Source organism: Leptosomus discolor, chromosome 1 (assembly GCF_034619465.1).
Source record: "Leptosomus discolor isolate bLepDis1 chromosome 1, bLepDis1.hap2, whole genome shotgun sequence".
Lineage (NCBI taxonomy): Eukaryota > Metazoa > Chordata > Aves > Leptosomiformes > Leptosomidae > Leptosomus > Leptosomus discolor.
The window spans coordinates 168653459-168797637 of record NC_141391.1 but is presented as its reverse complement, the minus strand read 5'-3'; the positions used below and the strand labels follow the sequence as shown (position 1 = coordinate 168797637).

General features: G+C 42.3%; 2 protein-coding genes across 4 annotated transcripts; one reads left to right on the top strand and one right to left on the bottom strand.

The window, feature by feature from the left end:
- The first annotated feature begins 41280 nt into the window (after positions 1-41280).
- On the top strand, positions 41281-112072 carry PLXNC1 (plexin C1). Of its 2 annotated transcripts, none has more exons than XM_086470979.1 (31): positions 41281-42240; positions 53288-53410; positions 54776-54910; positions 56947-57047; positions 62341-62455; positions 63459-63603; positions 67021-67090; positions 68451-68526; positions 68647-68700; positions 73193-73332; positions 74433-74612; positions 75919-76006; positions 76913-77119; positions 77231-77422; positions 80786-80885; positions 81925-82026; positions 82425-82528; positions 87081-87122; positions 87606-87730; positions 88292-88490; positions 89884-90030; positions 98296-98473; positions 99657-99760; positions 104043-104097; positions 105200-105231; positions 105320-105427; positions 107334-107497; positions 107942-108089; positions 109926-110066; positions 110156-110230; positions 111922-112072. In XM_086470979.1, exons 1-31 carry the CDS (start codon positions 41281-41283, stop codon positions 112024-112026), a joined length of 4515 nt encoding a protein of 1504 aa, XP_086327105.1. In that variant the 3' UTR covers positions 112027-112072. The 2 variants fall into 2 exon arrangements, with proteins under 2 accessions (XP_086327105.1, XP_086327098.1); XM_086470972.1 differs by having other exon boundaries at positions 53264-53410.
- A 4774-nt stretch (positions 112073-116846) lies between these two features.
- Positions 116847-137313, bottom strand: CEP83 (centrosomal protein 83). 2 transcript variants are annotated; one of them, XM_086470961.1, is made up of 15 exons: positions 137147-137313; positions 136643-136793; positions 135321-135413; positions 134876-135007; positions 131495-131746; positions 130066-130201; positions 127165-127275; positions 125551-125695; positions 125271-125420; positions 124514-124589; positions 122231-122388; positions 119470-119599; positions 118547-118650; positions 117721-117901; positions 116847-117032 (listed from the first exon to the last, which is right to left on the bottom strand). In XM_086470961.1, exons 1-15 carry the CDS (start codon positions 137293-137295, stop codon positions 116847-116849), a joined length of 2154 nt encoding a protein of 717 aa, XP_086327087.1. In that variant the 5' UTR covers positions 137296-137313. The 2 variants fall into 2 exon arrangements, with proteins under 2 accessions (XP_086327087.1, XP_086327080.1); XM_086470954.1 differs by having other exon boundaries at positions 127165-127279; positions 130070-130201; positions 137147-137295.
- Positions 137314-144179: the final 6866 nt, after the last annotated feature.

Below are 144179 nucleotides of genomic sequence, written 5' to 3'. Positions count from 1 at the left end.
GCTGTGCTCTTTTATATAGAGAAGACTAGTTCTTTTATCAAGAACAATAGTCTGGCTTCTCATCTGCATATGTGAGCATGGGGTTTGCATCCTCATCCAAGGTATGAAAGTATTGGTGTCTCTTCTGACTGCTGTAACAGAGTTTCTACTAGCAAGAAACAATTAGGCAGGAAAGCATGTGTAAATTATTTATTACAGCATATAAATGCTTTCAGGCAATGAAAATGCTAGCTATGAAAGTGCCCTCTGCTCAAATTGGAAATGGCACAACTTCAGTGACTGGAACGTGAAGCCATATGAACTCAAATTCTGACCAATGAGGTTGTTTAACAGTGGACTAGACTGTCATAGGCATGGTGAAGTTCTCATCTCTTGATGTCTTTGTATCAGAAATGCAAGGCTTTGAAGAAGGCATGTCTTAATCAAGTGCTAACTGGAGAAGCCCCAAAAAAGTATTGGCAGGCCAGAATGAAAGCATTTGCGATGGGCTGGGGGACAGAGTTACAGAACTGCTGGTTTCCTTCGCTTTCAAGTCACTCTGTGACTCTATGAAGTTAGCTGTCTATAATAACATTCACCAACTTACTCTTCTGAAATCAATCTAGAATCCAATAACCACATAAAATATAATTTGTATCTTAAATGTATTTCTTCTAAAGTTAAGTCCCAAGATAACTTTCCTAATACCTAAGGGTCTTTAAAGGCTACACAATCTTGAACTCACCTCTCGACTTGACCGTCTATCTTCTGGTTATTTCAGGAGCAGCAAAGGTTGTACAAAACAAGTCAGAAGCTTTTCTAGCCAGCATGTCAAGCAGGGAAACTGCAGTCCCAGACAGTCTCTCCACTGCTCAGCCCATTACAGGGCACATCAGTTCTCTCTGAACCTGTTCTGGGGCCAGGTCCTTGGCCAACAGGAGGTGTCTTGTGCTGTCCGTGCTAGGACATTGGGTCATTTGAAATAATAATTAATTTGATTTTGATTTCTACTTACATTTGGATTTTAAATTTATTTTCCTACACACAGACTGGTTTTCACTGATTGGTAGCTATTAAAATACATTGGTTTGTTACTAAAAGTAGGCCATAACTACAACTGGTATTTCCTTTTTTGGTAACCAAGGTGATATATATACACAAATTAAATACATGGCTTAAAAATATGATTCTTGTGCTGAATGAACAAGAAAAGTTTTGATCGGAACATGCTACACATTTACAACAAAATGATACCTTACACAAAGAAAGCATTATTCATAGAAAATTAATTGAACTAATGGTTTCTGATCAGCATGTTCTTCAGCATTTTAGAACTAATAGATGTCACCCTCTCACACCTCATTTTTCTAAGTAAATTGGAAGAGGAAACCTGGCTTTTTTGTTTTTTTCAAATCCCAGCTGCTTTCTCAAACTCTATTACATTATTGAAATAGCTATTGAATTGAACACATCTGATAGGAAGAAAATATCCTTCCAGCAGAAGAGACTACAGATTGCCAAAAAGAAATTGAATGTTTTAGCAAATTCTGTTTCCAGAGCTCAGCTAGTGGTTCCATAAGTATATTGACTTTTATGTAAGTTTAATGTAAGCAAATATATACTCGCTAAATAGTGTTCCTTACATATCCTAAAGGTTTTAATAGCATAAGATCGGAAGGTCATGATGACTCTTTAAATATATTTAAACTAAACCCATGAAAGTGCATTTATTTTTAATAAGGAAAACAACAATTTAATTTTATTTTTTTATTTAGACTTTTGTCAGCTCATTGCCTGCTGATATATTCAAAGACCCTTATGACCTTGAGAAGCTTTTTGCCTGTCTGCTGCTGACAATGATCCTATGCAAACTTCTCAGCCTTATCACAACCTTGTGACTCACTTCTGCACTTGAATCACATAAAGACAACTAAACAAATGCAAGCTGAGCAAGACAGGAATATCCCTTTGGCTCCTGACTCCATAAGAGTTCAGTCTCACAGACTGAGGGAGTTATACTTAGAATCGTAGAATCATAGAATAGTTTGGGCTTGAAGGGACCTTTAAAGGTCATCTAGTCCAACCCCCCTGCAGGGAGAAGGGACATCTTTAGCTGGACCAGGCTGCTCAGAGCCCCATCCAACCTGACCTTGAGTCTTTCTGGGGATAGGGCATCTACCACCTCTCTGGGCAGCCTGTTCCAGTGTTTCACCACCCTCACTATAAAAGATTTCTTCCTTCTACTTTAAAACCATTACTCCTTGTCCTTCCGCAACAGGCCCTGCTAAGAAAATTGCCCCCACCTTTCCTGTAGGCCCCCTTTAAGTACTGGAAGGTCGCTGAGAGATCTCCCTGGAGCCTTCTCTTCTCCAAGCTGAATAACACCAGCTCTCTCAGCCTGTCCTCATATGAGAGGTGCTCCAGCCCCTGATCAACTTGGTGCCCCTCATCTGGATCCGCTCCAACAGGTCCATGTCTTTCTTACATGGGGGGCCCCAGGGCTGGACACAGCACTCCATGTGGGATCTCACCAGAGCAGAGTACAGGGGGAGAATCGCCTCCCCTGACCTGCTGGCCACGCTTCTTTCGATGCAGCCCAGGATATGGTTGACTGCAAGCACATGTTGCCAGCTCATGTCCAGCTTTTTGTCCACCAATACCCCCAAGTTCTTCTCTGCAGGACTGCTCTCAGTTCCTTCATCCCCCAGTATTGATATTGCGGGTTGCCCCGACCCGGGCTCAGGGCCTTGCACTTGGCCTTGTTGAACCTCATGAGGTTCACACAGGCCCACTTCTCAAGCTTGTCCACATCCCTCTGAATGGCATCACACCCCTCAGGCGTGTCAACCGCAGCACTCAGATCGGTGTCATCAATTTTCAGCACCAGTCCTGTGCTGGCTTTTCAGTCCTGTGCTGGTTTTCTGGAATTCTTTTCCCCTTCCTTACCATGCTAGCCCTGCTTTCATGGAGGATTTTTGGAGCGTTTTTCGTCCTTCCTGAGGTATGCAAGAAGTAGGCTCGCCCACCACAAGTTTCAACATTTGTGTTTAAGGAATTGCCCTGAAAAATACCTTTTATCTTTAAAACAAAACAACATTGTTTCAGCTCTCTAGCTATATGTGTGGTTTGATTTACCTTTTTACTATACATAATATGGTTATATATTTTTTAAAAATACATATATATGTACATATAGACACACACAATTTGTGCAATAGCCAAAAATGAGCTAAATCCAGGAACAGATTAAATAAATTGTTATAAGAAAATTGACAACTGGAGACTTTTTTTCAGACTCAGTATGAAGCAAGGAAACCTCCTTATTTTTGAAACAGTGTTTAGCTTGTGTGTTTAATTTTTTCCGTGACATTTTACAGGATTGATTATTGGCTTTACTGACATTTTCTAATATCACTGCTGCTCTTTATCTCCTCCTGCTGTGCTCCATTACGAACCTAGTGCCTGGAAAAAGTTTATTTCTTTTTCTATTCTCTGTTTTCAAAGGTATAATTAGTGGTTTTCTGTGCATGAGGGCCAGCACACATATATATGTATGTGTATTCCTGCATGCTTCACATCCACAAATGCGTGTGTATATATATCCACACACACACACACACACACACACACACACATTTAATATTGTTTGTCATTAAAAATGCTCTACAACTGAAAATTAACAGCAAAATAGCAATTTTGTATAATTTTTATTTTTCTGAACTGAGAAACTATGATAAGAACATGAGAAATTATTCCAATTGGGAACACACTGAAATGAGCTCTTACCGCCATGCCTGTATGGCACCCAACTCCACCAAGAAGCCTGCCTTCTCCTAGGACCCTGGAGCCAAGAGGGACTCTATGCTGGTGCAGATCCTGCCTACTCTGGACCAGATCAGTGGACAGGATCAGGCCCAGAAGGAGGAACTGCTCTATTGAAGTCAGTGAAGCTTTCAACGCAATCTCATTAAAAAAAAAAAAAAGCAGTTCTGATAGGTAGCATGCTCCTCTGGTGTGAAAAAAAGAAAAGCAAGGGATTGTGGAGTCCAAATGAATGTGGTATTAGGTGTAATTTACATTAGTTTGTGCCGCCCTGGCGTATTTCCATTGGTCTTTCTAAAATTTCTAGGATGCATGCATTTCCAGTCATTCAGCTCTGTTATTGCTGTTAATTAGGTTGCCTTATACTAAGCAGTTCAGATTTTATTAAACAAGGTCATACAGTGGTCATGGAAAACATTTGAATTGTTACTAGATTAGTGTTAGCAATTAAATAAATCAGAAAAGAACAATGATACTTTATCACAGAAGACAATTTCTACCGTTATTTGAAGAGACCAGTTTGTAAATAGAGTTTCATTAGTATCAGCCTATTGTAATTCTGTACTTTGTTTTGCAAGTAAAATGAAGTTTACAAAACTTCCTTTAAAAGGTTGTAGATGTGTAAGAGTGAAAGAAAAATGAAAAATGAACAGTCACGCCCAATTTAGGATGATTCATCTTCCAGAGGGGAAGACCTTTGTCTTCTGGAAAAAGAATAGGCAAAAGAAGTCGGTAAAATCATTGGGCAATACTGAAGAACAAATAAAGCTACAATAGAGTAGACTATCCAACGAGACTAAGAGCAAAAATGTATAATGCCTGTAGGCTAATGTAAATTACACCTGACACCGCATTCATTTGGATACCACAATCCCTTGCTTTTCTTTTTTTCACCCCAGAGAAGCATGCTACCTAGTAGAACTGCTTTTATTTTAAGAGATTGCCTTGAAAGTTTCACTGACTTCATGAAAAATGAACAATCACACCCAATTAAGGATGACTCAACTTCCAGAGGGGAAGATCTCTGTCTTCTGGAAAAAGAATATGCAAAAGAAGTCAGTAAAATCAGGAGCAAAAATGTATAATGCCTGTAGGCAAAAGTTAATGGTCTAAAACCAGAGGCAGATGAATGGAAATGCTTGGGTCTAAATAAAGATATTGTTACATGAGATTGTATGTGAACTAGGAGGAAGGAAAGAAAATAGTGTAACACTAACATAAAAATTATATTGGAAAATATATCTGTCTGTGCTGGTGGAGAAACAGTATGTATGTTAAAGAAAGCCTTGGCAGTCAAATAATATGATTAAATCATCCATGTCAGCAAGTCCTAGGGAGCACTGTGGACTGAAATTGTAGGTTATGGGTTAATACTGGGGCCACAGTCCACATCAGTGGAGCACAGTAGTGACCACAGCCTCCAGGATCAGAAACAGAACAATAATGGAAAATTCAGTCATTGCTTACCCTCATGACAATGGAGGAATGTCATTACATGCATTATACAGAGAAAAAAAGTTGCAGACATTATAAATTACTGTTTTCTCAAGAAAAGTGAAAAAAGACAACCCTAGTCTAGATGAATACTAGATATATACAAGAAAAAAGCTTTTTGTGGGCATTGTACAAGATATAGTTCAAGATACAATCGTAGAAAAGATACTCTGTAGTACCTACGCTACCAAAGTTCGATGTTCTAGTAGGAGATAAATGTCAAAATGTCAATTATATGATCATGGCACTTTAAGAAAGGTGATTAATTAAAAAAAGGAAGCTTGTTAAAAGGGACCTTTTTTATAGGCACCTTATCAGAGTCTTTGAGTAAACATAAATCACCTACAGAAAAGACTCAAACCCAAACACAGGCCTGAAGATCAAAAATATAATGGCATTTATGACTAAACGTTGGCATAAAGGAGCTGCCTAGAATAGAAAAACCCAATCTGACTCCGAATTAGGAAAATAGACAAGAAGGTATGTCCTGGTAGCTAAATGCAAAGAGTATAAGAAGGCATGCTAAAATGATCTGGAGAAGCCACAAGCAAATGGCATGAAAACTATTAAAAGACTTTACAAACACATCAGAAGCAGGAAGCCCATCAGAGTTAAGCAAGTGAAGAAGGTACAGAATATATGTTCAGAGGAGTAAGGCCATAGCAAAGAAGGAAAAAGAAAAAGAAAAAGAAAAAGAAAAAGAAAAAGAAAAAGAAAAAGAAAAAGAAAAAGAAAAAGAAAAAGAAAAAGAAAAAGAAAAAGAAAAAGAAAAAGAAAAAGAAAAAGAAAAAGAAAAAGAAAAAGAAAAAGGAAAAGAAAAAGAAAGAAGAAAAAGGAAAAGGAAAAGAAAAAGAAAAAGAAAGAAGAAAAAGGAAAAGGAAAAGAAAAAGAAAGAAGAAAAAGAAAAAGGAAAAGAAAAAGAAAAAGGAAAAGAAAAAGAAAAACAAAGAAGAAAAAGGAAAAGAAAAAGAAAAAGAAAAAGAAAAAGAAAAAGAAAAAGAAAAAGAAAAAGAAAAAGAAAAAGAAAAAGAAAAAGAAAAAGAAAAAGAAAAAGAAAAAGAAAAAGAAAAAGAAAGAGGAAAAAAGAAAAAGAAAAAAAAATGAAAAGAAAAAGAGAAAACCAAGAAAAGCCAAAAGAATTGTGTCAGGATTCAACACAGAGAGGCTTAAGGAAGTTTGCACAACAAAGTCTTTATTGACGGGGGTGAGGCTGAGGGGTTGTGGCAAATTGAACTGTCAGTAGAGAGGTTTTTAGAGCAAATCAATAAAGTGAGTAGCAACACATTGCCAGGAGCAGGTAACAATCGCTCAAGGGATCTAAGGGAATTCAAATATAAAATTGCTGAACTTTTCACAGTAGTGTGTAACCTATCGCTTACATTGGCCCAGGTTCCAGAGTAATGGAAGGTGGCAAATGTGGCCTCAATTTTTAAAATAATCTCCGGAGGGGAGCCAGGAAACCAAAGAATTGTAAATTTGACTTCCTGCTGAGGCAGACTGATGGAAGTTATAATAATGAGCAGAATTAGTTGACATGAATATATACAACTTACTGGAGATAGTGAGCAGGGTTCATAAATAAAGAAATCATACCTCGCAAATCCTGTACAGTTCTTTGAAAGGATCATTGCATTTGTAGACAAGGGCAACTTCAGGAAAAAATTACCTTTGGATTCCCAAACCTTTCTATAATATCCCTTCCCAAACAATCTTACAGAAACCTAATGTCCGGGGGTGATTGCTGTGCATTAATAACTGCTCAAAGGAGACAGAACACCAGGCAGGAATAAATGGTTGCTATTCTTCCTGCAGTAGTTACTCAGGGAATCCCAGGGGGATCTGGCTGGGAATGGCCACAAATCACCTAGAAAAGCTGAAGAACAGCAAGAGGAGAAAATTTGCTAGTGTTCTGGAAGCAGTCAGGACAATCAAAACCAAAGCAGACTGGGGAATTTCAGAAGTTTGCATCATGCTGAGTAGGTGATAAAATGAAAGATAAATTTCATCCTTGATAAATATGAAGTAATACTCCATGGGAACGCAATCCTAAGCGTATTAGGCAATGATCAGGTCCATATTTAGCTGGTTTTGTTTTGGAGACAAGGGAGAACTTAGGACAGTCCTCCAAAGCCATCTGCTTGACAACATTTCATTGTCAAAAAAGAAAACAATGTTAGGGATGGACTATGATGATAATGCTGTCACAGCTTAGAGACAGGGTCGGCTTCTGTCTCAGCCTCTGTCTCATAAAGGATGCAGAGAATTAGAAGACTTAAGAAAGAAAGGTAACAAAAATGAGCAGAGGCTTCTATGCAAAATGGAGCTTAATACATGAAGACTGCTAACATTGGAAAAAGAAGGTCCAAACAGCACACATCCAAGATGTATAAAAGTCCTGAATGACACGGAGAAGAGGAGGAGGGAAAAATGCAGTTTTTCCCAATACAAGAACTAGGATTATCCAGCAGAAAGCCTAAACAGCACATCTAAACCAAAGAGAAATTCTTTTCCACATAGCACACATAAAATCATGGAAGTGCCATAGTAATCCATGGAGGTTTAGCATCTAAACTGGCTCAAAGTAAAATCAGGTGGCTACATGGGGTGAGAACTGTAGCTGTTGAACAGCGACTCTGCTCAGCAAGCCCCTAGTCTCTGATTTCCAGAAACCGGCAAAATATAACGATGTAAGGATTACACTCCTCTGTTTCTCATGGACTCCCCCTGCATCTGCTGCAGCCAGATGGGATAGATGGACCCTTGTTCTGACCCAGCATGTCACTTTTAAATTCTCTGTGTGCTTTTGTTCACTTTAACAATTAGTATTTGGTGGTGCTGAGGCAAGAGGGAAACTGCCTGATGGTTGTGCTTATGCTCATGTGCGCAGAAAAGCTCAGAGGAAAAGAGCAAGGCTCTCTCGTACTTCCAAACGGCTCAAAAAGAGCTGACCATTCTCCAAGACTGAAGTCTGTCCTATTAAAAGGTAGTGATCCCTCAATCCAGAGAGACGCACAGGTAGCAGGTTTGGGTAGAAAACAAGAGTGTGCTGTAGTTGGAAGGAGGGAAACAAATAACACAACCCCAGCTGTTACTGATGAAGCTCTAATGGCATTAAAGTATAGGTGCCAGGGCCATTCACTGGGCACTTTGGGGTTCCTCTGTGCCATATCTATGGTATGGACTAGCACTTTCCCTTCCAAACATTGAAGCTTCAGACTCAGAAATCCCTAAAATAGGAATGGGGAAAAGGTGTGATGAGCTGGCTCTAGTACACATTAAAAAGTCTAGCCTGTAAAATGGTCACGGTCATTGTTAATAACACAAAATCTCATTTTTAAGTGAGAAGAGCTTGTTTGAAGAACAAAACTTGCAGCTTTGTTTCCCACAACGAATGCTGACTATGGCAGAGCTGCGCTGCTGGCTGACAGCTCTCCAACTCCTGGGAACTGCTGCTCTCTGGTGCCCGTCTTCCAAACAAAAGCTGGGACAATTTCTCTTTCATCCTCCTCGCCCTGCTTTTGATGTTGCTACTGAACCACCTCATCAAGAGAAGAATAAAGCTGTAGGAACTCATGTTCAGATAGATATCCTTTCTAATTAAGTGTTGGCAAATAATATGCACTTGAATTGTAAAATAGGCCTATGTAATATGTAAATGAGGTTGAGACAATTTGCAAATTGGGCTTTGTACAGCATGGTGTTCTCTACGCATGCGACATGAACAGCAAAGAAAATTCTAATTTTGGTAGTGGGAGTAACTTAATTTAAGCATTTTCAATGAAAACATCTGGACTCCTCATTTCAAAACTATTCCATTTTGAAATTGATGAAGGCATCTTGAAAATGGGGTTAAATAACCTGAAAATGAAACAAAGCACTCCTTTTTGGAGCTGGATGGTTGAATCATTGTTTCTCAAAGAGGCTGTTTGCTTAAAAAGAAGCATAAATCCTGTACTGGGTCCCTGCAGTCACAAGGGTCTTTGATGCATTTTGCAAGTGATGGCTTAATTTCTGTTTTGATTTTATACTACAGAAACTACATAGCTGAAATAATGAATGCTTTGGTAATATTTCTTTCACTATTTATTGCTTATTTTCATCACAGTTCTGCCATTTTTATTCCCCTGCAAGCCAGTACATCTTCCTTGATGTTAGAGACTGGTGAACTAAATAAATATAAAGCAGAAACTGTCTGCAGCAAAATTTCCATTAGAAGTTCTCTCTTTTCCATTTTAAATAATTATGTCCTATAAACCGCACAAAGGAAATAACAAAGTCAGCCAGTAAATCAGAGGCAGTAAGTAGAAAAAGGGACTGTTGATGGTGTCTTTAACTGCTGAAAATGGATGTATGCATGAAGTAGCAATACTTTACATAGTCATAGTTGTTTCTGACTTTATTGAAATGCCTGCTGCTTATTACAGAGAATTAAGAGGTTGATGCTACAAGTTGTAACAGCTATATTTAATGAAAGTTGCAGCACTCCTGCTTTCTGGGATACTGCAGTTATGTTTTACACAAACTGTAGAAGCATTAGGTTCACATTTAGCTGACCATCAAAACACCCCATGTTGTTATTCACAGGGATTTCAACATCCATTGCTTGTAATAACTGTACAGAGTTTTTGTTAATACTTCTGTTCCTACCTGTGCTGTTTATGTTAAAGATGCTTGTGCTTTAAATGTTATATGCACTAATTTCAGGTACAGAAAAATTAAGATGAAGGACTTAGGATCGAAGAAAGCACCTAACCAGGTATTTACCCTTTTAGCTTAAGAACAGTTCCATTGACCTTAAAGTGCTTTGCTTACGTGCTGAATATAAACCCATGTTAAGAGCTTTGCTGTATTTGAAAGTGAAATAACTTAAAAGCACTATTGAGAGATCCGTGCAAAACAACTATGAAATATGAACGTCCTTTCTGTGAATAGCCTTCCTCCTCTTTAGCCGTATTTTAATTTTAGAAAAAAGGTATTAATGAAAATCTTTTCTATAGGACAGAATACCTATGTTACTGTCTTTTTTCCTACTATTGAACATGTGGTCTGGGTTATCCCAAGCTACCACATCCCACTCTGAATTCACTGTTTTTGCTGGGACAACTTGGATGGATATGCAAGGTAGAAATATTCTGGAAGATCATGTAATGAGTCCATCAGGAATAGCTATGCAAGGCTCAAATCGTTTAGGTGCCCTTGGATAACTAAAGTACTCATTCACTTAAAATTATAGTCTTCACTTCATTACTCATTCACTTAAAATTATTTAAATTATAGATAAAATTATATATCCAATGTGGACTGCACATTGTCAGCAGCGAGAAAACAAGGCAAAGAATCTGTCTTCTTGAAAGGGGCTTGGGATTTTTTCAGAAAAAGGTTGTCCATTTGCAGAAAACTTCTTTAGAAGAACCTTGAAACAACTTTTTTACAAGTGTGACTTACAAAGGGACAATTTTGATGCAATTTCTAATCAGATTGCATTTGAGTCAAAATCTACTATCAATCAAACAAGTTTATCCATATTTTGCAAAACTGATCTGAAATAGGATATTTTTCATTTTATCAAAAAGAAAGTTTTTGTTTCTTACTTACCGAAGGCTTGTGCATGTGATAATGCCATACAGAATAGAGTTGTGTTTATCACGAGACAGTAAAACAGGAATTGGGGATGCATGTGGAGGGCTGATGAGCAGTACCTGATGTGAAAGAAATTGAGAGAAGTGTAGTCACTATCTAAACCACTTTCTTCAAAATGATGACAACTTTTCAGTGTGTCATTATGAAATAGTCAGAAACCTAAGCTATTAGAAGATTTCCACAGCAAAACTCATTCACTCAGAGCCTGTTCTAAAGTGAATAAGCCTCATGGCCATGTACACAAAAAGAAGACAACGATGGCAAAAAAAAAGAATCCAGAAATGTTTATGAAATGCCAGAGATTATTTTTCCAGATAAAAATTGGCAGATTAACAGTGACCAGATCAAACCTACCTACCATATCTACCTACTATTCAACAAGAGAGGTAGGGAGCTAAGAGAAGAGAGCAGCAAGAAGTGCTTGTGCTGGCAAAATCCATGCATACTGCTAAAAATTCAGAAGTACTCTTGTCATGGGAGTATTTACTGATTGTAAAATGTTAGCACAGAAGTATCCTGTTTTATTTTGGTTTTCTTTTGAATATAGTCACTTCATATAAATAGTACTTCTCCCTACCATCCTTACATAGCCATTTTTATCGTCTCTTGGCATCATGTGTTCTGGGATACCTAACTCCACAAAGGTTATTATTATCCTATAATTTGTCACTTACAAATGTGGGCTACATTTTAGCTGCCAGCAGCACAGGAATCATCTGTGGTTATAGGTTCCAGCTGAATACTTCCAAGGCATTTATGTGTTGTGGTTGCAATAGAATTATTCCTCAGATCACCCCACAAAATTAGGAAACTATGAGGTCATTTCCAATAAACAATTACCATATAATTCACTGAGTGGTTGAGGGGCGGGAAGGGAAGCAGTTGCTTCTTGCCTATTGTGTATTCCTTAAATGAGCGCAAGGTAAACATTGGTGGAATAGGTAAAGGAGCACAACCCCCAACTAGTCCTGAAATATAAGAAAGAGATATGGAGAGAGTGCCCATTAAGAAGGAGAAAGCAGAGTTAGATCAATGGAAACTGAAGTTTGAAAGGATGCTGAGGGAAACAGAAGTGCAAACTCATCGTTAAGGTTCACTGGTGTTGTCAAAGTGTTGGTGCTGCCCTATTGATGAAGTCATTTGTACTGGATACGTAACTTCCAACAGTTGTTTTGGGTTCATGGACTCATATAAATCCTTCCATGTGTATCTCCATGCTCAGATTTACAGCTTCGGGGTTTTTAAAGAGGAAAGGGCCATTCATACCTTGACTTGTTCTTTCCTGCACCATATCTGGCTCCAAGATGTGGAGGCATGCTGTGACATGATGAGTGAGGTTTGGCTTCATTTTTTATTCCTCTTTTCCTGCTCACAGTCTTTCCTCATATGCTGTGGGATTGCAGAAGCAATGAAAACAGCCTACGTGGAGATGAAAGAGGTATTTATTCCCATGGCATCTCAGAGGATCTGACCTGGGTAAATAATATGGGAAAGGTGAGAAGCAAGAGGAAGAAATAGATGGGAGGAGTTTAAGGGCTGAGATATGCCAAGACATGCTTCAAGAGGTGAGGAGTGTTGCCTAATTTTGCCTTCCGTGTTTCCTCCTGGGCACTCATTCGGGTGACCCCTTTCCACATTTTTTGTTGCAGCTGTGGACAGCTGTGTCAGTACGGCGGCAGCACAGTGGCTGCTGTCCTTGCACTGCCGACTGCTGACAGAGGGAAAGCAATGCTGCTGCCCATCAAGTGGGTGTCTGCACGAGACACTGGGCAGTATGTTATCTGTGCTGGAACACCATGGAGGCACTGTCAAAGGATCGGTCTTCAGGTCTTCTCCCTCTAAGGTTGGCAGTACAGGTATTGGAAAAAATGGAGTTAAGCCAAGGCTGAATGGCCTTGAAAATCCTTTTGCTTCTGATCAAAGTCCAACAGAAATTGGTGGCATAAAATTTTCCCACCGAACATCCCTGGCAATTGGATCAAGGCTTTTTTGACTGCTGTCTATCATATTTTGCAACTCCAAAAATGAGAGGGGCTCTGCCAGGAGAAAAATGAACTGCTGTTCGCATCAAGCCAGCAGGAATGTAACCACCAACATATTGAAAATGTTTCGTATGTAAAATTCTCAGCTTTGAGGAGCAAGGCCTGAAGTACTTATATAGTCTAAGATGGTTCTGGATTTGGCTAAAGTTCAGAAGCTTGCTTTCTGTCTTTACAAATAAGCCCCTGGAAGTCCAGTCAAGACATTCCTAAAACAGAGCTTCTTACAGTTTAAAATTAATAGTCAGTAGTAAGTCATTAGGATTTTACGTAATAAACCAGCTATAAGGGTTTGCAGCCAGTTCTTGAACTTCCAGGAACTGTGCTGCGGGATATAATGTTTCTATAGAGATCTTTTGTTGTGCCACAAAATAGGTCTACAAATGTACAGCAGGGTGTCCCCTCTTCTACGATCCTTCTTATATCTCTCTGCCATATATTTCAGTGGTGCCTCATGCAACAAGCGCATGTCTTCCCATAATTGTATTTTCTAAATATGTCTTCCAAAAAGATGGAGAATAGAGATAGAAAAATAAGTTGAATTATTCATTTTTCAGATGAGTAAAATCTCAGCTCCTTTTGTTAGCCTATACTGATACGAGTATTCTAACGTTTTGCTCCTGCACATACAGCTTCACTGTATTTTATGTTCATACTCTATTTGAGTTAGAAAAAATTCTGAGATTTAGGAATGAGAGGTTATTAGAAAATATTAATGTAATACCATTCACTCAGATTTAAAATAAATAAAAAGCTACTATAATATATTGAAATACAAATAGATTTTTAGATGGTTTTTTACTTGAACAATTTCTTTGATGGAAGCTCAGGGAACTGCGAGGGTCTCATAAGCAAAGTTAATTTCTTTAAAAAGTAAAGAAAATGGGAAGGAAAATCACATATGGAGCAGGATTATTGATACACAACAAATTTAGAACAAGCTATTTCTTAAAGCTGCTAAAATCAATAGGCGAAGCTGTGAGAATATTTCTTCAAATGACTCAATTTCTTCACTCAAATTATTTTAATGGCTTTCTGTAGACTTTATGCACATTATTCTGTGTTAAATTAAAAGAAACTGTAAAAATCATTTCACTGGAGAGAATTGTTTAAAGAAACATTGTAATTTCCATTGAAACTGCAGAACACTTTTCAAAATCATTTTAAATGTATAAACATGAACTCTTGCATTGGAAATCTGGCTCAAAGTAAGTGAATTGTGACTAAGACCATGTTTTTTATTCTGACTTTTTTGTCTAGACACAGTTAACTGATACAGCGAACATTTTTATTCAACTACTTAAAACACCTTTATCATTTTCTACAGATCAAGAATTTTTCTGCAAATCATAAGAAAGAGAAAAAAAAATAGATTCCAGAACTTCCAGAACAATGACAGAACAAATTAAAGATTTAGAATCCATCCAAAGGTTATTATTTTTTAATTCTTTTTCTCCAGCAGTACTGGGGAATATTGTTCCATTAAAAAAAAAAAAAACCAACAGCTTCTGAACACCAGAATTGCTGAATAAAAGAAGCTAATCTTGCAACATGTTTGTTGAGAAACCATTAACGTGCTTCCCTGTTTAAGACCAGCTGGCACATCACAGAAGACTTTTATGAACATTCTGATTTTAATTAATCCCTTGGGGTTCTCCATTGACCTCAGGACAGTTACACAAGGATGAGATTTGTCTTCTTGTTAGAAACAATTCTGTTTATAAATATGTCTTTAATTTTGGTAGGAGCTGGGTGGATTCTTCACTCTTTCTCAGTAGAGCACTATGAATACAAAGCTGAGTTATTTGTTCTTTGTTCAGCTGTTGCTTAATTAGACTTCGCAGTTCTAACAAAGCTTGTTATAGAGCTCACCTGTTGCTGGGCATGTATTATAAACCCAGCTTTCATCACAGGCTCGCACACTCTTGTTTGTTTGCACCTACACCATGCTTTCTACGGTTTCCTAGATAAGAGGCCAAACTTGTGGCTTTCAAGGCTTGGGTTAACCTGAGGGAGAAGGGCATAGTCTTACACGACTTCTTTTTTTTTTTTCAGCTGTGATTTCTGAGTTCATGTGAGCTGAGTTCACCTGATTTCTGAGGACTCTATGCAAAATTAACTGGAAAAAAACCAGCACAGATTAAGATCACAGTAAACCCTCCCATTAAAACCACCCATCTTTGCCTTGGACATAAATCTTCACACGTGTCACCCGAATCTTTGATTGCGTTCACAGCAAGTAGCTGCAATGTTACAAAGAGGCTTCTCAGTCGCTTGAGGAGCAAGTAGCAAGAGCTGTTGAACTTGTATAGTTACGTAAACTCCTATCTCTATGTCAGGAAGCTTGTTAATGTATCAGCAGGGAAAGGTGGGGAGAGGAAGGCACGTGGGAGAAGAGCCACACACATGCCAGCAGTACGCCTTCTCCTTCAGGGGAGAGTGAGTCAGAAATTTTTGCCTTCCACACATCCTCACTTTGAAGTGGTTCGTTTTGGCTTGATTTGACTGTGCAGGAGACATTGCAAACCAGTGTTTGTGCTGATACTGTCAGCCCTCCGGTGGGTAATGAATCTGGTGTAGACAGCCACCACAGCACTGCCCAAAACATGTTCAAAAACATCAATCACAGCGATTACACAATGTATTTCATAGCTATTTACATGCAGAAATCTCACCAGCTGGGTTAATCTTGTAGAAGCAAGTACAATTAGATGATATTTTATATGTATTATAAAGGCTGAGCCACAGGGCTCTGTGCCAAGCTCTGCTCTCATAAACAGCAGCGTAAATCCAGAGCAACTCCCTCAACTTCAGCGGAGATTACATCAAAGCTGAGCCAGGATTCATATTCTAGGTTGATTCCCACTGCCTACACACAGCCTACTACGTTGCCTAAACTGAACCCTGGCTGCCTCATTTCTGGCACCTTAAAGGAACAGTTACCAAATATGTACATACATATGTATTTTTATTTATATATATATATATATATATATATATATATACACATATATAGTGTAGTGTGAATTGTTACCAGTGGTGGAAATAGTAACCTAACACCAAGAATTTACTAGTATGGATTTTAGATTTCAACAAGTGTGCATGTTCTTGTGCGCACACCTACATGACATTCATAGAGACAGTCTGTCTCTATAGATGAATGTGTGAGCTCTGAAGAAAAGGAAGAGAAAGGGAACTTTAGCAAAACAACAGAGAGGGACATGACAGGGTGGTTTCAAGATTATTCTTCCAAGCTTACAACAGTGGCAAGTAATACTCAGGATGACTACATTAGGGAAAAAAATCAAGTATTACATACTGTGTTTTGGACCTTTGACATGAATTTTAAGCCAGTTTCCCATTTCCTAGTGTAGTCCTTTAATGAGGATATCCTGTGGCTTGAGTAGGCCCGTCACACAGCAAGAGCTTACAGTGATCCTATTTTTAGTCAAATTTCCTGCAGATATCTGGTTATTCACATGATTACAGAGCCTGGAGACCTGTCCATCTTTCTCCTTGTCCTCCTCAATGACTTTTGGCCAGTTGCATCCATATCAAAGAGAGATGTAGAATTCTTAAATTTATTAAATTCCTACAGGTTTTGTGATCTTATGTGACCGGGTGGAGGAGAAAGACCTAAAATAGTGCTTCTACTGTAAGGTATGAGCACTACTACTAGATGTTAAAGGAACTCACCCTGGACAAGTTCAAACGTTCCAGCCATAGCCAATGCTTCCATCAGAGCTTGCACCATATGAGGCAGAGAATGTCATTAGTCGCTGAGGCAAAGTAACCAGACCTCATCAGGTCTTCTGCTCAGGGAACTGCTTCTTAAAACAATGAGAAATACGATGCTTCCACCACAAAACCTGATAAGGTGTAGAAGGATAAAATCTGAAAGTGGTTTTAAGTCATTACTCTAGTTTTCTAATAAATCTCTAGACATTTTCTAATTGGCAGTTTAACAGCTGCTTTAAAAATCTGTTCTAAAAGGGTGTCATTAATTTGTTTCTGTGTGTTGAGTGCCCTTTCCTTACTGCCTTTAAAAGCAAATTTTTGGTACACTGTAGCACCTTGCACAGGAAGCTCTAGTGAGCTTAGAAAGATTTGTTGCGGTTGGGTTTTAATCTGGAGCTTTCCAGGAGCCTTGCAGTTAAAAGCTTGACTTAAATATGACTCCTGTAGCCCACACCCACCTTAGCAGATACAGCTAGCGTCTCTGGACCGGCTGACACCTGGGAACTCTGCCACGCCCTGTGGGAGCTCCCTGTGCCCGTTGTGCCCTCCACCATGACTTGGCATCCGCTTAAGATGACATGGTTAGGGCAGGTCTCAAGATTGCGAAGAAACTCTTGAAAATAGATATGCCAGAGCTTGAGCTTGCAGCTGTCTGGGCAGTGGCTGGGAAATACAAACTCCAGCTTTGTGCCTCCTTGCGGCAGTTAACTGTATAGTTCAAAGCTGACATATTAGGCACTGAAGGCAAACAAATCATGTGCATTTAATTTAGTATTCAATCAAATAAAATTGGAGCTCATGTAGCTCATCTTCAGATGGAAAAAAAAACACAACAGAATCTTTAGGTTTTCAAATGCCAACAAGTCTCACAGAGAATTTGTATCCAAGTGTCACAGATGGCAAGCACCACGCTGCAAAGTATACAAAAGCACGAATTCATCCGTTGGATCCTCGATGGGGGTGTACTGTGCTCATACTTGGAAAAGAAACGTTCAATTAATTTCCAGGAAGTCAAACTTTCTAAACTATAAAACTACAGATACAAGCTTAATGCTTCCAGTCAATACTGATATGCTTTCTTGGCTGCTGAAAGAGACCCTTTCAATTCATTAAGCTGCACCTCCAGAGTTCTCCCTCCCCTATCCCACAGGACACATCGTGCCCCTGTCCCTAATCACTGCAGTTGCAGAGATGTACGTTTCTGTAAGGCCTTTCATGGCACATCACGCTGCTCTACAGACGTGCTTTCTGCCCGTGCTGAAATCCTGTGGAGAAAGGGGGAAAGGAGGTTGCCTTTGAAAAGCAAGCAAATAAAAAGTCTGTTGACACCTTGCCGTGCCAGCACTGCGTGTGTTTGCTCTCCCAGGCAGCCCGCTGGCAGCACCACAGCCAAGTCAGCTAAATCAGCCTCGCAGCAAGCTGAACCAATTGCTTTCCTACCACCTTTCCCAGCAGTGGCAAGGAGCCAAAGCCCGTGCCTTATCTGTTGGACCCTGCCCTTCGCACCCACGGCGGATGCCAAGAGCATCGCTTCCCAGAAGACCTTGTGTGGGAGCTCCTGCCATGTCCTCAGCCAGCCAGTGGGCTCCAGGGACTGCCAGACCCTGCAGAGCGCAGCGACCTGGCCTGCTCCCCACCTCTCCCCACCGACTGCCGAGCATCTTGAACACGCCGTGGTGCCAGAGTGGGCAGAGCTCAGGCTCCCCAGCCCTGCTGAGCACTGGCCTTTGAACAGGGAGCAGCAGCAGCAGCCTCTCACGCCTGGAGATGCCTTGGCCACCGACTGCTGGCTGCGGTGTTACTCATTATCCCAGCCACACGCATGGCTGGAGTTAAGATGATTTCTACCAGCTTGAGGATAAAACCCTAAATGTACAATTTCCTGCCCTTAAGGTCTTGGCTTTCAAGGATATTTCAAATGTGTGCCTCTCATTTAAATGAAAAAGAGGAATAAGTGCCTAAATCTTGCTCAGGTACTGGTTTTAGATGCTTCTCATTGCTTTCCGAACAATCCCTCTTAAATCGGGAAATAGGACAAAACCAGGCTTGTTCAGTTGCATGTACATAAGCCAACTAAAACTGAAACTGAAGAATAGCAGTAAGAGAAGAACTGGGGTCTGGAAAGCAAAGGCCTAATTAGCTGTGGTGTGCTAGAAGATCTGATAGCAAATACAAAGCAGAAAGATTTTTAGATGATCTGCATCTACAGGGAAGACTCCCGTTGTTTCTTAACCAAGCAGAAGGGTAATAAACCTCTTGCTGTGCTGGTTCGTTAGGGCTGGAATGCATTGTGACTAAGGAAGAGAAAAGCAGTTCTGACACTTTTTAACTGATGAGGGTTCTTTTAATGAGGCTAGCTGGCCTGAATTCCAAATGTTCGATAGACGTGTGCAAGGTTGAGTGTTGGTTGCTTCATAATTGTAATGATATTGCAAAGTAAACGCAGGCAAAGTTATGTGATATCAGTGGAACGTTGTCTTCTGAGTTAGTGTGGAGTTATACTTACAGACTGTATCTAATGAATATGGAAACTGGCTGATTTGGAGATAAAAGGGTGTTAAAAAATGGTTCCTTGGAGCTCCTTCTCAGGCTCGTGTTTTGACACTGCTTTTTCACCTTGTGCCTGCCGTGCCAGGCTTCTCTGAATGCGAAGCCTGTTTGAATTCTGAGTTCTTAGTACTGGTTTTAATTTTAGTAATAGAGTTCGTTTGGATTTTGTCTGGTTTCTGCTGTGCTAAGACATAGCTACATGAAACCACCAATTTTTTAGTGGATGAACCTAACAAAAACTATCAACATTTACAACATTTACAATACTTAACATTTACAACAAACAGATCAGAGACTTCAGTAAACGTTTAGAATCCTGCTCATGGTTATCTTGACAGTAAGTCTTCGGAGTTAAAGCAGGCCAAGAGGAAACCCTGAAGAAGCTGGTGTCTGCAAACTGTAGGATTTAAAAACAATTAAAAATCTACTTGTCACCTAAAGCCCCTCAGAGTTTTTCCCTTATTTTGTCCAATTCAGGACAGTTGTACAGTTAATCCTTCCTGAAGAAATAAAAAGCAGAAGAAGGAATTACTCCATCTATACCTTGGCATCGCATTGGACTGCAGGATCACTGTGTGCAGTAACTTGTTTTAATGAACCTGGAAGAGGTTTCTACAAAGACTGACATTTCCCACCTCTGCTCTCCGCAAGTGGGTGCCACCAGCCATGGAGCTGCCCCACTGGCACCTGCACCACCTCCTGTGCTGCCAGCGGGATAAGACAGCGACAACCTTTCATTTCATGCAAACTCTGCAGACAGAGCTTGCAGGAGATGCAATGCAAATGCTACTGCAGCTTGACCCACTTGCCCCAGGGGAAGAGGCAGAGAGCACCTTTGGCAGGAGAGGAGGGTGTCGCTACAGGGGGACAGAGGACAGATGGCAAACAGCCCATTGACACAGCACGTAGAGAGCTCGTAGCTGCCAAACTACCTGCCCTTCGGTGTCCTAGGCGACTTCTAATGAACTGGTCACTTGCAGAAAATAACCTTTATGCTGGAGTGCATTCAAGCCAGGAGTGTTGAAGCATCCCATCTGAAAGGCAGCGAGAATGCCTTTTCACCGCGTGAATCAGACGGGCGCACACCAGGCAGGCAGTCCCCCTGGAGCAGGCAGGTTGCCCGCAGCCCTGTGTACCCCCATGCACCCCGTCATCCCCACGGGGAGAGAAGCCCTCACCTTCCAAACCTTGATGTAGCAGAAGGGCACATTTGAAGTGTTTATTTGGGGAATAAAAGGTTCCTTATACCTTGACAGCGGGGCTGCCTTCAAAGCCCTCGTTCAAACAGAGCTGTGTTTATCGAATTCCTCTGTGCTGAGTATATACATGCCTGAGATCTTAATTCTTTCATAACTGTGAAACACTTGGTTGTATTTCTATCTGAGGCATCAGGATGGGAATTATTAGATATTTGTGCAAATTTTGGTCTGTTTAGATCAAGACTGGGCAAAAATGAAGTATGTGGGACTTCAGAGGTTCCCCAGGCAGAGAGACTCAGGAGGAGGGAAATCTCTTCTCCCCAGTGGCCTGTTTTGTGACAAAGTGTGTCATAAAATCTCAGACATGGAATAAAAAAGCCCACATATTGCTTTTGATAACTATTCACCCTCAGGCTTTCTGAACAGATGGGAGCACTAAACACCAAAATTCTTCAGCTTACAAACTGGCAAAAGGCCCAGCAGCACTGCTAACAGAAGGAGTTGTACGAGCTCTTCATTATTTACAAATTGAAATTCTTCTGGAAAGAATTACTATAATATGTAGGACATGATCCCAGGGTTTTGGCAAAATGTATTAGTAACATGAGCTATTGATCCTAGGAATTAAATTAGATCTTGGAAGGTTAAAGTGTGATGTTGTCTAATGTATAAGGAACTTTACCTCTAATGGAAAGTTGTTTACACCTGTTGTGAGTGCTTTAGCTAATACATGAAAGTTGGTCTTTCCACGAGGGAATAGGCCAGCCGTTTCTCTCAAATAGTGCCTGTGGAAATCAGATGAGCAGTTCTGGGCTACAAGTGTGATTATAATATCACTGCCACAGGACCAAAATGCTACATCTACTTTAGCTCATATTTTTTTGTCAAATGAAATCTTTCTGGTCCCCGGTACCTCATCGTGGAAACTTCCTGCAAATAATCAAAAACTTAGAAAGTTGTTTATTAAAAGAACATTTTAAGAGGTGGGGTCTTTTGCTTCTAGGTACTAGTAAAACGATTTGCTTTTAAGGATTCAACTATATCATATCAAACTAGACCTGCATAGGTACTACTGCCTTTGTAGCACTTAATCAAAGAGTGTTTTGAAGCACTGAAAATAAAATAGTGGGAACAGAGGGCTCTGCTATACAGAGTTGTTTCTGTAATTTCAGAAAACCAAGGAGCTCTGGGTTCTGACGCCGGTGGGAGCTGGGAGCTGCCAACTCAGGCAGTGGTGAGGCAGCAAGGAGATCTGCTGGGAAGGGAGCAGGAAGCATCATGCAGACATTTCCTGCTTCCCAAGGAGTTTCTGCCAGCATGCTTAATCTCTAATTTGGGAAGAGAGGATGCCATCTGGCATATTGACTTTGAAAGGAGTATGCCTGCAGTTTATATTGCAGGCGTCAGCTCCGGCGGGTCGGGCCAGAGGGAGACACCCAGGTACAAATTCAGTGAGCGGTAGCTTTCTGCTTGCCAGATAATGTTCCTCCCCATGGGGTACCCATCAGTTGGAAGTGGATGCCTCTCCCTCTGAAATACCTTCCTCATTAAACTTTCACTGGCACTCCTGTTCTTTCCTTTAAATGTTTTGGTGTTGACATGTTGTTTTGTCGAAAAATTCCTGTCTGGCTCTGCTCAGTATCCCTTCCTTCAGTAAGCTGTCAGCGCTCTTCGATTTGCCAGGCTTATGGCAGTCACACAGCAAGGAAACTTGCAATATGAATCAGTGATATATAAGTGTCTCCCAGAGGATGCAAGTGATGGAAATCCCAGTTATTGGTTATTATTGGACCAGTGGGAACTTAGGGCTGGGAAAGACATCATCTTACCAGTCTTACCGTAGTAAACAGAGCCCCTTCTTTGTTCCCCTGAAACACTAATTGCGGTGGCAGTTACGTTCAGGCCCCATTTTTGGGACCATCCACACAAAGTAAGGGAGACTGAAGCATTCAGATTATCCTGCAGGCTCGAGCTTTCGTTGGTTTCAAGTCAGAACAAGATCTCCAGAAGGCAGTCAGACTATGATTATTTCTGCAATGCGTTTCAGGAATATCCAAACCAACTCTAGCCAAGAAGCAACAGCGCTGACTTTTTGCAAGAGTTGTGCAAGCTTCAGCTGAAGCCTGCTGTTGCTGTGCCGTGTTTAGAGAGCTAATAGCGGGAAGGAGGCTCAGGCACTGTATCTTTGGATCGCAGCAAAGGCAGAGTATTTGTTCAGCTGTGCACGTGAAGGTGGGCAGGCTCTTCCCCCTGCTGAGGAGTTTAGTAGATCTCTCACTGTTTTATTCTCCAGATTTTGCTACAGAAGACTACTCTGCTTTTTTTTTTTTTTTTTTTTCTTTTTTTATTCCAGGAAATCTTAGGTTCCTGCTCCTGCCAGCTTGCCTGTGTGGGGCATCAATAAAAAGCAACTGACTGAGTCAGACCTCCTTCCATACATTTGCACTTTTGCTCCTGTCAGATCTTTTAAATAAAGCACAGTTGAGTTTGACCAGTGCTTTAACTACAAAAGGTCTGAAGGACAAAACCAGTTGTCTTTGTTTAACACAAGTATCTACGGTTTGTCTACAGCAGGTCCTGCAGCAGTTGGGTTGTGTTACTCCCTCCTCCCCCATCCTTCTGCCATATTTTTCATTAGCTTAATTCTTTAAATAAATATTGTTCTTTCCCAGCATTGTGAATGCAATTGTCAGTCATCCGCCAAGTGACTTAGCAACTTGAGCCTACATCCCAAGACCTATGAAAGCTAAAGGCAGTGGCCCAGCCTGCTCTTACACCTGCTGCAAGCAGGCAGGTGAGAAATGATGTGAACAGAGAGATCTTTATTAAGGGAAAGGCAACATGGGTATCAGTCTAGGAAAACACAACACCAAATACATTTGCAAATAGAATTGAGTGCCTATTCTCCCTTTCCGGTAATAGCCAGTGCTCTCCCAGCTCCTATTCCAGCTGCCACTGAAAACAGTCCCTTGCACCAAAGTCCTGGAAAGGGGAAGGAAGAGTATGCAAAGCCCTGGAGCAGCCATTACAGCTTCCAAAGGAGCTGCTTGCCCCAACATATGAGGTCTTGGGGGCCATCTGTTCTCTCAGGACACAAGTTCATGGACAGCAATAATGAGTTCATATGGCATTAGCTAACCTGTGAGTAAACGGCTCATGCAAATGAAACCCCACTGCAGCACCTCTCCAGGGGAAAAAAGAAAAAAGAGTTTTAAGATGGTGATTGGACTTGCCAGAGCAAAGTGGATTTGTTTAGAAGAGGATTCAGGTGGTTTAGAAGGTGTTTTCTTCCTGTTGGGGAGCAGATACTAAACCGCTTCGTGTTTTCCAAAAGGAGGTAACAGCCATGGACCACTCAGATCCAAAACCAAAGGCAATCCAGGAGCTGAGCTGCCATGGTGTAGGACAGGAGTACATATATGCCTACATGTACATGCTCACATTCACACACACATCAGGCAGGAGCCTGCCAGAGCTTTCTCTGAACGATTTCAGCAGAGTGTTTTGATTTCTAGAGTCTGACACATTCCAGCCATTTAATGAGAATCTGGGGATTTTTACTGAGCTCACATTTAGGGAATAGAGCAGACTATTTTCCTGTGGGAACACTAGTCCTGTACCTTGCGTGGAAATGGCATGAAGTCGCCCTTAATTTCTTTTATTTACTTTTTTAAAATCCAGGATCTTGCAGAATACAGGGAAGTGAAACAGGGTGATATATAACTAACAGAAAAATGTGACATTCTTTTCAAAGGCTTGACATTGAAATGCATGCCTGAAACTCACTGTTGCATGAGCTAATATCAGGCAAATGAAAGCAACTGGCTATGAATAGAGGCAAATTTCTGTTAAAAATATGAAATCCCCTCTGCAACCAAGAACAGCCCTGTAAGGTTATTTGTCAGGCTCTTGCCATGCTGCACTATCACGAATCGATTTCAGGCAGAGGATCAGTGAATTTATATTTGACTTGGCTAGATGCCAGCAGCATTCAAGAAGTTATGACTTCCAGGAAAAAATTATGATTTCCAGGATGAGGACATGGTCTCTGTCACCTGCAGAATCACAAATTGTAGGTCAGTGGCTCCCAATTGTTCTGTAAAAAAGGGTCACTAAAGAAAACTGATGGTATTATATGCATTTCCCTCCACCCCCAAAATCCTGTTCCTTTTCCTTCTGTCACTTGTCCTTAGTGTTGCTGCAACCACCACTCCCCTACTCTTCTCTGTCCACCCAACACCGGATTCACACCACAACATCCTCTTCTTTTGTCGTTGCCCCTCAGAGGAGATCCAGGCGAGTGTTCTGTCAGTGGTTTTCAGCTGGCTCCTGCCCAGCTGTTGTTGGAGGGATGGCTTGACAGCATCGCATTTTCTCCCTCTACCCGAAGATGCTGCAAAAAGCTAATGGGCTTTTCAGTAAGCAGTGGCATCTGTTGAGATGCATACTTTTCCCCTGTTAGAAAACATTCATTTTCCTAACCGCTGAGGACTGCGAATAAATATTCTTAGGTCTGAATTAATCTTAGGTCCGAGAAGCATGGCCAGCAGATCAAGAGAGGTGATTCTCCCTCTCTACTCTGCTCTGGTCAGACCCCACCTAGAGTGCTGCATCCGGCTTTGGAGCCCTCAATGCAAGAAAGATATGGACATGTCAGAGTAGGTCCAGAGGAGGGCCACGAAAATGATCAAGGGGCTGGAGCACCAACCCTATGAGGACAGGCTGAGGGAGTTCATTGTTCAGCCTGGAGAAGAGAAGAACCCGAGGAGACCTTATAGCGGCCTTCCAGTACTTAAAGGGGGGCCTACAGGAAAGCTGGGGAGGGACTGTTTACAAGGGCATGTAGCAATAGAATGAGGGGCAATGGTTTTAAACTAGAAACAGGTAGACTTAGACTGGATATTAGGAAGAAGTTCTTTACCATAAGGGTGATAAAGCACTGGAACAGGTTGCCCAGAGAGGTGGTGGAGGCCCCATCCCTGGAGACATTCAAGATCAGGCTTGATGGGACTCTGGGCAACCTGATCTAGATAAACATGTCCCTGCCCACTGAAGGGGGGTTGGACTAGATGACATTTGGGGGTCCCTTCAAGCCCAATGCATTCTGTGATTCCATGATTCTACGGTTCTATGAATGTATCATTAGACTACCGAGATGGTACTGCATTTACATCCAGCAGTTCCTGACACAAGAAAGATTGTTAAAATAGTGAGGATAATGTGAGGAAGCAGTTTGAAAAAATCTGCATTGATTAAAAAAATACCTGAAACAGCGCTTTTCTAATGATGATGGAGATGTTTGAAGTTTCAAACAGGATTAATTGATCATCTTGTTTCACTAATACTTTTTATTATGAGTGTGTACAAAAGCAGAGGCACACAGCTTATTTTCAGCAGCTTCATCTCAAATCGTATCATAAGAATTAGGGTTTTTAATGCTCTATAACCATATGATGTTTATGAAATACTTCTTAAAATTGTCTTTTAGATCCTTTTGTTATTAATTCTTCTCACCTTTTGCTTGTGCATTTGTGAATAAGAAGCCACTCTGACTGCAGCTGACCTGAAGCCCATTGGCGAGTGCGAGGAAAGGGTTATTGTAGGAACCTTTGGACAACAGGCAGCCCCACAAAACTTAGTGTCACAGGCTGAGTTAGAAAAAAGGCATGCTTTTAAAATTACAATCTCTTATCTGCTGGAGAAACTGTTTTGTCAACCGAATTGGTAGCGGCACCCAGTGGCTAAAATATAGACTGCAAATTTTACTGGCTCAAAGATTTCCCAACTCCAATGTACTTGTGTCCATCAGGTAAAAAGCTTCCAGCTAACCTCAGGGAGATCCTAGAAAGAGAAAACTGTTTCCAGCTTCTCTCGTGAGTACTAAAAGAGTTAGGTATTGAGGTATCTAATAACCCTTGGAGTACTCCCCATTTCACTGAAACAGCTATATACACATATTTTCCTAGCATTATTTGCCTGTTCAACTGCTGCAGTTGCCATGGGAGAGTTATATAACAATTTGTGGGAAGGGATGTGATCCACGTAATTGCAAATAGGAGCAAATATCTGCAGTGAGCTCCTGGCTATATATAGTCTATGCTATAGCACACTACAATATTCCCTGCCTTTGACATTACATATATTTCTATTTGCACATGTATGTGTGTGTTATATATAATTATATATATATGTTACATATAATTATACATGGGGGTGTGTGCACACATATTTTGTAGGAGAACAAACAGGCAGACCCAGAATATCATTACCTAGGGTCCACTATCTGCTGATCCGTGTTGCTCATGATTTAAAAGCTGACACAAAGTTGCGCAGTAGCAACACTTGGTGAGTCAGTGTTTGTGAAGGAAACACCGGGACTGAAATACTGGCCCCCTGAATGCATCTGTCCCATGTAGGCATGAGAGCAGCTGATGCTTGGGCTCCCCTGCCGGCTTCATCCTCCTGGTCTGGGTAACAGGGGTAGCAGAGCTGCAATGGCACAGGCTGTGACCTACGTTAACCGGAGATGTGCTAAGCGTCCCTTAAGTGTGCGTAGGAAGGCTTCTGCTGCTGTATCTTCCCTGCTGCTGGCAAAACTCTCACGGACTTCCCTGAGACATGGGTTTCTCCCTGATGGCCTTGGGCTTTCGGATGGAGCCCCAGGACCCTTTCAGGAAACCTCAGGGCTGAACCCTGGGGTGGACCTCAGCGTGCTTGTCCATAGAGAGGCATCTAATCTGGCAGTAGCAGCCGGAAACTTCTTGCTATAATAATAAATGTATTTCTAAATACTCAAGCAAAGCTCTTAGTGCACCACATAAAAGTAAAATAACATTTTCAAGGCAGTGTAAGATCAGTACTGATACAGAAACCACCAACACACCCTTCACACAAGATAACAAACACAGGTACTGTGAGGTGCAGGCGGTTACAAATACGTGACCACCCGTGGTAGTTCAGAGACATAACCTGGCCTGTGGAAAGCTGGGAAGGAGCAGCAGAGAGCGCCGTGAGCTGTTTAAAAACGGGAAAAGCTGGCTGAGGCAGAGCGGCGGTGAGAGTGAGCGCTTGGTGCGGCCTCACCACAGCCCAGACCTCGCCTGCCGGCTTGTGGTATAACTACAGATCACCGCTGCCCTCGCAAAGCCAGCTGTGAAGCTTAAGGAGAAGCTGCCAAGCACACTCACCATGAAGAGCTTTGAAATCACGCACCGGCAGGTGCCACGTTTTTTCTGTCCCTTATGCACCAAGATAAATGCCCGGTGGGACAGTTTCCAAACTGGTTTCTGTTCCAGTTGTTTCTCCGAGTTGTAAGTCTCCCTCCTACCACACCGGACTTTAAGCACCGGAGAGGAACACACCTACTGCTAAGCTAGTTACAGATGTGATGCTCACTTTGGGAACTACTGGCAGAGAGAATATCCTGCCATACAAACACTCACTTCTACGCAGAATACATTGGCGATGGGAAGAAGCAAAGAGCTGGAGACACCTCCACCATTCTTCCAGGCTTTCTTCTACCTACAGCAGAAGTAAATTTGTCTCAGCCACCCACCTTCACGGATATTTTCACATGGTGGACCATGTGCTTGATGCACTGGGGCTTTCTCCATTTTCGCTCTTCAGTTGCTGGGCAGACACGTCAGACAGCAGGATGGGACAGGTAACCTTTAGTGATAGTTTCCTAAACAGCCAGAGAAGATCTGGTTCAGCTTATCTATTCAGGCTCTGCCTGTATGGTTAATGAAGCACAGGAATAGCTCATCTTGGGAGAGAGAGGACTCTCCACCACTGATGACTCTTGCAAATAGGAGAGACAAAAATCTCTTGAGAATTATTTATTTCTAGCTGTTCCTCCATTATGAGAGAAAGGATGGACTAGAGGACCTCTTAAGGTACTGTTCAGCCCTATTTTCTATGATTTCTAGTCGTCGTGGCTGAAATTTTCAGTCTCTAGAGATCTCTGACTGACATGAAAGGACTTTCTACACTGATTACAATCCTAACCAAAAAAAAAAAAAAAAAAACCCACACAAAAATATCCCCACAAAAACTCCGGTACTCCAAGAACAGTGATACTTTGTAGCAAATGTAAAGTCTTATTCTGTCTTAAGTCCATTAAATGCACAAATACATCTGCTGATTAGTTGTGGTCAATTAAAAAAGAACTGAATAATACATGACATAAAGTTCATGTTGCATTTACAATTGTACTTGAAGAAGGATCCGCATCCCTTCTTCATGCTTCAGTAATTGCTGTCTTTCATGTCTGAGATAATTCTTCTACCCTTAATAAATATGTATTAGTAAGATTTTCTCATCAGTTTTCCCAGGCAACATTTTGAAAATGTTCTGCTTGCAAAATCTTGACCTTATTTTGCCTTGCTCAAGCTTAGTGGCCTCTGCAGCTGTCACACTACGAGGGACCTTCCCTTTTCTCACGATGGTAATAGAGAGGTCAGCATCTCCGGGTGGACTTGCAAGAGCTTTTTCCTAATCCCTGTAAAATGCAGGATATTCCAATAGGACGAGAGAGTGAGAACCCCTTTCTCTACTCCTCCCACCCAAACAAAAAAAAAAAACAGTTTGAAGGGAGAGAAGGAATGATAAGCACAGGGGACTGATAGAGAATGAGATAGAAGTAAATGCCATTTTATCATCATACAGAATGCTACCGGCCTGAGTTTGGGATGAAGATAGGAACGTGAATGCATAACACACCTTCCCCAATAAATGGTGTCATCCCTATACACACACACACATCTCCCTCTTCCAGTTATTCATTATTCTTGTCTGCTCAGGCCCAGTTATTTTCCGCAAGATAGAGTCAGAACATCAATTGCAAATTTGGTAGAACGCTGTGGAACCACCCAGGCAAGACCAATGCTGCCTGTCATTCCTGACCAAGGTTTATGGTCTTAAACACTGCCTAGTGATCGACCCTTTGAGATTTCACTTTCCTGACATTTCCTAATGTCAAATCTGAACCTCACTCACTGTAGTTTTCCTGTCATGCAATCAACCACAGACAAGGGGAACAAATGGTTTCCTTTCCTGTTGCGTAGTTGAAGACAATTGCAACCCTTCTCAGTTTACCCTTTTCTCTTTTCCTCTGGAGAAAAACAAATTCAAAACAATTCTAATTAATCCAGTCTTGTCTTCAATGGCCTATTCTGGTTTTGTTGCTTTCCACTGGTTCTCCTTCTCCTTGAAGAGAGATGCCCCAAAAATGGAGGCATCAGATCAGCTGCAGCCTTGCCAGCAGCAGCAGGATTGCTTCATGCTCTTGCAGGCAATATTTCTGCTTATACAGAATTTTCAGCTCCCAGAGATTTTGCACAAAAGCATGATGCCATTGACTCATATTCCAGCTTGTGCTAGGATACCCCATGGATCCTTTTCTTTAAAAGTCTGGGTTATTTTGTTTCTCCCACATGTGCCTGTAACACTAGTTGTTTCAGTTACATGTGGAACCTTCTACTTTCAAGAAACTTGCATCATCTTTCTAGCCGTAGGTTTTACAGCCAAACAAATTATGTGGGGTTTTCTTTTCCTTTATTGATTTTTTTCCCTAGGCTACTTCTCCAATTTGTTAAAGATTATTTTGAATTATAATCCTGTCCTCCAAAATGTTTGAAACCCTCCCAGCCTGGTGGCTGCCAACACTCATTGCAAACAACAACCCCAGGAGACTTTTGGACACAGCTGTTAAATGATGACTTTTTGCTGAACTGCATCATCTATGGGTCGGTTTTGGAAAGCATTTTCCATCGCCTGGATTAAGAGACTCTACGTATCTTGAAAAGGGAGAACCTTTATTTACTGCTGCTTTTCTAACGGAAGAGACATCTGTGCAGGCAAAGCATGTTAATCCAGAGCAGTCCTGCAAAGATTGTACTTCTTGCAGCTCTTCCCTGTGTAAAAAGCACGCTTCTTGTTTTGTTCTTTGAGCCACTGTCTGGCCTCCACACACTTCTCTAGCAGATCTAACTCTTGAACTGTCTTTTTGAATACAAGCCTAACAGCATATATGTCTGTTCGTGCCTTTTTTTTTTTCCTAAAGACAATGATTCAAAGGCTTTTTGTATGTGTTGAATGTTCACAGAAATACTTAACAGCAGTGCTCATGCAGAAAACTAGTTCTCACTAGGGCAGATTTTGGATCAGGTTGAGCTCTTAGCTTCTGAGTCATTATCACATACTTTATACTATCACAGAGTGGCTTTTTTTTTTTTTTCAGTGTGTATTTTTGGCTTAGGGTCATGTCACCTGGAGGATTATTTTGATGGGAGGTCTCACAGTAGACTATTTGGTGAATTAGTGAATATAGAGATTATAAGATATAATGATAAGTATATAGAGAACATGGAGACACAGAGAACACCATCACCTTTCTGGAACTGATTTTGCAGACAAATTATAGCTTTTTTTTCCTTTTAATTCAGAAATTAAACGTTCTCCTCTGTTTCAGATCCCCCTTTGAGATAAACTGCTATTGCTTCATTGACCACAGCAGACTTGTGACATTTTACACCAGCTGAGGACCTGCCTCTATTATACTTCAACTACAATATTAAAAGCAATATCCTGTTCACAAAAAAAAAAAAAAAAAAAGCCATCACATCTTGTGTCCTTTCATGAAGATTAAGTCATGGAAGGTTTTAAAGCATGCTATGCTTCAGTAATTTAAGCTCTATTTCAGTTTCAGACTGTACAGCAAATATTTCATTTCATATAAGTGGTGTCATTATAATACCTAGAGGGTTACTTGGATAGGAGATCTAGCAGATTATTTGGTGAATTACTGAAGTTATAGGATATGGGGAACATAAGAGACCCCGATGCATTTGTAGACAATGAGAAAAACCACAGGTATTTGTAAAAAGACAGAAAAGAAGCAAGGTATTTCTGCAGATAATAAATAAGCTCAATGGCCTTTGTAATGGGGAAGTTGACCGATCTCATATATGTCGAGGTTTCTTACTCCCACCGACTTTCATTCAGGTAGAATCCATCATTCTTGTTTTCCACTGACAATTCAGAATTCTCTGGCATCACATTCACAGTGTGGATTCCATTCGAGAAAGAGGGGAAATAGGGCATGCAGCACAGGTTTGTTGCCCAGATCTGGCATTGAACAACTGAAAGGAGAGGAACAGAGGGTGAATCTTTGGGAATGTGGTCATATACTGGGGTGTAAACAACTCCCATGAGAGGGAATTTGCACAGAGCATGCAGCATTTTTAGAAACATGAAGACAAACATTCCTGAAATATGGGGTGATTAAGAAGAGGAAAATAAGAGAAGATACAGAAATAGAAATAGAAATAGAAATAGAAATAGAAATAGAAATAGAAATAGAGCAAGCAGGAGTGGGAGGGGGGGAGAGAGAGAGAGAAAGAAAGAAAGGAAGGGAGGGAGGGAAATAGGCAGAGCAATCTGTTAGACTCTTCATTGCAAAAGTGGCAACAATGAAAAAAGTGAAGGCAGGCTTTCCAAATTACGTTGCAGATTGATGTACTGGGGGTACAACCATCAACTAACAAGCTCTTCTGGGTAAATATGTTGATGAATCATCAGAGACAATGACAATTCAATCAGATCCTCCTCCGAATGTACAGGGTGAAGAGAAATAGTAGGAAAAAAGAAACAATTGCAAGCAAATTCATATAAAATTAAGGGGTTTGTCCCCATTTTCTTCAGAGACACCACTGTTTAACAACATTCAAAGAAAGGCAAACTCTTGCATTTAGTGCATATCACTAATTAAAAACTATTATTGTGGTAATTAAAACACTTACTTCCACTGCTCTCTGGTGGCAAAGGCAGCACATATCTAGGGTCTTTCTATTAGCTCAGAGAGGTAACACTGAGGAGTTATCTGGCAAAAACTATCTTTGTAGCCTCTGGACACAAACCTGAAAATTCTCTTAGTTAATTTCATTATCTTAGTTAATTTGGCTAACTTAATTAATCAGACTTTCATTAAAACCAATGAAAAGACAAAGCACTGCTTTCATGTTGATAATCATTTTCAAAAAAATGTTCATTAAAAGGTTGCTCATACCAGACAACTTTGAAAAATATTCTCTACAGAAATCAAGGGTTTTTATGTGCCAAGCTTGTCTTTCACCCTGTTGTCTTTTTGATTCCTCTTAGATGACTGCAGAAGGAAAAAACCGCCAGCGTGCAGATCGCACCCTGCAGGCACCGAATATCCTGCAGCATCGGGCTAGCGTGTCTGCCTCTAACATCCTGTTTCCATGCAAAAGTCTCTTCAGCACAAACAAAAAGGAGGAAGTGAGACTGAGATACACGAAAAACAGTTGCCAGAATGATGAACTTGGGTCAGTGTTTACCTTTCCTTGAAGACTTGCTGGTGGAAACCAGCCATGGAGTCAGGGAGGAAAGGTCAAGCACCAGCAGTGAGAGATCAAGACTGGTCTGAACACCGGAATAGTTTTCAGGTTACCTCCTGAGGGGAGTTAACATCTTTCATTGCTTTCATACCCACCGCTAATTGCAAAGTTATTTTTTCCTGATAAGCCATTCATTTCACAGCGTAATTGCATAGGTCTTTAACTTTGGGAAACAATACAGTTATTTTTCTTTCTCTCACCAACAGTATTTCAAAATATAGAGATCAGCATGCAAGGAGAAGTAAATACATATGTAAATAGGTGCTTAGTTACACAGTCCCTTAAATGAACATGCACTTGGAAAAACATTTTGTTTTCTATTCCAAAATCAATTTTAGTTCTATGCATCTCTTTGTATCAACCTCTCTAGCACCAGTGTGTTGTTTACACCTTTACTTACAAAAGAAAAATCCAAGATGCTTTTCTGCAGACGCGTTTGACCTTTCCCTAACATAGCTAAATATTTTAATTTGTTGAACTGGCTATGTGGACACCTGGATGTCACGGTTGGTGTTTCAGGTGGAATCTCTCCCACAGTTAGCATCTGGGCTCTAGGATGGTAGGATGGTAGGACTCCCAGGCTGAAGGCAGAAAGGTGCACGGAGGGAACTGGAATTTCTGGTAGGTGAGAGATTGTGGAGGATCCTTTTCCCAAACTGCCCTGGCAAAGCAGGTTTGGTATGCTGTCATCTTTTAGTCCACACACTGGAAAGTAAAGGATGCAATGTCAGGGTTACAGTGCTGAAGGGTGGACTTGGAAAATTAGTTCAGATCCTTATGATGTAAGTGGGTCTAGTGGCAAGCAAAAGTAACACTTCCTATTGTAAGTGACTGTCAGGATTAGTGGAAGAGTATTTGAATACTTTGGAAACCATATAATTAAGGCTTGTTCCTTTATATATAATAACCTTTAGTATCTTTCTCTTAAATTTACAAATAGTCCTGCCCGTCTGCTGCACCTACTTGTATCTGTAATCTGTCTCAATACTCAAGTGATGTTTTTGTATCAGATTATGAAACTCTGTCTGTGACCAGATTAACAACCACAATCAAAAGCCAAAGTCATAAATATAAAAAATGAGTGTGTTTATACATGTCTGCAGTGGGATTGCACAAAATTAGTAGCATTTTGGGAAATCAGAGACAAGAATGGTGGAAATAAATAGTACCTGATCCATTCAGAACCAATTCTAATCCCGGAGCATATCAATATTGACAATACTACGACAGCTCTTGCACCAGGCCTGTAGTTAAAGTTGAGGTCACTATTCTTTAAAGCAGCCATTCATTTTGCTTGTCCCTGAGGAAGATTACAGCATCTTATTTCCTTATTTGAAGCATGTTGTGAGGTTGGTTTTTTTTTTTTTTAATTCTGTGTGTGTATTTCAAGTTTAATTCGAAATAAATTCAATGAAGGAATTTCAGCATGCATTTTAAGACTCTTCTGTGACTTGAAGGTTCTTATTAATAGAATGACACAGGCTCTTCACATTCTACTCAGTGAAAATTTCTTGAATCCACGTGCAAAAAGTTCTGTTTTCAAAAAGCTCTTGCTAAACTTATCTATTGTTTGTAAATCCGTTAAATTTGTTGTTTGTTAGAAACAAATAGGGTGAGGACAAAACTGAATAAGGGAAGGGTGCCAGAGATGAGAAAATGTTAAGGATTTAGGCAGACAGTCACTCTGCAAATGGCTGTGCTAACAGAAGACAGTACTATGGTGTTCTTGTGCTGAGATGCTCTTAATTACAGCTGATGAGTTTTTAATAAAAAGGTAAATTAAGAAACACTCAGGGCAACTGTGAAAGGGATGTACACATCCCATTCAGCCTCAGTTCTCATCAACAAGACACTAACAGAAACATACACGGACTTTTGGTGGGGTCAGCCACTGTTTCCTTTACCACTTCTTGGCCTGTACCCAGCTGTTTACCACCACAACCCTCCACTTGACTATCTCATCCCTTCAGATCTGCCAACAGATAAACCTGCACAAGCTCTCCTGTTATCTCATTCGAATCGGCTGGGCTGCTTTAGACAGCTTAAACAGCAAATGTGCTGACCCAACAGATTTTGTTTGAAACGGTTTAGTAAGCCCTTGGATGAGTATATCCTCTGCAGGTGTAAAGGTGCAAAGGGAAAAAACAAGGAGGAGCTCAGGACAGGTTCTTGATAATTTTCATTTTCTACTGGCACAGTTAGATGTGGCAGATTAAATTTGTCCTTGTTATACTCAAGGCATGTTTGTCTCATATTGAGCAACTGATTTGATACCAAAGTTTCTGTTTTGTATTTAGGCACACACAGGAGGGGCCACATCATACAGTGTTTGCCCTTTGATCAAAATCGCTCTTACTTCACACCTCGCTGTAAATCTTTGGTCCCTCCACTGTGTGCTTTGTGACTGAAGACATAGCCCGGTCAAGAGCTTGGGTCACTTTTAAAAGTATTGAGTAACACCAGGCACCACCCTTCCTGGCCAGTTTGGTATAAGAATGAAGCAGTGGAAGGAGCCTTCTGGGTCACAAATTCCTGAGATTTCCCGTGTCATATACCCCCACCATAGAGTAATGAAGTTCCACTCCAAAAGCATTGCCATTCTCTGTACTCACTGCTCCTGTTAAAACTTTTTTTTCAAGGACCACATTCTGATAGTAAGAACTCATCCCTAAATTTCCAGCCCTGGTTAGTTGGAGGCTGAGTCTTTTGGTTACAACATGCTGGTCCCATGAAGGGAAGCATTAACCAGCATCCAGAGCACTCTGCTAGGTCAGAGTTGCCCAGGCATTGGTATAGCTCCAGCATTTCATCAGAAGGGAGCACCTCCCTGGGCAAGTGGCTCAGACACATTGGTGGGACTCCAGCAAAGCAACATTTTCCCTGGAGCCCATGGACATACCGCTGGTGGCTACAGCTGACACCACACCACACAGATCTCCAAGGAGTTACAACAGCATAGTCCTCGTTGGCTGTTACCAGCCTTCTCTCCAGATTTATCTACACTCTGCTCTCTCTTATCTAAAAAGATACTATTCCCTTCCCTCCATCTGCCTCACATCCTTTCTCATCACCCATGGTTCAACCTCTTTCCCTCAGTAATCACCAATATTATCCTCATAGTCTCTCCACGTTCCCTCTTGTCACACCCACAATGCTTTTTGTTTGCTCAAGCCCTGGCACCTTTTATTCCAACTGGGATTTTTTTACTTTCACAGACAGGCAGCACTAGCAAAATGAAACACTGTACACACCTACCATGGTTTTGAGACACCTTTGTGCTTTCCTTGTTTTGCATTGCTCTGGATGTTGACAAGACACAGTGATACACTAAACCCATCCTGAAGTGACTATAGGCAAAGCTCTCTGTCCAGAAGTCCCTCTGTGCTGGGTACTCTTTGTGTGCATCCAAACAGCAGATGCAAATACACCAGCAAATACAATTTCAGGTATATTACCGTGCTTCAGCTGTTACCATTCAGTCACATCATTCTGCTTCAGTGTGATACAAGCCAGAGAGCACTAACCATGAGCCCTGCCACTTGTGAAGGAAAAAAAAGGAGACTGGTATTGTTCAGCACTCATTCCTCTTAACTGATTTATGGAGACATTATGTTTCTGGATGCCATGGCACAAACTTTTATAATAAATAAAATTGAAAGTAAATACATCCTAGGTAAAACAGCTGTTGATTTGTATCAGCTCTGCAAGTTAAGATACACTGAGGATAAAAAAACGTATTTTCAGTAATGATGTTACCTGTACGGCATGTATGCCTTCCTGTAATCCTGCAATTTAATTTCCCATGCATATAATGCCTTTACTGGTGTGGACTCCCAGCACTTCCTTGAAAGGTAAGTAATTTTACTTCTTTCATAAGCAGAGGAGACAAGCATGGGGTTCAGAGATGGATTTGCCTTGTCCAACATTATATAGGAATGTTGTGGCACAGATCATCTAGAGCCCAGGTTTCCTGTTTGCGTTTCTGATACAAAATCAACCTTCTCAGGGTTGCATTAATTTAGATTATCAACATTTTTCAATGTAGAGAAGAGCAACCTATATTTTTCCTTTGTGTATAATCCTCAGTTTCTTTTCTGTAACATAGCTACTGTATGTCAAAAATATCACATTTGAAAAGAGAGGAAACATAGTGTGATTAAAAAAAAATGTTTTACATATATAATTGAGGTTTCCTGCTTTCTTGTCTAAAATTTGATAGCATTTATAATGGAGATAGGATTAAAACCTTCTTCCTTCCTTTGCTTCTTCCTCTCTCCCTCCGTCCCTTCTTTCCCTCTCCCTCCTACAATACAGAAAGAATTAGTACCTGTGAATATTTTAATATAGGCAAATATGTGACTACTATATTTGAAAATTCAAGTCAATGCCTCTACCTTCAATTGCATTATTTGCAGACCTTTCTCAGTTAATTGCCCTTCTTTTGCAATAGCAACTGGAATTTCCTCTCACGGGTCATGAAGGTACCTGTTCTTGAATTTGCATTTCCTCACTGTGAAGACCACTAAAAAAGAATGCAGAAGGGTCAGTAACTTCTAGATTAAATGATGCATAGAAACAAAACTGAAAAGCAGAACTAAAATCCAAATCTGCAAACTCAAGTTTCAGTATTCAAATGCACTTACTCTGTCAGCAAGGGAATTCTTCTTAGCAAGGCCTTTTGAAAAACTGCCCAACATTTCCTTTTTATTTTGTCAACATTTAGTTAGAGTACAAAATTGACTTAACTATATAATGAGCAAAGCGTTATTTCAAGTGTTACACTGAGGATAAAACGCATGTTAACATTAATGTTACCTATTATTACTTTTTAAATGGAACGTTATTTACCCTTAGAGGAAAAACATTTCAGAATCAAACTAAGGTAACCACATGCATTAAATAAATCAAATCAAACCTTAATTGAGCTTGGAGCTTCAAAACAACAAAAATATAAAAGTTAAGCTAAATAAATTAAACATAAAAAATAAATCTCATTTACTGAGTAATATTTTGTCAGATTCTCCGTGGAATCATAAATTCAGAGACATTTAGTATGCAGGTGAGAAATAAAGAGGAGGGAAGCAGGTAGATGAACTGTAGTGGGAAAGCAATCGTAAGTTAATTCAGGATGTGTTCTGCCTAACACTGATGAAGATCTAAATGAGAGCTCTTCAAATTGTTCGTGTAGAACCAAGTCCTGGTGTGATTCACATTCTAACTTCACATGCCCTGCTGAAATACACAAAGCTTGCTTAGAATAGCGAAGGAAGTTCAGTTTGGTTCCCTGGCTTTTTTAGACGTTTTGGTTGGAGTGCCAGAGTCAAGCAGCAACGCTTTGTAAAGTCTAACGTTAACAGGCAGACTCCCTTGTTTGCCCTTCCTTCAGTGCCTGAAAAATAAAGCACACAATAGGATAAAAGCACCAGCTATGGAACTGACAGCCAAGAAAATATAGCAAGACGATTTGCCGTTGTCTGCTCAGTTTTTATAAAAGTATCATAGAACGGTTTGGGTTGGAAGGGACCTTTGAAGATCACCTAGTTCCAACATGAACATCAGTTCATGTTGAAATCAGTTCGATCACGAACTGATTGCACTGTTTTCTGGTCTGCTGTATTAATAACAAATATTATACTCTGCAGCATTACAAAATAAACCTGTAGCCTCTCTTTCTATTTCCATAACATCAGCAGAAGCTCAACTCTTCCGGTACTCTGATGGGCATCTCTGGAACGACGGGCTCAAGATAGGAGCTCGTATTTACTTCAGGGGCTTTGAAAGGAATCGAGAATACTTTGCCGCTTCAAGAACTGGGCTGCTCATGAGCAAAACTTCACGCACTAATTCTCAGGGCAAAGCTGCTTCAGTGGCTCTCAGAAGCGTATGCAAAATTAAACATTTCAAGATGAGGCTCTGGACCAAGCTACTGCTTTCCTGGGAAGAGGGAGGAAAGAACAGAAGCAGAAAAGTGATGCAGGCAGAGAAGAGTCTGTAGAATCAGGCTCTGGTGGCTGTCCCTGGGACAGGTAGGGTGCAGCCTCCTCCTCTCCTCCTCTCCTTTCCTTTCCCATCATGGTAGTACCTGCTACCCGACACAACTAGATTGTTTTCTTCTGACAGCAGCCATACACAGTCCAGCCCCCCCAGGCCCCAGAATAAGCAAAATTTGAAGCAGACCTCTGATGTTTTGGCAGTCAGAGAAGTCTGCAGCCTTATGAGCCGTCACTGTTCTCTAAGACTAAAATAAGCCTGGCCTCACCCATTTAACCAAATCAGTAATTTGGTGAAGTACATGTAGCTTATTTTAAACATTAAGCCTGAGAAACAAGCTCTTTGGTCAGTCCTGAAAATCAGTCCTGCAGAGTTTGGTGATTTCGCGAAGGGAGGGATGTCCGCAGAAGCAGAGCTATTGCTGGACATGCTCTGCGGCCAGAACCAAAGATGTGTCGCAGATAGGAGGTTGGTGTGCTTTCCCAGTGAGCCTCAGAGGCTGTGAGCAAGACATAGATCACTGAGAGCTTTATGTTTGTACTGAAAAGCAACTAGAAGGCAAAGTAGTGTATAATTCACTCCAGTGTGACATGTTCAGCCTCCTTTGCAAAGCTGTATAAATTGCATTTCGTACACTATCTATTTTGGTGATATTTGCACGAGGATTTACTTTGCTTACACGTTGCCTAGAAGTTCAGTCCTGCACAGGGAGCTGCAGGAGCCCATAGAGCACCTCTTCACATCTGGCAAGAAGAAATATTGTCCAATGATTCTGTTCCACATCCTCTGCTACATTTTGCAGATTTTGGATGCATTTTGGAGTCACCGTACTAAGGATAAGCAGATGAATTGTAGAGGGCTCCAAATTTCACAGTAATATTTGTCCTAGATGCTGATTGCTGCAAGATGGCCAAATACTTTTGCTGATGGGAGCAACATCAATTCTTGCACAATAACTGCTGCTGGGTACAGTGATGGAGAAAGATAATAACGATTTGCTAACTGCATTGTACTTCCTACTTGAAAATGTTGCGCTTGACTCATTTATAGAGAGGTTACTTTTGTTCTAGTTTTTAGAGTTCCACTTATTCCCGCTGTAAAGCTACTTTAAGATGAAAGCAGTGTAAATGGAGGGTCAGATAGCCTCTGGGTTTTGAACATTATGTCCTCATCTCGGTAAGAGTGGCAATGGGCTCTGTGCCCATCCTCACCCAGATTATTCAGAGACACCCAAGAGATAACACTAAAATGCATCTTTGCTACCTTTCCTGAACCCATTTTTCATTTAAAATTCAGAAAAACGACAATTTACCGTTAGCTGAGCTTGCAGCCTATACTTCTCATTTTTGTTGAGCCTGCACCAGCAACGACCCAGTGGGAAATACAGTAAATTCGGCTGCGCCGCTCAACGTGGCCCGTCCTGTCCCCGAGCGCTGGACGGGCGTCCACCTCGCAGCGGCACAGCTGGCGAGGGCACGGCTTTTTTGTCTGCCCTGCCGGACCCGCAGACAGCCTAGTGCCTTTGTTCTACCTCAGGCAAGATCAGGAGATTTCTAACTAGAGATCTGACACCTCAGTCTTCCCGCTCACCGTGACAGTGACCGACTGGGCTAGGGGGGGTGCTGTTTAGCAGGGCGGTTACGCAGAGCATTCTAAGGGGCGTAAGCCGCGTTTCCAAGCTCGCAGCGTGCACAGGCGGGCGCTGCCGATGCCCACCAGAGCCTGACCCTGCGCCCACCAGCGGACCCGTCCGCAGGCCTGCCCCGGCTTAGCACCTTCGCCCCCGGCCGCGCTGCCTCCCTCCTCCGCCCGCTGCCCGCGGGGAGGCTTCAGCCGGGCAGGGAGCGAAGCAGAGCCCGGTGCGCGGGGGCCGCCCCGCGCTAGCGGGGTCCCCGTGAGGGACCGGGTGCTGGGCGCCCCCGGGGTAGGTGCGGAGGGGGCCGCTGCTTCGGCTAGCGGCCAGGCGCGGTGGCCCGCCTGGGGCGAGGCGGGTCTCGCCCCCCTGCGAGTCCCACCATGCCGCGGCGAAGCGGCCGCCCCCAGCCCCAGCCCTCCCCCCCGCCCCCAGCCCGGCGGCCGAGGTGGGCTCCCGCGCCGCCGCCGCCCCCCGTCCGCGGCGAGGCGGGCCGGCGGGGCCGGGAGGCGGAGGGGGGAGCGGCGGCGCACGGCGGCGAGGTGGCTCGGCAGCCCTCCCGGAGGAGCCCGGCCCACCTCTGCCGTACAGGCACCCCCCCCTCCCCGCCCCGAAAGAGGAACTCCCCGCCCGCGCGCAGCCCGGCCGCGGCGGAGGGAGAAGCGGCGGCAGCGGCAGCGGCAGCGCGCCCGGCCCCTCCGCGCAGCATGGCGCAGCAGCGCCCGCCGCCCGCCGCCGCCTGAGGCGCCCCGCGGCGCCGAGCCGAGCCCGCGCCCATGGCGGCGCCGCCGCCCGCCCTCAGCTGGGCGCTGCCCCTGCTGGCGGCGCTGGCGGGCGCCGGCGGCCCCAAGAGCTTCGAGCTGCCGGGGGCCCCCATCGACAACATCGAGGTGAGCGGCCGCGGCGTGCTGGTGGCGGGCGGCAGCTGCCTCTACGAGCTGCGGCCCGAGCTGCGGCCCCGCCGCCGCGTAGTGCCGGCGGCGGCGGGGCAGGGCTGCGGGGAGCCCCCCGGCGTGCGCAGCAACCTGCTGCTGCCCTACAAGGAGGCCGGAGGGGCGGGCGTCCTGCTGGCTGGCTGGACCCAGAAGGACGGCACCTGCGAGGTGTGGGAGCAGCCGGCCTACCGGCAGCGCTTCAACCGCAGCGAGGTGGTCAGCTGCCTGCCCAATGGCTCCACCGCCGGCGTCGTCTTCCAGCTGGCCGGCGCCTGGTACCTGGCCGTGGCGGCCACCTACTCGGGCAGGCCCTACTGGAACCGTCTGGACTGTGAGCCCTCCCAGTCGGACGAGGCGACCGTCATCACGGTGCGCAGCATGGACAACCTGGAGTCCAAGGAGGAGCTGGGCATCATCAAGCGCAAGGATGAGCCTTTGCACTTTGTTGATGCGCTCCAGTGGGGGGATCACCTCTTCTTTCCCTACTACACGTTGAAGGCCAGGTTGGGCAACGACACCACGGAGCCACCGAGCATGGCTGTCCTGCACCAGCTGCGCCCCTCAGAAAGTGGCCTTGCTTTGCAAGGGCATGTGTATTTGGACTGCGGGTGCAGGAGCATCATTGTTTCCTCCAGCCTCGTCCGCCAGGGCGAGCGGGGCTGGTGGGTGGGTGTTTTCAACCACAACAACAGCCACAGCACCAAGGCCTGGAATGCCAGTGCCATCTGCATCTTTGAAATGGAGGAGATCAAGGAGCAAGCCTGTGGGTCCACGCACTTCATCATGAACGGGAAGAGCTGTGTAAGTTTGGGCGTCGTTTTGCTAAGCTTTCGTCCTGCACGCCATTGTTGACGTTTCGTCCTGACTGTTGTTGTGGCTCGTGTCGCTGTGCATGACTTGTGGGGTGTCCCTGACCTGAAGGCGTACGAAGTTCGTGGGGAACTTCAGAGCCGCGCCAGGCTTTGCACATCAGCCCTGACTCCATCAGCCCTAATGATTTCTGCAGCACTTTCTGTTTCTAAAAAGCTGATCCCTTACCAATTCCTGGAATGTCCTTCCCACCTACAACTTGGGAAGGACGTGTCTGAGGGAACGCCTGAGGGCATCCTGGGTCAGGCCTGAGCCTTGGGCTCCTCGCTCAGTGCGCCTTTTTCTGGCAAGGATTAGTCGTACCTCAGTGTATTTTCCTGCAGTCTAGATAAAGCATCTCGTACCTTATTCTGTGCATTCACATCTCATGTCACTGCAGCTACATAAGAAATGGAAAAAAGCCCATCAAATGGACTCCTGTGCACTGGGCCGTGTGCGTTGTTATCCCCATTGCTCGCTGGTTATTTATGGTTGCTTGTTCGGTTGTAGGTGTTTCCCAAACCTCCCAGGATTGGCTTTGCTTGAGAGGGCTCAGAGCCACCCCCCCAAACCCATATGTGCATCAGACAGCAATAGGCGATACGTCTTTGTTGCTGCAGTGGTTGCATTTCCACAGGCAGTGGTATCCCATGGAGATCCCCTGGTCACCTACTTCTGTTAACACTCTCTCTTGAGCTCCTTCCTCCTTTTGAGGGTGAGCTGGGCACATGGAGGGCAGGATGGGCAAGGCTACTGGCTTTGCTGTGGCCTCAGTAGCTAGTAAAGAAATGAACTAAGAATTAAATTCAAGAAGCTTAAAATGTACTTCAGGTGAAGAAGGTGCTTTTGCAATGCCCCTCCATGCTTTTAAGTCACGCTCAGAGGTCTTTTCAGAACTGTGGCAAAAGGAACGACACTGAAAAGTATTGGGGGAACCATAGGGGGTCAAGCAAGCCATCATAAAGCAAGCCCTGGCCTTTTGCAGTTTCTCTCCCATCCAGGGACTTTGCAGCTTAACCTCTGAATCCTTGCTCTGTTACGATGGGAGTTTGCTGGAAACTCCTTGAAAGAAGTGCAGTAGATTTGCAGTCGCTCCTTGACTTCCCAAATCTAGCCCATAGCAGAGCACAGTACGCAGATTCTTCCAAATACAAACTACCAGAGAACACGTGTGATTCAGTCTGCTCATCTCCCTACTGAGTTGTGAGACTATTGCCAGTGTTAGAGGACGTAGTTATGAATGAGAACCCCGTATGTGGGTGAAACAACTGTGCTGAAGTAATTGGTGAAACTCTTGCAACAGAGCTGGAGCAAATCCTTTGATTTCTAGTGCCAGTTTATATCTTACTGCGTGATTTCTCTGCTCTCACAAGGCAAACTTGCTGAATGAATTTGAAGTCTCATCCGCATCCCAAAATACCTATTTGTTAGTTGGATTTTCAATTTGTATTCTTTGTTCCTAATTACTTGTGGAGTTTCTGTTTTCTGAGCCTGCAAAAAAAAAAAAAAAAAAAAAAAAAAAAAAAGAAGAAACCTCTCTGAGCAGCAGATCCTTTATAAACACTTTCCAAAGCCCCATGCTAGAAATTCCAAAAGAGTCTCATGGATTTCATAGGGTAACATAATGCAGGTAAGCTGAGGCAGGTATTTCTGTCTGACTGATGTTCCTCTCAATCCTCTGTCCCCATTGCCTCCCAGTGCCCGAATATAAAAAAGTCAATGATCTACTTGTGTAGGAATTGGTCTGATTCAGATCAGACTCTTGTGTCTCTAAAGTTACTTTCATGTCCCAAAAGGCTTGTCTCTCCTGGAAATTTAGATTGTATTTGGATACAATGCTGAAGAATTCCGGCTTTAAAAATGATTAGAAGGATTGTTTGTTTATGTCCCTAACCATGGTGATGTTATTGATCATGGTATTTTTGCACAATAAATACGGTTTACCACTGACGGGAAAGTGGTATTTTAATGTTTTGTGAGATAGCAGGACATCTGGGTGTTGTGTAGTAATATGACCTATAACATTACATAGCTAATTAGGCTCCCTTTTTAAGCTGATTATATGTGCTTCTGGTATATAAACATAGAAATAAATGCATGTAGTTCAGCTTTAATACGTTTTTTATACTACAGAAGGTTAGGCTAGGCTATTGCAGAGTAAGTTTGGAGATGACAAGCCCATATGCTGCTGCTTCTGGGTTGTTTTAGACCAGATCCTTCTACTGTCTGTCACCAAATCATGGGAGTCCCTGCAAATGTGGAACATGCTCTTCTTGGACTCAGAAGCTCACCAGCTTCAGAACTGGCAGGAAGACGGAATGCAGCACGTCCATGAGTGCGCAGCTTGTAGGAGAAGTATGTGCAATAGCGAGCAGTGCTCTGTCCAGAAAGGAGTGCCTCGTAGCACGGAGCTGTCACAAGCACGTTGCAGTACGATATGTAGGAATGGCAGCAAGCAGCACTTAAGTGCTTAACGTGTCCTTTGAAGTCCAGTCTTTTAAAGGCAGTGCTGGTACTGAGCAAATGAATGTGTTGCAGTGTTATGATTGCTTGGAGTGCAAGACCTGTACAGTGTTTGTGGTGAGTGGACCATGCTGAATGTCAGCCTGATTTTTGCCTTGCAGATGCCACGTGTTGTGAGGTGCTGCGGGTCTTAGTCTTCTTTGCTGGGTACACTTGAATTCTGGAGCTCGGGTGTGATGTGATGAGGTACACGGATCATGGACACAGACTGTCGGTTTATGTAGGAATTGAAAATACCAATTTTTTTTCACTGCAGGAGTACCATTTCCAGTTAGGGTGTGTGTTAGGAAGTAGTGGCAGTTTGTTTTCCTTCTGATCTTGTCATTCTTCAGATTTCTGTGATTATTCTGATTACCTTTAGGCAAGACATCCTCTTACCTGTCTGCACTCACACAGCTGCTCATTTTGCACTGTGTTGGCACTATGCTTCTCAATAGTACGCTGCAAGAAGGACTTAGCCCGAGGTATTTGTGGTCCTGAATTCCCTGCTATGCTACTGATGCATGTTCTACTCTAAGCTCATTCCTGTAAGGTGCTGAGCTTTCTGGCCCTAACCCAGTAAAGCACTTAAGGACATATTTAACATTAGGCATATAAGTAGTTCCATCATCTTCATGCCCATGCATTTAAAGTTAAGCATGAACTTGAGTACTTTGCTGGATTGGAACCAAAGTGCTCCACGTCCTGTAGGAACTTACTGTAGGTGCGTAATCTCTTTAGCTCGCATTGCTACTTGGGCCAAAGTTGACCTTTGCATTAAGTTTTAATGCTGTGTTTGGGTCTGTCGTTGAAAATTAGTATTTTTTAAGATCCTTGCTTACCAACTTTATCAAAAAGTGTGTGACTGCTACAAATTCTGTGGAATTGGGGGTTATGAGAACTAGCTAATTCTCTTTTCGTTTTGTGCAGTGTTGTGCGCAAAGCATTTTGTCCCGGTTGGATGTGTTTATTCTGGACATATATAAAATATTGGATTCCCAGCAACATGATCCCTAACTAGCAAGAGGCAAATGGTGTCTTAGATGAAATAACTCTGAAAACATTTTGCAGTTTTATATTCAGCTTGTTCTCTTCTGATCCACACGTCTCTTAGTTTTGGTTATATCTGCTTATACGCACAGTTGAGATGTATGCGTTAATGGACTCGCTAGCATAACCTGCATGTATGTAAACATATCTTCTTCATGATTTCCTTAGTTAATAACTGTGAATTTGCCAAATCTCATTCTCCTTTTCTTTTCAGAAACGTGACTGAGCACTAACAAACATTTTTAGTGGATCACAACTATGAAATCGAAGCTCCTTAGCCAATACATAGGAGAAATGCTGGAATTTGTCACAAATTTGCTCCAGTAGCTAGTGAGCTCTAAGAAGGCCTTTCCTTCTGTTTTTCTGTGGCTAAACGGGAGCTACTAGAATCTCCAATCTCTCCCAGAGATCCCAGGATCTTGTGGATCACAGCCAAGCAGATGAGTTGGAGAACTGCTCAAATTAGAGAACATCAACAGGAGAGACTTGTAGGATGTTACTTAATCACAATGACAAATCTGGAAATTAGGTTTGCCATTAAAAAAGGTTGCATGAGAAGAAGAGGATCCTACAATTTTTCAGGGAGAAAATCCAAAAAAGTGTTAGGCGTACACTGGTAAGACAGAGAGAAGTTGCTGTGGTTTATATTAAGGTGTTTATTTTATGTGCACAGGCTAAGTAGATGTGATAACTACTGAATGCTAAGCTATCTTGGTTGGATTTTCATCTGCTGTTTAATGCAAGTAAAGATATATAACAGCCTGTTCTTTCAATTTTTGCATTTTTCAGTGGGTGATAAATATGTGGGTTGGTATATGCCCCTTAATTTATTGAGCATAGTTTGGAATCCTAGGACAAATCTTAGCTGGTGTAAGCTCTACTGAAATGAGATTTTGAAGTCAACAGAGCCACATCAGTTTAATCACAGCCATTCATTTGGAGGAATGACATTTGAATTTGTGTGGTAACTAATTCCAAAATGATTCATGGTCTTTTATTTAAGGAAAGAATTACAGACTTCTAAATATCATTTGGTATCAAAATTGATCCTGCAATTAATTTTCTAGTAGTAGAGTCATCTCGTGTGTATTACCAGACTGCTAGTATTTCATCTGATGCTTGACAGATTTCTAGAGTTAAGGTTTCTACAGTGAATATTTCTGTCCGGTTACAATGAGTTTCCAGTTCATCCCTGTTTGGTGTGGGAAGTAAACCATAGGAGACTTGTAAACTCTCACATTGTCAGTAAGAAGAGTTGCTTTTAGTCATCTGGCTTTACCAGGTGTTCTTAGCAGAAACTTTTGAGAGCCTGGGGGCTCTTGAACAGAATATTCACTTCCTTGGGATCACAGAATCATTCAGGTTGGAAGGAACCTCAGAGGAGGTCTCTAGTCCAGCTCCCTGCTCACAGCAGGGTCAGCTCTGAGAATAGACGAGGTTGCTGTAGGCTTTGTCCTGTCAGATCCTGAAACTTCCAGGGATGGAAACTGCACAACTTTTCTGGACAACCTGTTCTGCTTAATTGTCCTCATAGTGATGGTTTTTAATCTCCTATGGTTTTTAATCTCCTGTCCAATAGAAACCTCAGCTGTTTCAGTTGGTGTCATTATCTCTTGTTGTCCTGCATACATCTCGGTCAAGAGCCTGGCTCTGTTTCTCTGGTTCCTCTGAAATTGTCTCTTCTGTAGGCTGAGTCATCCCAATTCCCTCAGCCTTTCCTTGTAGGGCAGGTGCTCCAGGCACTGACCATCACAGTCGCCCACCGCTGAACTCACCAGCGTGAGTTCTGATAAATCAGAATTTGTCAAAATCACTGCTGTACTGAGGATCCCAGAACCGAGTGCAGTATCCTAGACACAACTGAACATGTGCCAGGTAAAGGATAGTAACCACTTCCCTCTCTCTATCTGGCTGTGGTCCTGTCAATACAGCCCAGGATGTCATTAATAACCTTCACTGCTCCCTGGATACACTGTTTAGCTTACTGCCCTCCAGGACCCTTGTGTCCTTTTCAGCAGAGCTGCTCCCCAGTCTGTGCCATCACAGGGGGTTAGCCCATCCCAGGTGCAGGACTTAGCGTTTGTCCTTGCTGAATTCTTTGGGATTCCTGTTGGCCCATTCCTGCAGCCTATCTAGGTCCCTCTGAATGGCAGCCCTGCACTCCAGCATGACACCTCATTTTGATGTCATCCACAAGCTCAACCCAAAAGCTTTCATTGTCTTCCTCCAGGTCATTGATAAAGATATTGAGCAGGACATGTCCCTGAGAAGCTCCACTTGTAACCAGTGTCCGGATAGAGTAAAAACCATTAATCAATACCCTTTGCACCTGATGATCCGTCCAGTTTTTCCACCCATCCAGTAGGCTCCCTCTCTAATTTGTAACGTCTCAACTTGGATACAAAGATGCTGTGGGAAATGGTGTCAAGAGCCTTGCTAAAGTCAATGACATCCACTGTTCTCCTCTCCTCCACAAACTGAGTCACTTCATCACGGAAGGCAATCAGGTTGGTCAGGTGTGATTTATCCTTAATGAATCCATGGTGGCTTTTCCCAGTCACTTTCTTCTTGTTGTGCCTAGAAATGGCTTCCAAGAGGATTTGCTCCATGATTTTCCTGGGGAAAAAGTGAGAGTGACCAATGTGTAGTTCCCCAGGTCATCCTTCTTGTCTTTTTTTGAAGATGGGTGCAGTATTTGCTTTTATTCACTTCTTGGAGACTTCCCCCGATCTCCACAGCTTTTGAAATACAGAGAATGGCCTCACAGTGTCATCAGACAGTCTCTCAGCATCTTCCTACAGATCCCATCTGGTTCCCCTGGGACTTCTATAAAATGAGATTTCTTAAGAGATCCCTGACTTAATCCTCTTCCAGTACTGGAAGCTCTGTAGGTACAAAGGACTACAAGAACTTGCTGGTGAAGTCAGAGCCTTATCTGTATCCACTGTCAGTAAATCACCTGACCTATTCAGCAGCTGACACACATTTTCATTGTTTATTCTTTTATTGCTCATGTGGTGGTAGAAGCTCTTCTTGTTGCCCGTAACGTCCCTTGCCAGTTTCAACACCAAGTGAGCTTGGACTTTGCGAACACCATCCCTACATGTCCAGGCATGTTCCTGTTTCTGCCTCCTCTATGTTTTTTTTTTCTGCATTGTCGTTCAGTCATGACTTCCCTGCTTAGCTAGGGGCTGTGTCCTGATACGTCTGCCTGTTTTCTTGAGTTTTGTGCTTGGAGGAGGTTGTCCTGAAAGACCTACTAGCTTTCCTGAGCTCAATTTCCCTTCACAGCTGCCTCTCAGGCGACTCCACTAACCAGTTCTGTGAACAAGCTGAAGCCTGGTCTCCGACTCTGTACTCTGCTTTTCTTTCCTCACCACCCTCAGGATCCTGGACTCAGTTATTTCATAGTTACTACAGGGAAGGCTGCCATTGATTATCACATCTCCAGTCAGTTCTTCTTTGTGAGTCGCAAATCCAGAAGAGCTGATGCTGATCACTTCACTGACCCCCTAGGGTTGACAAAACATGGGGTCACATCTCCTTCACTTTGTTCCCCAGAGCTCTGTAGTCCTGATCTGCACTGGGCAGTATCTTTGGTGTCCACATGGATGTGTGACAATGGGTAGTGGTTCAAGGAATGGAGAATCATGGGCAGTCTCTCTGCAACGTAACGGATTGGGGCCCCTAAAAAAAAAAAAAGGAAACCTGTTGTAATAGCATGATGGTTTATCAGTTCTGTGCCTTCATCCTTCACGGGAGGGAGTCTCCAACCACAATCAACCACCACTTCCTCTTGCTTTCTGCTAATACTCTGTTCAAGCTCAGTTGGTTTCAAAGCCTTCCTTAATGGAGCTTGTTCTCCCTCATTGGTTATTAGGACATTTTATCAATTCTGTAGACTCAGATCTGAGGGCAGACAAGGAATGTTTCTGCTGCTGCAAGAAGTCACAAATTTCTAGCCTCCCCCATCTCAGGAATCTCCATCAACCTCTTGCCCAAACATAAACTCTGACTGTCCCTCCTGCCTCGCGTCATGAGGCTCAGGATCTTGCCTTTGCAAGGTCTCTGTGATGACCTTCTCATTTCCTGTTTTTTTGCAGTCTGCTTGCCTGGACTGGTTTGTCCTCCTGGCATTGCTATGCATTGCAGAAATTAAAAAACCTCATGGAAATAAAGTTTTGGAACAGTTCATCTCCTCGTTCCTTAACCCTAGTAAAGGCTCGCTGCATGCACCAATATTTAAGTCTGTTACCCTCTGATATAATAACGATTGATGCAGGAGGTTGAAGGGTGGTAAAGTTAAGAAAGAAAAAGGAGATTCCAGAAGTTTTTTTTCCCTCTAAGAAAACATCTATGGATTGTTCGAGTGTTGACTATTGCTATACGCTGCTCGCAAGTCTTGTGTCCTTTTGAATAGCTGCATCTGTTCATTCACTGTGATGCTCAAACCCTTTATTTTTACTTTTTGGCCAGCTGCAATATGTTGAGTGCTGAGTGAGCTAAAAATGCTGCCTTTCCCTCTGAGACATGCAATGTAAAATAATCAGGAGGAAATCAAGACAGAAAGTAGTGGTGTGAATATGGTTGCTGCAGCTGGAATCATATGGAGATGAATCTGAAAATGACATGCAAAATTGAAAATTAGTACAAATACCTTTCATGCCAATAACTGAACAGCATGGGAGGGGGTGTGAACTTCAAAGGAAAATGTAAGTTAATTCAGGAGATCTCTAGGCTTACCTGTGCACATGAAGATTATGGGGGACTATAGAATAGAATGAAGGGTGGAACTGAAGAATTTAAAAAAGAAAGGTCTTCCAGAGCAGTATTGTCTTTTCTTTTGCTTTTCTTGTTTTTGTATGAGCCTGAAAATGTTACATGATAGACAGATGGATGATCATGGGAGTGAGTGACACTTCAAGTATAAAGGAAGTTTAGACTGTAAATGCATTTTAAAGATGGATTTAGCTGTGAGAGGAAAACCTTGGGAAGGCCCTGCAGTGCTGTAACCCCATTAGTCACACTGGAAGAGGTAAAAGGGCTTGTTAAAGAAATAAATGCACATGGAAAAGGGGTGACAGAAGGGTGAATGCAGCAGCTGCACCCTGGAGGGAACGGGCAAGCTGGAGAAATGGGTTGCAAAAGAGAGAAGGCATTTTTTGTTGTGACTGCCCACCATCTAAATTCCCCCTCTTCTTATCTGTATTAGCTCAATGTCGCATTGACCCTCCCTCTAGCAAGCGGAGTGAGGGGAGGAGGCTTCCACACTTGTCAGTATTGGTTCTTCAGTCAGATGAGGAGGATGCACTGATATGACACTAGTTATTTTACTAGTATGTGGGTCAAAATAAAATCTGGCAGCAAAGCTTTTCAGAGACTGGGTGAGTCCTTCCCTCTTCAGTGATCTTGTACAGAATCTGTGAGGTGGTTTGTTTTCCTTATGCTACTATATGGTGCACTGCAGAAAAAAAAAAATCCTAATTCAGGTGGAAATCAAAGCCTGGGAGCTTCACCTCCTTAGTCCTTAGCCTGAGTGAAGGCTCATTGTGTGCACCCGTGCTGGAGTTTTGTTACCCTCTGATCTAATAAAAAAGTGAGTTAACTTTTTCCACCTGGAAATGCTCGCTATCACTTTCTCCCTCCATATCCAAAACAGACCCCCATGGTACTGGAGTCTCATGCCTGAGTGGGTTTTGCTGAAGTTCTGTACCAGTACAGACAATTCCTGTGTCTTCTTCCTGCTGCAAGAAAAAAAAAATCTTTAAATATGAAAGTTAATCAAGTCTCCTTTTACTCCAAGTGGCTGCTCTTGCGAGCTAATTAAAATAATTCAGATGACTGAAAAAGATTTTAATTTACTTAGGATTGCAGTTCAGAAAAAAACTGTTTCTATGAGGAAAGACTTTTTGGGATTAAGCCAGCGTCCTAGAATGTAAGAGTTGAATTCAGCTGTTACTGTGTTATATGGATTTGCTTCATAACTTTGAGAAATGCCTTCACCTTCCCACAAAATGTCAGTTTTAATGGTCCATTCTCGAACTTTGACTTGTGCATTAAAGCGAAATACATTCTTGCACTCAGAGGGTTCCCATAGCTTTAGGAATCTGTCCTAGAGGCTGAGATGCCGGGCTTTCTAAGCTGACCTTGGGCTTGTTCCCAAGGATGTGGTCTTACCTGAGCTCTTCGCCCCGCGTCCCCTTGCCTGGTGCTTCTTCGTACCAGCACTAGTGTCTCTGCAGCTACATGTTCATCTGATGAGGAGAATGACTTAAATGAAAATTCAGGTAGGTAGGAAGGTAGATGGATTTACAGATCATTTTCTAGGCACATCTTTTCCTTAACTAAGCTCACTGGAAAGCATTACAATAATGTAGGGGAAGGGGAGGTAGAGCTTGGCTGGGGTTGGACCCGTTTGGAAAGCAGGTGTGATCACACCTTTGGCAGTATCTGCCACAGAGATTGACTTTTACAGGACTGCAAAACTGAGTTACTGCTTGCTAGGGAGGTATCTAGGCTTGTAGGGAGTTCGGCGCAGAGACCATCTCTCACCTGGTAAATGAGCTTATTCTCACACGTCAGGGCTTCCTTTCAGCACTTGATCATCTGCAGTGGGGCTTGTTTGGCTTGGTTTGGTTTTGCCTTCCACAAGATACAGGGTTTTCCTGCATGATGTTTTCTTCCATGAGCTGCTTACACGTGTTTGTCACTTAACCTCTTTCAGCTTGGATGGAGAATTGTAGGTGACATGTTGATTTTAAAGTTCACACATGCACGTGTTTTCCCTGACATGAACTTTATACTACTTTATCTCATTTTTGTATTTATGAAGTACACAAGTCTCAACTTCCTTTAGTGTAAAGCAGGAAACACAAAGGGGAGGATGAAGCTCCACATTTTTTGAGACAGACAGACACACACCCACACCCACATACACCCCCCACCCCCCACGTGTCTGTGTGTTTGAAGTGCCTTTTTTCTCCAGAATATTTGCATGCCTTTAAAAGTGGTTGCTAAGTGTATCTATAGCCTTCGTAGCAGGTGCAGTCAAGTGATGGCAAGGCATGGCTTCATGAAGGACTGGCAATTCAGAATAAGCCTAGGGCATTATGTCCCAAAAAAGAGAAATTTTGTTGCAAAGTAACTTGCTGCTGTTAGGCCAAGTCTGTGTCCCACTGACGTCAGTGATTTAGCTACAGTAGGTGTAGTCTTTGTCACAGATGTGACCATTTGCCATGTATAAAAAAGAAGTAGCTTCACATTTCATGTACCATTTCCAGTGATGTGTTGCTCTGAAATTGTGTCAGCATTAAAATGTTACCCAAAGTATTGTCTAAAGTTGAGTTCTTTGAGAATCTTTCCAGGGATTCTTCTTTTTCTTTTTCTTAATGTTTTGCGGTATAGGTGAATGATTTTGTAACAGTTTTCTCTTGTATCTGATTTTCAGGAGGCACGATCAATCAAGAAATTACCTACCTTGGTTCACTCTGGATTAGTGGCTGTTTATGGCACAGTTGTTTTGAATCAGATAGTTCTTTTTTTGGGAACAGATGATGGACAGTTACTGAAGGTAAGCTGAGTGTGGCAGTTCTTCCCTTCTCCATCAGTTGCTGCTCTGTTCAAGTGGGTAGGTTTTTCCTGGTTTAGGCAGTGTATTATAAACAGATATCATGCCCTGAGTCTCCGTTTCTTTTTTGTTTGTTTGTGAAGTAACTGCTGTATTGTTACTTGGGCTTTCAAAAGCAATTATGTACCCTGCTTAAAATTCATGGAAACATTTCATTAAACTGATAATGCCCCCAGTATCAATCTGTGGGCTGTGGAGTTCTCAGTTACTCTGTCTTTTGTTTCCTTCCTTGCTTTGGTTTTCCAGTAGAAATATTAAATATTGTTAGATTTTGGAAGCATATTTATTTGTTTGTTAGCCTATCTGTGTGATGTGAATAGCTGTCCGTTAAAGAGAAAAGTCAAGACTCGTTTTGCTTTACCTTCTGAATAGTTGACCTATGCTAGCTTAAATCAATCCCCTGGAAGTGAAAGTCTTACCTCATTATCAAACTTTTCAACCATACAGTCAAATGTCTTTTATGCTTTGGGTTTTTTCTGGGTTTTGCAAGAATGTGCATTTCCTGTCTACACTGCGAAGGATGACTCTCGTTTTTTGTTTTTATTAAGCAGGGCAGTTGGAGAGGAATATAGTAGAGACCTTGCAAACTTTTGCCCATTTGATTTCACTGTGCTTTCGGTAATGAAAAATGAAATCGAAGTCTTCTGTGTCTCCTTAGCTCGGTGGAGACGATGAACATATCTCCCTTGTTTAGTCATGTTTATGGAAAACCTTATGTCAATGTTGGTGTGCTTATTAACTTGCAAAACAAAGTTTCTGTGGTCTCTGGTTCTCTTGAATTCTGTGCGAAGGGTGGTGGAAAACTAGAGTTGGGCAAAGTAAGAAAAAGAAATACCACCTCAGATGTGTACTCCCAGCAGCCATAAAGAAACTTCTGTCCTGAAGACAGTTGTCAGTAACTTGGATGGGTTCCTTTTTACGTTATGGGTGTCTGGAAGTTAATTTGTTTTCTGAAGGCTAATGCTTTTTTCTCCATTCATAGAAGTACTTAACACATTATGACTTTGGGATATGGGCGTCTCTTCCACGTTTGGTTTCTGGAACATACTTGGTGGGAGGGCTGTTTCATACACTGAACCAGTGCCAGATTCAGTGCAAAATGTGTCTGGCATGGATTTTGTTGAAAATCTGTTCTGGTGGTCTTTTCCTCCATCGTTCTGCAGTGTGAGGGCCAGTGCAGTAGGTGAATTGAATCAGGGCATAGTAAATGATCTCAGAAGCTCTGATGTAGTTGAAATTAGGCTTTTGTTTAAAGTGCTGAGTGATCAATGAAAGGACTCGTGAATAATTTAATTTCATGTGTTTTAGGCTGTTCTTAATGAGGATATGGAATCTAATTGCCCAGAGGTTTTATATGAAATTAAGGAAGAAACTTCTGTTTTCCCCAAACTTCGACTTGATCCAGTAGATAATAACTACATCTATCTGTCCTCTACCAATAAGGTAAGCACAATATTAAATAAAATAATAAATTCAAGTGAACTGCTGCTTTAAGGATTTCTGCCACTTTGTAAGTGAAGCATCAGTTTGGCTCAGAGTTAGACCCCAAGTATCCAAACTGCATTTACCAGTTTTATGTCTAATATCTGGTTATGTTGTCTAAGTTTGGGCTGCATTTCTGCAGAGCTAAGAAGAGGTTCCATTGTCATGGTGCTGCCCACTGTTGCTATGATCCAGCAACACCCTTAATCCCATGCTTTATGTCATTCTGTCGAGAGTCTTTGTTTCTCTTTTTCCTGGGGGCATCATGTGGAATCAAGTTTGGAGGTAGCAAACAAAACTTACAGACTCATCAGAGATGGAGTTCCTCTGAATTAGCAATCCAGGTATTGGTAGGCCAGGGTTTGCTAGTCAATAGTGGCATTTCTAATGTGGAGAAATCTCTTAATTTGAGAGATGGGTTTGAAGTCTTAGTTCTGCTGAAATCAATGATAAAATTCTCGTAATCTTCAGTTAGGCATAGACTTTAAAAAACCAAAACCAAACCAAAAACGCAATCAGGAGTGATTAATGCATATGCATAGTGTGGCCAAAGAGTTCAGCAGTCACTGGGAGCTACTGCATGTGTGCCAACATGTCAGAGCTGCATGTCAAGCAGAGAGCGGCTCCCAGGAGCAGGTGCAGTTGTTGCAGAACATCCTGCAGCTGGGCTGCTGAGCATCAGCTCAGCGAATTCCTTTGTCTAGCCAGCAGTGGGGAAGATGACAGAGAAAACATAAGGGCTGGCTGTCCATCTTGGCTGGACAGGATTTCACCTAGCACTTGATTAACTTCACTTACAGTAAAATCACTTTTCCAGCAGTAAACATTTAGGCTCCCATCTGAGAGAGTGGGTAAGTTGGTAGGAGAACTCCTAACTGATATAAACCATCTATCACAAATGCAGAAGGAATCAAAATTTCAGTCAAAAGTGTATGTAAAAACTTGAATTTTCTTTAGCTTTGTTAAAAGAGCCAGTTGTTACAGAGGAACAACAGCTTTTAGGAATAAGTGCCTGTCTTTGATCATCTGTTGGAGCTTAGATAAGGCTTCTACACTGCCTTTTTTAACTTGCTAGTAGTCTATGATGTTGGCTGGTTTCTGAACTGATTATCTCACGCACCTTCTATCTGAATGTTAATTTCAGTTTATCTAACTGAATTTTACAAGATATGGCTGGAAAAAACAGTAAATATAGTTTTGCAGAAAGCCATGTGTCCTTGTTTCTGTTCACAAAATGTAGGAACTTCTAATTCTTGCAAATTTATAAAAAAGTGGTTTGGATTAGGAGTATTTTTCTTACTAAGTATTAATTAACATTGTTATAATAACAATATTTGTATTTGTATTCAGTATTTGTAATCAGCTTTCTCTTTTTCTTTTTCCTTTCCTTTTCTGAAAATGGCTGGCTAGGATATTCAAGCTGAATGTACAAGTATAGCTACATACAATATAGCCACAATTATCTACATTTACTTATTGAAATGGCATTTTCATGCATGCTGAGTAGTTGCATGCGGTTGTTCTAGTGTGCACATGCAGTAACCTGACCTGGTGATGCAAACACAGATGCATTTTGTTTTGCGCATGCATTTTTGGATGCACCTTCATCAATCATTTAAAATTCTCAGTTCTGATGAGAGGAAAACGGTGTTCTGCTAAGCAGAGCGTTATTTGTAATATATACCTCCTTTCTATTGTTACCTATAATTTAATATGCTAATCAGTCTTTCTTGCATTAATCTGTCCATGCTGGCCTTTGAGTAGTAGAACCAAATTGTCATTGTCAGAGGCGTTTCATCATCTGATGGCAAAATACAGCGTGTGTAAAATAGGCTGCATATTTCTATCCAAAGGTCTTCTGGCAGAGGGGAGTCCGTAAGGAAACTTCCCCAAAGGGATTGTGCTTGGTTGCTGTCAGAGTTTTAATAGTAACCCTCGATTTCCCTGTTGATGGAGGCTATTCTAATTCAGTGTGTTATTGCATTCTTTGGTTTTAGGTGAGAAGAATACCAGTTGCAAACTGCGGTAGATATGTTTCTGAGCAAGAATGCTTATCTGCAAAGGATCCCTACTGTGGGTGGTGTTCTTTGAATCGAAGGTACTTTTTTGTATTTTAGACTTTCATATAAAACCAATGCATTATCAGTCTGTGTACATTTTGACTGGCTTGGGTCTATTCAGCATCAAGGTTTTATCTACTGAATTTTTATGGAACCAGTCTTAGCCATAACTGTGAGACACTTTATTGTCATGTGAAAGGGAGTTCTGTACCTTTTAAAGACCATGTTAACCCTCAGATTTTTGAGATCTTCCCATAAAATACATGATGGGCTAAGAAGAAAAAATTGTTTTGGTTTTGGAACAGATGTTTTTGCTGTCAAGGTTGATTGAGAGATAAAATTGTATACTCATGCTTGAAGCATCTTAATAGCTGGGAGCATCTTGCATATAAGAACAGTGAAAGAGTGCTCTGTTGTCTTCAGTATTCGTAGTTCCTTACTTTGGAACCACTGCCTTTGGTTTAGGCCAGAGGAGAATTTTTCTCTAAACACTTTATCCCCACACTTGAGTCATTAGTTTTGCTGCTTTCTTTGAAGCAGGTTTGAAAGCTATTGTACGTCTTTGGCCTGGACTGAAGAAATTCCTGGGTCATCAAGCCTAGTCTTGGCGATTGCAAGTAACCACATCATGCAAACCTACTCATAAACTAATCAAGGACCACCCTAAATTTAGATGGGCTTTTTGCCTCCCTGCCATGGTTGTGTGGCTATCTGAGAGTGTCGTTTTCCTGCTGGTTAAAATCTGTCTGCTCATTTTCATCACTTGTGTGTTCACGGGCAGGTTATACTCATTCGTTTGGGTGCTCACATCACCTTGGCTTAAACAGGTTTTCCCCCCTCCCTCACACTTGTCTCCTCAATGTTTTTGTGAAAGCAGACTCTTTTTTCACTTTCATTTTGGTGTGCTGAAACAGCAAACTTCGCTGAGGTACTCTCACATAAGACACTCCTTTCTTAACTTCACTCCAGTAGCCCTTCTGTGAAGTTTATGCATCCTTTTAAAATAAGGATGACCAGGGTTGTCACAGAAGAGATTTCAGTGGTGCCTTGCTCAGTGGTGTTTAATCAGTCTGTCCAGGAAGCACCTAACTTAGTGCATCCTGGGATCACAAATGTCTTTTTCATGACAGCATCACATTGATGGGCCACAATCATCCGTGATCAAATAATGCCCCCAGGTCCTTCTCTTTCTTTGTTTTCTTTCCAACTGATGAGTTTCCAGTCTATAAAACATGTGAGTTGTGAGATTTTTATTGCTCTAGGTACATGTTCTTGTACTTTATTGTTTGAAATGTCATCCCATTTCAAGGTTATCCAAGTTTTCTTGTGTGTTATTCTGATCTTCCTCTGCATGGTAACATTCCCAACTTTGTATCATCAGCAGATGTCAACAATGTAAACCTTCTTTTAGGCCAGTTTATCAGTGATTAAAGCATAAAACGAAAGTGGTTAAAAGATCGATTTTGGAGGAATTCCACTAGTAGCCTTCTTTTAGGAGGTTAATACTTCCCCTTTTGGTTTGTTTCAATGTTAACGTGATTTTGCTGAAGACCTGCTACTTGTGTTTGCAAAGGTAGTTAGTTATTAGAAGAGAGTAAGTATTTATCCTGTAATGTGTTTTCTTCAATCTCTCTTTTGCTACCTTGTTAGAAACTATGTTACAATGCTAAGCTTTTCAGGCTTTTAGTTACCTTATAAAGGATTTGTGAATAACAGTTACTAGTTAGTAAATCCCCTATTTATGAGGGGAGTCACCAAAAGTCCCTTTTTATGAGGGGAATCACCGAAAGTTTCCGCCTGGTTGAAACAGCAATAATTTACTCTTTTGGAGAAAAAATGAATTACTATAACATGAATCCCATTCAACACCCACAATAATTTTTTACTGTTAAGCACTTACCATAATTAAATATTTGGTTTTGTGAAGAGGGAGCTCTGAGTGAAGCTTTAGAAAAAGAGAAAGACATTTTTAGCCAGTATTTTAATCAAAATCAATACATGTCCACTGAAGCAATGTATTCCATAACAATTTTGAGATGGATGATATGTCTTATACTGTTACTGAGAAATAAATTTTATATTAAATATGCACTCCCATTTTTTAAATAAGACTTACCAGAAGTGCTTAATTTTAAAGACAGTGTGAACTCACATCCAGTGTTCTGATGAAGAAATCTGAACATCTTATTGCAAGTGAAAACAAAATGAAACAAAATGTTTCTACTGTTCCTATTTCTAATCTTTCTTTCATAAGGACAAATAAATAAATTCTCCTATTCACTTACAATCATTCAAAACAATTAGTCATAGCATTGTGTGATATTTGTTTTACAGGTTTTCTATAGATGAATCAGATTTACCTGAAATGTGCTGAAATTATTCCAATACAAAGCATTGATGGTTTACATGTATTTTCCATATGGAAATAACACAATGTGTCTTACTTATCTGACATGACCAGACCCACTGTTTAGTTTGGTCGGTGTATGTGACATCTGTGCACTTCATTCAGGGGCTGGTACCTTGGAAAGTGAAGCCAAAACTTTCTGTGAAACCATGTTCTCATTCCATGAGGAAATCAGTATTAGCAAGAATTTAGCAAGACAGAGAGGGCAAACTCAGTAGAATCTGTAATTAATACAAGATTAGTGAAGCAGAGACTTAAGTAAATGAGAATGAGCTGCTATGCGTAGGTATCATGTTATCATAATGAAATAAGAGGAGCTCAACTGCAGTTGTGAAGAGCAAACTTTAGTGGTACAAAGAAGTAGTTTGCTGTGAAAGATTACCAAAAAACCCCTTGACTCTGCTTTCCTTTGTACACATATCTATGCATGTCTGAAATCTGATTCTAGGGTTTCATACCTTATACCTTCACACTGGTACACAGTCCAGTCCAGTCCATCTCTCCAAGAAAGCCAGACTTAGTAGTTGTCTAAGTCTGTATGTTAATTTTCAAGTGGTTCACAAATAATATTTATCTGCTATATTAATTCCAAACAGTGTCTATTGACTAAAAATAGGGATATAACAAAATAATCTTTAGTTGAGTGGAATTCATGTCACTCTTGGCCTGTGCAGGGCAATTGTGAGAATTTATGCCAAGGGGCATCAGATGCTCTACTGCCCCCTTTGTGACTGCCGCCTACGAAATGACCATTCTCCTTAGCACATTGTTTGAGTGTTAAAGGTCAGCTATTAGAGCAACAAAAGGCACATTTTTCCTGCTATGAAGACAAATATGACCCTGGGCCCTGAGTGACATTACTTTTTTTCCTATTAAACTCTTAGATTCTTCATTGTAGATGAAGGAAATAAGTTCACTGCTTGTGTTCTTCAGGCAGTCTAAGGTGGCAAATAACTTTGTCCTAGGATAGTTTTAAATATTCAGCTTTATAAACAGGGTTTTTTAAAAAATATTTTAATATTAGTGTCACTGAAATGCATAGACTCACTCGGTGTCAAGTACTGAAAGTGTGTGCCTTGCATCTTCAACATTATGGTCCTCAGCCTGTCAGAAACTACAGGATGTATCTCTCTCACACTTCATTGCCAGTGAGAATTACCTACCTGTACGTATCCAAGTGTCTGGTTTATGCACATCTGTTGATGACAGATCCCATCCTCTGTGGTTCTAAAACTGTGGTGGCAACGGACCTTCGTGATCTCAGTAATGTGAAGAGAGATATAAAAGAGACTGAAATTTTTCCTAGTTCAGACAGTCTGAAATATGTCAGGCGTAGTCCCAGTTTCTTACAGTGTAGTTATGGTCTGAATGTGTTCAGATGCAAAGCCCCACTAGGTTCTTGTGCAGCAGGAACTCGGTTTCCTGAGTTAGACCACAAAGGAAGTGACCCAGTGCTTGAGTGCATTCCAGTTGCCAACGTCTTGATCTACAGAGAAGATGGCTTTATGGTTTCTATGGTTTGTGCGGTTATTTCGGGCATTTTGGAAAGCGGTGGATATTTTTCTTGAAAGTCATTCTTGTGCTATTCCTTCTGGAGAGAAAACACATTGTTTGTGAAATATGCTTATACGTTGAGCTCCTCATGAAAAAGGCCCATGCTTTGCAAGCATGTACTCATTTCTAGTTTTTAGTGAAGGAATAGTACGTTAAGGCTTGTGCCACTGATCATGTGATTGAAGCTATACATGCTTCTACATTTGGCAGAAAAGTAGTAGTATTAATACAATATTAAATGTTACATTTATTTATAAATATTCAATCTTGGTATTAAATGTTAAGATATATGCAGTTATTAGCACTTACTTGTCTTTAACTGAATCACAGAATACCAGGTTGGAAGGGATCTCAAGGATCATCTCGTCCAACCTTTAATTGCTAGCTATATGAAATTACTTGGAGTTAATCTCTGGATTGTTTGTTAACTGTTCACAGCAGACAGTATTTTAAGGATTCAGCTTTCAAACTCAGTGATTGTACATCTAGTTTCTATGCCTATGTTCTCTTTTTCTTATCATGTTTTTAATATGTGTAAACTTTGTAGTACTTGTATATCCCAGTGTTTCCTCATTCTTCCTTAGTTTTCCATTGTATAGTTTCTTTGCCTACAGTTTGGCATCTGTAACATTTTTATTTACTTTGTGCCATCCTGCTTCTGAAATTGATTTTATTCTTGAAGACAGAAAAATCTATTTTGAACTATCTTTTCAAACCCAGTGTTTTTAACCATCTTTTCAAACCCAGTGTTTTTAACCAAGTGCACTGATATAAAAGGGAAATATTACCATTCACATCAGTGGACGACAGAGGAGATTAGGAAGGGGGATGCATCTCACCAACTATACACATTCGTAGCATAGCTCTACATCTGAGCTTCACCACCATCTCCACTTATACTCTTCTGGAGCAAACAAGCAGCTTTTATAGTGTGATTAATTTCATTTTTGTTTGAATGTCTAAAATAGGTTAGGTGAATTGCACCCTGAAAGAGCATATTTCTCCGAATTGAGTGCAGAGGGAACTGGGGGGTCAGATCTAGAGCTGTAAAATGGGGCAATCAAGTTGGGGGTGATGAATTGCATCCCAGGCTACCAAGTCCACTGTTACTGGCCAAGCATATAATATTTGCTTGAGTCTCATTGACTTAATCAGGACCCTAGAGCATATATCAATGCATTGTAATTTATTTTGATAAGCAGAAGATTTTACTGATTGTTTTCCTGAAGCTTTTTGCAATTATAACTATATTCCTGTAAAAAATCAATACTGTTCCTGTACAAAATCAATAACATCAAATAAGTTGAAGTACAGCGTCTGAAGTCAAAGCCACAATGAGGAGGCTTGTATAATTTTATGTATGCTTTTAGGTGCACGTTAAAAGAAAATTGTACACGTTCCAACAGCATAAAGGGTTGGTATAACATTTCACATGCAGCTGATAAAGATCTGAAAATCCTACTAAGTTTCCCTGCCAAAAATCAGGTATGTACACCCAGTTTTATGCATGTTTGTTTATTGTGACTTAAAATGTGTCATTTTGTCGCTTATTGCATCTTCCCTTCTATTGTCACCATGTTCCATGTATTAGTCCCTCCTACGTCAACAATTGGCAAATGTATTGGAAATGCCAGTAAGTTGAATGTGTCAATCAGATACATGTTCTCTTTCTCTCCTATAAAATGTATCCTGAAGCTATACTTCGTGCTGTTGAGTCAAAAATTCACTATGCTGAGAAAGGCAACATTTCTGTTACATCACTTCATCAGCTATTTTAATATTTCCAGTGACTATAGATCAAGTGCATTGTATAAGTTCTGAGCTTTGTAACAAGTTACAAAACATTTACTGGGACACGTATGTTAACACAAATGCGTCTTTAAGTGTTTGATATTAGTATTTACTTGGTATCTGTTCACTGCACACACAGCCTTGAGTATTTGATTATCAAGTATTGTGACTGGCCACTCAATCTGCATGCTATTGTTTCTGGTTTCCTGATTGAATGCACTAATGTGATCGTATTTGTAAAGCGCTCTCAGGCAGAAACAAAGGATAATTCATTACAAGACAAATTCTGTTTCATAATTAAGTGCACTTTGGTTATGGATGCAAACGTTGTCTCTCTATGAGTATTTGTACATTCTTGCTCCAATATTTTTAAGGGACTATAACAGCATATAACATTGTTATAGCAAAATTCTTTTTTTAAAATCCACAATTATTCCAGATTGCTCCTCTAACGTACCTTACAGATCCATTTACTTTCTGGAATTAAGCAATGCTGTTCCTTTCGGGACTGCTTCTGTATTGCTGCTTCAGTTGGGAGAGGCCCTCTCCTTTGGGAGGCTGGTTAGTGAATTGTCTGCTTCCACCACAAAAAATTTCGTTTTGTACATTTCATAGTTTGTAGTTTTCTGTAAAGACAAGGTGACAACTTAACAAGTATTACAAGAAATTTGTTGTATTCTTGTTATTGTTTTTGTAGGTTGCTGTGGCTGCAAGCATAAGCAAAATCCTTACTTCCTGTGTGATAAAAATTGTAACATCTGTTGAAATATTTTATGAAAATGTAGTGCTGAAAAACTCATCCTGTTTCTGCAATCTAACTACTCTGGTGCTAACTGATAATGGTATGTTTTACTATTACATGTATTGAATGCTTATTCACTGTCCTTTATTGCCAAGGAGAACTGAGCAGAAATACAGGCCTAATGAGTGTGAGAGTAGGTAATGCTTTTTATTAACTGTCATTGAAAAAAAATATTCTTGTTTTGTCAAGGTGATTTGAGTATAGTCACACTATTCTTGATAATTAAAGATTTGTTAATATGGAGTCCTTTCTAGAAGTAATAAAACATGTTAGCCTATGGCTAGAAGCAGCTTCTTCAGTACAGCCTATAGCAGTGCAGTGTTCTAGTGTTAGGAGTGTATTGACACGGTGCCATTAATCACTGTCTAAGGAAACTTAGGATAGCTGCAATGACAATCAAGCTGGCTGGAGCTATGGAAGCAGTGTTGGTCCAGTGCTCTGCTGTGACAACCCATCTTAACCCTTCTCTCGTCTGCAAACAGAATTTGTTTTTGCAAGAAACTGTACTAGCATAAGTAAAAGGAGAATCTGACTATGAATGTCTGTACAGTAAATAATCTTAACGTTCAATTAAGTCTTTCAACCTGACTTAGACACTTGTGAGAAAGCGATTGTCCCCTGTAGAAGTTTAGCAGAAAAATACATGGTTCAGGAACAATTTGACTGGTACATCTTTTTTACTTGATTTCATTCATCTTTCTGAATTATTGGTTGTATCCTTTTGCAATAATTCTTATAGTGCTTTGTTCACCAGTAGTTCTCAGAATTAGAGATCTGAGCCATTTGTATTGGATGCATGATGCATGTGATCTGTTTCGTGCATATTATGGGTAACTACGAGTTTTAGAATGAGGTGGTAAATTACTGAATGTCTAGACTTTTGAGCTGTTCTCTTGGCTTTGGTCTCAAAGATCAGATGATAATCCTTCACACTAGAGTCTTATTTGACTGATAGGAGGAAAATATCCCCCTTGCATTGCTCCAAGGGTCTGGATAGAAGCACAAAGCTTTTTTAGTACAGATTGACCTTGTACCTTTTTTAAGTTGCTTATGTTTGAATACAAAAGAGAGTTTTAATCTAAACTGAGGTACAAAGATAGCAAGCTCAAGGATACCATGTGCTCTTAAGTGACTTGAAGAGGAAACAGAAAATTCAGATAAATGGCTTCCTTTATCTTCTCCTAGATAATATAGCCCAAAAGACATGTAATGCGCTGCATGAATCTGATTCTCTAATAATATCTTTGTGTAGAAAGAGGAATGAAATGTTAACCAGAACTTATGATGACCTGTTGTTTTGAAGAGCTCAGTGCTGCAAAGAGCTTTCTCTCTCAGGCAGCCTTGCCCCTGAAGGAGCTTCCTTGGAATGTTGGGATGTCAGGAGATCATCCTATGGCCTTTGTACAGGGAAAACTCCTCTGGCACCATACAAGTCTTGTGTCAAGTTTCTGCCCAATATTGATTTGGGAATCAAGAAGAAAAGACTTTGTCACTAGCAGGTGACAGCTAGAGTGATATCCATGAGTATTCTCGTCTATTAAGCTTGTCTTTAGTAAACAATATTAGTGGATTTTTAAGAGGAATAAGTGCATTAGAGAATAAAAGAATGTCCTTTATTAACCCAGTCCGAAAAGCCATGTTTTCTTATAGTTGTGGAGTACATTGCTTTAGTTCTCTGTCTTCTTGGACTAAGGCTTTTTCTTACTCCTTTAGCAGGTTTTCAGACTATAGTGTTACAGAAGCCAGCTCGCCTTGCCTGTGGTTTGTGCCAAATATGAGCCCTTTGACAGTGTTAACCAGCTGTGAGTTTAGCTTGTGCCCACCGGTATTATTGCCACTCACATGCTCCTATGAGCAGAGATATATTAGTGTATAATGCAAGTGTGGAAGCTGTGTTGACTATTTATGGTACCTCGTGTAAAGTGACCTCAGTCTCATAAGAAGATGCACTTGCAAATCTCCTTCAGGTATCATTTCTGGAAAAAAAAAACCAACACTTTTTTAAAATACCTGCTACTCGGTGCAGTCTGTTGCATTTTGAAAGGTCAGCCCAGGCCATACAGAAAATAATAGGTTTCATAATTTCAACATAGACAAAATCAGGAAACCATATTTGACAGTGTTGTTTTTGAAGTATTTATACAAACTTAAAAGAGAAAACAAGTGCTGCCAGAAGTAGATTAATTCCTTGCTTTTACTTACTACTCCTAGTAAAATACTATTTTTCAGTAGCTCATGGCTTGAGACCCTTCTCATACAATGATCTTGTCAAGTGATTTAGGCAATTCTGTGCCAAACATGTCAGGTTTCTGCAGATACATGGATATCTGGAGATGTAAATAGGTGCTTGGTGAAGGATTTCAGAATGTCTGTGTATGCTCATCCACATCTTCAAGCATTAAAACACCTTTAAAAAATCGGACTCTGCTATCCATTTAGTAAGGTATTTAAGCATACAAACAGTCCCAAGGGCTGTTTCTAACAAGCAGTACAGGTGACCTTTGCAGTGAACACCCAAGTGCCATGCTGACATGTGGAGCTGGGACATACTTCTGATTTAACAATGTAGATGTAACCAAAGCTGGTTTTCATCTGAACAAGCCAGCCTCTGATAAAAGCAAAGCTTTCTCTACCTTTGCAAGGTAGGTATACTTTAAATCTGTGTAACTTTTACGGATTTAAAAGCTATCTACTTCCTAGCATAGGGAAGCCAGAAAAGTCTGCACACATGGGTTTCATTTGATTTCAGACAGTCATTCATTTCACAGACGTACACATCTGCAGGCACACAGATGAAAGGGACTATGGCTTAAGTGGTATATATCTAAGTCTACTTTTCGATGTGGTATTCTGCTCGTACGAGAAGATACTCTTTCATTCCACAGCTGCCAGTGAATTGTTGGTAGAGTAATTGCTAGCTGAAATAATGGCAAATTGACTCATGCAATCATGAAAGATTTAAATAGGATGAAAATTGCTACTGCATAGATTACAAAAGAAAACTCTGAAACTAAGTCTCTGAGACAGAAAGAGAGAAAAGTATGGTATGTTGGGGTCTCTCACATTAGAACAGTCTGTTGTGTTAGAAGGCTTGAATTTGGGGTCTGACTGAGCCACTGTATACCATTGTGTACTTTTCAGGAAATGGTTTTATATCCCTGCTCCATGGTAGCATTTCTTTATCTGTATCCTGATAATAACATTTTGTATATCATGTAGTGGTGGCATCAAGCATAATTAATGAGTGTGTATAAAGTCTTGGAATAACTCAACTGAAGGGTGCTATGGAATGACAAAATCTAGTTATTTTTATCAGTCAAAAGTGTGAGTGAATCTATTGGAGAAGGTGCGTAACATGTAGAGAACAGCTGAAGGCACGTGAACTTTCAACTCAATTATTTTTTTACAGTTATTTCTCGTAATATCCAGCATATGTCTAACAGTCACATTTTTCCAGATTGTCTAGTTCTTGAAGCATCGCTGTCCTCAAGCTCTTGGAATATCACACAAACATTTTGGTTGAAAAAGTAAGAACCTGGTTCCTATTGAAGTTCATTGAGGGGTGTATGTGTGTGTGGGGAGGGGGACTGGAGTACGATCATTCTTTTTTTTGGTATTTATTAAGGAAATATATTTTTCTAAAGATAATCAAATCCCTTTTCTTGGCCCATTTCCTTCTTCTCATTTTTATTGTCCTTAGAAAGCTACTTCTTCTAATGACTCTTTTATTTAATGGGACCCTGGCAGCTAGCTGTAGGAGAGTCATTACCATGACTGAATTTATGACGAGTGCCTGAAGAGATAATAGAGGATGTCACAATGACATTAAAATCTTTTTTGTCCTTGTGAAAAAGGTGGGCCCCTGCTACTCAGGATAAGACCTAGATCAGAGGAGTCAAGAGATTCTGTAGAAGTCGCTTTATGGAGCTGTTTTTTAATAGAACCAGTTACAATTTAAATATGGTCCATGGGTAACATGAATACAATTAAACCAGAAAGTAATATCTAATCTGCTAATAGGAATAATGAATACCTGTTGTTCTGTACATGTCATTTTTCAGAGCCACACTCTTTTGTTGAGAGCTTGCAGTAGAAAGCATTTGTGCCCAGTACATGACCTAACCCTTTATGATATGTGGTTGTTAAAACTTAGAAAGATCTGACTAACATATGTTGTAGGTAACTACAGCATTCCCATTCAGAACGCTCTATGAAGCTAATTCATAGACACCTGGGTTGAAATTGAACTCCTGCTTTTTGGGAGGTGGCACATCACTTCCCTGTCCTTGGAGCAACACAGGGAAGGAGCTGTCTTTCTCTAAATCAGAGCGTTTCTCACCATGCGTGGAGAGGGCCCGTGCTGCTCTTGTCTCTCCTCCATGCCGATAGAGGCATTGCAGAGCCACATAGGGACAAACTAGTCTCCAACACATGTATTTTTTGGTAGGGGAAAGCATTAGCAAGCTAGCAATACTTGTTAGTGCTACACACACAGAACAGAAGTTCAGGCAAACTGTGAAATAATCCATGATGGGTTTCTGCCCTATTCTGGTTAAAAGGTATTACCTGGCCACTTAAATACTGGAGAAAACCATAGCAAAATGAAACCCAAAGTTTTCTGTCTGCTTCATGCTTTTTGGAAATTTATGACTCTCAGCTTCTCAGCACAGATTGTATTTCATACTAAATTTGTCCTCAGAGTAAGCACAACAGAACAATAGGCTTGGAGGGTAAATGCAGGTTATAGGTTTTATGAATTTCGTTACATGTTTGCCAGATTGTTCTCTTGGGTTTGTGCTTTTTTCTGTCACTTGAAATGTCACATTCATGGCTGAATCTAGATTGAGTGCCTGCATCTTACAAAAACTCTGTTTTCTGTGTTACCAGCTGCTCACGATGTATACACAAGGGTGAGTGTGACAGCTGTAAATGGACACGTGTCTCTCCTGCCACCACCTGCCAGGTGAAGTTTGTTGGGGAGGACTGGAATCCCCTGTGATGTTTTTTCCTTGTATTTTTTACATCTGAGAAGCAATCTGTCTCTTCCTTGTCCTGACATGGAGAAATGCTGATTTTTTTTCAGAACCATTGTAATGCAGCTGCTTCCAATGGGATCGCCACTACGCGGAAAACAGAGGTTAGTTAGCATTTTAAGACTGGCATTATTGAGGTTCTGTGGGTTGGGGGAGAAATATATTTAAAATGAGAGGACTTTGCAGGAAGAATAGAGATATGGATGAGGAGGCAGTCAGTTGGTTACATAGAAAGGTAATGCAGAAATTGGATTGATGCTATTTTTTTCTTAGTCCTTTGGTGGTAATTAAAGGTACCAAAACAGATTTGCATTTCAGATCCAGGTATTGGGGTGTCATGTGCCTTCCTCTAGGTGCTGTATTTACAATATTGCTTTAAATGCCAAAGTCCCTGTGTGCTGTATTTAGGCAGTCCACAGGAGCCAGCATGCTGAGGGCTGGGACGTGTAAGCTCACCACCACCACCAAAAAAAAAACCACAAAGGAGAATGTCTTGGACTTAATCTCTTACCTAGTCTTGAATGCATGTTTGAGTTCTGCTGTCACAAACAACTCTGTAAAACTAGTTTTCAGAGTCTCTTCTTCATTTTATGCAGCCAGATCACAGCTTCTCCTGAAACACTGCTGCTAGGGGAGCAGAAGGAAGGGGAGGATGTGCCGCCCAGTTTCTGCCTAACAGACAAGAGAATGTATCCAGGAACTGAAATTCCTAGGTGTTAGTAAATCCCTGGTTCACACTTCCAGAAAAATTTTCCTTGCTTCCAGGCTGTAGACAAAACTGGAGGTGGAGCTACTCTCCATCCATCCCCCTCAAGCTGGATCACTGGAAAGGAAGGAGTGTTGCAGGTGCCAAAGTACCTTCTGAATGTGTTTTTTGAGTTCTCTATTGAAATCACATAGACTGTATGTGAGTGTATAGTCTATACGATTTGCCTCATAGGCCAGCCCTTTAACCTTTTGCTTTGTAGGACAGCCCTTCAACCGTGAGGTTATCCCTTCATCCTTTATGGTGCCAAAATGGTTTTATATTCTGATAAAACTGAGCAATCTTGTCATCAGTGGTTACTTATGACATGAAGGTGTTAGGAAAGAAATGAGTAATGAAGAGAAATTTGACTGATGAGTAGGTACATAGAGATTCGCTGCCTACACTTTTTGGTTTCTGCTTTTCTGTGAGTGATGGCACGGTTGGTATAAATAGTGAGTGTGTTCTTATCTCTAAATGTTTCGTTAGAACTACCCAAACTTTTACCTGTGAAGACAGGAATTACCTCTTAAATTCAGCTGTTCAGCTGAGGTTTCTTAAACAAAATCACAAAATGCATTTTGTTTTTTAAGGGATGAGTGTAATACTTGTGCTTCTGAGCATTAATATTCTGGATTTGGTCTGCATGTAAAGTATTACGGCTGGTGAAAGAACAGAGGAAATTCTTCTTTGCTCTGCTTCCAAGTGCATTAATTTGACATTGGTAAATAGTTGGAATTGCCTGGGAGATGGCTTTCTTCCACACGCCTTATCTTGGAAAGACAGTGATGGACAAGGCAGTGAAAGCGCTAGAGGCAGTCCAAAGGCAGATGTTTATTTAGAAGTGATTGATCCATTCAGAGGGCTTGAAATTGCATTTGAAATCCTACTCTCCTTTGACTGCTAGTGCTTTAAGGAGAACATACTGGAGAGCTGAGAAAGAGGATTTGTATTTTCCCACAACCCCAGACGAGCATTTAGATTAATACACTTTTCTTTCTGTGGCAGCCTCAGCCCTCTTCCTGACTCCAGCTGCTGGTTGCCATGCATGCACCTTCCCCCTCCCTGCGCCAGAGCAGCAGTTGGAGTGGTTGCACGAGTACGTTTGGCTGGGGAACTGATTGGGCTGGAAATAACCGTTGTCTTTCAGCAGGTTATTTTTTCATTTGGGCCAGTTCCCTAATCCAGTTCTTCGCGTGGCCTCAGGCTCCACGCTAGCACCACAGGAGGGGGGCTGTGCCGGAGTGGGGACAAGCTCCCCTGGGTGGCAGAGGCTGCTTAACCTGGGTCACTGCCAGATATCTCATATCTCACTGCAACCTGCAGCCATGCTAACCACACCTCTGAGGATGTGGCTGCCACTGTTTACGCAGCCCCAGGGAAGTGTTAGGCTGTCCAGGGCTGGGGGGCTGTGCTGCAGCTCAGAAATGTGGAGCTCTATTGAAGTTGACAGGGCTGTGCTGATTTACATTACCTGAGGACCTGGTGCACGCTTTCTGTATGACTCTCTGCGTGTTTATGCTGTTTCCATCGCATGCCTCACAACTAGTGATTTTTATAAATATCCTTCTGCCTCTCTGCTATCTCCCTTCCTTCCCTCGGCCACGCAGGGACTGGAAGGTCAGCAGCGCTCTGGCGCTGGGGAAATCAGCACCGCAGACCCCAGCAAGGACACTTGGTCACTCCTGCGTTCAGTGAGGAGATTCACGGTTTCTTTTGCTGCTGAGGAAAGTGTTGCAGACCACGGCAGTCGAGCTGGGAAGCAGGCTCTCAAGGAGCCGAGGCCAGCTTGCCTCAGCGCTGCGAGTGACTGTACTAATGCCGTGAGTCCAAGGCAGGACACAGTGAGGGAGTCCCTGTCATGTAGCCGCAGGGAAGGCGTGATTTCAGAGGGGACTGAAACTTCCAGAGTGAACCATTCCTCCCATGATTTCTTCTTGGTGTAAGGAAAGAAAAAAGACAAGCTAAGCTGAGGTGCCCCGTGGTGTGTGGTGCCTGGGAGAGAGACCGGCAGGAGCACTGAAGCACCGCAACATCCTGTCACAGCCCTGGGCAGGGGATGCCTGGTGGTGTTTCTCTCACTGGGGCTCGCAGCCCTGATGCTGCTCTGGGGGATCTACATGTGTTTGTGTGATACTGCGTTATTCCCGTGCTTCAGGGCTTCCTGCTGGTTACCAGTCAGAGCCCCGAAACAGTGTTTTACTCCTTTCTGTAGTATTTGACTTCTGGATTTGTGTGAGGATATCGACTGTCCTTGGTGCGCTGGAGGCTGGGCACAAGCAGAGGGATGGGACGTGGGTGGAGAAAAGCACTGGTGCTTCACTGGCTTTAATCTCTCGAATTTCTGCTTCGGTTTTCCTGCTCGCATACTAGGGGTTAAACTGATCCCCAGGTCGTGGTAGGAGGGAATTTTCCTCCTCAGGCTGTTTGTCAGGGATTTCCTTTGCCCTCCTCCATGATCCATACCAGAGGTCATCTTGGAGACCCTTTTGCAGGCCCTCTGGCCCCAGCCTTTGCACTCTCTTGCCCTTTCCTAAGGCACAAGTTGTACCTTTCGATCAGTTGTGACAGGTCTCACATTTGCTCCAAAGCACTCCAGTGTTCAGTGGCCATGGTAGCATGTGGGGAAGACGTGCCAGGGACCTCTCTGAAGTGGGCAAAGGCTGTGTTTGCAGAGAATGGTGATGTGACCCTGGTGGTCCCCTCAGGCCACCAGCCCGAAATCTTGATGCTGCTCTGGGTACATGAAAAGATTAGTGGGGAGAAAAAACCTTGTGGGAAGGACTTTCCTGGAGGTTTTGAATCAGTGCCCTTGGGGTCAGGAAGGGTGAACTGTGCAGTGGGTGTGTCCACAGGTGCACAGCAGAAATCAGGATAATCATAGTACTCTAAAAACTCACTTTAAACTAGTATTATAGGCAGTCTAAAAGCAAACTAGAAATCATTTGCCTGAGAAGGTCCCAAACAGTTTGTGGTTTCACGTGTATTTTCGTGAGTTTCTTGAATGTTTTCAGTTTGTTGTCTGAAAGATACAAAGAGAGGAAACTGTCTGTGTGATTATAAAACTGGGGAAGCAGCAAAACTGATTAAACATGAGATGCTGTCAAATGTATCAAGTAAATACACTAGGGAAAAAAATCTCCCTTCTTGCTTGGTAGTGTTAGTAAATTAGAATAAATATAAAGATAAACAAAGAAAAGCACAGTTTAAAAATTGGCCACATTTCTGCAAGACTGTGAACGCATCAGAGCAAACATTATTCTTAAATGTTGGAAAATAGATTTGTAAACTTCTTAGCATGAAAATGGGATATGAAAAAATCCCCGCAATTGTGTTGTACCTTCAGCTCTATGTATGATTTTGAAAAAACCTTCTAGTAAAGCTAATTCTGAGGCTCTTTCTCAACTATTCATTCTAGGATTTGACCCTGCTTCCCCTTTTCAGGTCACAAGAGATGCCTTCATTTGTTTCTCTGATCTCTCGTAGTGACAGCACCATGGGTTTCGTCTTGTGTTGTTTCTCAATTCTTTAAGGGTCACACAAAATGTGTTATTCCAAGCTGGGTCTTTGTGATACTTACTTTCCTGTATGTCAGATTGTGATTCCTTTGGGCAACTTTGTTATGACATAAATTGAAATATAAAATATGTAGGTAAAAATAGTTGGCTTGTAAAGAAGTTGTTATTGACAGTACTTCCCAGGATCAAGCTTAACAAGATTTGAAATTAATAAGAAAAATATATCCTAGTGCCATAAAATCTGCGTTCCTGAGTGGTGGTTGGTTTTGCAGCTGTTGTTTAACTGCCTAGCCATTTTATAACCCGATTTTGTTTTGCTTTGTTTTCTAATAGCATATCAGCATTCATTCCATTGAACCTTTGTGGATTTCTACGTTAGGCAAAAGTGAAATAACAGTCAAAGGAGAAAACTTCACACGTGCATCAGGCATAAAACTGGTACTGACTGGAATCACTGGCTGTAAACCAGACATGTGAGTTAAGCTCTGAAAAATAATACTATTTACTTTGCATGGTGAAAATTACTCCCATTTTGCCCTAGCAATACAGTTGTGTGAACAGTTACCATGGACCTCTCCTCAGCAGGGCGGGGGATGCTCTGCGCTCCTTTAGTTATACTTCCACTTTCAATTCCTGAAGGATGGAAGTGAATTGGTGTTCAGGTAGAATACAAGGGATGGATGGGTAGGTGGGCAGTTCTCTCAGCAGTAGTAGGACAGTTCTGTACCTGTGGCCCTCTGTGCCTCGCAGCAGGCAACAAAAAAGGTCACAGGAAAGCCTCAGCTTTCGTTTGACTCTCCTCTGCTTCAAAATATTCCCCATATATTCTAGGATTCTGCTTGTGAAAGCGCAAACACCATGCCAGGGAAGGGAATTTCTCATGCACCAGCTTGTACTTTTCTCTGTTGACGATTGCACAGTGTAACCTCCTAGATAATTAAGGTATCTTATTCTGAATCAGTCATTTTCAGGTGCAGCTGCAATGGCTGCCTGTGATTACCGAGCCCATTTTATATAGCTAGCACTTGAAAAAGTATTCATATGGTACTGTTCAGTTTTTCCTTCAATCATTAATTTTCTGGAGACCACAAAAAAAGCAAAAGAAGAGAAGGAGGGAGAGAGGGAAAGGAGGGACATAGAGGAAGTAGAGAGAAAGAGAAAGGAGTGAAAAGGAGGAAGGAGGGGGAAAAGAGAGAAAGACAAAAAAAGAAAGAAAATTAAGCTGAAGAGTCTCATTCTTGACTACCTCATGGACCGTGGTGGTAGCACATAGAAGACACAGTAAACAGCAAAATCACACATTGCATTACATAGCCTCATCCCAAGGCCGTAAGACCAATATCTGTACTGTCTTCTGTGATTATTGTGACACATTGCAACTTAATTCAGAAGGTGCCCTACTTTGTCTTTTCAGCTCCCTGTTCTGTCTTTCCACCTCCATCTGGCGGCTCAGAGATTCATTTGTCTTTTCTCCTTATCCTTTGCTTTAGGTTATAGGCTTCATGTAGTAACACCCATGAGTGGCATACTGGCATCTGTGTTTCAGCATCTGACTGTTTTCTTTCTCCTTCAGCATTAAAGTTAGGAATGTGCTAAACGACACACAAATGACATTTACTCTCCCACCAACACGTAAAGAGGCCAAAAGTATATGTATACAGGCTAATGGGAAAAAATGTTCACCACCAATGACCCTGCATTATGTTTCACTACCATCATGTTTTGGAATCACACCAAATACTTCCTGGATCAGGTAAATTTGTCTTTCTATACTTTTTATGTATTTATTAAAATGTCATCCCATTGACCCAATATGAGCCTCCATGCTTGGCCAGACTGCAGCTGATGTAAACCTGGATGACTGCTGTAACCTGTTGTGGAGGATGAATATACATCAGTGAACTGATTTAACATTTAACATACAGATAGGATCATGATAACTGCAAGACAGATTCTGTGTTCTGCAGGATTCTGTAAGCTTCTTCCTGCCTGCCCCAGGTCTCCTTTGTAGAAGTCAAAAATACTCTCTTCATACTAAAGCTAAATCCAAAATAATGGTAGCACGCATAAATTCAAACTCCAGCTAGCTCCAATAAATAATTTGTTTCTTGATACTAATACACCCTTCACCTCTGAAGCAGCGTGAAGTATCAGTGAATTGGAAATGAAGTGAAAATAATCACCACTGCAGTGATACACTCAGACTTGCTTTAGGACTGGGTTCCCTAAAGCCAAAAGAGCCCTTTTCAAGCCTCTGCTCTGTTCTGTGGGAGACTCACTGCTCCAGTGAAAGACTTACAGGATGGTTTTAAGATATTCTCAGGCACAGCTTTCCACCTGTCCCTCTGCCTGCACAGTTTTAACCCACTTTCAGATTCTTAGTCTGATATCTTGGCATCAAGCACTGGCAAGTGTGGATTTGAAGTAATGAGTTGGGCTGGCAGCTGCAGCAGCTGAGCAGCTAGGATGTATACCCTCATCTCCAGGTGAGAGGCAGCTCAGGCAGCTGGAAATTAATAATACCTTAAACCACTCCAACTGCGTTCAGCAGAGATTGTGAGCCAGAGCCCTCAGACACAAGTACCATTGTGTGTGCTGAGACAGATGGTCTGAACACTGCCGAGAATGTTTCCTGTGAGGTGCCTAGCACCATCGGTTCATCTTGAAGAAGGCAAGAATTAAGCACAGGCAGGGCTGCTCCGGGGCAGTGAAATACCGTGATGCTCTTTCTTCAAGACAGAATATTAAATCATGATCTAGTTCTTTGGCTGCATGAATAGAAAATGAGGTGGAGAGTTCATGAAAAGGAGTATCCATGTGTATGCTTTCAAGTAATTTGGTTTTGCAGTAGCAAAAGTATTTACCATTACATTATGAGGAAAGAATGGAAGCACACTGTATAGCGCAAATTATCTTGTCCTGAAGTTTGACTTTATTATATTAGCTGCTACCAAAGCAAAATGCACATGTAGTTTATTCACGGCTGAAGACTTAATGCAGGACTTACCTGTGGGAAAACAGATAACATTAACCTCCCTTCCCCCTCCTTTTTTTTACAGTGGTGGTCGCAAAATTACTACAATTGGTAGAAATTTTAATGTGGTGGACAGTGTGATTATTTCAGATGACCAGAGATCAAACCTCACCGTAAGTCTTAATCCCTTTTGCAATACCAAATAGAGGTCTCTCAAGGGATTAGATTTTGCTCCTAAGGTTTCAGGAAAATCTCAGTATTTTTCAAACACTTGGAGGCACACATCAGTCACCCTGCTGAAATAAATATGACCACCTGTAGGATTACAGTTGCGCACATTCTCAGTACAAGATCACAGATACACATAAGCTACTCTCCTGCATAATTCCTTAAGCCTTTTTTCTATACTTTAGAGACTTGTTCCAAATCTTTCCTTTTTAAGTCTCCCCACTCTCAGTATAGGGGTCTGTTGGAGGAGGGGGTCATGTACTTCTCTTTGGCTTTGTGTTGAGAACCCAAATGGTGCCCCTGCCTCAGCAAAGGGCGGCAGACTGGAGCTGATGTTGGGACTAAACCCTTTGACACTGTGAGGAGGTAGGCACCCTGTTGACTCCTGGGCTTGCTGCACAGAGACCAGAAAACAGCAGCATCACCCCATGGAGTAAACAATGGGATGCTGCAACAGCCCCCCTCTCTCAGAAGTTAAGCTGGGGACAGCCAATGCCCAGAGGTGCTGGAGACCTCGTCCTGCTCTTCTCATGTCACCTGCATTGAGGGGAAGGAAGGAGAAATCACTGTCACTATTCCTGTCTCACCGCAGGAAATAGCTGCCTTAGCAGTGTGCAATCAGCCTTAAAGCAGCGTGCAGAGTGTGTGATAAATGTACTTAAAGGTAGACACAGGCTCAACACAGAAATTTTCGCAGGTGCTCTGCATGCAGCCTGATCATAGAGAAGAGGTTTAGCAGGTATCTGTGTGAAGTCAGGAAGACGTTAAAATTATTTTGAGTGCCTCTGTTCGTAATTGTACCCACTGTTGAGTACTTAATGACTGTTACAGCTTTGCTATTGCATTTCTAGGTCTCTAGGTGTCCTGGAAATGAATCTGAATATCATTACTTAACACCAAGCCTGAGCCATGCAACAGAGGGTAAAGTTGTTGATATGATGTTAAAAGTGGAAACTACCTTTATACCATGTGTCAAATTACACTATCACCCTGACCCAGTGTTCATTAACTACCAGCTGCACACTGAGCTGGATCCTGATCTGGAATTAAAAATATATGTAAGTTGGAAAGTAGTAAACTATAATTCCTTATTTGAAAGTGCTGTTGGGGATCATTTTATTTTTCAACGTGTTTAGTGACTTTATTATCTTCTCTTTTTTTCCCTCTAGAAAGAAAATGACAACTTGAATATTTCTAAAGCTGAGGTAGAAGTTTATCTGTCATATATGAATGGTGCACAGACCAAAAAGATATGGTTCAGTGTCCAAAATATTACCAAAAAGCCAGATCGCAGCACCATACTGTGCAAATTCAAAAGGGAAGGAACGGACAAGATTGACTTTTCCACAGTGAAAGTTTTTGTAAGTAGGATTCCCTTTTGTTGCAATTCAACAGTGTTTGGATGTTTATACAAATGTAGTAAAATGTAGCATTAATGCTCTCATCATGAATGTTCTTTATAGAGGGAGGAACGGGATGCATTTTCTGCTCTCCTAGTACTCAGTAGTACTGTTTCCTTCCTCATATCTAAGCATGCCTGCCTAGCTTAGGTACCACAAACAGTACTGAGTTCATTTACTGTCTGGTTACTGCTGTAGAGTCAGAGGTAGGCTTTGCAGCCCAAGCTGAGCTCACTGCTGCTGAGCTCCAGGAGAGCAGTGTCTTGTCACACCTCTAGCTGCAGCAGAGACATCACCGATACAGCATTGCTGGTTCCAGGAGAGCCCCTCATCTTAGATCTGTAAGCAGTCTGCTGCTGGTGCAGTGTGGCCATGAGGAAAAGGACTGTGTCCTCCCATTCACTTTTTCCTATTGAAGTAGATAAGGGTCTTGAACAGTGCAGAGGGGTCACCGCTGAGAAAGAAGAGAACACATTTCTGGATGAAAAAAGGGGGTGAAATTCAATGTGCCCTGGGAAGGACAAAATGCTTTGAACATATGGCACAAAGCCAGGCCCAAACATAAGAACATTAGCATGGATGTCAAAGCTAAATGGCAGCTTAATATATTTGCGCCATGAGTAAGATGAAGATATGAATTTTTTAAAATGCAGTCATCACCGTTTATGATGGAGAAAAGTGATGCCAGACTTATTGCAGTGTATGGTGGTATAAAACTGAAATAACTCTATTGACTTCAAGGCATATGGCTCATAGTAAAGATTAACGAAGCTATTCTCAATTTCATATCACTCTTAACTGATCCCCCATCTGTGGATCCTGCCGTCTGAGCCAGTTATGGCATGGAAAAGCCTTTCTGAGATTGGTGTTGCATTTAAATATTAACATTGCCGTGCAATATCACATGCTCATCCTGCAAGCTTCATAGGATTGACTGTCATAGAAAGGTCACCGCTTTGCTAAGGCAAATCAAATGCAATAGTTATAATGTAACTTTTCACTTCTGGTACGTTAAAAATTATTTTTTCTGACATCAAGAAAAATGTAAAAGTAGGAAGTCATCACGTGGTTTTTCAGTCTCACAAATAAATCAGAAGTAGGACCACTATGAAAAGATAAGCTGGGTATAAGAGATAGGTATGGCCCAAGAATAAACCTATCTCTTGCCTTAGTATTCAGGAAGAAAGGATATTGAGTGTGTGGTCAAAGACAGGATGATCGGTCTGAATGGAGGCATCGAAGAAGAAAATGCCATTCCTGTGACAGAAGCAAGATTCAGATAGATCAAGGGGCTCAAGACAGCAGGAACAGGATCATTCCCATCACAGCGCTGAGAAAGAACCGACACATGATATTGTAGGCTTAGTAGGAAAGATTTTAAATAAAACTGCAGTCAGGAGATGTGTTGTGCGACTGGAGAGTAACAAATACAAACCCAGTATTTAAAAGAAAAAAACTTACCTAGGCAAATGGAGGCTTGCTGATTTAGTCCTAGCTCTGTGTAAAGCTTTATAATGTATTTTGAATGAGGGACTCATGAAAGACCTGGAGGTAAATGGAAAATGGGGTAATTGTCAACTTATTTTTAATAATAAAAGCAGATTATGATAGATTCTTCATTTCGTAAGATGAGTGATTTCCTCAACAACAAAAAAACAGCTGATCACATGTACCTGGAAGTCATTCAGTAAACTACTCAACGTGGTGATTATGAACATGCTGGGGATTAGAAAAACTGGATGCTGTGTATGAGGAGCTGACTCTGGGCAGTGTTTATTTTCATATAGATATTATTTAATATCACTAGTGACCTGAGCACAAAAATAAGGCATGCGCTATAACATTTGCTGATGACATAAAGCTCAGAGGCATTACCACTCCAGAGGAGGTTTTCTAATGTCATGCATGAACAGTGAAATGAATTTAGGAATAGGAATTGGATTAATACAGGTGTACCTTATTTAGTCTATGATTCATAAGCAAGATAAATAAAAAATAAGAAAGAAATGGGGTCACTGAATAGGAAGGTTATGGTGAAGATTAATCCAAATATAAGCAGAAAATTAAATGAATGCTTTGTCTCAGTTTTCAATAAGCAAGAATGAGTAACAGAATTTTCTGCTTTAGGAATGCTTTGGTTGCACAGGACAAGTGGAGAAAGGTGTACTAGTCGTGAGATGATTAATGTATTTAGCCACCAATGGTTTGCTTTGTCTTCTCTTCTTTGTAGCCCCAGAAATATGAAGGCTGTGTCCTTCCAGCTCTGTGAGGTTTCTTTACTTGCTCGTGTCCATGTAGCTGCAATGTCACTATCCAGTTGGCAATCTCCAGCTGCCCTGGCTGCTCACCTCCTGTGACAAGCCAGTGATTGAAATCACCAGATATCTGCCTTCCCTGCTGTAACCCAAAATGATTTCAACCCAAGTCTCCTTTTCAATTATCTCAGGCTCATTTCTATCCCTAGCTCTTGGTGGTATTCTTTTTCTGTGTCAAAGGGTATTTTTACTTCTAGTCTGTTTATAGACTTAGCTACCCTTTATTTATGTGTTTTCATAGCCCTTTTTGGGATCCGCCTGTGAAATTTCTTCTTCCATAATTATCAGTGGTGAATGCCTCAGTTTGGCCTCTGGCAGACTTCAGCATTTTCATGTATTCCTAAGAATTAATGCCTGTCCTGCCTTTGACTGGTCCAGTGGCTGTTGGGGGGTGTTGTACATGTATTGTATGTTGTATTTGTTCTTAAGCAAACCTTCAGGAATGCCCCGCCTCCTACATAAAGAGGTTGAAACTTGTGCAGAGAAACAGGGAAGAGGGCTGTGGGCCAGGCGTCTATCAAAAATGTTACTTACTTTGTTATCAGCTTGAGTCTTACCTTGCTTTTCTGCTCAGCGGAGTTAACACACTGAGTGCAAAAGAATGATTTTTACTATCAACATGTGCCTTCCTTGCTTCAAAATGCCAGGCCATTCAGCAACAATTCTGAAGTGCATGAGCCACTTGGCCAGCTGGAGGCCAGATCCTGCCCTTCATTCGAGGGCTCTTGTTTGCAATGAGAGCAATGGCAAAATTTGATGCTTCATGAGGGCCTCGAAAATATTCTCGTCACTGCTTTGTTATCCTGCTTAAACATCAAATACAGTAAAAGTTAAGTTTGTGTTGGTTCACGTTATGTTTTCCCAAATTGTTGCTGTCTTCCCAAAAATCTGGAGAACCAGGGTCCTTCATGTGCCTCAAATATGTTTGGGGTTTTTTATACATAAAATATCATTCCAAGCACTGATACAATACCTGTCCTCTATTAACACAAACATTATTTTTCTTCAGGTCAAATTAGGAAACTTTGAGCATGAAGTCAAACCGACATCATCACACATATATTTATATGTTCTTATTTTGCTGCCTATTGTAGTGGGTGTCATTATAGGTAAGTACAACAATGTGTTTTCAGTTTTTGATTTGCCAAAGGGTATAATCATGACACATAAAGACACATACACACACACATACATACCTGGGACTGTCACAAACAGCCTGGTGGTTTTTCCCTGTTCACAATGAGAGTGGACAAAGTTAACTCTGGTCTGGTGAAGTCCATCTTGTCAGACTACCGCACGTTACGAGACAGTAGTTTTGGCTATTCTGCTGGGATTACTCGCCATCATTTAGTGAGGCAAGCCAGAGGACTGACATCCTTGTGTTACAACTGGAGCCCTTCCAGCTGTCAGAGCTGGGCTCCCCTCCCATCCCTGGGGCAGATGTTCCCTAACAAATTGCTTATCCTCAGGCAGTGTTTGTGGTGTTTCTGCTCAGTCTCATTTGGATCATTCATGAATTTGTATGTCATTACTAAATTGAGGGGGGTAAATAGTTACCCCTCCTCTTTTGTCACTCCTTTTTTCTAAATGTTTTGCTCTGGTTACATATTTGATAAATTTCCATTTATTGTAATAAGTTTGTGGAGTTGTTCTTTTGGTTGTTTGGGTTTCTTTTTAAACAGTGCGTTAGCTTTACAGGAACTGTATCTCATGCCTTTACTGTCTCTAAATAAGCTTTAGAGAATTTCATAATTTGGAAATGGATTTCCTGTTCAAAAGAACTGTTTTTCTTGTTCAATCAGTGCTACTTTAAGTAGATTGCTAGTAGTTGAAGTGGTTGTTAGATTCTGTGTCTCACTGTGCAGGTTGTACATAGCAGGGTGTGCTGTACTTTCAAATAAAGTTGGATTGACAATTCCAAGACCTTGTTACAAGGAATGTTTTTTATTGAACATGTGGGTCTAGATCTAGATAGCTGGGGCTCATGGATACTAGCACACTGGCAGCAGCACAAACAGTAATCTGCCCAGAGAGTGCAAATGTATGTTAATCTTTCTGTTTCTTAAAATAATATTAAAATATGTCATGTATAGAGGCTGTCTGTTCTGCAATTTCTGTACTCAAGAATCTATTTTTCTTCCTTTTTAGCGGCATTCATAGTTACTAGATACAAATCCAAAGAGTTAACTCGTAAACAGAGTCAGCAACTTGAGCTGCTGGAATATGAGATTCGGAAAGAAATACGCGAGGGTAGGTCTAAAGAGCTTTATAGAGCTTAAGTACAGTGTAATGTCTGAACTGAAACTGTCAAGAAGCTCCCATTATATAAACGTTTTAATTTTATAGCTGTGAGAATAATTTTGTGTTGTATGAGAGTTCCCCTTTCATCTCCACGTGCACTGCAGTAGCAGATAGCACTGAGCTAATAGGATTGCATGGAATATTTTCTTCAACAAAAGTGGAAAAAAAAATGAACTGGTACTTTCCTGCTCATAAGAGTTTCAGCTAAAAAAAGAACCCCTCTAGAACCCCTCTTCCCTGAAAACGTTTTTTTAAGGAACACCTATTCGGGCCAAGTTATAACTGTGAAGATGATTTTGTGTCAACTAAAGTAACTCGGGGGGGGGCGTGTGATGTGCTTTTTTCAGGATTTGCTGAACTGCAGATGGATGAATTAGACGTGGTGGATAGTTTTGGAACCGTTCCGTTCCTTGACTACAAACACTTTGCTCTTAGAACTTTCTTTCCAGAGGTAAATATTTACAATTCTTTCAGTTGTCAGCCCTGCCTAATAATGAAAAAGCGAGGAAGGTCAGGATCAAATAACTAAAGTAAATCCTATACACAGTAATTGCACGTTGTTTTCACAAGAAACTTTTCTTAAATCAAGAATTACCAAAGAACACTTAAAGCTGTATATCTCTGTATTTAACCAAGCCTAAATGCTGTAGATAAAGCACCGTAGTTGAATTTTCAAGGGTTGTGTGTGCATCCATTTCTTTTTTGCCCAGCCTCACTAAGATGCTTGCCTTTCAATCCATCCTAACTAAGCTATAATTTTTTCATTGCTTTTTTTGTTCTCATGCTTTCACTTTCCATGCTATAGCTAATTAAAGTAACAGTCAGGCTAGCTAACATGCTACCTAAGATCATGACTTTTCCTAATTAGACTTGTGGGGTAAGGAAACGGCTCTAAGGTCATGCTGACTTTCTACTTCAAGCTGCTGACAGAAATGGGTAAGACCTTGCTTCAAAGGAGTGCAGGTCAAATGCTTAAAAATTACATAAGTACTTAAGTGCTGTCCAGTTCAGAGGTGGATATTTTCATTGTTCTTTGGAGCAGTTTATGCCTCTGCATCAGGGAACCGAAAAGGCCTTCTCTTTCTACTTCTCTTGCTACTTTTTTCCAGATGTGGCACATTGTGGTGCTGATAAGTGCATTTGCCACAGCTTTCAAAATTAGATCATTATATAATGATATATATGATGTGATTATCATTATATCAAAAGGACTGTCATCATTTAGCCCCAGCCAGCAAACAGGCACCACGCAGCTGCTCACTCACGGCCCTCCTGTCCCCAGTGGCATTGGAAGGAGAATCAGAAAACAAAGCAAAACTCATGGGTTGAAATAAGAATGGTTTAATAACTAAAATAAAATACATTATAATAATAGCAATAATAAAAAAAATCATCATCATAGTAATTGTGATTTAAAGGAATGTAACAAAAAGAGTTAAATAAAACCCAAGAAAGAAAAGTGATTTACAATGCAATGGCTCACCACCTGCTGACTGATGCCCAGTCAGTCCCTGAGCAGCGACTGGCCCCTCTCAGCCAACTCCCCCCAGTTTAGATACTGAGCATGATATCCTATGGTATACCCTTTGGCTGGTTTGGCTCAGCTGTCCTGGCCATGCTGCCTCGCAGCTTCTTGTGCACCTCCTCACTGGCAGAGCATGGGAACCTGAAAAGTCATTGACTTAGAATAAGCACTACTTAGCAACAACTGAAACATCACTGAGTGATCAACATTACTCTCATACTAAATCCAAAACACAGCACTGTACCAGCTACTAGGAAGAAAATCAGCTCTATCCCAGCCAAAACCAGGACATCATGTTAACCAGTGCTTACTGACATTGACTAATTTGCAGAAGCTCTGGTCTCAACTGGTGGTATTTTGCTGTGTAACTGACATCAATGAGTAGAAACCCTTGGTTAGTGATGTGGTATTTTAGGTTATAGCTGGTATGTATGCGAGTTACCTATTAGTCTTCATGTGTTACTCATCACTGCTGCAGCCCAGTCCTGCAGGCTTATCTGCACACTGCTTCACTTTATCGCCCTGCGTCATCCCACTGAACACTCATTGTGATAAAGTTAAATTCATGTGATATAGTGCAGAATCAGGGCCTTTTTTGGTACAACACCAAATACTAGCTACTCAGGCAGAATCATATTTAACGATTACGTATGCATAATCTTTGTACACTTTGAGTCCAGTTCTCTACACCAAAGGAAACTGGAAATGTCTCTTCTAGTACTGCTGTTATGCCCCCAGTATAATTTGTATGGGGTCACTAGGAGCTTTGAAGAAAATGGACCAAGAAAATCTTACTTTCTGCATCTCTTTCCTTTCAGTTTCTTTTGTTGCCAGGCATATTAGCATTAAAGTCGCGTTTTTATTTTTAGGACTGTATCTTTTCCTAGTGATAGTCCCCTGTCAAAACAGTAACAATCTGTAGAAGCTGTCTGGGTAGAAATGCTTTGCTTTATGCAAATAAGAAGGAAAGAAAAAAAAGGCACGGTCTGCCACTGTGTTGCATTATGTGAGGTCAGAAAGGGAAGGGCTCCTGGTTTGCCTTGACAAGTCTCGTGCCACTGTGCATCCTGGAAATTGTTCCCATTAGATATTGTCTCAGACTGAAATACTGATACCACAAAGGTAAACTTGCCACTATTAGCTCTCTACAGACGTGCAGTGTCAGGCAAGTTGTTTAACGTATTGTGTACCAATTTTTCCTGCTAAGTACTTACTGTTTACATTGCAGGAGTGTCCAAACATGCCTTGTGCTGTATGAAGTTGGTAGGAGAGCAGTGCTCTACTAAACAAATATTACAGATGAACAGAAAAGCCAATGGGGTAATAGATTGTAACCAAGTGTCAGAAGGATTGTCAGAAGGGTCAAAGTGGCAAACCACCACTTCCCTCACTAACCTCATCTGTTTGAATGATGTCTGTATTCTACTTTTTCTGCCTTCCAGTGTGTTCGATGAGCTTTGTCTCATCTAATCTAAGCTGTTTAAACATGGTCATTCAAGCTGTTCACTGAGCATCTTCTGTAGTCAGTGCAGAGACAGGCAGCTCAAGAAAGTGATTCATCCCACTTGCCTGAGACATCTGTCTCAGGATGGGATGAGTTGCTTACAGAGGGAGTCAGGTACCTAAAATTAAGAGTGATGGACCCCATCTTCATTTTGAGCTTCTCGCTTCCTGCTGCTTCGATTTTCTATATTTAATTTGGCTTGGTAGCTTTTGTTTTGTGCTTAATGCTTGTAGGTGTTAAATGGATATTACATCTGTTCTTAAAATATTCCTTATGTTCAGCCTGATTTTTGCTTTACTTGTTAAATTTGGATTATTATTTCCGTTTTCCTTTGATTTCCCACATTGTTTGGTTTAATGCTACCATGCTTGTTCCCTGTCCACAAGCATTTTTGACCTTTAATGTGGTTCTGGTTGTTTCACTCTGTGTATGTGTGTTTTATTGGTAGGTGGTGTTAGGTGTGCTGAAGAAGTTCTGGAAAAATGGGAATAGCTAATGGAGGAAGAAGGGTATGTAAGGGAGAAGAGAACAGGAGGCATGAGGAAAGGAAGGGATGGAAAAATCAGATATGTAGATGAAAAACTAGATGTGAGCCGGCAATGTGCACTCGCAGCCCAGAAAGCCAATCACACCCTGGGCTGCATCCAAACGAGCGTGGCCAGCAGGTCGAGGGAGGTGATTCTCCCCCTCTGTTCCGCTCTGGTGAGTCCCCACCCAGAGTGCTGCATTCAGCTCTGGAGTCCTCAGCACAAGAAAGACGTGGACCTGTTAGGGCAGGACCAGAGGAGGGCCACGAAAATGGTCAGAGGGATGGAACACCTCTTTTATGAAGAAAGGCTGAGAGAGTTGGGGTTGTTCAGCCTGGAGAAGAGAAGGCTTCCGGGAGACCTTAACTGAAGCCTTTCAGTATAAAGGAGGTTTATAAGAAAGACAGAGAGAGACTTTTTACCAGGGCCTGTAGTGATGAGACATGGGGCAATGGTTTTAAACTGAAAGAGGGTAGATTTAGATTAGACATAAGGAAGAAGTTCTTTACCCTGAGGGTGCTGAGGCACAGGAACAGGTTGCCGAGAAGATGTGGCTGCCCCCTCCCTGGCAGTGTTCAAGGCCAGGCTGGATGGGGCTTTGGGCAACCTGGTCTAGTGAGAGGTGTCCCTGCCCATGGCAGGGGGGGCTGGACTAGATGATCTTTGAAAGTCCCTTCCAACCCAAACCATTCTGTGATTCTATGATTTTGTAAGGAAACTAGGGGCTGCCAGCATCACAGATAAAGCAGATGTAAATGTTGCTGGTGTGAATTTGTTGCTCAAGGGTGCTGCTTTGGGAACATGCAGCTGTGTTGGGACCTTATAGGCTGTAAGAGTCAGACAAGAGGCATTGACAAGGTGTTTGAGAACTGGGGGCTTGCCTTTGTTGTGAGAGCTTTTCTCTAGGACTGGATGTGTGGTGGCACCTGTGCCTCTCTGGAGACCGACAGCGTGGACCTCCTGGAGAGTTCATTAGTGAACATTCATAAAGTGCTGTGAAATGAAAGGAGGCAGATGAACTCAAGTGTCACTCTGTTACAGAAACCCCATATACCAAAGGCTGTCGTTGCTATCCAAGAAGGATGCAGCCTGCAGCACCCCTTGCACACCAGCACGTTTGCAGATGAGGGTAATAAACAGCTTTTCTTGTGGAGTGTTAGTTGACTGCTGTGTTAGTGCAGGTCAGCAGCACAGAGTAACACACACAGTAACACTGAAGTCAATACCAGGTCATCTTCGAGAGTTCACTTTTCAGTGAACCTTGGCAGCACCTTTGCAGAAGCTACCGTGTAGAGTTTTTGTATTGTAGCCTTATTAGAAGCCAGCATTTCCATTGTTTTATTTCAAGTCATACGCTAACAGGACATGCTTGGCATGTTTAACATACATGTGTTAGAAACTTGTGGTATACATAAGAATGATAAATATCGCCTGTCTTATATTTTAGTCAGGAGGCTTTGCATCCATCTTCAGTGAAGACATGCCACAGGTAAGTTGATGTAGTGTGATAAGCCTTAATTAGCAAATATTGTTTCAAGAGTGATTGTATCCCTTATCTCAGTGTTGTCCTAGAACACATCAGATTGCATTTTCAATAGGTTCCCTTTCCCTCATGAGGATTGTACGGGTTTATATATAAAATGAATTTGTAAGATGCTGTTACCTAATGTATGTTATGACTTATTTAAAAAAACAGAATCTAATCATGAGAAATGACAGGCAAACTTAACTATTGGCATTACTATGTGCCAGTATGACAGAAAATGTATGTTCTGCACTGGCGTGTTCTGTATTGTACACAAAGGCAAATGCATCTTCGGTAAAATCCTGAGACTCGTGAAGTAAGTGCAAAGTTCCCACTGATTTGAACAAGGCCAGGATCTTATCCCATATGTTGCTTACCATTTTTCTGAGCATTAAGAATCCATCATAGCCAAACTACAGTTTGCTTATTTTTGTTTAACTATTCCAGAGCAGAGACCAAACGAGCAAGGATGAAAGCTTCAACATGTTGCATGCTTTAATTTGTAACAAGAACTTTCTTGTTACTCTCATTCACACCCTTGAAAAGCAGAAAAATTTCTCTGTGAAAGACAGGTATAGTATGATTATGCTTATCATCTTCAAGACAAAGAATTAGCAGGAAAAAACAACATGGATTGTTACACAAATGTAATTTCTACTTCTTGCAAAACAAGGTTGCGTTACTCCAGAGCATTTTTCCATCTTCTCCATCTGTACACACTGAGGAGAAAAAACATTGCCATTAAAACAAGCCATTAAAGAGAAATCAGAGTGTTTGCACATGTAAACAAAGAGGCAAAGGAGCAGGAAAACTCACTTCAAAACTGTAAACACTTCCTGCAGTTAGATCAACAGTTCTACAGTTTAGAAATGTTCTGTCACTGAAGCAGGTGTTGTTCTGCAGAATTAAATTTAGAGACACAAATTCTGTGTTTAAAAAATAATCACAAGAGCAGATGGACTTGCATTTTTTTATATTTTTGTAGAGATCAGTGGACAGTTTCTGTAACTAAGGCAGGAAAACTTAGGATGTGAACTGCACTAAAGTGTGTTTCATGTATTAAAGATGACAGGGAAGAGAAATTCCAAATATGATAGCATTCTTTTTTTTTTTTTTTCTTTTTTTTTTAACAGATGCTTGTTTGCGTCCTTCTTGACTATTGCACTACAAACTAAGCTGGTTTATCTAACCCATATTTTGGAAGTTTTGACAAAGGACTTGATGGAGCAATCAAGCAATGTACAGCCTAAGCTCCTGCTCAGACGAACTGAATCTGTGGTAGAAAAATTGCTGACAAACTGGATGTCTGTCTGCCTTTCTGGATTTCTGCGGGTATGTGTACCTCTTTTCACTGTCAGATACGCAAAGAATTTTTTTAACTGATTTCTTCCATAGGAATTGTTAGAGGTTCCTGTTTGAGGCGTTCATTCTAACATTTAACGTTATTAGTGTGTGCTCTTCTAGTTTAGGTGACTTAGCTAGCTATTGTCAATGGAATGTAGGAAAAGAGTGCATCTGTAGGCGAGGATCATGTCATTTATTTGGCTGAGGTTTGGGTAGTTTTGCAACACTAGCATACCCTTTTCTCATGTCAGACATTATTTCATCTCCATGAGATGTATTGTGATCATACTAAAAGACTGACACACTTGTTAAAATGCAGCTGTACCTTTCTACGCAAGCTGTTGGAAAGCTACCACGTAATGGAGTTTTGAGTAATACTGTCTTTTGGAAAACTAAACTTCTTTCCAAACTTTTTAACTCCAAACAGCATTGCAGATTTCAAGAACTAAATGACTTCAAGTGGAAACAAAACAAGCATTTTCTTTCATTTTACTGTTTTTTTTTTTTTTATTTTAGCCCACTTGGTAGCACTTAGTTCTTGATTTCAGTGTTTGGTTATGCTTCCTGTCTCTCTGCGGGATGGTGTTGTGCTGTTGGTATCACTCATATCAGCCCTTGCATTAATACAGCAGCAGAATTGTTTGAGGCTCAGCAGCTCGCACTGGTTTCCTGAAACTCCAGGAGAGAGCCAAGGAACTGTCAGAGATCTGTTCTCGATACACCAGTCATCTTTACAGAGCTGTGCTAGTGAGATACCTTAGCCAGGCTGCAGGAATGGTGTCATGTGGAAACAAAGATCCATCCTTACTTTCTCAGGTGCTTTCCTGAAGCCTGGGGTCCAGGCAGGAGAGGGAGACCCCAGTTTCATCCCTCTTTTGCTGTTACACCAATGTATGTCCTGCCACCTTGCTCCCAAGGCTTTTTTTCAGAGACAACAAGGGGAGATGCCAATTCAAAAGGAAACTAGTTAGCTTGTTTTCTCACAGGACTGAAAAAGGAAGAAATAGCTGAAGTATGCATGTGAACACATGCACATCTCACCCCCCACCCGCTCTTTGGTGGAACTAGGAAGCGTCTGCCAGGTGGAGTAGGAGCAGCTTGTCTGTAGCGTGCTTGTGCACAGCAAGGGGCTGTGAGCTATCTTGCCACACACTCCAGCTGTCCCTTGCTATTTGCATGAGGCTTTCGCACCGAAAAGCAAAGCGTGGAGGTTAAACAAATAACTAGATAAATCTGCTCACAGGGATTTTATTTTCTAATTGCAAGATGACAAGCTAGTTAAAAGGAAACAATTTATTACACTTGTTTTTTTTCTAGTTATTCGTGCCCATTTAATCATTACAAAAATAAACATGTTCCCTGTGTTTGTTTCATGCCCTAGGAGACAATTGGTGAACCTTTCTATTTGCTAGTGACAACCCTCAATCAGAGGATAAACAAAGGACCTGTTGACGCGATAACTTGCAAAGCGCTGTACACGCTTAACGAAGACTGGCTGCTGTGGCAAGTGTCTGAATTCAAAACAGTGGTATGTTTGCCAGTGTGTGTTCCCTCCAAACCCGGACAACTACAATGTTTGCTCTTTTTCTAGGAAGCTAAATTAAGGCTCTTAGACACTAAGGTGATGGTTAAGTACCCAGATAATAAAATCGATGTTGCTGACAAAGTTTCAAAACACAATAGGGTTTAACTAGCTGGTATTTCACCAATATACATTTCACAAATAGCACTCACTCCTCACTTCACAGCATGCCTTAATAGCCAAAGGTTAGGTTTAATGAAGTCTCAGGGTATTAAAATTCCTTCTTATTTTGAAGTGTACTACAGAAGTATAAACATATGCTTAGAATTTAAACTAAATTACGCTTTTCCAATGAATGAAAGAATGGAATGCAGAGGTTTTATTTTTCTATTGTGTTTACTAATCTTCAGGCTAACCTTCAGGCAGCAGTAATTTGCTGTGGGTTTCCATGTTATTAACTCCAAATTAGCTCCAAATTAGCAGTGTTACACTGTGGTGGATTTTAATTAGTTGCTTGGTCAAAAACAAGGTATCTGGGAAGCCTAGCTAAGTTTCTGAACTTTACCACAGATTTCTTGCCTTTCTTAAAGCAACTGCAAAGTGCTTCCTATTTTACAGTTTTACCCACAATTCTTTGAAATCTGGAATTGCCTTACCAATTGTCATTCTGACACTAAGGGGAGAAGCGACAGCAAGGATTATTGCACTTTGGAGCATGTAAAAATTGTGACTTTTTGGTTTTTAGAATAACCAGAGCACTTTTTTCCCCAGAATTCCCAAGTGCTTTGGAGTCTGAGAACTTAAAAATCTGCATTTCCAGTCATTTCCATGGCTTCCTTAACTCCTGGCTTCCCGTCGGAGTTACCAGACATACTTTGAGTATGAGAAGTGCAACTGAGTAGTGGGCTTCAGAGCTTGGGAGCAGAAACTGCCAGGGCAGCAGCTACTGTAGCAGGGACCCTGCAAGTGCTGGTGGCTTTGGAGGAAAATTCAGTCCTTTTCAGAGCCCATATTCTGAGCCTAGGGTCTGGAGTAGGCATGGAGCTTCCCAGTCTGCCCATCTTCTGGTTTTGCAGCAAGAACCTGGAGGTCCTAAGATGCCACATACTGGAGTAGACTACATGACCCTGGAAATTTTCGCTGGTCAGCGATCCATTTGACTTAGCTCACTGGGTCATGTAGGAAGCTCACTGAAATGACAACCTTTCTGTGAAACATTTCTGAATGGTCATTTTCTGCTGAAAGCTCTTGGACTGACAAATTTATAGTCAAATCTTCTTATAGCAATTTACAAAGCTGATGTTGGAAGCTTTATTTGAAGGTCCTTCGAGCTCAGTTACCACAGTGTGCATTTGGGAAGAAAGTTTGTGACTAAAAATTAAACGCATAATACGATATCTTTGGTTTCCTTGTTTGTGCATGCATTTGGGATCCAGGGTAAGTTTAAATATATTGCTAAATATAGCCACAGGATACAAAAGCCAGTAGTTTCACAGAGCAACAATTTTCAAGGAAGCTCAATATGCCTGTTACTAGTAGACTGTGCAGGAACATCTGGTCGTGTGGAATTGATTGACTTTTCTTATTTATAGCACAAATTCAAATTCAGAGCACCTTCGGAGGGGGATAGCAGACTGAAACTGCTGAACACTGCCTTAAATACTTCTCCTAGTGCTACTTCTATGTATGCAGTTGCTGATAGGGTCTTGTGGGCAGTCTGCAGTCAAGAGGAGAGGGGAAGTGGTCTGAAGGACTCGGTATCAGTGGGGAAGGCTGTCTGCGGGTGGATGAGGAAGTGAGGGAGCAGATAGGCTTTCTTGAACGTTGTTTGCTGCCTTTGTGTTTTGAATAGCAGATAATGATACAGGCTGGAGAGTTGGGTGGGGAGAAATTTCATGAAATACAACAAGGGCAATTGTAGAGTCTTGCATCTGGGAAAGAACAACCTCATGTACCAGTATCGGTTGGGGACTGAGCTGTTAGAGAGTAGCATAGGGGAAAGCAACCTGGGAGTCCTGGTGGGCAGCAGGATGACCATGAGCCGGCAATGTGCCCTCGTGGCCAAGAAGGCCAATGGCATCCTGGGGTGTACTAGAAGGCATATCGTCAGTAGGTCAAGAGAGGTTCTCCTCCCCCTCTACTCTGCCCTGGTGAGACCGCATCTGGAGTATTGTGTCCAGCTCTGGGCCCCTCAGTTCAAGAAGGACAGGGAACTGCTTGAAAGAGTCCAGCGCAGAGCCGCAAAGGTGATTAAGGGAGTGGAGCATCTCCCTTACGATGAAAGGCTGAGGGAGCTGGGTCTCTTTAGCTTGGAGAGGAGGAGGCTGAGGGGTGACCTCATCAAGGTTTATAAATATGTAAAGGGCAAGTGTCAGGAGGATGGAGCTGGGCTCTTCTTGGTGATGTCCAGTGACAGGACAAGGGGCAACGGGTGCAAGCTGGAGCACAGGAGGTTCCACATTAACATAAGGAAAAACTTTCTCACTGTGAGGGTGACAGAGCACTGGAACAGGCTGCCCAGAGAGATTGTGGAGTCTCCTTCTCTGGAGACATTCAAAACCCACCTGGATGTGTTCCTGTGTGACCTACTCTAGGTGGTCCTGCTCTGGCAGGGGGGTTGGACTAGGTGATCTTTCGAGCTCCCTTCCAACCCCTAACATTCTGTGATTCTGTGATACTGTAACAGGGTTAATAAGTCAGCTTTTCACACCAAGGTCCAGCAGTTTATTAGACTTAGTTGAGAAGTGGCTGAATGTTCCCTTTAAAACCATCAGAAAAGGAGAGAGGATCGTGCAGTAAAATTACAGAGATGGACTAGTCCTGGCTGGACAGGGAAACAGTTTTGTTTGGAATTTTGTCTAAGATTATGCTGGCAACAAAAACTGTGCCGGGAAAGAGATTTAGGTAGAACACGGAGGCTTTCTGGGCTGGGGAAGCAGGCCAGCTGTGCACGTTTTCCCTTCAAGAATAGCGTTTAACAGGATGCTGAAGTGGAAAGGGTCCGCTTTTCTTTTCTCAGTAACACCACTTCACATGCACTGCAATGACGTGCAGGACCTGTGAGCATACAGACAGAGAACCAAATATTTTCTCCTTTCTTTGGAAGAAAATTTCTGCCTGAAGGATTGCAGGTTTTGTTTTCTAAATGGAATAAATTCTGAGCTGAGTTTTCAAATGCATTTGCACATTTGCTCACTGCAGATATACTTCGAGTCTTGCAGTATTTTGTTGGTATTTTATTTTGCCCCTTTCCACAGCCCCACAATAACAGCACATTAAAACGTACCTGTCCAGAGCAAAGCATAAAAACACAGCCAAAAAGCAGGTGATAGAAAGATACTGAAGCACATCTGCAGACACTCAGTGTCCAGACTTTAAGCTATGTAGGCACTTGAAGACATGGGAATGCACCTGATACAGCGTTCAACTCTCAAATCAGTGGCAGGGCAAAAACAGGGTGTAGGCACACTGCATGCGAATCTCTCCTTTTAGGACTGGGACTTCAGTTCCAAACCAGTAAAAGCACGATACAGACAGGCTCCTGAAAATCAGGGTGAGCTCCACAGGTCTTCTCTTAAACATACCACTATGCAGATAAACTCTCGGGGCAGGAGAAGGAAGAAGCACTGCGCATAGAGAAAGAAGGACAAGAGAGATTTTCTAAAATTCAGTCCATTTGTAACAGGAAAAAAAGAGAACTAAGAAACATGTTGGTTTTGAATTGTATTAGAGCTGTCCCTTGGCTGGGCCCCATGCTTTTTTTAAAAAGGCCACGAACCTTGGGATCAGCCAACCCCCCTACTGTTACCCCTCTCTGCTGGAAAGGGTCAGATACTGAACGGAGTTGGGCTGCTGAAGTAAATACTCAGGCAGAGGAATTGAAGGAAAGATGCTTCTGAAAGCACTGGTCCAGTATGAGCTGAAGAGCTGTGTGGTTTCATGCTGTGCTTATATTTGAGTATTGAGAAATAAAACTGCCTTGAAAGAGTCTTGAATGTGTCATGGAGCCTTCTCGCAGGCCGAGGAAGCAAGCCTGCTTTCTCACAGCCAGACAAGCAGCTGCACCCGGCGGTGGATAATTTGCTCAATGACTGATGAAGAAGCGCGGTGCACAGCTGAGTGTTAGCATTTCACTGAAGTGTTCCATTTTAAATAGAAAAGCTACACGATGCCAGCCTGGCATGGGGGAAGTTCTCGGTGGCATCTCTCCTGTGGAAAACCAGGGGAGGCTTCTTCATGTGGTAGACTGTGTGCTCCAGCATTCTTTTGAATAGTCACTGCTTTTTTTAAAAAAAAGGGATGTGGGCTGTTGAATTCTTTGCTGAAACGAGTTGCATTTTCAGATAGGAAGAAATTATCTGACTCACCTGTTCAGCCTTTTATTGAAAGTGAAGCAAAGCCACATGGTGGAAGGTTGTTTAAGGTGTTCAACTGCTTTATGAGTTAAAAGAAGGGTGTTAAAAGAAGTGGGAGGGCTGTAAGGGAGTAAAGCAGAGACAGGGAACCCAATAAGACGCCATGGTTGTGGTATTATTAGGCACACTTTGTGAGAGATAAGGAAGCTATTAAAAGCATGTGACATATGGGGATTTTCGTCAGCAGAAAAGGACACAACAGCCCTCGCTAGGAAGCGAGCAGTGCAGATGTTGGCTGCAGGAGAGTCTTCTGAATTGGATACAGATTGAGTACCATACTGTAGCAGCAAGAGTACAACGCTTGCTTTGCATAGCGCCCATCTAGCCTATATTTAACTCCTGTCACATTTTCCATGCCAATTTGTTAGCTGTTCTATAACCTCTTCGTGGGTGACTGTTCTGGCAGCTACAGAAGGATCATACAATCAATCTGATTTTTCCTGTTTATTGTATTTCATAGTCTGGGAGACAGGGGAGTAGTTTTCAAGCAATTGGCAATTTCATTGTGCTGTACATCATGGTGCTGTCTCCTTTACATGAATTCTCTAACTTTTACCAATCAAAAGTTTTTCTTGTTTTTTTCAGTCTGTCTGATAAACGGAAATATGCTTTGTTCAGATGCATAGCTGAATAGAGAACAGGGCAATGAATAAGAGCCCTTGAATATCCCAGGTTATTTTTCTTTAATTCTAAGAAAATACAGTATTATCACATTTCTTTATTAAACCACGTCTCGTTTATTGTCTGCTATTGTTATTAATAACTTTACTAAATAACTCATTGTTTGAAATTCATTTTCAAGAAAACTACAAATCTGAAAAAAATCTGTAAATGTTGTCTTCAAATGCTTTTATTTCTGTCACTGCATGAGTGAAAAAATCTTTTTAAAATCTGTTCCTGTCTTTTAGCTAGGTTCCAAACTGGTTCCTAAACAAGTAGTATAGGAACAGATGCTTGTCTTGTTCTCCTTAAGTAGCCTTTAACAATTCTTGCAACCTGTGTTAAGCCTTTGCTGAAGAGCACTGTGACTTTGTGTTGCTAATCACTAATTTCTAGTGCACAAAGTCTCAACTCTAGATGTTACTAGGTTGGACCACGTGTCTTGTAATTTCCTCCTGAATCTTTCCTTAAGTTAGCTTGTATTTTTGTTCCTTTTGCAAAGTGAGGGAGCTTAGAAAAGGGCCTTATGATGTTTCCTTGTGACTTCTATGTGTCCTCCTGTGATTTCTCTTCAATGTTTTCTGACCTTCAGAGCTGATCATAAAAGGGCTTTCCTAATTTTACAGTCATTTCTGATTCTTTTTCTACACTTTGTGTCTAAATGCAGTCATTGTAACTGTCAGCTTCTGATTAATGGTTTCTAAAGCCAGGGATTGTGCTGTCAGACAGGTTCAATCTGATTTATGAAAACTTCAGCTACAGAGGAAAGACTTAATAATAATTGGCTTTCCTAGCTCCCCATCAGTTGCTTCATCACTTGAGATTAACTTCTGCAGGAAATCATATCAGCAAAACTGTCTGGCTCTCGTGGTTTAGCGACTTTTATGTGTTTAAATATTTCTTCCCATCTGACCACTTCTTTGAGTCATAAAGTATTGTCATTATCCTCACATTGTGGATACTTTCAATTAAGAAGTCCCTAAATGACTTGTATTCTACTTACATAAAGGACTACTACTCTCTTTTTACAGTCCTGTCATCCAGTCCTGTCATCCTACAATGAGTTGAGCGGGGGTGGGAGTACTCTTGCATGCTAATAACTGAAGAGGCTGCACATGTATGTGCAATCTGTGTGAGAGCATGTGCTGAAAAGGAAATGCAGCATAGAAAAAGACTGTTTCTCTTGACAGTCTGAAAGGAAGAGTAAATGAAGGAGAAGCAGGAACATGAATGTTGCAGTGTAGGAATAATGTTAGGAGGAAAGGATCAACTAAAGGAAGGAATGCTTCCAAGGATGTAAAGACAAATCAACTTCAGTTAAAGTGTGAGTAGCTACTCTAGAAAGATCAATTCAGAGACTGGAAGAGACAAAGACTTTCATTAAAATGAGTTTTCCAAAGACAAAATACAGTTAGTCCCTGTCCACATTTTTATCCTACAAGACCGTGACCTCAGGGTGATCAAGTCAAGGACAGGACTGCTGTCTGTTCAGTTGGTCTGTGGGCCTAACCAGGCATGACTCCCTCATTCCTGCGCCAATATATTTTTTACTAATTTTCTGCATGAAATCCCAACCCGAGGCATGGCATCCAGTCTGCTTCTCCTTCTGCAGGCACTGTTCCCACATCTCCTCCTCTTCCATTCCGTCTGTCCTTTCCATGTCGAATTTTCCTCACAATTAAACATCTCGGTGTCCTGATTAAGTTATTCTCAGTTACTTCGGTTACATCCTAGCCTTTGTCAAGTCCGGATCTTCGTAGTTTTGCAACTTGGTTTTTAATACTGCTTTTGCTTCTGTAGAAATGGTAAAGCTAATTTGTGTCTCATTGGACTACTTTTTTTCACCACACCAGTGTGTTGTAATTTCCACTCTTGCTGGGGAATAAAGCAGAAAGTGGCATTCTACAGCTATTAATAACTACTCTTTTTTCTAAGAAGAGAGAAAAGTTGTCCCTGCAGCAACCTGGACAGAAGTTCTTTCCTTCACATGACAGCAGGGAAAAAAAAATTTTTTTAGTTACTTCCTCTTTTAACGATCCCTCCTGCACTGAGTCACACCTGCAGTCCTCTCATTTCAGTCAAAAGATATGTATTATACCAGAAATGTCCAACAGCCTGAATGGTTCGAGTACGTAGATTTTCCTATGCCACTTGCAGTCAAGTGCCAGCACCTTAGCACTTGTTTTAATTCTGTCCCAAGACATCTCCAGCAGAACGAGTGTGCCTGTGTAGCTGAACAGTGATTTCTCTGCAAGGCAGTGGAAATGATTGCTGTTATTGCTTGGCACTAGCAGTTCTGTGCTCGTCCCTTTTCCCCAGCCTTTTGGCAATTGATCTGCCTGACCTAACCAGAAATGAGACCTGACCAAAAACATTCCCTGGAGATGTTCACCCGGTCTCACTGGCACCTCCCTCTAGCCCATACTCACCTTGTGTACAGCCCAGCAGGTGAGTTGTGTCCCAGCTAAGGGTAGCTGTGAGCTAAAGGGCAGGGGTGTTGTAAGTGGGAGGGTTGTGTGGCTGTTTGACCAGGAGTAATAACTAATAGGATAAACCACACTTTTCTGTGCAGATCTGGACCACTTTGCGTTCTGTCCACTGCAGCGTGCTTTCCCTTTCCATTGCTTCTGCAGTAGCCCTGTCTCTGCTGCCTCTAGAGACATGGCTGTATGCAGACAGACACTGACGTCTCCAGGGGAGGTGTATTTTTTGGTGTGATATAAGGCACTTGGCATAATCTGCTGGTGTAAATATGCATTTAAACACTGCTTCCTATCCACTCAAAATCAGTCATGCTTACCATGACGACTTACTTAGCAACCTTATCAGATCTCTAGTCGCTTACAGCTTTTCTTTTAAGGCATTCATTTTAAATAAAAGATCTGCTTTTCTTTAGAACATGCATTGTCATTTTTTCTGGTCTCCTGTCTTTTTTTGGTAATTTGCTGCAATAGATTTGCACAAAAGCAGAATACAAAATACAGTTTTGGAAATATATGACTAAATATCTTTGATTCTTTGGACATGAGGAATTCTAAATGCTTCATTGTGTAATTCCTTCAAATAATTTTATTTGAAATAGCTTTAATAATAAATATGCTGAAAATATCTATCTCAGGTTTGCTGTCAAGTGTTTATAGGTTTCCCATGCCAGGTGTTCATTGTAAGTCAGAATAACGTGTGTTTCTTTCCCCAGACACTGAACATTATCTTTGAAAAAATCCCAGAAAATGAGAGCGGAGATGCCTGTCAAACTATCCAAGTTAATGTTCTGGACTGCGACACCATAGGCCAAGCCAAAGAGAAGAGCCTTCAGGCTTTCCTTAATAAGAATGGGTTTCTCTATGGTCTTCAGCTGGATGAAATTGGTCTTGGTAAGACTGTCACTGTGTTGTATTTTCATGGATTTCACTGGTTGATCTGTGGAGTTTTCTTGTTAGGAATTTCTAGCTTTGGCTTTGATTATTTTTTTTTTTTAGCATTTGGGAAGAACAGCTTTTGTAAGAAATTTCAAGGGAAATGCTAGATCATTGATGCTACCAGTTAGAACATTGGAATTACATCTGCTTCACTTCTGCGAGGACTTCAGCCTGCAGTTAACAAACACATATTATTTATTGAGCACATATAATTTATATGTTCCTTTTCTGGGTTAAGTAAAGTGGCCTATCCACCTAAGTACAGCTGGTTGATAAATTTTGTCAGCAGCTAAGATGACATGTCATGATTACCAAGTTCTTCGGTCCCAACCTACTATCCCTTCTACCGCCCTTCCTTCCAACAGGCCTACGTTTCCCTTGATCAGGAGAACCCACAAATACAGTTTATTCACAGTCAGATTGTGTTTATATAAGAGTTCGCATGTGACTCACAAAGATACGTACAATATCTACAGATGTACATAAGGCTGTTTCAGCAGATGAGTCAAGCCATCTTTTCTTGATGGGTTTTCAAGAGCCCAAGCTCAGATGAAAGCCGGTAGTTGCCACCATACCACTTCCCATGTGCTCCAGTAGGAAATCCAACAAAGTCTACATTGTTGGCATTTGTCACCTCCTGGACTTGCTCCCTAAGATGTGGGTATTTCCTTGCCTTCTCAGGCGCTATGTTGACGAGTGATGATTATTTATTTTCATATCTGATGTTTATATCCACCACCAGTGCCTGACTACCGCTCACAAATACTATGTCAGTCTTGTACAGCTCATTTTAGTGATCTCTTAGAAGTGGCTTATGAAACCTTTCTTCTAGTCCCAACGTGGCCATATCACCACGGCACACTTGTGCAACAGAAGAGCTAGATTAGGCGAAAGCAGCTCCAAAACCTCTGCCTTGACCAACACAAAGTGAAGCACCAATAGCCTCCAGTAATGGAGGCCACCCAAACTGTCACCCCAGAAAAGGAGTCTGTAGAGTGGGAGTGACCTGGCACAAGGACAGAGAGCTCAGTTGGGAGGCACTGGTCAGAAATGATTAGGTGCTGGTTTTCTTTACAAACATCTGTACTGTGAGAATGCCATTGGGATGTAATTGTTTTCTGTTGCTGTCATACTGCAGAACTTGTGTCTGAGGAGCAGCAAAGAGAATTGTTAGATATTGATGGTTCCTCAGAGGTGATGGAGGATGGGATAAGGAAGCTAAATACCATCAGTCATTATGAGGTAAGCGCAGAAGCCTTATCAATGAATCAAGAAGCAGTTTCTCCCCAACTCCCAGATGCTGTCTGCACAGAAGTATCTTGGTTGATCAAAAGCTTGAAGAAGCTGAGTATCATCAGCAGAAGGAAAGAAATGTGTGACACGCAACTTTCTTGCCAATGAGTCATGTGTTTTCTGTTACTTTTCAGAGGTTTGCTTGTTACACAATTGCTTGGTTCAAGCATACCAGATAAACTGTTACTTCTGTTGAGCATTTCAGTTAAAACAGCATCTGATTTCCAGCCATGGACATTGCCTTGAGTGTTTTCTAATCTCTGCTGCTGAGTTTTTGTTGCACCATGAGCAACTGTTTACCTCGTCCCACATCGTATTTTGATTCTTTGAACAAGCATTAGTGATAGTTGTGAAAACTCATTGAGAGTCAGAATAAAAAAGACTGATGAGTTTGTTCGCTCTTCTCGAGACCTCCTCTGTCAGTCTCCTTCCCTGTTTCTCTCTGTTTCTGCTTCCATTTACTGTCACCACTTGGACCATAAGTTTTCTGCTCCACTTCCAATTGCAGCTGTAAACCAGTTGTTTTCAGTGCTGCAATAATCTGTCCATCATTGCAACAGCACACCAGGCTGCAACTGGTGGCAGAGCCCTTCTGGGTGCAAAAGTGCAGCAAGCAGCTCTGCCTGTCTAAGGAGTTTCCACTGACATTAGTCAAAACAGAGGGCGAGAGGCTGGGGTAAAATGGGCAACAGATGATTTCCCTCAGGCAAGATGGTAGCTCACACTTTGATGCTTACAGATGGATTTTGGAAATGGGGTTAGTATGCTGAGTGCTCTTAGTGAGCTTTCTCCATGCCTGGTTGTTACATTTGGAAGTCTGCCTCTTAACATGATGATCAGTTTTTATTTGTTTAGAAGTTTTGCTGATGAGTGTAGGTCTGTGCCATGCCATGCAGCATGGTGCTGAGAAACCTGAGCCAGCCCTGAACACATCGCTGACTGCATGAGCAAATACAGTGCCATCCACAGAGAGGAGCAAGGACTCCTAGCGGGACTGTTTGTAGCTTGGGCAGAGCACAAGCCTGCTCAGAACTGGAGCGAGACCTTTTGGAGTCATTTTACAGATTTCTGTAGGTGTTTGTTGCTGTCCTTACCTCCTGGGGAGGCAGCAGTGATCCCAGATGTCCTGAGTCACCATCCAGTGTCTTAAATACAGCTTTTCCTGTGCCTCTCTTGAATCTTGTCTGTAGATTAACATGGGACTTCCTCCACTCCACTGGTGAAGATTTTGTACAAATTAGGGCATTGTGGTGTTGCAGTCAGAGTCTATGCAGCAAAGGTCAATGTAGATTTGAATCTGGTTAGATATTTGAACTTCTCTCTAGTGCAGTGGTACCTGCCCTCTTTACTACAGGCAGCTGTTGCAAGTGCTCCCTGGTTTTACCTGGCAACTTTTTGCCCTTCCTGAGCTCACGGCATGCCCTTTCTCATGGGTGCTGTACCTCATGGCAATGAGTCTGCTCCAGTTGGGCATTGTCATCCCCACGTATCTTTGTCCCAGCCCTTGTTTTCGTCTGAGGTTTCCGCAGGCACATGCAAGTTAAGTTGGAGGTTCGGTTGTTTTGCAAAGCTGTAACTACACTAATTATAGCTTAGCAGCTGCCTTGTGGGAATTGTGCTGGGTATCTCTGTTAGATATTTTAGTTCACTTTTTCTGCCACTGACAAAATAATGTACATTGTAGGCAGAAGCTTGGTAGCATTTTAGGCAGTGGCTTAGTGGCAAATACCAGCCATTAGCATGTCTAGTTTATTGTCTCATATGCATATTAATGCAAAAAGGAATGTAAAGGTGCCTAGTTAGCAAGAAAAAGGAACATGGCATACACAGTGTGAGGGTAGTAACTTTGCCTGAGGAATTCCAGCTTACATTTCAACAGTGCCTAGCTTTTGTGGCAAGCCTGAATTTTACTTTTTGTTTGCCAGCCTTAAATGCTAGAAAGTAACCAGATTTTAGAAACTGGGAAGTACCATCAAATCTTTTTAACATACAGGAGCAGAAGAGTTGTGTTGTACAGGTCCCAGAATCACCAGTCACTCTTGAAAAAGCAGACTTAGTTTCTACACTGATTTTTAAAATGCCCAAGTGGGGGATGTTTGCATTTTTGTGTGGTGTTTCTGAAGGGAAAAAAATCCACTGTACTCGTTAGACTTGCATGTGTCTCTGACTTGTGTGCTCCATTTGCTCTAATTTTTTTGCTCCTAGTAGGGTTACTGCTGTGATTGTTTATGAGGTCTGCACTATTGTTTACATGACAATAACCACAAGCCTTGATGAGAAAGTCGCTGATTATCATGATGTCCTGTTCCCGTGCAAGAAGAGAGCAAGAAAACCACTTTCAAATCTGCTGTCCAGCCACAGATCTCCAGTTTCTCTACCATAGCTGTATTCTTTTTCTAGAGAATTCCAGTTTTTCTAACTGTAGCAACATTGCACATTCCAGGAGCAGGCACAGCCCCAGAGAGTGAATCTGAATGTGTGAACCAGGGAGCTCACCGACAAGAGCTGGCTTATAGGGAGGACAGGAGGTCTGGAGAACAAGAAGAGGTGTAGAGCCACAGTGCTACATTTTTTGTTCTGCAAAGTAGTGCTGCTCCATGTTGCGTGGGTCTGAACAGATCTCCACTCTCCCTATTAGTCCCTCTCTGTAACGCACCTGACAAACTAAAGATGTTTTGAGGTGCCCATGGCAGCAGCCCACCATGAGAAGTGATTTAGGCGGCAGGACACAAAAAGAAAGACTTAATTTTTTTATTCTATTGGATCACAGTGAAAGAAACAGCAAATATGGCTGCTACAGTAATGATAAAGACGGGAAAGCGGATTCCAGTCAATGCCAAAACTGTCATTTGTCCCAGAAACAAAACCTGAAGTGGGAGCTTGGATGATGGCTGCACAGCACCAACGCCTCTGGCTCCTGCAGAGAAGCATGGTTCTCCCTCTGAGCTCTGCCTGTCTCCCTCAGGACAGGAGCCAACACATTTCAGCACTGAGCTGCTCTCCTGCTTCTCGGAGAGGGAGTGGAGGGAGCGTATTGCCCACACCTCTCTGGGAGGGGGTAAGCTGCTGGATAGCCCTGTTCCTGTTACCTGTCTTCAGGGCCAAGTAGGAGAACCCTCTGGGTGTTTGTGTCACCTCACAAGTAGCTTTAGAGCATATTCCCACTCGTAGTGTGATTTTAAATGCTCTGTGTTATCTGAAAGAACTCTGAAACTCTATGATAAATGGAAACCCTGCAAAAAATCATACTTATAAAATAGATTGCATATACTTTCCAGGAGCAAGTGTAAGTGCAGATTTCTTTGGCACAAGACACAGCTTTTGATAGAGTATCTTAATGTTTAAACTGGTTTCTTACACCGGGCTGGCTGCCAAGGTTTAAAAAACACTTAAATTATTTTGGCAGAGATCCTTTCCTAGAACTGGCCAGTTGTTTTTGTAATTATAGGGGGAAGCACACTAGCACTTGGCAAGACCCAACATTTGACAGCAGAGCAGTGGTGTAGTTCTCAGTGGGAGCGGTTTTTGAGTTACTCTTCGACAATAAAAGCATGACTTGCCAGTTTCTTTTAAATAGTTACCATCCTGGCAGCACTATAAATTCAGAGAAGGAGGGGGGTTGATTTTCCTAGAAATCCCAAGGTAGGCAGATGTGGATCTTGACCTTACAGTCCATGGGGTGTAAATATTTTGCTCAGTTTGAAAATAGTTCTTGGGAGCACCAGGCTAGACCCTCAACATGGCTCCTCCAATACAGCATGGGGGGAACGGACTGAGCTGGAAGAAAGGAGGCCAGGAGACAAGTCGTGTTGTGTTGCCCTCCCTGCCTTACCTTCCCATAAAATCCTATTGCGTTGGAGCCAGAGAATTCAACCTGGGCAGTCTGCGGGAAGATGGGTGCAAGGAGCAGCACGAAATGGTACATGACAATGAGAATGTCCAAATAGGGGCTGAACCAGAAATGTCAAAGGAAGGGAAACATCTTAAAGGCCAGTTTGTCGGAAGAGCTGCCTTCCCACCTTGCCGGGTAAGGCTAGCAAACTGCAGGTGCTGCCCGTGCCTGAAGGCTCAGCCCTGGCTGCCTGCTGAGAGCTGTGCCCACCGTGGTGAGAACGAACCAGGCTGGCACACTCCTGGGCTGCCACAGACTTAAGGACAGAGGAAATGAAACTGAGAGTTTTGTGAATTCCATACACTTTTGTTTCAGCATGGTGTTTCGTTTTGCTTTCAGATTTCGAACGGAGCAACCATAAAAGTCTTTAAAAAGAAGGCAAATACCCGATCAGGTAACAAAGGAACTGCAACCTATTTAATCTTTTGTGGAGAACGGGCTGGGAATGCAGAGAGCTGAGCTATGACAGGTTGTATCTTGGTCAATAGGAGGTCAGAAAAATCTTGGTCAGAAAAATCATCACTTCGATATAGCTGAGACAAATGAAGAGCCACGTTACCCTGGCTTTGGGCCTCTGGCAGGCACAATGGGCCTACAAGGAGGGCAGAAGGCAAAGGAAAGGAGGACAGAAGGACTTGCAGCCCTCAGCAAATGAATGCTTAAAGATGCGGACTCATAGGCAGGAAAGCAGGGAGGGAAGCCCCGGGTGGCACAAAGTGCTGACTGGTGAGACCAACACAGGGAACATGCCCTGCTCGGGTGCCCTGGCATTGTGCATCACGGGCATTGTGGTGCACTGTCCAGGGACAGTCATAACAAAAAACCCACAGTTTTGGAATTTTCCTTAATTTTCTTGACTATGTTTCTGAAAGCTTTGGTTCAGCTGTCTCAACAGCAGGTCAGGAGTTAAAGGGTGCTTACAAGGGGTCAGTTCATCTCGCCTACCCCTGTAGGTGGACTTTCTGCAGCCCCTGGGGAGAAACACACACTCCTAGCGTGTGATTCACCTCACCATCAAAGTGGACACCTAAAGTTAGGAGAGATGTGTCCCTGAGGTGCCAGTCGCTGCGATGGCGTTGCTCTCTCCCTCAGCAAGAACAGGGTAGTTTGTTCTCAGCCATTGCTTTCAAGCCTGACCTCATCCCGCCTGCACGGAGGAGTACCCTTACAGGCTAAACCATTGCCATCATCTCATCTGCTGTCTGTTGTCCTCCTTTCAGAGGAGCTGCAATTTGCTTCCAGCTTACCCCAGCAGCAGATGATGATGCCCTAGCTTAGTGGTCTGAGCTACAGGTTGGCACTGGGGAGGTGAGCCGGGACCTGTGCACTTCTCAGAGGCTTCCCCCACGCTGCAGGCAGGAAAGCGTGAAACCGAGCCTGCTTGCTCAGCATCCTGCCATGCACCCTGCTGCACAGCCCGGAGCCCAGCAGAATTCGCAAGCTTGTAGCTGTGTGTTCCATTAATGCCTGTTTGCTCTCTGCTTTCTGTTGTTTAGATGTGGACTATTCGGATGAACACTGTCATTTGGTGAGTTCAGTCATTACGCTGTTAAGTGGTAGATTTAGTACTGAGCTGTATTTGTATCTGTGTAATCTCTCTAATCTCTTCACGACAGATTTTACCAGACTCCGAAGCAAACAAAGATTTGAAAGGAGCAGGTCACAAAGGAAAGCAAAAATTCAAAGTGAAAGAAATGTATCTGACAAAGCTTCTGTCAACCAAGGTAAACTGTAAAGGCCTTATTTTGGGGAAGGGCTGATGTTAGGCTTGGCTAGTCTGGCACAACTGAAATAGAAATTAAAGCAGAAATTACGCAGACTTCCTGTGTGTGTATCAAATGTTAAATAAAAAGGTAGCCTATAAAAAATCACTGTGCTAACTGTGGATTATGACCGTTGGCAAAGACAGAGACATTTCAGGTTTTCTAATGCTAGAGTTCTAAAATCGTCTGTTACTCACAGTCTATCTCCTCAGTAAGCACAACATTTTTTCTCAGGTTAAAGAAAAAAAGTAGGTGTTGATCTTATAGAATTTTGCCACTGAGTCCCACAGAGCAAGAATGGTCCCTTCTGGAGAGACAGCCTTCAGTCAACGATCTCCTCACTCTCTACTAGAGTTTGCCCAGCTTAGAGACAACTTCCGAGGCCTGAGTTTCACAAAATACTGCCCATGAAATGGAATAATCTTTTAGGGTCTCAAATTAAGCATCCAAAATAACTAGATTAATGTTGAAAACAAGGTCCTTAGGATTTATGATACGATTATCTAATTTGTGCAATGCACATTCCTTAGGAGTAAGCCCTGCTCGCTCCCTCCAGTAATGTCATCTTGTTTCTGAGTTACTCAAAAGGGTTATAAAACTCTTTGCAACATCATATTACTTATATTAATCAGTGCACAACGCTGGGAGCTGTGTGATACAAGAGGCCTGAAGGGATGATGATTGTGGCCTTCTTGCATTTAAAAATCTGTCAATCATCATTTAATTAGATTGTTGATAGCATCTGAAGTAATTTGGGACGCGACCCAAAGTGAGAGTGAAGACTGGTCATTTTCATTAGCTGTGGAAACTAACATAAGCCCTTAGGAATTGCTGGAGTAATCCAGTAATATCTTGTAGTGGAAGACTGCAGTACAAAAGAAAAGATCAGGCTCTTAAGAAACGGTCCTTTTAAAGGGCTTTAAATTAATCATCTCCTTTTCCAAAGCAGGATAGTGCTCTGAACAACAGTGCTGTGATAACTGTGAATTTCCACCCATGATACGCCGTGCACTAAAGGAAATTACATTGAACTGTGTCTCTCTCCCTCTCTCTCGCCCATACACACACAGACACAATTGCAGAGTTTGCCACGTGAGTTGAACTGGCCAGGAGCACGTCAAGGCCCTGGGATACACTTAAATCCTTCTTGTTGAGAGAAGATTGGGCTGAACTGAGCTTCAGAACAGATGTGAAGAAAAAAAGCACAAAACCATGTTTTGCTCTGTTTGCCTCTGAGTACTCTGTGATGACGTTAGTGAGTCCATCAGCAGCCAAGCCCTTGCTTTTGTGAGCCAAACAGCTTCACTTCTGGATCAGAAATACCCAGTTTTCAGTTCTTCTTTCTAATATTAGTGTCTTTGTACGCCACCCAAAGCTGTTATCCTAGAATTAGATCAAGCACCGCAGTTGCTTGGCTGTGAAGTGTGGATGAGCACGTGTTCAACGCAGATGGCACCATGAAGACCAGTGCCCTAGAAAACGGGTTAAACTCCTGCTCACCTCCCTCCTACTTCCAGTCACAAGTTCCAAATGCCTTTAGCATCGGTGCCAACAGTATCCGAAGAGTTGTCTTTGTTGGAACGAGTGATTCCTTCCACCTATGATTTATCGCAAAACTCACCACAAGTCTCCTGTTGGTAAAGTGATAGGACATGTGACGTTTCAAAGCAGCTCATTATGGTGTGTTTGTAGTTTCATTTTTGTTATTGACTGTCTTGTTTGGCAATAACCTATGGCCTAGGTGTTTGCCACAAGCTTATTGTAGTTTCTCTGTGTGGTTACCCTGGGGCACACTCAGCTCTCTGAGGTAAGAAATCGTATTCTTTTCTTGTGTAATAATAGCACCATTCATTTTCTTACTTTTCAGGTTGCAATTCATTCAGTTGTTGAAAAGCTCTTCAGGAGCATTTGGAGTTTACCCAACAATAAAGCACCTGTTGCCATCAAGTACTTTTTTGACTTTCTGGATGCCCAGGCTGAGAGCAAAAAAATTACTGACCCTGATGTGGTCCATATATGGAAAACCAACAGGTATGCCGGTAGGATACGCGCGGGAGTGGGCGCGCTCTCTGAAAATGTAGTTGCAAAGATAGAACCGGTCACCTGTGATCGGAAGAATAAGATTTTGGCACATCTGGGTGAAGGTGTGGTTTGGCTTTGTGAATCCCAGTAATTTTAGCCTATCGACTGGATACCGATACAAACCAGCATAGCTTCCAGGACTTCTAAGTCTGCATACTGACTTCACACTCAGAAAGACGTATCTGCAGGTCAAGAGCATTGTTTGAAGCTGGAGGGGTGACTGGCTGGTGTGCTTGCTCTGTAGCCTTTGTTCCCTGATCCCTTTTTAAACACGAATAAGCAGCTCAGAACTGTGCTGCTTTCCACGAGTGCGGTGCAATCAAACTACCCTTTTAAAGCGGTTGTGCCACCCGAGTGGTTCATTTGAAAGATGCTTGTTCTTTCTCTGTCTAGTCTTCCGCTTCGCTTCTGGGTGAACATACTGAAGAATCCCCAATTTGTCTTTGATATTAAGAAGACTTCCCATATAGATGGCTGTTTGTCGGTAATCGCACAAGCTTTCATGGATGCCTTTTCTCTAGCAGAACAGACGCTGGGGAAGGTAAAGTCTTTTGCTAACTTCTCAACCAATGTCTTTTTCAGCTTGCAGAATGGTTTAGGGGGTGAAGTCCTGGATCTGTGCTCATCGTGGGCAGAACTGTCAGTGGCCTCATTAAGCCGGGTTTCCATTCCTTGTGGCTCCATCTCACAAGACTTCGAAGAATTGACTGGAGCAGACAGATACAGCTACTAGAATGCCATGTTCATAGTTAACTGCTGCTTGTCTTCTCTGCAGTTAGTTTCTGCTCAGGGTGTTTACAGAATATGTGGAAGAAGGTGGAAATTGTAAGATTTTAATGAGGTTTTAAAAAAAATTTAAAGAAAGGTCTTAAAAGTATTAACATTATTTGAGAAGTAGTCCCAATTTTGTCTGCCACATGCCAATGTGCAGAAAGCACACCTAGTGAGCTACTGGGAGCTGTAAGAACACTTGGAAGAGCTCTGAAGTTTGAAACAGTTCCTTTCACATATATTAGCTGCTCCCTTTTTATATGCAAAATTATTTGCTGGAGTAACAAGTCCAGAACCCTTACATTCAAAAGCTCTTTAGTACAATGTCCAGAACTCTGGGGACAGAAATACTTCATTTTTCCTGAAGATATTTTCCTTTTCTTTGGACCAAAGCAGGAAGCATTTGTTCAGGCTTATACTACGAAGGAAACAGGCTACAGATTTTTTAGCCTAAAAAAAAATTGTATAGAAGTGGACTAATATCCTGTGTGATCTGAACCAACTACTCGTCTGTTAAATAACAATGTGCTTGTTTATCTGATTTTAGGAATGAAGTGTCATGAATTAAAATCAAGTCACTTACTTGCTGGAAAAACTGCAAATGGGCATGGTCTGTTAGGTTTCTGTGCTTAACATCCATTGTGAAGTGCTGTTGACACAACAGCTCCCATGAGCCATTTCAAAAGGGATGCTGAAACCTGATAAAGATTTGCAATGCAGTAAACATCTTGTGGTCTTTTAGTGCTAAAGTGTATTTACTTTCATGATTTTTAGCCTCTTATCTTAAAACATTCTTTAGCCCCTTAGAAAACAAGCATTTAAATCATTTCATCACACAGTGGAAACAGTAGTGACAAGATGTCACATGGTTCTGTCATTTATTCCCCAGAATTTAAACTAGAACAGTGACAGGAAACTACCAGCCCCCACTTTTACATTCTGAAAACATGGTTTCCAGGTGAAGCTTCGGCTCCTACCACAAACATCAGCGTTTATTTCCTCGGATGAGCCTGAGGCTGCCTGGTTAGGACAGTGTTGACCTGGATTGTTGAAGCCCCAAGGAAGAAAACCAAATCCCTCTGGCTGTGCATGCCTGGCAGTCAGCTCTCCACGCTCTCGAACCCCTGCGCCCAAGGAGTAGTAGGGACCAAAGAACTGTAGGGGAACCTCTGCCAGGACAGGATCTAGCAAGGCTCTCTGGTGCGTGTCCCCCCCCGCTAGCACCGCTGTACCCTGTGCGTAAACAGGGTATCAGCCTCGAGCCCTGCCCTCTGGTTCGGCTTTCGCAGTCTTTCAGGTCTGGGGAGTGGTGAGGAGGAAGTTAAGAAAGAAAAAACCTGTCTAAGGGACAAACGTTCATCACTCTTGATGCCGATAGAAATAATTACATGGCAAACTGTCGTGAAACTCAACGCAGTGTTACTGAGGTCCTGCGTCTGTTCTTCATCTTTATTTCGTAACCTTGATTCCTTGCATATAACCACCGCAAAGAGAAATGAGTCACACAGAGAACAGGCACAATTAGATGCAATTAACTATGTGGAGGTGGAACCTTAGGAAATCTGTGCTGTGAAAATTGACAAGGCTTCAAATATTTTCTTTTAAGGAAGCACCAACAAATAAACTTCTCTACGCTAAGGACATTCCACTCTACAAGAAGGAGGTGAAAGCGTACTATAAAGCCATCAGGGATCTGCCTCCATTGACCACTTCAGAGGTTGAAGAATTTCTAACTCAGGAATCCAAGGTATGGTTGAGAAGCGGCAGCCTCATTTGCTTTTGTGTTGACTTTTTTTAAAAGGAGAACTATTTGACTGGAACTGTTTTCTATTTTAGAAACATGAAAATGAATTTAATGAGCAAGTGGCCTTGACTGAAATCTACAGATACATAGTGAAATACTATGATGAGGTAAGCACGTCTGCTCTTCCTGCTTAACCCTTTGATGTTAACTTGTAACCGCAAGCTTGAAAGTTGGGCTTGAGAAAGTAACCAAGGACTGGCCTGGTGTGTGACTTGCTGGGTGCTGCTCCGGAGCCGAGGCTGCTCCTCCTGCTGAGCTGTGTGGGGCCAGAGCAGGGCAACCCCTGCCCCGGGGCAGCTGGAGCCCCCACCTCTCGGAGGCGGGGTCACAGGCCAAAAGTGTGTCAGTGCAGCTTTACTGTCACCACTGTATTTCACAAAGACATTAAAATTCTCCCTGCAGTTTTGAGAAAGTTCCAGTATAGCCCAGACTTCTTGTTTTCCTGCGCTTGCAGAGTATCTGCTAGTGCCTGTCACAGCGCCTGTGCACGCGCTCCACTTCCCTGGAGATTCAGAAATCAGATGAGACCGTAGCACCAGGGATCTCGATTTAAGTCAGTATAAACACCTCAGCGGAGCATCCTCAGCCTTACAGCAAGAGGTGTCGGCTCCTTTCCTGTCACAGCCCTCTCACGCTCTGCTCTAGCAGTCTTTCTCTTAAAGAAAAGAAGCTATAGCTTCCAGTCCCTGCTACTGCTAACGAAATCTTTTCTCAGCTGAAAGCACTTAGTCACAGGCTACCCCTAAGCTGCTTTGTAAGAAAAACCCCTGCTCTCCGCTTTTGCACCATCGGCTTCTCCACTCCATTCTGCTCGGCATCCTTAACAGAGGCTGCGTGTGCCTGCGCGGGGACACAGATGAAAGCCAGCCGGGGTGTGTTGCCTGGAGGCCTCCTCGCCACTTCCAGCAGGTTGTCTGGGTCTCCCAGCAACCAGACCTTGCTCTCTTTCATCCCCAGCAGCACAGCGTCAGCACTTGCTGCAATCCCTCAGCTCTCGGGCACCTGTTAGCCAGCCTGCCGCTTCTGATCTCAAACGACGCAAATTATCTGGGTTCGACATCAAATCTTTGCCTCTTTTAAAAGAAGCTGGGGATGACACTCAGTGTGGCGCTGCACTTCATTAAGCTCATTAAAATTGTTGACACAGGCGACTTCGGAATACTTTCTAATCGTAGTGCCCATTTTTCCTTTTTTGAAACTAGTAGTGGCTAAACTTACCCCATTCTTAGAGGGAAACCCTCCCTCTGCTCATCCCGCCCCCCGTCTGGCTTTTGACTGGGAGCAGCTAAACCTCATTCTTTGTTTGCTGAGACCTCAGTCGCTTGGTAGAGTTGCCAGCAGAGAGTTTTCAGACAGCAGCAGTGCTCCTTCCTATCACCTGGGGCGGTGCCAAGCCGGCCGGTTAGAGGAAGAGAGGCAGTTCATTGCCCTTGGTTTGTAGGGCAGAGGAAGAGAAATAAAATACCATTTGCAGATCCGCCCTAGGGTAAAACTGGAGCACTGGCCTTGCCTCACACTTCGAGAGATTGAACGTGTGTTGGATTTGGTTTGGGTTTTTTGCTCGGCTCTGTCATTCTTTTGTGGAAGTGTTGCCAATCCCGTAATCGTAATGACTTGAAAGGAAAACTACCAAAATAAAGTGTTAAAGTCAGAAAAGAATGTTTACATATAGGCAGGCAGTCAGATGGATGTTTCTGCCAGTAGTTGTTGGAACGCAGAAAAGCAGGCTTTAAAAAACAGCAAGTAAAATACGCACTAAAAAAAAAAAATTATTCTCTTTTTTGCTAATTGTTAACAGATTGTCAGCAAACTGGAGCGAGAACGGGGGTTTGAAGAAGTCCAGAAACAGCTCCAGCAAGTAAAAGCCCTGTTTGATGAAAAGAAAAAATGCAAATGGCTTTGAGCAGAGCACTGACTCACAGCGTCACTGCGGGGGGGATTTTATATTAGCGCTGCTGCTCCCCAAACTGTTTTGACTGACGATCTGTACAGGGTTTGAAACATTTGGACACTTCTCCACTCCGACCATTCCAAGTAATACCTGCGTTTGGGAACAAAGTACGGGCAGGGGTAGACATTTCAAACGTGGGCAGGTGAAAGCGAAAGTGAGTCTAGTGTTGGCAGGGCCAGCATTTTTAGGTACTTTTGAACGCACGTACCTTTTGGTTCAAAAACACTGCCCGAGTAAGCGTCCCGCTTACTTCAGAACGAGCTTGCAGGAGATGCGCAAAGCACATCGCAAGTTCAGAGCTGCCCGCGTGAACTTGTAAGTCGCTTCTTAGCTCTTTTTTTTAAGAGAGAAAGCTGATGTTCCGCCACATCCTTTCAGCAGCCTTGGCAAACTGTGAGGATGAGCTACGGCTTCAGAATACGGGTCAGCTGCAGTTTCCTTCCTTCCAGACAAATGTACACTGGTTCCCGTCCGGAAAAAAAAAAAAATACCAGCACCAAAGTGACACTTAGGACGAAGTGTGCTTAGCGGAAAAAGTGGGTCTGAGGTTTGAAGGCCAAATGCCACATGGCGGGACTTACCTTCCTTAGGTTAGAAATTCCACGTGCAAAGTGAAGCCAACCACTGAGCGGGGGGGAGGCTTTTGGAGAAAGGCGCCGGACCGGCATCAGTCTGTGTTTACATTTCTACCTTTCCATCCTTAAACAAGCTGTGAAACACTTTTGTGAGCAGCTTCACACGTGAAACCTCCGTGCAGCCGCACCGCATCGGAGCACCGTTGTGGTTTGGTGAAGCAGCTGGCGATGGCTGCGCGTCGGTGCACAGACCTGCGCTCAGGTGCGTGGTCGGCCCGTGCAGCAGCGCTGACAGCCCGGGCCACTCTTGCCATCCGGGTACAAGGGCCTCACAACTCTAAAGCCAGCATATTTTTTTTTTTTTTTTTTTTTTCAGGTTGTCCACACAAAGGCTTTGTCAAAAGAGGGTTAGTTGGAGCGTTATGTAAGAACAGGAGGGCTGGTTTAATCGCTGAGTGTGTACGAGAAACTGAGACAAACGTGATAGCTGGGGCTGGGGTAACTCTGCCTTAGTCCTGCCGGGGGTGTTCCTGGCCCTTTTTTTAAAGGAGAACACCTCTTACCTTTGCGTGGGTGGCTAAGTGGCTAAGGCGAGCCCAGCCGGCCACGCTGCCGGGAGGAGGCTGGCACAGCGGCTGCAGAGGCCCTGGCCCTGGCTCTGCCCCCCGCACCAGCACCGTCCTGCCCTCCGCTGCCGCGCCGGAACGCTTTGTTGCTGTGGCCTCTGCCTGCGCCACAAGGTTTGAGGTAAGGCGTTGATGGGACGGAGACGCATTCCCAGATGTTTCCAGAGGGCCGCGCCGCTGGCGGCACGTGGCGCAGCACGGCGGCCCACAGGAGAGGGAAGAGCTGTCCCCTGCCTTGGTGGCGGCGAGGGCGCCGGGGGCTGCGAGCGGCACAGGTGGAGCGCGGAAAGCCTGCGTGGGGCTGTGACCCCGCAGCGACGCCGACGCGGGGCTCCCAGGCAGCGGCGCCCAAACCCTTTACTGCCATGGGCTGCTGCCCAGGAGGCGCCGAGGGGCCGCGCCCCGCTGCCAAAGCGGGCCGGGTGGGTGCGAAGGCCGCCAGAAGCTGGTACCGGGCGCCATCCCAGCGCCGGGAACGCTGCCTGTGTTTTGGCAGCAGCAAAGCCGGCTGTCACCGTGGAAGACGGCAAACCCAAAAACATGTTGCCTACTGGTCTGCCCCCTCCCTACCGTGTGATTGCACAAGTTGTACCTGTTGCATATCAGAGAGGGCAGCCACCAACCCATACTGTGATGGCTTCTTTTTTTTTTTTTTTCTTTTTTTTTTTGAATTCAAGTCTTACACTTGCTGTTAAGTTTACACTTTATACTTGATGGAATGTATGGCTTTGTTCAGGAAACTGCACTACAATGTTGCAGTACTTTCAGCAGTTCTCTTCTCTGCCTGGCACAATATATTTTGATAAGTTTAACTGGAAAAAAAAAAAAAATACACTCCAACCCTAACCTATCTTGCCCTTTATCCTAAAGGAGTGGACCGTGGCTTGAGGCGCACTTAAGCTTAAAATACCTGTACTTAAGGGCTTGATTTTTAACATTCTTAACCTAATATTTTAAAGCAGCAACAAACAAATAAAAAAAAAAAAAAGCACAGTGATTAATATTAAAGGAGAGGCATGAGCAGATTATTCTTCCCAGTTAGATGGACGTCTAAGCAGTTCCGTTCCACTTCAGGTGTTTGCTGGCAGTGCATTTGAATGAACTGTGATAGTTTTGTTCAACCGTCACCTTCTACACAGGCAGAAAAAACCCCAACATTTCTGCTTGGAAAAAGCTGTAAAATATAATCTGTTTGCGTGGGTCTGATCCTGTGAACTTCACTATATGTGTTTATATGATGAGGAAATGAAAATCAGTCCTATTCTGTATTTGTACTACTGCTTGTTTGCTACAATAGCTTTAATGATTTCTAGAGATTAAGTATGTGTTGAAGCAGGCCCTGTAGCTTTAGCCTACAGCCTGGAATAGGGTTATTGCCTTTTATTCAAGCCTCCTAAACAGCGTCACTCTGTTAGTAAACCATTTAAAGTCATGCTGGGACTTTGTAACCCATCAAGTGGATCTCACGAAGTGATGTGAAGTATAATTAAGTGATTGTGGCTCTTCTGGTAGGTTTGGGTCAGCGCACACAACATTGGCACACCTTCCGTACCTGCAGTTCGCCGTTACTGTTACACGGACAAAGCAAACCACCTCTGACTAACGCTGTGTTACGGCAACCCAGCAATTCTAACAGCAGTCTCTGAAATGAAAGCAAACTTCTCTTTCCCTTATTTTCACATGTTTACAGGCAAACTGCTATGGCAAACAGCGTATTTTCTAACAAACACTAGCTTACAGAGCATTATTTTGCAGTCGTCTAGTTCAAAGTCAATCTTACTAATGTGTAAAGTAATTCCTGTTGTACAGAAGTTAATCTGTTGTTTAAAATGGTTTAAAAACAAAAAAAAAGTGCAAATGACAAATCCATGTTGGTGTTCGTATGGGTTTATCTAGAATAAAATGCATTTGGAGGTTATTCTGATTACCGTGCGTACTTTGAAGACGAACGCCAGCGCAGCTTGGGGCCGCGCCAGGCTCCCGCAAGGAGCGGGGTGTAGGGGCCGGGCAGGCGGCGGGGCCGCCCTGCGAGACCCCCGGGCCGGCCGGCACCGCGCCTCGCAAGCCGCTACCGGCGCCCTGGGGCCGGGAGGGCCGAAAACGGGGAAGGTGCGGCGCCGCGCCGGGAGCCGCTGGGGGCGGGGAGGCGCCGGCCAGGGGGCGCGGGGAAGGGAGCGGGCGGCGGGCGGGGGCCGTGGCCGCTGCGGCTCCGTCGCCTTGAGGAGAGGGGGGGCGGCTGGCGGCGCTTCGAAAAGCTAAAAGTGTTAGAGCCCGGGCCCTTCGGGAGCGGGGGCTGCGGGGGCTGCGGGGGCTGCGGGGGCTGCGGGGGCTGCGGGGGCTGCGGGGGCTGCGGGGGCTGCGGGGGCTGCGGGGGCTGCGGGGGCTGCGGGGGCTGGAAACCGCCTCTGGCGCGGAGACCCTCCGGCGGGCTGGGGAGGGGGGCCCGCCCGCCCGCCGGCAACCACCGCCCCTCCTCCCCGGCCGCTACAGCCGGTCCGGCCCGGCCCGGCCCAGCCCGCCGCTGCCCCGAGCTGCGAGGCAGCGCCGGAGGGAGCACCGCGGCGGGCGTCGGTGCCAGGGCGGGCGGGGCGCTGCCCCGGCTGTCCCCGGCCCGGCCCGGCCCGGCCGCTGCTGCCCCTGCCCTGCCCCGGCTGCCCCCGGCCCGCCCCGAGCGCGCCCTTAGAAACCGCCTCTGCAGGATTTGGGGGGGGGGGGGGGGGGGGCGGGGGGGGGGGGGAAAGCAAACCAACCAGCCACAATTTAGATAAAATCATTCCCATGCTTCCGGGAAAGTTGTCACTGTCAAGTAAAAAAACTGCTTGACCCTTTACAAGTTTCTGTTACTAAACTGATAATGAAGGGAGGGGGAAAAAAAGACTTTAAATAAATGCATTGAACCTTGAATAAATAATTTTATGGTAGTTAAACTACAGTAGCAACAAATATAAACTTCCTGTTTCCTAATGCGAAGGCAATTTGTTACACCTCAACTCTACCACATTACATTAAAAAACCCCAGTTATTGCTTATTCCCGTTATAAAAACACAAGAGGCACACCGTCGAGGGTAGCAAATCACATTTTTCAGCACTGCCTCCATTTCATCTCCTCCTGGGGAACTCCAGGATGACAACCGGAGCATGGAGCACAGACAGCTGTTAACAGCCAACACAGCGACCCAGCACAACGCCACGCCGATACAGTAACTGCTACAGTGAAGGAGTAAGAGGATATTATCAAATACATTGGAAAGGATTCATCAAAACCGTCTGATTTTAATTTTTATTTTAAATGTCAGCACCACCCAAACCTTGATAAATGTTTTTTAAAGCATCGTGTGACCAGATTACCTCATACGTTTTGACTTCCAAATAATTTTGTATCAGTGACAGATAACATTTCAAAAATGCTTTCAGTGCTTTTGTTTCAAACTCCTGCATTTGATAATTTATGACAGTCCATCAAAAATAAATACAAAACTATGCAGGATATATTTTATGCTCTTCAGGCACACACAAGCATGTTTTTGGCAAAACACAGAAAGCCCCAACAACGACAAGCTATTGCAGATTTCACCTGGAGTCCTCCCTTTGTGCATCGCCCTCTCCAACGACCTTGCTCCCAGCCAAGTCCCTGGACGCACCCACCATTACTCGCTCTCTGCCTGGTCCAAGATCTTGCAGCTGTTTTCTCTGTGTGGTCTCTAGTTCTTCCAGCCGCTTGCGAAGCAGGGAAAGCTCTCTTTGATGCTGCTCCTCCTTGAAATAATAATAAAAAAAATGTGGCTCTATTAAATTTTGCACACCTACAAGGGGCCAAAACGAGCAATAAATTCATTTTCTTTAATTAACGACTTTAAAATAAAAATTGTGACGTCCAAAATATCCTTATTCGTTAAATTTCAGCCCTCAGGGTTTTGCGGGCGCTGTTCTGACGCTCAGGATGAACAGCACCGGCAGGAAGCTCGCGTGTGGGCGCTCCTCCTCTCGGATGAAGGGGCACGCAGGCCTGAGGTCTCCTTGCCAAGAATCTGCCAGGTCAGCCTGGTCACCTTCAGCCAGAGGGATGCTCACCGGAGTAAGCAACCCTCTTTTCACCACACAAGAAATCGAGAGCGGCACCACTGCCGCCTTTTCGCAAAGAGCCCACGCTGTGAGAACAACGCTTTGCTGCTTCCTGCCCACCAGGAGCCATTTAAAGCCTCTGGGGAGAAGGACAGAGCACGGAGAACTGGGTTGAAATGGCCCGTTTGTTACCTTCCGTAACACATCACTCGTCTTTCAAGACCTCCTTCCTATCGTGAGGATGGCTAGAAGCATTCCTCAAAGCGTCCTTTCTCCGTTCAAAGATCAAATACTCCTTCCTTAAGGCTAAGGCCTGTAATGAAGGACTGTTCCAGGGCCCTCTGCTGTTGTGTTATCTTCCCACCCTGCAATACATCACCACCTGAAGGAGGGGGAAGGACGCTTCCGGTGCCGGAGGCAAGGCGGACGACGGCACTGCACTGGCTGGATTGCGCGGCAGTATGTCAGGGTTCAGAATTAAGCTCCGGAATTCGTTGTGCCTGCGCTGCAAGTCCTTCAGTCTCTTCTGAAGGCGCGCGTATTCTTCATAAGAAACGTTCTGCCTGGGAAACAGGAGAGTTCTTACTGCCGAAAGCCTGGACGACCCCCACGCAGAAGCACGCCTCTCCACCAGCGCCCTGCTGTTCCCTACCCCGCGAAGGGAAGCTGTGTACCAGAAGAACCAGGAGGTGGAAGCCCTGTGTACCTTCTTCTGCCTAAATGCCCATCTAAAAGTCCCTCTGCACATTAATCTGTCTGCTGTATTACAGATTACAACTGACATGGAATAAATGATTGCTTTTAATAGCATTCACAGTAGTGAGCCACATTAAGTTATTCGAATCGAGCCCTCCACAGGTGCTCAGTGAAGAGCAAAAACCCAGGGGGCTTTCCTTCAAAGAGGGCGCAAAGTCTGATTCTCTTGCAACTCTGAAGTCTTTTTCACTTCCTGCTTTTGAAGGGATTCCTGCAACTGCAGCTATCAGATGTTTTTCCTGCATTTCTTCCTGAAGACACAGCCCAGCATAAGCTCTCGACGGCCCATCCTCAATGGACTCCACTCAAAGAATTTAGTGCTGAAAATGCCGTTCGTCTGGACTGCAGCTACTAAACTAAGAGTCATGGATCTTCAAAAACGCTTTGTATTTGTGAGTCAGGCCTTGGGCATACATCATTTCCCAAGCTAAGAAAAAAGCAAAGTTTATTACCTATTTAACACCTGGTTTTCTTTTTCTAGTTCTTCTATCTTGGCTTCCAAAAGTTGCAGTTTCTCTTGCATCCTCCTTTGTTTGTTATCATTGAGTGTCTTTCTCTGTCAAACAGACATTTCAAACAGCTAAGTAACGCCTCGGTGGATTAGATCCCGTAAAAATTAAATCTACGTTGTACATGGTTTCAAGCTGTAACAGGTTCTAGGATTTCCTCAAGAGGAGCTGCTGTGCTGTTTGAAGGCTCTGAACCCCCCGTGACAAGAAACAGAAGAGACGGGAAACGACCCATCGCTGCGACTGAAGGCTGGGCCACCGTCACGTCACTCGTTGGCCAGCGACCAGCTGCACGAACCAACACCAACTGTGGCTGTTACAAAGCTCGTTCTTTAAACGACTGTGTGTAAATACGTACGCTGGCCTCCACTTTCTACAACTGCAAAAGCTACCGGTGGGTTTCACGATCTGTGTAGGCCCACTGCATAAAACTGCCAATTAATTTTGAGCTTTTATAAACTGATCAGCTTTTCCTTTCAATCATTTCATAACAAGCAAGCTTAGGAGAAAATACAACATTTTAATATTCCATCAAGGAAAAGCAGAACATCATTTGTCTCGTACCCGAAACCTCAGCCTTACTAAGCAAGGAGTCCACCTCAAATAACCATATACACCTACACACGTGCCCAAAAGAAAAAGCCTCACTAAACCCTTGATGCCGTTAGAACAAACCTGTTGGCTGTGATACTCTTTCACATATCGCTTCAACCTATTTCTGTGCTAATCCTGAAGAGCCTGATACACGTTGTTACCATATACAGCAGGCTGCAGATAAACTCTTAACGTTAAAACACTTCTAGCTGGCCAAAGTAAAGCTGAACTTCCCATAAGCTGGATCATTCCGTGAGGAAGAGTCAACTTGCCTTTTTTTGAGCAACAGCAGCTCGGCCTAGCTTGTTCTTCACTTGGTTGTACTTCTCTTCCTTCTCTGTGAGGCGCTGAGTGAGCACGTGCTTCTCCTCCAGCCATTCTATACGTTTGTATTCTAAAGCCCTTCGAAAAAATCAGGTTAAGAGGTTACATTGACAAAGCAGCGCGTTCAATTGGGGTCTTAAGGGTCTTTAAAAATAGACGCGCCTTTCCATGGCGCCTGCCTTTATGTACTTGAAGGGTCTGACTGACATTCGACTGGGCTGACAGGGTAACTGGGACTGACAACATTGGAACCTGCGCATTAACCTCATCCTAGGTTTTGCTCAGCTAGGAGGCAAACTTTGAAGACTGATGCCAGGAAGCTAGTTGTTGGCTGCCTGTTGTAAATTCAGATCAATCAGCCACACTGGGCCACACCAGCAGACACCCGTGCCAAACACCCGCTGCCAGATGTGTTTGTCAGGGAACAACAGGCCGCTGCCCTGCGCAGGCCACAGCCCTTGTAGAAGAGGGAAGAATAGACGGGGCTGGTACGTGGTCCTGACCAGAACAAACGCCAACACAACAGGAAGCTCCGCCAACAGGGTTCCTAGACAACGTCCAGCTGAACACACACCACCAGCAGCGCGTGCTCTCTGTTCAGGCCTCTGCACGGTTAAACCGTACTAAATCTGGGCTGTGTTCTCCGGCAGAGGGTAGGCAAGGAGCCAGTTGCCCTCTGCTGCCTTGCTTGCTTGGGCTGTCTGCACTGCGGGCCGAAGCAGACAAGAGCCACCTGCGGTACTTAGCGACGTCCCTGTGAAAAGCATCAAGCAGTGAGATGCTGTGCAGCAGTTCTGAAGACGTGCAGGCCAAGGCTGGGTATCGGTGCAGCCAGAGCACTCCAGCCCTGGGCTGCTGCAGCTTCCCTACACGGACTCGGAATGAATCTCCACGACCCCCTCGCCAGCCTTTCCCTTTCCCACAGCAGAATTATTCGGAATCGCCCACTCTCGTATCAGACCCAGGATCCTGCCCCGCTCGGTACCCGTCACAGTTCTTTTAGCAGACCCAGTGTGGTTTGTACCTTGCTGATGACTGTAAATAACAACAACTACCCAGGAACCAAAGAGCTTTTTCGAAAAGCACCACTTAACGGTACAAGAATTTTGTGGTTCAAAATGCCGTGAGGTTTGGGGGTTTTAGTTTGGTTTTGTTTTGTTGGGTTTTTTCTTAAATGCCACTGATGCTATTCCTGAAACGCTTAACGACTGCCGGTATGAGCTCACCTCTGACCTGTACCAGTTTCATAGGTTTGCCTTCAGCCCTTTTTCTCATTAAACGTTTTCATTCCCAAGCCTAAGATGGACACAGCCAGGCAGGCAGCTGCTTTGCCTACTTATGGCACTATTTTATATATCTGAAACTTTTTCTCTCAGGCTTTCTTATCTTTTGGTCCTTATTTCACTTCCTCTTTAAGCCAAGTTGCTCTGCTGCAACTTAACTGTTGGAGTTCAGGCTCGTAGGAATTACTGAACTGAGGAAGGAAGTCCTATCACCCACAGAGTCAGAAAAACAATGGAAACATGTCCCAGGGCTCCAAGGGTAACACGAGAACAGACATGTAGGCTGCAAAGCTGCTGAATTTCTGCAGCATCAGCCTCGGTGCATCTCCTGTTATCTACATACTTCTACAACGATCTCCGAGGACTGCCAGCTTCCTTCCCAGGAAAACCTGCTCCTGACTGGTCCACGGCCCATAACTGACATGGACAGTCTCGCTCAAATAACAGTGACAAATCCCACTCAAAATACAAACACACCGTCCCGAGGTAAACGTCTGAGGTATTTAACATGCTACTGACAACTGACGGTGCTCTCCAGCCCCAGTGCAGTAATTTCTTCAAATGTTAAACCGAAAAGCAATACTTAAACTAATGACAACAAAGCCATTGCAGTACCAATTCGTAGCAAAAGAGAAGTTAAACCAAAAAAAGTCACGATGTATCTTTTGGAAATTTTCTATTTAATCTGGGATGCTGAGTTTTTTAAAAACCCACCACGCAATAATCCAGTACAAGTTCACATGTATTTGGCTATTAAGCCAGGAAACACTGAACAGCCATTACTGACTGACTGACAAATTAATATTTAAATTTTAGGAAAGTGTTCATTGCTGTATGGAGTCTCAACAAGATCTGGTTTCCTTCAGCATTTATTAGCATATTTTGATGGTATGCTGTCAAGCCTGTGCAAAACAGGAAAGTGATTCTTTTTAATTTTGATGAGAGCAACTGGAAGTATCCAATAAGCTTTTATTTGCCTCGTATCAGCTAAAAGGATCTACTGGGAGAGGGAAAAAAGAAAAGTATGTGCACACATATACAGGCTGGGTCCCTGAAACCTTATCAAAGCGTAATGCAATGCTTACATGCTTTTTTTCACCCTTAATGCTTAAATACACTTAAAAGAACTGTGTGTGAAACTGTAGATCCCCTTAAACTAATGTAAGTTTGACAGTCCCTTCACATTATTTGCAACAGACACAAATGGAAACAAACTCCTACTTTTGGAGTCACCGCAAGCAAAGCGGTTATACATACTGCGTAACACAAGGCAGAGCCATTTTTTACAGTTGTCCAGTATTGCCTGTTCAATTTTAATTTCTGACTTTATTCAGAATCTACAATCCATAGTTAAGTAATTCATGTGAAAGGAACACAAGAGATACGAAAAGGAAAAGTAAAGCCAAAAGGAAGAAAAAAATATTACTTCTCTGTTTCCAGTTGAGCTTTTTCTGCCTGAGTCCTTGCATGTTGACATTCTTGTTTCAGTCTCTCTACGATTTCCTTCAACTTCTGATTAGACTCCAGCAAATCATTTTCTGATTGAGAAAGTGAGGCAAGCTGCAGTTGCATGTCCTGCATTTGCTACAAGAAAATATTTTTTTTTTCATTTGAGAAGGTACACAAATAACTATTAATTTTGAGATACTGAGGCAGAGCAAAACACAGACATCAATCGGCTGCATTAGCTTTTCATAAGGCTTTCTTTTTTGTTCCGTTTCTCAACAGCTTCTCCAAGAGCTTTACAGTAAATCACTACTAGACAAAGAAGGCTTTCTATTGTAGTTACAACGAGAAAGGGAGGCAGGAGGCTTCACTGATGTGTCCCCCAGAACTTAAGAAATCCAACATTAAGCCCTGGGGCTGAACAGAACTAGAGCACCACCCAACAGTTAGTAGCAGAGCTGTGGAGCTTCCAGCCGCCCCTCTCTCACAGCGCACAATGCGTTACAGCCAGCAGTGGCGGTACCAACCTGTTCACAAAAACAAGAGCCTGGAAAGTCCAGCCTCTGCAGCCAACACATAGAAAGGATGATTCCCCTTTCCTTTTCCTCTCCCCACCCGGACACTCAGAACCCCCAGTTTCTGATTTCTGGAGGAAAAAAAAAATATATATTGCCTTGAACTCCAAGTGCACACAGCTTGCAGACTACTTTGATGGACAGCTGTCACAGAATCACAGAATGGTGGGTGCTGGACGGGACCTCTGGAGATCATCTCCTCCCATCCCCCTGCTAAAGCAGGTTCACCCAGAGCACGTTGCACACGATCATGTCCAGGTGGGTTTTAAATATCTCCAGAGCAGGAGACTCCACAACCTCCCTGGGCAGCCTGTTCCAGTGCTCTGCCACCCTCAGAGTGAAAAAGTTTTTCCTCCTGTTCAGGTGGAACTTCCTGTGCTCCAGTTTGTGCCCATTGCCCCTTGTCCTGTCACTGGGCACCACTGAAAACAGCCTGGCCCCATCCTCTTGACACCTGCCCTTTAGTTATTTATAAGCATTGACAAGGTCCCCTCTCAGTCTTCTCTTCCCCAGGGCTCTCAGCCTTTCCTCATAGAAGAGATGCTCCAGTCCCCTCATCATCTTCGTAGCCCTCCGCTGGACTCTCTCCCCGTCCCTCTTGAACTGGAGGGCCCAGAACTGGACGCAGCACTCCAGGTGTGGCCTCACCAGGGCAGAGTAGAGGGGGAGGAGAACCTCCCTCGACCTGCTGGCCACGCTCTTCTTGATGCACCCCAGGATGCCACTGGCCTTCTTGGCCACAAGGGCACAGTGCTGGCTCATGGGTAACTTGCTGTCCACCAGGACTTCCAGGTCCTTCTCCGCAGAGCTGCTCCCCAGCAGGTCGGCCCCCAGCCTGTACTGGTGCCTGGGGTTATTCCTCCCCAGGCGCAGGACCCTACACTTGCCCTTATTGAACCTCATCAGGTTCCTCTCTGCGCAGCTCTCCAGCCTGTCCACGTCTCACTAAATGGCAGCACAGCCTTCTGGTGTGTCAGCCGCTCCTCCCAGTTTTGTGTCAACAGCAAACTTGCTGAGGGTGCACTCTGTCCCTTCATTTAGGTCATTGATGAATATGCTGAACAAGACCAGACCCAGTACTGACCCCTGGGGAACACCGCTAGTTACAGGCCTCCAGCTGGACTCTGCTCCACTGATCAGAACTCTCTGAGCTCTACCATTCAGATCGACGTTCTTACCAACTAAATAACATCATGGGCAAGCAGGAGTTAAAAGAATTGGGTTTTATTTTCAACACTGCCATCAATTTATGCTGCAATAGAAATATACCTCTTTACACTAGTTTATTCATTTATGAAACATCTGTTAAGCACTTCAAGAACCTCAGATGAGAGATGCAGTGTAAATGCAAAGCATTACCTAGAAACAATTTATAAGTCTCCATGGAAACTGAATCTCCAGTTAAATAGTGCGTAACTGTATTCAATATACCAGTCTATAAACATTCAGCTTTGAAACCCTTGGTACCCACAAGACACATGAAGCAAAAAGCTGTAATCCATTTATAAAGGTCCAGGAAAACATGACTGATTTCTGAACACTTTCACTTTTAAATATCTGTTGTATGCATTTTGTCCCTCAGGAAAAAAGCGCCTCAAAAATCCAATTTAACCTTCAAACACTGGACACGGTAACTGCAGGAAAGATTGTATTTCTCTCTAAAACATTAAATTGTAATAAAATCTTACCTGTTTCAGATCAGCACTTTCACGTTTCTTTTCTTCCAACTCCTCTGTCTGAATAGCTTGCTGTTGAATTTTTAATCTGAAATTGTGTAAGACATCCTCATTTTTATCTAATTAAAATATAGATGTTAGAAGTGAGGACAAATCACTCTGACAATAGAATATATTGCATCATTTGAAAGGCTGATAAATATTTAACTAAACAATGACTGAAAATATATTTTTATTGATTATTAGAATTCATACAGGAGTAAGAAATGTATTGATTTGTTTTCTTTCAGAGTATGAATTTTTCTCATTTTATCATACTGATCTTCATACAAACACTGTAGTAAAACAACGTCACAGAGAACTATCATAACCAACTCAGGGAGACATCGTATATGGGTCCCACTTTGCCAGTCGCTGACCTGGTGCCATTGTGGAAAGAGAAAGGGCTTACTCTAACGCTGGGGCTATGCCAGCAGCCAACGTGGACCCAATTTTAACAAACATGAGTATTGCAAAATTATGTCTTAAAATGTTCATTAAAATCATGTAATTTTTAAAGGTTTGGATGAAAAAAATTGTGGGGTTTTTTTTTTTTAAACAGCACATTTTTAATTCTGCCTTCCTTTTACACAATGCAGAAGATAACTGTTTAATTTACCATAACGAACATTTGTGTATCTATGAATAGTAAACTTTTATACTGACTACTGTAAAGAAACTAGTGGGGGAAAATGAGAAATCTATGTTAAGGTTAGAAAAGCCACAGTACCGCAAACGCTGAAGTTCCTTTTTGCTAGATTCTTCTGCCATCTGTACAGCACGTAGTTTCTCTTCATAGTGATCCTTTTCAGATTGTCTCCAAGTATCTTGTTCCAGTTTCATCTTCTCTAGATCAGTTAATCTGTTCTCGAGTTCTAACCTAAGACATTATTCAACATGCACACAAGAATTGTGACAAAATGCCAGATGTGTTTAGTTGCTAAGAGTGACATTTTTAAATGTTACTCGAAACACTCCTCTTTTAGAAGTTGAGCAGTAAATCAACATACTTTTCATCCTGTAAGGCTGCAATTTTTTCAAAAACTTCCTCTTTGGCAGCTTGCACTTTACGAATTAGCTCCCGATCCTTTTCTACTAAAAGCACCTTATGACGTTCAACAGCTGCCTTAAGAATTTCCTTGTCTGACAGCAATCCTGCATCATACATTAAAAAAAGTTAAAATGTCATTATTGAGATTAACTTGATGAAATCCAGTATTAAAATAACTTCATAAATCGACAAAAGGGAGCTAAAAATCACAATTTACAGGATAGAATGAATGAATGGGGGGAAAAAAAAAAAAATCAAGAAAAACAGAAGAGACATGGCCTTTTTTAGTGTAACAGCCACACTTCAAAAACTTTTGGAGAGTTGAAGAGTAACCATTATGCTGGAATCACAAGGGATTATTATTTTAACAAACAAGAGTAATTAAACAGTTGATATTATTATAGATTTAGACTCTAACGCAATTTCTGCCAAGCAGTTGTGTCTGGATTAAAAAGAGTGTTCCACAACAGCTATGAAAAGGTCAAGCAAGCAAATTTGTTATTTTATTTTTAATGGAAAAGTTTATGGTAAACAGTAACTGGTTACCAACAAAACCACAGTAACCTGGCTACACCAAATGTCACATTTTAATCCACTCATATTACTAAATGAGGCAATTCTGAAATTATGGCTCTATAGGCAGGGACAAAAGATGCAGATTAAAAACTTGTGACCACGACACCTGTGTTCACTGGCAGATAAGCCAACATGCTGTAACAATGACCCCAGGTTACTTGGCTAACTCAGTGATCCAAACTGGATACCACAGCAAGTTCAGGTTAGCTTAAATTCTGTATGTATTTAGCTTCGCATCTCATCGGGTCCAACATTTTTAGTTCGCAATATGCTGTAAGTGCATTGTCAATACAGAAAACACCAATTTTAGTTGCTTTTAGAGAACTTAATACTAAAGCAAGTGAACAGGAACAACTATTCCAGGAAGACAAAGGTACTAGTTTGGGGTTATGGCAAATCAGTGCGGACAGTCCACTTCAAAGCTGTGCAGGGATTTAAATCATCAACACATAACTAGCACTAGAAAGCTTTGGCCTTTTCACTCCAGAAAGCTATTTCAAGTTGCCTACACACTCAGCTGTGTTAGGTAGCTTAGAACATTGCCCATTTTCTTCAAATAACAAGCTAGAAACTGTATTTTGTTTCACATGGCAGCCTTACCCAAGTGTTCTCAATTCCACGGACATGGAATCAGAAAAAAAAAACCAACCACTGAAGCCCTATGGCACGTTCAGGTTTCAAGCAGAGTGTGAAAGACTCTAGAACTGGGCAATAATAGAAAAAATAACCACATGAAGTACATGATTTGAAACAGATTATGCTCAAATGGGGTCACAATATTCACCGGTTTACATAAATACAAAATTGTTCCATAACTGTTGTTCTTAACCAAGCAAAACAACACAGTTATTTCAGATACAAAATGAACTGTCAGATCTATGACCTAGACCAGAAGTGGAAGGTGAAGGCTGCTGGGGAACATTTAAAGGAAATATAATTGTAGTATTCTAATGAGAAGTTACAAAAGAAATCATTAGAAATTAATTGCACGTTTTACCATCCATTTCACTTTGAATCTTGTTTCTCTCTCTTTCTACCTCACTCTTTGTTCTCGCTGCCTCCAGTTTGACATTCGTTACTTCCAATTTATGCGAATGTTTAAGTTCTTCTACCTACGAATTAGAAAAAAAGAAAAAATCCACTAAAATAAACATATATATTTAAGTTTTTCACATGATACTTTGCTAACAAGAAAATCTGCCAAACAACCCTAGACTACACTGATTTTAAATATACCCTAAATATTTTTTTTCATCCACTGCTTTCCTGAGGCTAATCCAGAATATCCACTCTTGCAGATAATTTTTAATGGTGATTATATAGATACTGTAACACTAAAGCTATTGACATGGTCCGATTTCCCAAATCATAATCAGTGCTATTACAGGTTCTTATTAACTCCTCAGGTGACACACTGAAGATTACTGAATGAGTTGTCAGTCATCTTGAAATGCAAGTTCTATTCTTGAGCATTCCCTGAGTAAAAAAAAATTAGAGTGCTCAAACACAACGTATATTCCAGGAACCAGGCTGCCTTGACTACTGACAGGTATTTCATCTTTAACCAGCCAGCTATGACAAGCTACAGTGTAGAAAAGTTAATCTGTTAAGCAGCCGTGGTGCTATCTGCACAGATGTGCAGGATGGCCTGTGAAAACTTGGTTCCTGAGTAAATACTACACATTCTACAAGCTAGCCTCCAAGTAGTGGGGTATTTCTGAAAAGACTACTCATTGGAAATGTCTTGCTATGACACTGATCCAAATAGCATAAGACCCCGATGCCTCACTAACTCAAGCATTAGCATGTCAGTTTACACATACTTCACTTCTGACTACAGGTTGCTCAGAGTCAAGCCAAAATACAGCTAATCTCCCTAAGTAAGACCAAACAGTGACATGGAAAACCAAATTATCAATTGCTCCCCCAAGCAATTTCAATTTGGTAACTACTTATAGTCCTCCCGACCTCCTGGAGTGCTACACTACTTTCTCAAAATCCAGGTCTTCACAGTTTTAAAGTGCATTTCAAATTAAACACTTCTCTACAGCTGTGACATGCACATCAAATGGCCTCATAAAAGCAGGAGCTTTAAGAACATCAAATCAAAGACAATTACTGCTTGCATGGAAACTTTCTATAGTTTAGGCATTTGTACGCAGTAATTACACGGTCAATGAGAATTAAATATCTAGAGGAAAGCACTTAAAATGAAAATCCATTCACAATGACAAATGTAATTACAACCTGCTAGCATATACAAGTGGCAAAAGGTTAAGAATGACATAGTAGCTTATTAAGTAACTACACGGTGGATTTGGTTGCTTAAATACTGAGAACATTTCAGGGTAACTTGTGAAGACTTAAGGTGGCTTTTTTAAGGCAGAAAATCCGGAAGACAAACGTGAGCACCTGCGCTCAGGAATAAGTCTGAGTGGGTGCAGGAAGAGGTTAGCAGAGAAATTAGTTTCTACTTTCCTCCCTTCAGGAAACACCACTCAACATTTAAATTTTCTTCTACTTCTAGAGGCGAGCAGACAACAACAAATGAGCACTGTAACAATCTTCTACATATTCTGATAGACAATTGATTAAAAAATGTTGAACAGAAGTTTTTCCCTCCTATTTATTATTCATGTGAGACAAGTACGTCACATTGTACAAAGAGGCTTTAAATACTGGTACAGGTATATCCTATTCTTACAGTAAATTAGAACTTTTTTGGACTAAGGACCAAAGTGAAATACTTCACACTCATAAATGGACACTGTAAAGCCTGTTTTGATTTAAATCTGAGGTTGTTAAAGAACAACTATGGTAGAAGTTGAAGTTTTCTTCCTATATTGTATCTTTCTTGGGGCATATTATGAGCACATTAACTGCCGTAGGCATACAAAACGCTTATCAATGTCACATCGGAACGTACATTCAGAAATGCAGGATAGCTTTAAGTCAACAGAGAGCTTAAAATAATTCTGCGTTCAGCTAGATACACAAGACCAAAGTTACTGGCTTTACAGTTTGTTCAGAACTAACTAAAGCCTCTCAGTGATGTCAAGTTTCTTAGGCACTTTCAGGTTTTCCCTAAACTTGAAGCCTTCTGATCTTTTTTTCCTTAAGTACTTTTCTAGAAATCTAAGATCGAGCCCTGCCGCCCCACCCCCCCCGACCCCCCCCAAAAAAAAACCCATACATAGAACAAAACCTCTAAGATCTGGTGCCAACCCAGTACTAAGATACTCAAACATGTTGAAAGACAATGATCCACTTAAAATGATACGATGCAGTGCTGTACAAAATGTTCCTGCGCAAGCTACGCTGGCATTGGCCCAAGACAAACACTACGCTAATGTGACTATCCTGCTTCTAATACAACCGAAATCTCTGCAGGTGATCCCAATGCAGCTTGTTCCCTGTAGCTAACACAGCCCATTCAGAGGATGCTGCTTAAGATCTCTGGAAGCCATAGCTCCATTAAAAAAAAAACAAAAAAAAACCCCAAAAAATAAAAGAAAAGAATCGATTTAAAGTTCTATTGCACTCTACACACTTTATGAAAAAGTAATGCTTGTTTCCATCAAATAAGGCTGGCTATCTTCATGAGTACTGAAAACACGGATATAAAGACACCTTTTCAAGCCCTGTTCTATTTAGAAAAAAGATCCAGAAAATGAAATAAAAAGAGCGTAACTTCAATCTTTAGAGATACTTTTAGAATGATGTTTTGCCTGTAAAGTCACATATTCTGTATCTTCCAACTGAAATTGGGAAAAAAATTCCAACCCTATTTTAAGTCACATTGTTACGTTATTCTTAATGTAAAACAAACAGAAAAACTTAAACATAACAGGATATGTTATGTTTAATGTAAAATATATTTCAGATACCATAAAAGCACTTACTTTAGCAGCTAAGGAACTGACTTCTCGCTCAGCTTTGTGAAGTTTGCTAGTTAAGAGAATGTTTTGCTCGTGACTCATCCGCAGCTCTTTCTCAATTCGATCAATCTGTAATTCAGCAGACTTCTTTTCTGCCTTGAATAAAGGAGGCATTTGTAAGATTTTTGGAGCAGGGCTGTCTCTTATTATTCACTTGAAAGGTTCAATTGATCTAGGCTTTCATATATTACTGACCCTTTATATTGTATAATAATACGATGTATAAATATTTATCTTTGCTCAACAATATGTTCCAATACAATGAGCATCTTGAATTTTACTCAAAAGTTACAACTGTTTTTACTACCACTGCCTGCACAGAATCACACACAATTTCCCTCCTACTTCACAAGAGGCAGAGGCAATCTGACTGGGTTACAAGGCAGCAGGTATACCTACGAGTAAATCACTGGGCTGTAAACACCAGTATGACTATAAGTGGTGCTCAAAAACATGTCATATGTTGGCCTATGCAGTCATACTAATTGAAGAATTAACATCATGGACAGGAAATAAAATGCAGTATTATAGACTCAAGACCCTGAACTTTACTAAGTATCAAAAAGGTCATCTAACCTACAATTTCACCTTCCTTTCTCTGAACTGACCAATTTCCAGCAGGACTTTTTTTCAAGTTTTTTAAATTAAGAATATTACGGCGCTTTTTAAGTTGTGATCAGAGCATTTTGTAACAAAGGTATACAGCACTGGTAAGAGTAAAAAGGAAAATGAACCATCAATCTGTATGCTGCAACTGCATGAGAAATCTACATGGAAAGACTCACTACCTAGAGAGAAAGCAAGAACGGACAGGAGGACTGAAGACCACAGATAAGGAACATCTGATGATGTGGGACCCTGGGAAACATACAGCAGGCCAGAAATGCCAAAGGTTCTTTAAGGGAGAAAAACAGCCAAGAACTAAACAATTGCAGCAATGTGTTGGAAAGAGACACAGGTAGGCAAGAAAGAAGATGACACACGAGGAAAGGATTAAAAATTAGGGGAACATCATATGACATTTTTTTAAAAGAATAAAAAATTTACTGTAGCAGATTATTAACATATTGTCATCGGTTTCCAACTCCAGCCAAGTGACAAGTGCTGACATGACCATCTTACTGACTGCAAACACGGATATGACTCGCATGTTTAGAAAGGAGATCAATCCACAGAATCTCCCAGTTGAGCTCTCCACCTTTCCGAAGTTGAATTGGCAGTACATGACTCCCCATGTACTTAGAATTTGGTTTTAAATCTGAAACGTACAAATTGTGGAGTCAATGGCAAAATTATCAGCCACTTCAGCGACAGTTCTATGGGGCCAAGCATTATTCTCACTACTCTCTACAAGGAGACAAAATTTAAAAAAAATATATAAAATCTTACCTCTAGAGACCTTGCCATAGCCTGCATCTCAGCTAACTGTCGTACTTGTACTCTTTGAACATTTTCTGCTTGCACACCACAATTGTCTCTTTCTGCTCTTAGTTCTGCTACTTCTGCTTCTAAGCCTTTTAATTTCTGATACAGTTGTGCCTTTTCTCTAGTGAGGGCCTCCACACGTTTACCGTCCCTCGTGGGATCAACGCTAAGCAGCTGATTATGGAGTTCTTCTTTGTCTTTATCCAGCCTTGCAATCTGATAGTTGTCAATCAGAAAAATAAAAGCTTTTACATTGGTTAGGTGTCAGGCAGCAACAGATACAGCAGTTGGCAATTCAGGAAAGAGCAGCAGTGGGCATTTAAAATATTAAGAAATGACATTCACTTTTATTTTCTTTCTTAGAGTAGGAAAATCAACAGACACATTCTTTAATGTCTTTTTTGCTTCAGTTTTCACTGACAAGGCTTGTTGTCGGGCCTCAGATGTCCCTGAGCCCCCTAGCAGTCTGTGGGAGTAAAGCAGTACCCAAAGTAGACGAAGAAAATACTAGGGATCATATAATCCACTGGACACACACAAGTCTTTGGAATGGATCCAAGCATTTTGAAGGAGCCCACTGGTATAATTGCAACACTATTCTCTATCATCTTTGAAAAGCCATGGTGATCAGTGAATGTTCCTGATGACTGGAAAGAGGCAGACAGCACATCCGTCATCAAGAAGAGCAAAAAAGTCAAGAAGAAGGATCCAGGTAACTACAGGACAGTCAGCTTCACATCAGTCTCTGTGAAGGTTATGAAGCAAAACCTCCTAAAAGCCATTTCTAGACACAAGACAAGCTGACGGAAAGCAGGGTTTACCAAAAGCAACTCATGCCTGACCCACTTCTCTGCTTTCTAGAAAGAGGTGACTGGCACTACAGACAAGGAGAGGGTAGTGGATTTGTATACCTTGATTTTAACAAGGCATTTGACACATTCTCCCATAATCTTCTCTCTCACCAAATTGGTGAGATATGGGCTGGAAAAGTGGATGATAAAGTGGGTGGAAAACTGGCTGGGCTGCCAGGCTCAAAGAGTGATGATCAGTGGTGCAAAGCCCAGCTGACTGCCTGTAACTAGTGGGGTCTTTGTGAGATCAGTACAGGGTCCAATATCGATTGATGTCCTTGTCCTTGTTAGTGACCTGGATGATGGGGTGGAGTACACTTTCAGCAAGCTTGTGGGTGACACCAAACTGGAGGGAAATGGTCAACATGCTGGAAAGCAGAACTGCTGTTCAGAGGAATCTGGACAGGCTGAAGGAATGGGCTGACTGGAACCACTTCAACAAGACCAAGTCAAGCATCTGGGATGGAGAGACCCAATCCAACAGTACAGGCTGGGGGCAACTGTCGAGGAAGCAGCTCCACAGGAAAGGATCTGGGGGTCCTAGTAGGCAAGTTGAACATTAGTCAGCAGAGCACCCCTGCAGCACAGATAACCCACTGCATTCTAGCAGGTTGACAGAAGGATAGCTAGGATATCCAGGGAAGTGATCTTTTGTCCCCTTCCAGTACTCGTAAGACTGCATCTGGAGTCCGTGTCCAGTACACAAAGAAAAATGAGCAAGCCCAGTGGATGGCCACCAAGATGGTCGGGGGTTGGAGAACATGACATATGAGGACAGGCTAAGAGAACTATGCCTCTTCAGCTCGGAGAAGAGAAGAAGATGCACACTAGTGGGAACAGAGGCAACAGACACATTGGAACATGTGAAATTTTGATTCCCGTTAGGAAAAAAGTTTACCACAAAGATGATTAAATACCGGAATAGTTTGCCCAGAAAGGTTGTGGAATCTTCATCCCTCACAGATGTTCAAGACTCAACTGGACACGGCCCAGAGCAACCCAATCTCATTACGCTTCAAGATTTTAAGCAGGATGTTGGGCTAGAAATATGTCTTTTCCAACTTCTATTATGATTCCACATTTCTATAACCACAACAGAACTCAAATCTGCTAGTAACTGAAGACAGCCAACGTGATTGGGGCCTGTCAGGCAGAAAATAAAGCAACAACAAAAAAATCTTTCTGTTACAAGGTAGTACGATAGGTACAAACTAATTTTGAGACTGTAACTAACAAACGTGTTAATACATAGATTCTAGTGTTTCAAAATGAGTTAGGCGGACTGAATGTAATATTGGGGGCACAAGAGTAAGTAAGCGTTCTCTTGATATTTGAAGACTAGTCCAAATTCTGATCTGCAGCAGTGCTTTTAGAAGTTGCATCAGAGATGTCTATGCAGCAAAGTCAATTTCTGCAGCTAAAGCCCTCCAAATCCCTTTTATGAGGAGATTCAAACACTTATTTCATGCCACACCCAAGCCAGCATTTAAGAATCAGGATGTTTTTGTAGCTTCCTTGTGCTAAATGGCATGGAAGGTTAAAAAGGCTCAAAGAGAGAGAAACTAGATCACATTGTGCCCTAGGCTCAAGGTAATTTCATTCTCTGTGAGTGTGCTAATTAGCTGCAGGACTAGCACAAACTCAACAAGCCCACAAGAGAGGCAGGCTGCAAAGCAGCATGTGGGTTTAGCTCCAGGAAGGACAACTGTTCTGTTTTTAATGCATTGCATTTGCAAATTTGGTCTGATTTTGAAAGTGATGATTGCTTTGATTTGTGTCTCATGTTTGGACTAATACATTCAAATCTGGCATCTCAGGATATACACTCCCAGACAAATACTTAAATGAATATGCAAATGACATATGCAGCACTCATTTATACTGCTGTATATATTCAAAACACAAATAAGCTGGAAATTTATTTAGCTACACTTTTGAAAGTCCAGTTCTGAAACAGAAGATTCATGAATGGTTTATTCAAGAGTTAATACAACTGGAATAAAGTTACCAAGTTTTCAGTATCCTTTTGACCACACTGTCATGATCCAACTTGGTTGCAAAATGTACCCTTGTCTGGTACTAACATCTTCTGCTGCCTTCCTCTTGGATTAGTTGCCATATAAGTAATTTAAAATCTAAACTTACATCAGTTGCTCCGATAACTTATTAATTTCAGATTAGCATAACGTCCCAAATTCCATCACAAATGCAATTAAAAAAAAGCATTAGGCAAAGCTACTGGCTGTCATTTATCAGAAGGAAAGTCTATTCTTACTTATAATAGCACAAATGATATTGCAACACATCACTGAACAAACCTACAGAGACAGCTTTAGGCTAAGTCCTAAAAGTGTTTTGAAAATTAAGAGAACGGAAACAAACATTACGTTATGAAATGGTGGCAAGCTGACAACCCATCAAGTATCAACATTTTCACAATGTTCAAGCATCTTTGTCACCACACACATTTTCAGCTACTATAAATTCTACGTACCTCAGCCTCATATTTTATTTTCTTCTCCTCTAAAATATGTGCATGTTCTTCCTTTTGATGTTCAAATTCTGATTTCAGAAAAGTATGTTCATAACGAAGTTTGTTATATTCTGTTCTGTACTTTTCCACTTCCTAAGTTAGACAAAAAAACCCCAAAAAGATCAACCAGAAAAGTGAACATTTTTTAGACATAATTTTGCAATACTTATGTCCATGCAATGTTCCTATCATTTCACAAGTTATACTTGATGAACTGAATCCCTCCTTTTCCCCTCTTCTAGGGTTTCATCCTTCACTGCTGGGGGCAGCAGTACCAGACAAAGAACGTCATACTTTGCTCCCCTTTCAGTTTTAATTTCCTAAGGTTTTAGGAACAACTAGAAACTGGTGATCACTACTCTAAATTAAATTCTAAATGAAAAGAATTTCAAATCTTACTACTTACATTTTCTAGCTTCTGATAACGTTCTGTCATAGGAGATTCCAGTTCCTGCTGTATTTGTGCTTTTAACAGTTCTAGTTTTTGAGGAGTTAGCACCTTAAGATGGAAAAGTATCACAAATAACTAGTCATATTCATCTATTTACAATGTGATAGGACAAATAGCCAGGAATAAAGCATTTCAAATACGATTTTAGGAATCCTGCTTAATTTTCTATGTTTTTCTAAAGAATTTTCAATAACAGTTACAGAAGCAAAACCCCATGATATTAGTGAACTAAAAATATTCTGGGAAGACAACAGAAGCATTTAAAATGTCAGTATTTACTGGTAGAAGCAATACAAATGTCAAGCTGAACTGACAGGAGATTTATCTCCTTTGCAGGGGAGGGGGGGAAGGAAAAGTGGTCTCACACAAAAGATAAAGAATTACTGCTTAAGTTTTACCAAATGACAAGTGAAACAACCCCAAAGAATCAAAGTGAGCAATACCAAACCAATCTGTTGTAAAACACATGCCCTCCAACAGATACATGGGTAGTAGTTTGAAATGAAACTAAGATCAGGAAAGATTCCCTGCACTAAGGTCCATGCTGCATGGTTATTTTGTTAAGCCTTCTTGGGTATGGTTAATACAGCAAACTATCTACCAAGAAAAGGTGTTAAAAAAAAATGAAATCATCCACAACCTGTGACATATTCTAATCTATTCTACTTTTCTTCCACTTACGTGTACCCTGAAATCCCTGAAAACTAATCCTAGTTATGGTACGGAGGCACATCTCCTCCATTCGTAGCCTGGGACCCTTTGTTACACTTGTTTCCTAAGAACATGTCCTACATTAGTTTAAGGAAACAAGCAGTTAGAGAAAATGTCATCCAAGTTATCTTAAATGTTGGGGGGGTTCGTTTGGTTTTGTGATGCAGTTTTGCTTTTGTTTTTTTTTTTGTTTGGTTGTTTTTTTCTTAATATGAAGAAAGCTGAAGAGAAGATCTGTTTCATGAAGAGAAACAAGTATCTGTTTTTCCAGTCCCTTATCCTAACAGGTTTAGGCATCTAAGTTATCCCCCAGGACAGATGATTCTCCCTGTAACAGGAGAGCACGCACAGAGACCGAGGGTCTCTGTTTTATTAACACAGCACACGACAACCCACTTCAACCCACAGTCACTCTACAGACGAAACATTACTCAGGTTGGGTGTATTTCAAGATATCTGATAGACATTCAATCTAGGTATATACATGTTACAGAAACAGAAATATATGCATCGCCTTATTACAGGATTAAAATTCATATTAAATCCTGCAAGTAAAATTCTCTCACCTGCACCTTCAGTTTTTCCAGCTCTTCTGTTTTACCCAGCAACTCCTCTCGACATTCAGCAAGAAGAAACTGAAATTTGTCATGTAAAGCCTGCTTTTCAACTAACAACCGCTTCAGATCATCTTGTGATTTTGCATATTCCTCCTGTAATCTGCAAGATAAAATACATATTTATTTTATATTTACCCTCCAAAATTAGATCTTAAAGCTCAAAACACTCACATGCAGAAGCAAGCGTACAAATACCAAGTTAGAACTAAGCTATTAATATCCTCTTCCTGTAACATACTAAAAAGTTATCCCATATTTACAAGCATAGAAAATATTGCAGAAACATAATCTGCAATGTCTTACAGTATCTTGAATTGTTTATTTTCTAATATGAACAACACTCAAATCTGTCCTTGAATACTGCCATAGCTAACACACAGAAATCCCTTCCGCCTAACATTCAGCTGCACCTTTCAACAGCTCAAATGAAGAAAGCTGTTTAAATTAGTGTACCTTACGTGTTCTGCCTTCATAGTTTGATAATTTGCTTTATGGTATTCACATCGCATTTTTTCATCAATCAGAAGTTTCTGTAATTCTTGTGAATTAGCCGTATCACCATTTCCAACCACGGGAGGAAGGAGACTGCCCAAAGCATCCATTTTATGATGACTGTTCACGATGAGTATGGAGAGGACAAACTAAAAATTAACTTGTAACTAATCTACAATGCCACCCACTTCTGCTGACATCCCAGAAGATCAAGTCACCTGAACAAATACAAGGACATGTAATTAGCAATCAAGCACATTCACAGTTCAAAGATTTCACATGCTGCTTTTGCTTTCAGTACAGAAGAATCCTGGCTCTGCTGTAACTCAGGTTAGAAACCTCTACTGAAAGGGGAACTCTTCTCTGCACCTTCAGCCTGTCCTGAAAAGTAATAGCCCTTCCAGGGGCACAGAACAAACTTAAGCATGGAGATTATTTGAGTTAATACAAAATAAGCGCAAGCATTTCTATCTGACAGAGTACATGAAATGTTACTGTCATTTACGCTGTACACTGAGAACCAAGCTATGATGCTAGGAATGCCCCAATTATGCCTTGTTAACCAGAATTCAAGCAGAGGCCAGAGACATCAGACACATATAGCTCTTACTGCTACTTAGCACAGTCACAGTTGTCACACTATCCTAACAAGTTGTACTACTCAATACACCATCATTCTAGTTGGGAGAAGAGCAGTTAATTCTCACTGCTGAATTCCTATCAAGTCCCCTCTGGAGAAGAGTTAAGGTTTCATGGACCGTCTGGAAGATACCTGCCTGAAGTTCAGCCCTGAAATATATCATCGACACATGTCACTTCCTCGTTTTCAAAGTTTATCTTGCGGTTTCTTGTGACCTTTCCAGAAAGAGTTTTGCTAAATGTGACAATATCGGATTGGTGTGAGAGCGCTGTGAAAAGAGGAAGTATTCTAACATGCCTCATTAGTTTTTTTCAATATTAGAAGCAAGATGTATTAATCTGATCATTCCTGACACTTCTAAAGGATCTGGGGGAGGGAGGACTGTGACCGAATTTTAGGGAAGTTACAAAGCTTTGAAAACAACTACTCTGCCATTTTAGCTTTTGGCATAACTGGACCAGTGCCCAAGAACTCCACGGTGGCAGCGTACAAAGTGTAATTCAAAGTTTGTAACTTTGTACAAGGTAAAACTCAAACAGCAAAAAAGTTAAATCTCCACCATCACTGGAAATACCTCACCTTCTTAACATACACAGTTGAATATATAATGTTTTCTACCATTCCACTCTTTAAATCTTTCATGGACCTATCTTAAACATCTACCATTTTATTTTATAAACCCCTGAAATATAAGCAAGACGAAAATCTACCCTCCGTATAGGAAAATAAACGTTGCATGTCAGTGCCAATTCCACTAAAAGACATCATAATGTCACGGAAGTCTTACATTTAAGTTTTCTTTCCCATTTTTCTTTCTTCCACCAATAACATGGGAAAAAGTCAGAGGAAAATCTACCAGTGTTACACTAGTACAGCAAAGCAACAACAGCAACTTTGTATTCTGCTTTACCCAAATTTGGTGAGAGACTAAGGGGGAAGAAATCAGAATAAAGAACATTCTCCTCAGTGACTGTCCTATATACACAACCAATTCTGAAAAAAAACCCTTCTAACTAATACAGTATCTATTTTTCATTCCTGAATTTTGTTGGTTGTTGAAAAACAAAGGACAACAGCAATTTCAAAACTCAATATAAAGACATTTTCAATTGTTAAACCAACAGCTGTATGAGGAGAACTGGTCAGTGATCCGAAGGACAATAAACCATGTTTATTGAAAGGACAGAAAGTTCTGGTACACAGAGAAAACCCAAGGCAGCACATCCCTAAGAACTTCTAAGCATAGCAACAGGGTAGTCATGATCACTGTAAACAAACAAAAACCACACAAAAAAACACCCCACAACCAAACAACCGAAACCCCAAACAAACCCAACCACCAGGCAATACCACTTTTCTCTGTGCTCAGGTCTTTGCTTTCGTAAGCTACAGACACCAAATGTAACTACCAAACTGTAAGCCAAAGCTCAGAATCAGGAACATAGGATTTAAAGTCGGGTTTGAATCCTGCAGCTTACTTGAGTAAGAAGTATTTCTGAAGTGGCATAACAGATATAAAGTCAAAGACACTCGAAGAACCACGGCATTTTCTGAGAGCATATCAACCAAAAGAAAAAGATAAATGGAAGTGCAGCCTTTTGTACTCTCGATTCCAAGCCGCTGCTGCAGGTGGGAAGTATATTCTTTCCTCACAGCTTTTGATACTACCAAAATGTGCACAAATTCTAAAGCAAGACACACACCTGGTCATGTCTTCATCTGCATGAAAATCATGAAAAACAAAAAAGGAAAGAACAGAGGGAAAGAATTGTAGCTTACAAAACAATTGTTTCAGACTGCAAAAACCTAAGCACTATGTATTTAAGGGAGCAAAACTATTTTGGCTTGCAGGGACATCTAGTGGCAAATTTCATGATTTGCATTCCTGGTGACAACTGTGAAACAAACTACAACAGAGATTTCATTACTTCACGAGAGCTCTTTCCTTGAAATCATTAATAGCAACTTGCAATATTTAACCTACTCACATTCTTACAAATAAAACCAGTTTTTTTTCCCCAAATCAAAGTATTTCCTGGCAGTGAACTGTCAACAGTCAACATTGTTTAGGGCTACAAATATTGTAAGTATATTACTAACAAGAATTTCTTCTGTGCTAATGGCTTACAGTACTTGCTCACAGTCAATGAACAGACCTTAAATAATCTTCACAATTACACAAGACTGCACCCATAATTTTTGAGAAATACTTTAAAGGAACACTAGTTAAAATTTCTTCCTCCCTTGGAGGATCTGTTCAAGAAGTAGAAAACCATAAAACATACTTTAAAGAAACTAAAACCACATCATGTCTAAAATTAATTCTCCATCTATAAATTTGCCAAATTTTATCATGTTACAGAACCACAAACTGGTATCAGTAGCCCCAAAGTTGTACTATGAAATCTTAGCATCATTTTGTGCAGGCATGCATATAAAGGTGTTGGTGCAGAGTCCTGAAACATACTCAGCAGCTAAAATAGCAATATTTATTGTAGAATATCCAGCTAAGTGAAGTAACTCAATTACATTTCCAAGAATGATCTTTGTTTTGCCTTTCTTCTCCAATTGTTTATTTTCATACAGAAAGAAACATTGCTTAAAGACCTACTTCACATCTCTCCTTTACTTCTACATGTCATGAAAGGGCTTTTCTACTTTCACAATATTTTTCAGCCATATTATTTTAACTTTGTGTTCACTGCAAGCACTTATAATGGTGAGAAGGCTAGCATTTAGAGAAAAATATCAAGAGATCAATATAATTTTATTTATTTATATTAAAATTTTTATTTTATGTTGTTTCCAAAACCAAGGCTTCCTTCTAGCTTACCTGGCATAACCAAATTACATGATTTCAGCACGTATTGGTAATTCACCTGGGTGATATATGCAACTCGCTCATGGCTCTGCTTTCCATACATACCACAGCCACCCTTAAAACCTATAAATTTATCGTATCTGAACACTGTTTGAAACAGTTAGATGACACAATGAATGTAATTTTGCAACTATTGATGAAAAAAATAACAGCATCTAGCCTTGTGCCGTGTTTTATTCAAGCAGTAAAAGTCTCAGTAAAAGCTGCTGAAAGCCAAACAGCTGTTTCACACAACGTAAGGTTTAATCCATTTGCCTGTTTCTGTCGGAACTCTAGACCTCTTTACACCCTCTTTCTTTTCTTTTTTCCTAATCAAATCAGGCAAGGTCTTGTGAAACAATAAACTATTTGCCTGGAAGAATAAGCGAGACATTCAAAGGAAGCATAGCTCCATGCAAGTGACTCTTCAAACACTGCCCCTTCTCATCCCTGCTTAAGAGTCTACAGTAAAGCTAATTAATGAACTAACGAAAAAGTGTAATCCAATACAAGAGCTCACTGTCACCGGGAATGGGAGGTTCCATTCCTCCTTTCTTCATCCTCATTCCTAGATTTGTCATTCATCAGACCCTTCCATGAACTGATTTAACTCCAGAAGCCAACACACTCAAACAAGCAGAAAACACTCAATAGTTTTTTTGTGAGGTCAGTGAGTCACACTAGCTCATGGAAAAACCCAATGAGTAGATTACATCATCAGTGAAAGTAGGCAGCTGGTACTGGCTAGGAGAAAGGAACAAAGAGCCAAGCAAATAGGCAGGAGAAGGAGCGAGGCTTTCTCCTTTCAGGAGCGGAGAGCTGTCACATCAAAGTCAGTGAAACAAATCCTACCTTAAATGACCAGGCAACACACTCACGAGAGATCAGACTTCCCATGAACATCAAGTGAATAAAAACCAAAACAAAATTATATATAATTTGAGAAACAAGATAGCATACCTACCATTACTTTAAACAGTCCATATTCTACTAATCCACCATCAGCAACTTGTAATAGTCAAAGTAATCACCTTAAAAAATATATATATATAGGGAAAAAAAAAAATCAGAGAAACATGAAAACCTTTATTATAGGAAGGTCCATAATCTGGATACTGGTCAGATATCACTATAGAGAACCCAGTGAAAATAAACAATACCTTTGCATGCCTAAATGCAGAAGTTTTGGAGTACATCTGTACGACTGCTACATTACAGAAGACATCACCTTCGAACTATTACCACGTCCTCCACAACACTGTTCCAACTACAAATTCCAACAACAATTAAACATACATCATTTCACTGTCCATCCCTACACACGGCACACAGTATCACCCCTTCAATTTCTGTTTTATACTAGAGAGACGGTTATTTATTAGGTGAAAAGCAACAAACAAAGTTATACCTTCACTCAGGATTACAGTTTTTGCTTTAGCCACATATACAACTAAGTCAAACTGACAGCAGTTACTGATCGAACTGAAATTTTGTATGGGAGCTACAGCTGGTAAATCTAGCCGGACCCAAGAACAGACAGTCTATACATGTATGCCACTTACATTTTCCACTGCTTTTTCATGACCAGACACCTTCAAACACACATGAGAAACTTTTGCTCACTGGAACCTCATTCAAAGTTTTACTCGGGCATAGAGGTGGCTGCTTGTCACCAATAGTTCTATAGTCCACATCCAAAACTCTTCCGAACAATCACCTCCCTTTCATACTGACTTAAAAATAAGAGATGTTCAGACAGGGTCTTGTGTAAGTGCATGTATCCTACACCTCCTGTGGGCAGAAATATGATTATATGCACCTTACTCTATGTGGACAAAGAGCACGTGATAGGCAAAGCGAGCCTTGTAAGTCACCGTAACATTTTTACTGTTAATTTTGCTACGACTTATGGATGTAGGAGCTTGGTCAGAGGAACAACACTCATACGTGTGTCACACATCCAGAAGTGCAGAAAAATAATCATTACCCTCAAACTGCACACGGCTGAAGTTCACTGGTGGAAGAGAAAGCATGCAGGCGAAAACATTTGAAAGCCTGGCAGCGAGCGGGCTCTTCCTGTCCCCGGACTTTGCCGCCCCGGGCTTGTGCTGGGCGAGGCCCAAACCCGCCAGCCCACGACCGGCCAACAGAGGCCGCAGGAGGGTGTTAACCCCAGACGGGACACAAGACAAGGACGATCGCGCTCTGGGACGGGCTGCCGACCACTCTTCCCGGCCTTGCAGCTCTCCGCTCCCTAACTAACGGCCGAGGGGAGGAGCGAGCGGGACCGGAGCAAAGGCCGAAGGGCCCCGCAGCTCCTACGCCGCGAAGTGAAGCCCAAAGCGGGAAGGCGCCCGCCTCACCCCGGCCTGCCTCCCCTCAACGGTTCCCACCCCGGCCCGCTCAGCCAGCAGCCGCCGCCACCGGTCCGAGCAATTTAAAAATGGCGCCTCACCTCTTGCCACCGCCTCCGCCCGCCGGGGTCCCGCGGGGCGCGGAGCATGCTGGGAGCGCGGCCGCCGAGGCGGGCGCGGCGGGGGCGTTGCCGGGGAAACGGGCTCGCGCGAACTCTGCGCCCCGCTTGCGCGTGCGCCGGCGGCCCTCGGTGGGCTTGCCCCGCCCGCGAGCCCCCTAGCTCCGCCCCGCGGGGTAGGGCCTGGCGGCAGCGGGCGGCGAGGCGTGTGGGTGAGGGCCGGTCGGCGGGCCGCCGTGTGCGGGTGGCGGCCGCCGGGGAGCGCGGGGCGTTTGAGATGGCGGGGGGGAGGGTGCTACCGCGCAGCAGTGTTAGGTTTCCGCGCCGAGCCCGCGGGGTTCTGTGCCGATCGCTGCAGTTTCGCTGCTGACGGAGAGCGGGGAAGGACGGGCCCGGCGGCTCCCGGGCGCTGCCGGCGACAGGTACGCGGGCCCGGCGGCTCCCAGCCGAGGAGCGCGGGGCGCGTCACCCTTGGGCTCAGCCCTGCCCGGCAGCCCCCGCCCGGCCGCTCGGACCCAGCCCGGCGCTCAGCCGCACGCAGCCGCGTCCAAGGGAAACGCGGTGCGGGCCGTTTCCTGACAGAGGTGGGCCTGGAGGAGCAGCCGGAGTGCGAGAACGTCATCTTCTCGTCTCTCTGAAACCTCTTCGATAAAGTGGGAGATTGATCCTCCAGGCCGGTGTTGACGCTCCCCTAATAAGATTAACAATCCTTTAATAAGGATCAAAATTGGCTGCGATGGGTGCGTTAGAAGCTGGGTGTTACTGGTGGCACGCACACGCCCCCAGGGAAAACGAGGAACACGCCAAACGTTGAAAGTGCCAGTAGTCTCGTACCGATCTGGAATGAGAGCCAGCTCCCCCAGGGGCGGTCGTAGCCCGGTCAACAGGAGGGTGTCTGAAACCGGCATACCGATGTAGTGCCCGTGCTGAGATATGTAACGTAACAACAACCTAAAAGTTCACCTTCCAAAATGAAATAAAGTTTAATTTTGATGCAAAACAAATTTTGACGGGGGGGGGG

Bases quoted from the DNA above. Each gene is read 5' to 3' on its own strand.
- PLXNC1 (XM_086470972.1), top strand. From the start codon at position 41,281: ATGGCGGCGCCGCCGCCCGCCCTCAGCTGGGCGCTGCCCCTGCTGGCG. The intron at 99,761-104,042 runs GTAAGCGCAGAA...TTTTGCTTTCAG, and splicing joins ATACCATCAGTCATTATGAG to ATTTCGAACGGAGCAACCAT. The intron at 108,090-109,925 runs GTAAAGTCTTTT...TTTTCTTTTAAG, and splicing joins CAGAACAGACGCTGGGGAAG to GAAGCACCAACAAATAAACT.
- CEP83 (XM_086470961.1), bottom strand. From the start codon at position 137,295: ATGGATGCTTTGGGCAGTCTCCTTCCTCCCGTGGTTGGAAATGGTGAT. The intron at 135,008-135,320 runs GTAAGTAGTAAG...TGTCTAACTTAG, and splicing joins GTTATCAGAAGCTAGAAAAT to GAAGTGGAAAAGTACAGAAC. The intron at 131,747-134,875 runs GTACGTAGAATT...GACAACTATCAG, and splicing joins AAATAAAATATGAGGCTGAG to ATTGCAAGGCTGGATAAAGA.